The 143,581-nt window shown below is 38.1% G+C and overlaps 2 protein-coding genes across 2 annotated transcripts; both read right to left on the bottom strand.

Moving 5' to 3' along the window:
- Positions 1–2,916: 2,916 nt before the first annotated feature.
- WDR47 (WD repeat domain 47) lies at positions 2,917–43,821 on the bottom strand. The gene is made up of 15 exons (XM_070939327.1): positions 43,790–43,821; positions 31,217–31,382; positions 29,502–29,585; positions 27,918–28,002; positions 25,483–26,285; positions 20,104–20,230; positions 18,108–18,286; positions 17,691–17,921; positions 16,159–16,234; positions 12,781–12,938; positions 8,234–8,403; positions 6,269–6,439; positions 5,856–5,987; positions 5,110–5,328; positions 2,917–3,387 (listed from the first exon to the last, which is right to left on the bottom strand). Exons 2-15 carry the CDS (start codon positions 31,372–31,374, stop codon positions 3,245–3,247), a joined length of 2,736 nt encoding a protein of 911 aa, XP_070795428.1. The 5' UTR covers positions 31,375–31,382; positions 43,790–43,821; the 3' UTR covers positions 2,917–3,244.
- A 14,847-nt stretch (positions 43,822–58,668) lies between these two features.
- CAMSAP2 (calmodulin regulated spectrin associated protein family member 2) lies at positions 58,669–140,267 on the bottom strand. The gene is made up of 18 exons (XM_070939326.1): positions 140,129–140,267; positions 121,268–121,527; positions 103,397–103,558; positions 101,811–101,894; positions 98,706–98,738; positions 95,872–96,013; positions 93,339–93,478; positions 80,428–80,521; positions 78,847–78,940; positions 75,333–75,415; positions 71,356–71,425; positions 68,889–71,070; positions 67,817–67,953; positions 63,620–63,840; positions 62,004–62,076; positions 60,371–60,486; positions 59,567–59,685; positions 58,669–58,974 (listed from the first exon to the last, which is right to left on the bottom strand). Exons 1-18 carry the CDS (start codon positions 140,265–140,267, stop codon positions 58,669–58,671), a joined length of 4,455 nt encoding a protein of 1,484 aa, XP_070795427.1.
- Positions 140,268–143,581: the final 3,314 nt, after the last annotated feature.

Here is a 143,581-nt window from a genome sequence, read left to right as displayed (position 1 = left end):
TCAAAAAGATCTTGCTACAGTGCACAGCATATATTAGAACCAAGCCTTAAATTTTACTTCAAATAAATAATTCAAATATTTAAGAATTTAATTTAAAAGCAATATAAATGTGGGTGGAGATGTACAGCTGGGTGTCATCAGCGTACTGGTGGTATCTCACCCCGAAGCCACGGATGATCTCGCCCAGCGGCTTTACATAAATGTTGAACAGAAGGGGCGAGAGGACCGATCCCTGCGGCACTCCACAGATGAGAGGCCTCGAGGTCGACCTCTGCCCCCCTGCCAACACAAACTGCGACCGGTCGGAGAGAAAGGAGGAGAACCACTGCAACAAGGTGCCTCCCACCCCCAACTCTTCCAGCCAGTGCAGCATGATATCATGGTCGATGGTATCAAAAGCCGCTGACAGATCTAACAGGACCAGAACAGAGGAGCAGCCCCTGTCCCGAGCCCTCCAGAGATCAACCAACGCGACCAATGCCGTTTCCGTGCTGTGCCCAGACCTGAAACCAGACTGGAACAGATCTAGATAAGATGTTTCCTCCAGGAATTGTGGGAACTGTCACGCGACCACTCTCTCAACAACCTTCGCCATGAAGCGAAGGTTAGAGACAGGACGGTAGTTGGCCAATATTGCCGGATCCAGGGACGGCTTCTTGAGGAGAGGCCTCACCATCGCCTCTTTCAAGGCAGCGTTTGGTATCCAAATTTTGCGATGATTTTGCGTTTGGTGTCCAAATTTGTGTGATATTTGTTTCTTGTAGAATTCCAAAAATCCCTTTGTTATCGGGCAAAATACAAATGTAGCTTTTTCATTACTCATAATAAATTTTGACAAGGAAGCTAGAGAATTTATCTACTTTAGGGATAAAGTCCAATTAAGACTGCATAAAATGTAATATTGTGAGATCTACAGTAACTCTTATTTTCACTCAGTTAATCGTAAATACGTATCAGATATGAGGGCACTTTTCGGCTACATGAAAGAAAAAGTCTGAAAATATGCCCATAGGTAGGGAAGCTGAATGGAGGTGCAAAGCTGATCTTAAATAGTCAGAGGAGAGTATCTGTTTGGAAGCATTTCAGTAGTTGGCCATGCATTGTGGGGATCAGGATCAACTATAAAACTGCTGATCAGCTATAAAACAGCAGATTCTTGAATAAATATCCCTGAACAAAAGACAACCTTTTCTGTTTTTCTCCTAGCCTTATGGAATATTAGTCCACAGGATGGTGCAAGATTCCTTCCCTTGCTATTTTTTTCAATTTATTTGTTTGTTTGTGCTTTTGAATTAGAGTTGGCCTAGGCAACTGCCTAGACAAGTCTGTGCATTTTTCTTGGCAGGATTTTTAGAAGTGGTTTGCCATTGCCTGCTTGCTAGGATGATGAGAGAGTGAAGGGCCAAAATCCCTCAGTTGGCTTTGTGCCTAAGGCAGGACTAGAACTCACGATCTCCTGGTTTCAAGCCTGGTGACTTAATCACTATATTAATCTGGCTTTTTACATAGGTGTTAAGAAATTCAGAGGGCTTTTAAATGAATACATAATAACCATCTTTATTATTCAGATGAATTTTACATTGCTGCTGTTATTGTAAAGCTTTATTCTGCTATTTTGGTTTCCATATATACTCAAGGACAAGCCAAGAATTTTAGGTGCCAAAATGCACCTTAAAAGTTAAGTTTGGCTTTTTGGGGATGGGCTTATCTGTAAGTATATATGATAAAGTTTTCAAAAGTAGAGATATTTCCAATAAATATGCACAGATAAGCCCATCCAAGCATAAGCAGTCTTTGAATTTTTATTCAAAATAGCATGAAAAATGTGGGTCACCCTATCTGTGGGTAATGCATTTCTCAGGTTATTTTGGTAAAAATGTGATTGTCATCTTATTCATATATCTTCCTATATGCATTAATATGCAATTAAGTACATGGTAGTTGTTTCCATATGAAGCAAGAAAAAACATGTAGCTTCACTTTCTTTATTGAATTAAGTACATATACACTTCTATAGTAACCTCAACTTTTTTTTAATGACAGTTCAAAAAGATCTTGCTACAGTGCACAGCATATATTAGAACCAAGCCTTAAATTTTACTTCAAATAAATAATTCAAATATTTAAGAATTTAATTTAAAAGCAATATAAATGTACAATATGAAAATATAAAACAATACATGAACATAATACTCTATAGAAATAAAATTGCAACTATATTATATAGTCAGTGCAAGAAATTAAAAGTTCCAAATAAACTTCTGAACTGGGAAATAATTTAGATTATCATGCAGACATAGCATTTCAAGCCATGCTATTGCCTTTAAAATTTGTATGGTATTCTATATATACACAGGAGAAAACTGTGTGTAACCAGAGGATATTTTGAAACATTTTACTATACTGTTTTGCAATGCTGAGGAATGGGCAATTTAATATATTAATTTTCTTTTCAACAATGCAATTAGTAATTATAGCAACTTCAGAAAAATTCCTAACTGCATACACAATACTTCCACATACGTGCCTCTGTAGGAAGGATTATAGCCACTGATATCATGTACCAACCACACCTAATAGTGTGCTTGCTTTCCTACATTACACAGAGGTATTTTGTTGCATTCGCGTTCAGTAACGCTAATGTCTCTTCACACCAATGTTTTTTCTACCAAAAGCTTGAATTTTGAACATAATCTAACACCTCAAACTGAGAATCATATATCTCAATCTCTAGATAGTTACTATGATCAAGAGTCAGCTCATCTTTAACCATCTTTAGAGTTCATAATTAAATGTATTAAATGAAACTGATGGGTAAGGTTTTGGACCACTAATTAAGATAGAAGTAAACAATGTTGTACAGCATGGCATAACAAGACTTATTTGTGTGGATGCTATGATATTGCATGTGAATTTCCTTGAACTCTAATTCAAACTGAATTTTTAAAAAATATTGTCACTGAGACAAAGACCAGGGAATGCAAATAACACAAAGTGTAAACACATAAATAAAATTAACTTTTGGAGTGCACATTGACTTTGCAAGAGCTCTTGTAACAAACCTCAGCAACAAAACTACAGTAGGTCGTAGCAGCATGAGATCACATGGAAAGCACTGAAAAATAATAATCCACACCAACACACCAACATCTCATAACAACCAAATTTCTGTGGGATGCATCCTCTTGCTCAAATGCTGCTTTTTTTATAGACACTCCAGTTGTCTTGTGGATCTGTGCTTTATTCATACGTTATAACTCCAGAGTTTGACAGTTCTGTCAGCAGATGATGATAAGAAGGAAAGATCCTGTGTGTGCCATCTGCACTGAATCACTTTGTCTTTATGTTCCCCTACTACCATAGTTGGTAGCTGCTTAGTAAGGTCACCTATGAAAAATAATTAGAATAAATATTGCTTATAGGATGTCTGCACATCACTGCCATTTATCTTTGCACCAGTGGTGAAATGTAAAATTTGTTACTACCGGTTCTGTGAGCATGGCTTGGTGGGTGGTGGTGGTAATATGACTGACTGGGCATGGCCAACTTTTTTTTTTTAACTTTTAAAACCATTTTTTCTCTTCGACTGAAGAGGTTGTAGAAAAAATGCTTTTAAAAGCCTGTGATGATCCCAGCTGAGTCACACGATCATCAGAGGCCTTCTTTTTAAAAGCATTTTTTCGGCCAAAGAGGTTGTAGAAAAAAATGCTTTTAAAAATTAAAAAAAAAGCCTCTGATGATTGCGCGGCTTAGCTGGGCAATTGGGGGGGGGCAGGGATTTTTGCTACTGGTTCTCCGAACCACCCATCTCCATCACTAACGGATCAGGTGATCCAGTCCGAACCGGAAGCATTTCACTCCTGCTTTTCACATAAACTTCGTTAATACTGTTTAGTTCAAGATCATTAAAGCTGTACTCTGAAACAGATAGATGGATTATGCTTTCCACTCCCTCATTTCATCTATTACAGAACAGGTAATTCTATGTATAGCTCTTCAAAAATAAGTAATAAACTATACTATCTAAGAGGATGCAGTGGCTCAGTGGCTAAGACCCTGAGCTTGTCGATCGAAAGATCGGCAGTTCAGTGGTTTGAATCCCTAGTGCCGTGTAACGGGGTGAGCTCCCATTACTTGTCCCAGCATCTGCCAACCTAGCAGTTTGAAAGCATGTAAAAATGCAAGTAGAAAAATGGGGACCATCTTTGGTGGGAAGGTAACATCGTTCATGAGCCTTTGGTGTTTAGTCATGCCGGCCACATGACCACGGAAACGTCTTCGGACAGCGCTGACTCTTCGGCTTTGAAACAGAGATGAGCACCGCCCCCTAGAGTCGGGAACGACTAGAATATATGTGCAAAGGGAACCTTTACCTTTATACTATCTACACATATATTTTTAATGGGTTTTTTTCAATCTCAGAAGTTACCATCAAATCATAAAAATATAATGGATTGCAATTAAATTGCATTTAAAATTACATAGTATATGGATAATTCAATAATTTGTATAATGTTTAACAATGTTTTAAAAATAAAAAAAATTTATGCTGCATAGTACTGAACAAAAGAGAAAATGCAAATAAAATTTTAATTGTTACAGAAAGTCTCCATGTGGTGTGCACCTACAAACTACTTAATCCTACATAAACCCACAACCTACTTAAAGGAGTTATGCTAAAATCAATGAGCTAGAACCAAACCTTTTCAGAAATCACTAGCAATTCTACTATTGAGTTCCAGAAATTAAAGGAGACAGATATAGTTTTTCATAATGGCACATATTTTATATAAGGATCAGAGTTAGATAAATATTTGGTACAATGATTAAGGTGCTGGTGTAGAAGCCAAGAGACTTGATACTAATCCCGCCTTAGGTATGAAAGCTTTCTGGGTGATTCTGGACCATTTACTGTTTCTCAGCCAAACCACCAGGATTGCTGAGTGGAAAATAGGAGGTTAAAGGAGTATTAGGCATATTTGTTGCCTTGAATTATTTATAAAAAATACTAAAGGTGGGATAAAAATCAAATAAAATTCATGAAGTTGACCTAAAGACAGAGATGGGGAGCATTTGCGCTATTTAGAAATCATTCAGAAGTGAAATTACCTTGCAGGTCTGTGACTTTTATTTTCATGTCATATGATCCTGTGAGAAGGTAATGAGCCCCAGGGGAGAAGCGAACAGAACGGACATCACTGGAATGAGGATGATAACTTTGAACCATCCGCCCACCACGAATATCATAAAGCATACAGCTGGAATCTTCCTGTCCAGTAGCTAGAAGGCGACCACTAGGATCTACTGCTACAGATGCAACAGCACTGCCTGAAAGAAAAGGACCCATTATGTACTCTACATCTGGTTTCAAATCAAGATTCTAATGTAGATTTTCTAAGACTCGTCAAAACAATGTCAGATGCTTTTAACAATTATATTGGTGTTAACATAGGATCAACTGTACAATAATGTAAGATCTGATTCTGTCTTTGCAAGTTTGAAAAAACCTGGAACATTTGACTGATTTGAGAATGCTAAACATGCTTGTCAATAAAAGCATGTATCAGTAAAAATTTTAAACAAGTTATTTTACAAGTTTAAAAAAAGGCCTTTCATATAATATGAGACTGGAATACTGACCATTAAATATACAATTTATAAAATAAACATTCCGTATAATTATTTGAAATGTCCCTCTAATAACAGTGTTAGATGTCTAACAAAAGATTCCCAGTATTTACTCAAATTTATGAAGAAGCTATTCTTTTACCATGATAATCTCCATCTTCTGCACAATAAATATTTTGAACAGCTACCACCAATAAGTGTTTTTAGGTCAATATCAGTAAGCATACCAGTTCCGTGAAATGTTGTTCCAACAACTCGAACACAACTTGGTACTCTGAGATCCCAGAATCTCACAGTCTTGTCTTGGGATCCAGATGCTATCATCCATCCACTCCATGTATAAAGTGCTAAAATGTGACCTGCATATAAGAAATATTAATTTGTATTCACTGCAGTTTTTAAAAAACTATTAACACCTATAGCAATAGCACTTAGACTTATATACCACTTCATAGTGCTTTACAGCCCTCTCTAAGCAGTTTAATTAAGAAATAGTTACTTTTAAGCCACAACAAGGGATACTATAGGAGACACTTGTGGTTTTTTATGTTTTTAATGTACAGTATGCATTTTAAACTTTATTAAACTTTTCATAAAGCAAGACTGTAAAGCTAATGATTCTGATGAGCTGTTAACATACCAGTATGGCCACTCAAAGCATGGAGACCTTGCCCTCGCTGGCAGTCTGTGGTATAAATATTACAGTCACCAGCTCCAGCACTTATTAAAATGGCACCACCACTTTCAGGACCTTCCATAAAAGCTAGATCTCTAATAGTTCCATCATGCATGCTAAATTCCAGGTCTGGCCCTAAAAGCATTAAAACAGGAAATATATAAGCAAATACATTTTTAGTACAGAATAGGTTTACTAACCATTTAAAGAATTTTATGACACAATGTAAAAATAAGCAAAAGCTTGGTTTTGAAAAGCTGAGAAACAAATAGACCTACTAAAATTCTTCAAAATATATAGTTACTATATAGTTACTATATATAGTTACTGTGTTTTAGCAAACTTCAGCCAGGGAAGGCTGTGGTTTTGAAAAGGACTATCAGGCTTACCTGGCAACATAGCAGGAATCTGTATAAATATTTAATTAGTAAGAGAAATTTGTTTCTTTCCCAACAGTGGGCTTCATGTTGTGCTGGAGCAAAATTTACACAGAGAAATTTTAGGTAATTAAAATGGAATTTACTAAACTCCAATTATATTTTTTTTTAAGAGAGTCCAATTGCAGAAAATAGCAACAGAGTCTGTCAATATCTTAAGGCTGCCGTGTAAAAACTAAATTATAGTAAACTTCAGTTTAGTGGATTAATGGAGGAAGCTGTGTCCCCATTAATCCATTAAAGAAGTTAATAAATGGCAAATGGCCCTAAAAGGCATTCATATGCAAGAATTATTATCTAATAATAATTTCAGTAAACACCTATAAACTGCCATGATTAATAATGAATAACTGAAAATATCTTATTCTGTCAGGAGAATTGCTGCATTTTACTTTTTCTATCCTGCACTAATTGAAAGAAAAGGAGTGTCATCTAACAATGAATACTCAGTTTTGAGGAAAAAGTAATGAGTACTATCCATTGTTTGGGGCAGAGTCATTATTGCGTAAATACAGACAAAACCTGATTTAAACATTTTTGTACACAAAAACCTAAAGATATTTCAGGTCATCTATAATACAGCAATTCATCATTTTGCCATTCATAAACATTTGTAATCCAGAGTCCCTCGGGAGTTGGGCGGCATAAAAATGCGAGAAATAAACAAACAAACAAACAAATAAATAAATAAATAAATAAATAAATAAAATTTGTATATAATGTGTATGTGGTAGGGAATAGAGCAGGGGTGAAATCTAAAATTTGTTACTACCGGTTCTGTGGGCGTGGCTTGGTGATGGTGGTGGTAATGTGACTGGGTGGGCATGGCCAACTTTTTTTTTTTAACTTTTAAAAGCATTTTTTCTACAACCTTAAGAGGTTGCAGAAAAAAATGTTTTTAGAAGCCTCTGACGATCAGGCAACTCAGCTGGGATCGCCAGAGGCTTTTAAAGGCATTTTTTTTTCTATAACCTCTTCGGCTGAAGAGGTTGTAGAAAAAATGCTTTTAAAAGCCTCTGACGATACCAGCTGAGCCGCGCGATCATCAGAGGCTTTTTTTTTACTTTTAAAAGCATTTTTTCGGCCGAAGAGGTTGTAGAAAAAATGCTTTTAAAAGTAAAAAAACCAGACTCTGATGATCGCGTGGCTCAGCTGGGCATGGAGGGGGAGGGGCACAGGGATTTTTGCTACCGGTTCTCTGAACCACCCGCCTCCATCGCTACCGGATCCGGCGATCCGGTCTGAACCGGGAGCATTTCACCCCTGGAATAGAGACAGAGAGAAATTGATTCTGTTCTAATTTAGGAAAGGAGAAATTCAGACAGAAAGATGCTATTCAGAATTAGGATTTATCAATGACTCCTTCTGAAAATGTTTCAGATTGAAAAGAATAGCTAGTTTTGATTCAACTATGTTATTCGCAAGAACAATTTTGTTTTTCTTCTATCACCAGTGTTCAGATTTATTAAAATTTATAACTGCTTGCACTTACCAGTGGCATTACAGGTATCTGCATTGAAAGGCAGCACTTTAACATATTTGTCATTGGAACCAGTAGCCAGCAACTGTCCACAGGGGCTCCATGCTACACAATAGATCGATCCCTTGTGATGTTTGTTTCGTTTGAAACGAACGACGGGTTGTTTAGGAGTGCTATTATCACTAAAAAATATTATAAACATTATAAGATTATTACATTCTTCACTGTGTCTTTATGTGCATGAACACATATGTGTGAACAAATAAAGCCAACTACAATAGTTTCTGACTTAATAAGAATATCGGAAAAGAGTAATTATTTTCACCAAAACAATTTTAAATGGTTTAAATACATTTAAGGAAATACAACACACACAAAAAAAATTCTTAAATATAAAACAAAAATAAATAGCAGAAGTGTATCTGATCATAAAGGTTGAGTTGAAAATAGTTAATTTTCAGTGAATATGAAAACAGCTATATATTTAAACATTGATCTGACTACTGCGAGCACCTCTAAATAATAATAGTAATAATTTATTAAATGTATGTGTCAACTGTCTGTTTTTAAAAAGAAAAAGAAAGCAAACAAAGCACCATCATTAATATCTAGCTTTTTTTGGTATGTCATGAAAGAATATATTGGAATTAGAAGTGTTTGATTTGCAATTTCTTTCTCACATTCTATAATCTAAATCAACAATATACAGTTATATACATATCCATTCAGAAATAAATCTCAAAAAGATCAGTGATGAATATAAAGGACTGCAATCTAATTTAGCTGTTTATAAATTATCTTCATTTTAAACTTAACTAAATGTATTTTTTAAAAAAGTTTTATACTGTGGTAAAATTGTATTTTATGCTACAAGATCCATCAGACTTTGTGTGTCTTATAGATCTACAATAAATGGAAGGGAGGCACTGATAAAATGATTGGGGAAGCAATATGTAAGATGGGTATTTCATTGCTTCCCTGATGTAATTCCAAATTACAGCATGTTGTTGGTGCCTGTCTTTTCTCCAATCTAAATTCATTCCCTGAAATTTTTATTAATTCCAAGTAAAAGGCTATTCATATATTTGCATCAAAATAAAAAGAGGATATGGGGAATCTTGGCAAGAAATTATTGATCTTTGTCTTTTTCCAATTTGGGATTTATTAGCTATGCTTCAAAACTGTTTAACTTTCACATCTTACTTAGGCTGGCTTTTAAACTAAAGCATTTCCAGTTTATTACCCTTATTTTCACATCAATATATCTATATTAGGACCACGTTAGAGTAAACCTTGAAATAATTTGTATATTCCTAGCTTGTTCTGCATTCCAGCAAAATATATACTCCTACTATATCATTCTCCTATAAAAACATGACTGAATCAATTGCATATCCTGTTGCAATTTACAGATTTTTAAAAAAAATAATAGGATGTTTTTTCCCCAAAAGCTCTATGGAACCCAAATCTTGGAACACTGGGCTAATGCAGGGCAGGAATTTTTTGATCTCCCAAATCCAATGTTCAGGAACCAATGTTATATAAGTCTTTTCACATATAACATCCACTTCCAGGAATCCAAAATTTTCTGCATCTAAGCAGAATAATAGGACTTATAGAGAAAATCCGTGTTGCTAATGTAAATCAATATAGAGTCGTAGTATTTGCTGATCTATTCAACCCATACGCAGTTCAATCAATAAAAAGAGATTTACTCTCTGCCTCTACATTTTGTTCCATTGAGACAACAACTTGCTGAATTAGGAATTAAATGATTCCACTCTTCAAATAAAATCCACTACCTAGCTAGTGAATCCAATCCAATCCAATCCAATCCAATCCATATTAATACTCCTTTGTGAAGCTGTTTCTGGGATTTTTTTGAATGCACAAGTTCATTTTATGAAAGAACTTTTCCATAACTGCCCTTTCCTTGAACAGCATCATTTATCACCATTATATTCAGAGAACAAAACAACAAATTTATTTACTTATTTATAGTTAGAATATACAGTATGCAACAGAACAGATCCACTTCTTAACTTTATAGGAGCAAAGATTAATTTATACAACTGGACTATCCAAAAATTTTTTGCAGTCTATACAGTTAAAGTGGAAAGAAAGATTAACATTTATTTTCTTAAACCACTTCTAATATATTTGAGACAGTGAAGGCAAAGTATTATATGCCAAAACAAATTAATGTATAAGAAAACCAATTTAGCCATATGCAGACACAATGGCTCATAACTGTAATGCTAATGAAAGTGTAATAATGCCTAGCATTATTTTCTTTTTTTATACAAGCATAACCATAACCAATACTGTCCCAAGGAAAGAGACATTTGACAATCATTTACAGGTAGCTGTAAAATGTATATATGTAAACAATGTATATAAAAGTAATGATGTAATGTTACTACTCGGCTGTATACTGAGGAAATAAAAGAGGATGCTAATATGGCAACAGAGAGCTAATATAATCAAGACAGTTTTAAAGTAGCATTTAAAAAAAAAGAACCATGATACAGAAGCTGAAAAGTGTAGTGGTGTATTAAGTTATAAAACGTGGAGAAAAAACAGCCCAAATATATAGAGCAGCAGTATATTTAGATGTGGGAAAGCACATAATGAAAAAGCCAAAAGAACCCACCACCCCCACCAATGAACTAAAGATTCCAAAGTGTAGGTAAATAAATATACTAGTTACTTTGTTGTCATCTTTACAGAAGAAGAGAGCGCAGATCTGCCTAAGTCAAATACGAGTTTTTGAGGAACAGCAGTGGAGGAGCTAAACAACATATAAGCAAATAGTTACAAAGAGACTAGGAACACACTTCACAAGATATCCTATTTGAGTTAATACACTTATGACTTTTTCAGTTTCACATGGTGAAAGCGGGCTTGTGATGGGTCACACAAAAACACACACTGGGGCAATATTTTATACAGCAAACTGACAACTAATTGAAGAAGCAGCAAGTCATGTTATCTAAGGCACAGTCAATATTGGGTCCCTTTGCCATGCTTGGCAGCCACACAAGACAATGGAGATTGAAGAAACTCAGTGAGAATGATGGAATCATTGAACCAATTAAAAATTATCTTTCTTACTTTCTAAATTTCTTACTTTATAGAAAGGTACAAATGAGAAATGAAACATGATTCCAAATGCATTTTCAGTAGTCACAATGACTTTAATGGAACTACTTGTTCATTAAGGTCACCAATATAAGGCCTGCTATTGGTCATTTGTGTATGATAATTTAATTGTTGGTATCAAAATTAGAGGAAAGAACCTATAGGTAGTCCTCATTTTCCGACTACAATTGGGACCGACAGCTCTCTCACTATGCAACACTATTATAAAGTGAACGGTCATGTGACTGCAATGATTTACAACATTGGTTCCACTGAAATTGTTAAGTGAATCATTGCAGGTCATTAAGTGAAATATCATGTTATTGCATCCTCCAACTTTCTGCTGGCTTCCCCATTGATTTTATTGGAAGCTATAAAGTTATAAAGGCTACAAATGATGATCATGTGATCATAGGATGCTGCAACCTTCATAAAGGTTCACCTCACAGGATGGTTATTTAGGCTATTATGTTAAAAAGTCATTTATATCATATTATTAAAATAAAGTATGAATTGATGGTTTTCATTATTTATTACTGGATACTAAAGATATTTATCCAATTAGGAATTTTACTGAAAGTTTGTGTGTGTGTGTGTGTGTGTGTGTGTGTGTGTGTGTGTGTGTTGAGCTAATCTCCCAGAGAAAGATATACCAGAAAAAAGACCTGCTTTTAGTCTGCTTCATCTAGCATCGACAACAACCTTAAGAAATTATGAATTGGTACTAAAGTCATCTAGAAAGCCAGTTTGGTGGAGTAGATAAGGCAGCAGGCTAAAAACTGGTGAGTTCTAGTTCCATTTTAGGCACAAAGCCAAGTCAATCACTTTCTCTTAAATGACTCAAGGGCACAAAAATAAAATGCCCACGACCTACAATCACCTACCTTAAAAGTGACTAAAATGCATTGTATATTGTACTCTATATCTTCTAGTCCAGTGGTTTTTAACTTTTTCTTTATCACAAACCCCCTTTAAATGTCTTTTATGGCCACGGACCCCCAAGACTTAACTCAAGATTTGAATCATAACATTTCTTCAAGCCTTCACGGCCCTCCAGTGGTGACATAAATGCCTCCCCCAGGGGTTTGTGGACCACAGATTGAGAATCACTGGCTTAGTCAATGCATTAATAAAAATCCCCCAATAAAAAATAGGCAAAACTGTACCAATTCTTTGCTTAATGGAATTTCCGATTGCTACTGAAAGGAAAAATTGAACCCAATGATGTTTTCTTGAGCGTGAAAAATAAATCTAAGTAGACCTATATACATAAAATACTTCAGATAATATTCTAGTGGTATTTTTATATCAGTAAGTTAAAAATAAATGGTGAGAAAAGAGCAACAAAAAAGCAGAGCAAACATGGATGCAAATATTGCATGGCAAATGATGAGAAAAATCCAATATATTATTCGTACCTTGAATCTGGGAGCTCTGGATAGCCACAGACTCTCAGAGTTTTGGAATTAGAGCCAACAGCATACAGAGTGCCACTTGGATGAAAAGCCACAGCTCTGACAGCTTGTGTATCTTCTAGAGTATTGATACAAATGAACTGTTTCTTTGATTTGTCATCCTGCTGAATAAAAACAGTAATATAAATATGAAATTTATTTTTATTAGGAAGCAAGTATAAAAATTAATGTTTTTAAAATCATATTTTTATTAAACACTTTTGAAAAAGCAAAAAAGGCAAATGAGAAATATAAATAAAACACAAGATGAATAAACAGGAAATGTATAACAACACAGAATTAAATGAGACTAGATAAGAATTTTTAATATTTCATTAGTTTTATATAACTGAGTATCTTGTATCATTTTAAAAAGTAGGTCACTGTGAAAATCCAGTTAGTATGTAAATATTAGTAGCAATAATTAACACTGTATATTAAATCATGAAAATAAAAAAGTAATTTCTAGTAATTTCTGTTTGAAAAAGGAAAGGCTCATTGTTATTTAACAGGTCATTTCAAAATTAAATATTTCTGTTTAGACTAAACTTTATTATAATTAAATTTATGTTCAGAGAAATCTAAATTTTAGATGTGGAACAAACTAATACATAGAATTAAAATCTAAAAATAACTTCCAAATTAAATTAAATGGTTTTTTATTTACTTTTCAAATATGAAGTTATTTTGGACATCAATACTTCATATGATTACTAATTCTTTTGCAGAAGGAAAAGTATATACTTTCTAATAAAAATATACATATTTTGTAATAAGAACTATAAAGTACCTTTGCAGCAGCTATCATATGCAAAGATAGCTATAATGTTTAATCAAAATAGAAGATTAGAAAACAAGCTCAGCTTTTACAATTAGTTTCATTCTATTATAAATCATGTTTCAAAATGATGGAGCTTTGCAATATAGCCATAAAATATGAAAAAAAAATGATCTAATCTGGTCATTGCATTTTCAGCCATTTTTGGAACATGAACTATTCATTTTAGCAATCAATAATAAAGTAATACATTAGCAGTGAAACATTTTATATCCACTCATTAGCAGTAAAAAAAATGGTTTAGCTGCAAGCATAGAGATATCTTAACTGGATTGTAATATTCGGAATGATGGTAACTGATTTAAAGTTCCATGTTAAATACACTTATCTTTTAATGATACTTTTATCAAAACATGCATCATATGATTCAGCTAATAATTTGAAGCTCCAAATTATTATACAAATAATATCATGTCATATATTGTATAACATATCAAATATGTTGTATAATGTTATAATCTTGCACTGCTATTTTTTGCATAATCTGGTGTCATACACCAGATGTAGAATTCTACAAAGCATAGACGTTTATTCCATCAGTATTTATGATTATATAAATTTATGATCTGATCAGATAATACTAGAAACTTGAGCCCATTTTTTTCTGATATTTACAGCTGTCACTAGATGTCATCCTATTATAACAATAAATGACAGAATATTAACTAGCACATTTCAGACTGCATCCTGCTATGCTCTTTCAGCATGATTGAGGTGTTTTTTGGAGTGAAAAATGAAGCACACTGGCAATATATGTCAAAACTGTATATTCCACGTAGGATCACCCAAAGTACAAAGATAATCCCAGCTGTTCAGCTAAAACCACATGGTTGGACCAGATAAAGTGATTTATAGTAGAGTGTTGGATCATGCCCCCCTTATCTTGGATGGTGCTCAACATGTTACTGAGGAAGAGCTGAGGATCTTTTGGCATATTAATGGTATTTATAATACAACTAGGTTAAATCCTTCTGGATGTCAAGCTGCTGAAGTTGCCATGCAAGGGGGGAAAAAATCTGAAGCTACAAAAGCATAGTTGAACTCAGGAAGAATGGAGTGGAAAAGCTCAACACAATAAAAAATTAAGTAAATCAAATAACACATTGATATCTCAGCTAATTAGCTTCAATTAGCTAATTTAGCTAATTGAAATGGATTGGAATTTGACACTTTCAGTCCAAAGCTCTTACTGTTTACTACTTAGGACATGAAAAACAAAGAAGGAGCATTTTTGTTTACATACAGTAATTAGAAAGGATATAGCAAGGACAATAGTTGGGCACAATCCAATCAATGATCAAATAATATCAATTAGATTTCACAGACAATCCTTTAATATAACAGGTCAACCATGTCAAGCTGTAAAATGTCCCTAGGAAAATATGAATCCTAGAGTGTCTTATTGTCTTAATGAGAAATCTATGTACAGGATAGGAAGGCATAATCTAGCTGGAACATTGTAAAAGGCTGGCTCCCTGTTGGTAAAGAAACAAGGCAAGCTGTAAAGTCTGTCTTTATTTTTAAAACCTATACACTGAATACATGCTGAGTGAGGTTGCATTAGGAAAACGAGAGCATGGTTTAACACTGGAGAAAGAAACATCAATATTCTATGCTATACTGATGACATTATTTTGATAGCTGAAAATGCAAATGATCTAGAAGCTAAATGGAAGTAAATAGGACTACAATTAAATATTAAACTAAATAGAATTAAGTAAATAAATAAAGACCAAGTTAATGACAACAGCTACAGTAACCAGCATTAGAGCTAATGATGAGCACACTGAAATAGTATAGTCCTGCCTTTTAGAATCAATCACCAACAGTAAAACCAAGAAATATGTCACAGACTATCACTTGGTGTGGAGGGGTAGCAATAAACTGCTTAGAAAGTATTTTCAGATGCTGTGACAAGTCTATACCTACAAAGATCAGAATCATGCAGGCAAAGATTTCCTTGTGACATTCTGTAAAAGCAAAAGTTGGATTTTGAAAAAAATATATAGAATATTTCTATCTTTTGTTAATAATAGAGAAGACTGTTAAGAATACTGTGGATATCCCACAAAAATAAATGAATGGATTATGGAACTAAATGAGAGGCACAAATGGCTAGACTCAAATTACTTATTTTGGACATATTTTATACAAAAACCCATCTCTCTTGAGACGTCCATAATGCTAGGAAACATGGAAAGAAAAAGAAGACAATCAGCTGCAAGGTGCATTCAATTATAGTAACCTTGAGTACACCAATGTGGGAGCTGAAGAGCCAGGATCGGAACAGATCATCTTGGAAAAGGTATGTCTATGTGGTTGCTAACAATCAACAGTGATTCAATGGCACAATTAATCAATAAATCATTATTTACAAACAATGTTTAAATATTTTCATAAACGCCAAGACAATAGCAGATTTCAAAATATAGTCTAAATAGTTGCATGTGAGAATAGATCTAAAAGAGCTGAGTCCTGCTATATAAATCACAGTGAAATCCTACCTCATCACTTCTTGGTTTTCTTACACTCCCTGAAGAATCTTCATGTTGTCCCTGAATGGCAGCATGGTCTGGCACACTGTTTTAAATGCACAAAATTAAATCCAACATAATGAGATAAATATATTTTTAACTTTTTAAAATTTAGAGACCAGAAGCATGATCCATTCTGATATAATTGAAAGGAAAGAGGCTCAGAACACTAGAAGACTGATATAAGATTTATTGAAATATTTGCATAACATGCATTTTTTAAATTAACTTTCATTATTACAGCCAAATTATTGCAGACCACTTTCAATAAAATCATCTATTGAAATCCCTTTTTTTGTTCTATCTTCCTTTGCCTTCTGCTGCTGTCCTCCGTTCTTTTTTGCACTTTTGTTTTAAATTTCATATATGATTTTTCAGCAGTAAATTCAAATTCTTTTTAGATCTAACAGGGTTTCTCCCTGAAGTGAAAATAATGCAAATTTTGCAATCAATAATTCTAAAAGTGTGCAGGAATAGCTTGATAGTCTTCAGGAATTTGAAGTATTTTGCTATTTATCTAGAATTATACTTAAATTGGAATTGGGATTTTTGTGTCTTTGGAGTCTGTTGATAATAAAAACTTTTATGTCCCTAATGAAAACAGAAATTCCACATCAGATCCTTGTGGACTGAACTGGAAACATATGCCACTAATCTAATTTTGATGAATCCACATGGATTAATCAGGGGTGGTATTCACTTACCTTTGCTACTGGTTCGCAAATGTGAGCATGCGCACCTCCTCCATGTGTGCACAAGAGCCTTCTGCGCATGCGCAGAGGTTAAAAAACGGGACATGATGACATCCGGATGGGTGGGTGGAGCCTCCCGCAGCCAGCGCTACCAGATCATGCGATCCGGATAGAGTCGGCTGAATTTCACCACTGGGATTCATATAGTCTTGGGAGGGAGCTTCAATATAGACTGGGCCTTAATGAAGATACTGTCTACTCAAAACCCAAATGCCTCTCTCCCAACCTTGAAGACAATATTATTCAAATAAATAAACAAACAAACACACTTTGCAGATTTCAGCCTGGCTCAAACAGCCTTTAGACTAAATCTGCACATATTAAATGGGTTCTTTGAAAGGGGACTCTCTCCCCTCTCTCAGCCCTAGAAAGGAGGCAATGGCAAACCACTTCTAAAATCTTGCCAAGAAACCTACAGGGAGTTGACTATGCAGCCCCCAGGAATCAGAAACTGACCAAGGCACTCCCCTCCCAAAGCACAGAGCTGGGGTGGCACAGTGGTTAGAATGCAGTATTGCAGGCTACTTCTGCTGCCTGCTGGCTGCCTGCAATTTAGCAGTTTGAATCTCACCAAGCTCAAGGTTGACTCAGCCTTCCATCCTTCCAGGGTGAGTAAAATGAGGACCCAGATTGTTGGGGGCAATATGCTGACTCTGTAAACCGCTTAGAGAGGACGTAAAGCACTGTGAAGCGGTATGTAAGTCTAAGTGCTACTGCTATTGATAGCGACAAAAATATTTGTCTACTTACATCTGATTTCCATGGACAGGTGATTCTTCAAGAGATGGTATCTGATTACTGGAGCCAAATTTTTGAGGTGTACTTGTGTTAATGTTTGTATTATCACCAGCTATTGTCTGACTAGAATCTGGAGGAATGGATACATTTCCCTTGGTCCCATTGCAATGCTGGTTTAGTGTCTGCACATCATTTCCCAGATTATCCATGCCCATATTTAATTCACCCAACTTTTGGATAGACCTGTAGGACATATAAAAAAATATTATTTACTCATAAACTGCAAGAAGTAATCCAGTCAGAAGGAAAATTAAAATTAGCTTAAAATGTGTTTTTTTTCTTTTGCAACTATCACTATTTAATGAATTGTCAACATTTTTGCTAACATTTTATTTGGCAACCCAGAAGTAGAAAGTCATTAAAGCCAACCTATTAAGAAACTGTTCTGTAAGATTCTGTTGTGCATCTGAACCATCTTCCTGATTAACTCCTCCTTCTAATAACATTTGTTGATACAATTGCCGTTGTTGTTCCTTTTGCTCTAAGTGTTGTTGATATCGTAACCGCTGTCTGTAATATTCTTGAAACTGCTCTGTTGAATCTCGAAGCTAAAACAGATTAAATAAAATTAAATCATATTCTTATTAGTTATTTGCCATAACTCCTGAATTATTAAATTCTGGCCTTATTCTCATTGCAGCTACATATACCCCATAGTTATGAAAAACAAAACAATTAACTTTTAGTTAAGTAAATACAACAGATTAAATTTATTCAAACAGATTAGATTTAATCAAAATCACAACCAGACATGCACAAAGTAAAATCAACCCACCTCAGAGAGTCATACTGTACGAATACTTAAAAGTCAGTAAATTCAGTTTGTATAATTAGTCTTAAAAGAAATTGCTGGAGAGAAAATTGCTGGACATCTTGAAATGCAAAGGCTGTGATTTAGTAGCCACTAAATATCCCTCCCCAATATCCACTGATTGCAGGGAAACCAAGTTACTTATTCCCATTTCAAAGTATTTGCAGAAATGTCAGGAAGGAAGCCAAATAGGAAAAACTGAAAATAGAATCTTTCATCCTAAACAACTGAAAAAAATATTGTTCGCTTCCACATGCTTCCAAATGTAAACAAATAATAACATTCAGAGAGAGATTTAGCAAAGCCTCTTGATAATCAAAACATCTTTAGACATGATCCCTGATTCATGCCAGCTACCTGCCTGTCTTACCTGGAAAGTTACCATCACCTCATAAGCAGAGAAAGAAAGGAAGGTATGTAACTACTCTATTATATATTCCCATTGGACAAGTTCCTCCCCACTGCTAGGTTCACAGATGCTTTCTTCCCTCAAAATTAGGCAAGCATATAGCATAAGCTGTGCCATGCATGCCCTATTAGCCAAAAGGAGTCACCTATGTATAATACTGCCCTAAACACCATTCTCCTGTCCTTAGGCATAAGGCTACTGCTATTCAGCTGGGGTTTTGGCTAAAAAATAGATTTAAAAGTGGGGGAAACCATTTTTCCTATATCACCAAATAATTGCACCATATAACTGCTCTGCACAAAGTGAGGGGAAAATGTTTAGCATAAACTTGTAAAGTTAAAATCTTGCTGAAGCAATTTTGGATTCTATATTTTGTGTTCTTTATCCTTCACAGTTTGGCCCTCAAAAAAAAAGGAGAGGGCATCTATCTAATTGGTTACATTCATGTTATCGTCATGTTATCATCTGCGACAAATGCTGAACTAATCTCAGCTCACATAAAGGTACACAATTCAAATTTCTATAGAAAAGACCTTGTTTCTATTTCAATAAAGACTAGGCTAAATACTTTTTTATTTGGGGAATTTGATACAGTCCGGATTTTTTTTTAAAGAAATCTCTATTGCAGACTTCTATGCTTGGTAGATTCATGTGATTCTAAGGGCAGAAGAGCATCCCAAACATTTCAAAATGGGATTGTAGAAAATAAGGAACAAAGGTCAGGTGCACCTTGAATGACCTTGAAGGAAGGAGAAATACTGGCGACTGCAACACTAAAAAGTGGGAAAATCTTCTTAGTCATAGCTTTTGACTGTTTTAGAAAACAAACAGTTTTTTGGATGACACATTTTCCCCTCTAAATGTCGTGTAGTGTAGTCCTATTTAATAAACGGCACTATAGGCAAAATTTCAATTGTGAATAAGATTGAGTCTATGTATAAATAAATGCATTTAATTGGCTGGCAGGGTGCTGCAGGAGGCCATCCAGGCTGAAAATGGGGTGCATCCATCCTGTCTCTCCCCCATGGACGGCCCACAGAGGAGAACTAAAATGCTGATCTGGCCCTCTAAGAAATCCAGTTTGACACTCCTGGCACAGACCAAAATATTCAGAAGTCCTTTATTTGAAAGTTTTAAAAAAATACCTCATTTTTTTCTTGCTTGGTTGGTCCTTGATTCTGTGTTCCATTTGGTGGCTCTTTTTCTGGGAATGAATTCTGGTGTGCCATCTCATTGCCAGATGAATTATGGGAATCCACAGGAGTTTCACATCTTTTATGAATACAGAGACCAGAAACATGTCCTTATTTTTTTAGTATTATTGTTCTCTAAAATATAGCTCAAATATTGAGATAAATAGATTGACTATATGCCAAAACCCCAAACCCTAATGTCTAAACTTCAGGTAGAAAATGGTTAATATAGCTGCACCAAAGACAAATTCCTTGTGTGTCCAATCACACTTGGCCAATAAACTAAACTAAACTAAACTAAACTAAACTAAACTAAACTAAACTAAACTAAACTAAACTAAACTAAACTAAACTAAACTAAACTAAACTAAACTAAACTAAACTAAACTAAACTAGTCAAGTCTAGTCTAGTCTAGTCTAGTCTAGTCTAGTCTATTTCCAAACTTTTACCTCCACACATGTATTGTGCTGATCTCATGATAGGTGGTGAAGAAACACAATTAAAATGATTCAAAGTTTTACACTACAGCGTGCACAAATTATGTAAAGTATGTGTATGTAAAATATGAGGTTGAAACTGGGTAGCATTATCTGTCAGGACAACCATTAGAAGGTTTTCTTCTCTAGAAAATAGCAAAGAGCTCGCTTGTGGCTTGTGGCAGAGAACTGCCCATAATAATTTAACATATAGAAATATTAGAAGCTTTGTTCTGTGATTATCTTTTAATAATTTCCTATTATATAGTGACTGCTATTCTAAAGTACCTAAACTACAGGCTTTTTTCAATAAGTTGTTGTTAAATGTTCAGAGTGGTGAGAGCCTTGAAGAGACTGCACCTTCACAAAAACATCATGCTTCAAGCAGTCAGCTGGACTGACACCTTGGATTAACACAAAGCATTGTTTGCTTTGCCCTATTTAAGTAGATATATATGTACACATTTTGTTTTTAAAGGCATTTATATCTCTGCATGTTACAAAACCCACTAAGTACATTATAATAATATTTTAAAATGGCATACTAAGAAAAAAATCAGAAACCTTGAGAAACAAGCCTTCTAGATAATACCAGAAAGATCATTTTCAGAGAAAATCATTTTCATTTTTCCACCTGCATCTGATATGACTCTCTTGCAATATTCCACTACTGAAGCAAACAAGATACAGGTAGCCCTCGACTTACAACAGTTCATTTAGTGACCATTCACAGTTACAACGGCACTGAAGAAAGTGACTTATGACCGTTTTTCACACTTACAACTATTACAGAATCCCCAAGATCACGTGATCAAAATTCAGATATTTGGCAATTGATCTATATTTATGACAGTTGCAGGTTCATGTGATCACCTTTTGCAATCTATTGACTAGCAAAGTGAATGGGGGAAGCCAGATTCATTTAATCGTAATACAAACTGAACAACTGCAATAATTCACTTTCCAACTGTGGCAAGAAAGGTTGTAATATGGGGCAAGACTCATTTAACTACTGTCTCACTTAGCAACAGAAATTTTGGGCTCAATTGTGATTGTAAATTGAGAACTACTTGTATCTGTGGCAAGATTAGATTTCTTCAAAAAAGATTACATTTAGTCTAACAGCCATATCAAATTAAGAGCATTTCTGCATGTAAACCCTACCCATCCATACCAGTAGCAAGCAAGATCTTTTCTAGGAGCATTGCTCAATATACATTTCCTCTTTCAAGACGAAGTATAGCTCCAACTAGAATAGTTTGAATACTTCTTCCAGATCAGCTTTCCTTGTATCACTACAATCTAAGTCCCTCAGTAGGTACCCCGGAGTAGGCGGGATCTTAACTAGGGCTTATGTATAAAAAACATTGTACCACACCAAGGGCAAAGAAAGAAATATTTTAAATTTATACTCAGGTTAGCTACTATTTGTGAATTTTCTTCTGTACATATTAACATTTCTATGTAATAGGACATATGCCACGGTGATTCAATTTCCTACTTCAATTGCCAACTGGCAGATTTTACAGGCCAGGAAATCCTACTTTCAATGTGATATTGATGGCTGGGCAGCAGAGCTTTAAAATTAGCTTCTAAACAATAAATTATCTATGTATTTGTAGAGTTACCAGTCACTGATCTGCCATAAACTACATACAGGATTACAACCAGTGGTGGGATTCAAATAATTTAACAATCAGTTCTCTGCCCTAATGACCGTCTGGGTAGGTGTGGCCATGATGGGCGTGGCCAGGGAGTGTGACAGGCAGCACTTGGCCTCCTGCACCTCCCTGGGAGCAAAAATGGGTGGCAGGCGGTTGTGCTGCATCCTGTGCCCCGTTTTCGGCCTAGTAGGCCTCCCTGCAGCCTCCTGGAAGCAAAAAGAGGCCGTGGGGGGCCCGTGCTGTACCCCCACACCCCATTTTGGACCTAGTAGGCCTCCCTGCAGCCTCCTGGGAACAAAAATGGGCTGTGGGTGGGGACAGTGCCACGCACCCTGGCCTGTTTTGGGCCTAGTAGGTCTCCCTGCAGTCTCCTGGGAGCAAAAATGGGCTGTGCCCCCCCATGCCCCGTTTTGGGCCCAGTAGGCCTCCCTCCACTTACCTGGGAGCCAAAATGGGGCATGTGGGGACTCCTGGAAGGGGTGGGGCCAGCCAGCAATTTAACAACTGGTTCGCCCGAACAGACCCGAACAAGCTGAATCCCGCCGATATTTACAACATACTTCAGTATTTTCATGCGTTTACTGCAAAATTATCTCTTTTAAAAACATATTCTTTTCTTTCTTCTTCACTGTTTCTATACTCTTGTGTTTCCCATGACTCTGAACTTTTTCTCATTTTAGTTAATTGCAGGACAAACATGTTTTGGCAATTGTTATATTCTGCCAGGTTCTCATAAAAACACTTTCCCCAGTTCCCCAACCTATACTTGGACAAGTTATATCCTCCTCAGCTTTTTGAACCATTTTTTTTTTTTTTTGCGAAGAACATACTCATTCACACTTCATTCAGTGATATGGTCTGGTGACTTCTATGAGACAGAATTGGTCCAATTTCTATTGGTAAATGTTAGTGTTATGGGCAGCCTCCTGATCTAGTCTGGACAAGAAGTTCCATATCCTTCAAACTGGCCTTTCCTCAGTTCAGAGACCTGGCAGAGGATTCAGAGATCCTCTGAAATTGGGATCTATCCCCTAACAGGTGATAAGCACTGAAAAGGTGAAGTGGGAGGAAGGCGACTTCTATTGCACGGCACCACCAATCACAATACATCTGCCTAATGTCAGTCAAACTACTTTTGAGCACAGAGTTAATGCTGTTCTGAAAGAAGGCTAACCAATAATGTGACCAAACGGCTGCACTTTGCAGTGGGTCTGCTCCCTTTTGCTTCACCCGGCAACCCCACAACACCTCCTGATAGCTATTACATATTTATAAACCCTCTGCAAAGTTTGAACAAGCTTTGATGGATGGCTAACCCTCTTGGTGTACCTATTTGTCACAATTTATATAGTCCAAGTCTCTAAGACTTATCTATCTTATTTAGTAGTCCTAGTTTCCTGATATTAGGGGAATGATTGTTTGATATTTTCTTCCAGTAACAACTGAGGGGAGGAAAACAAATTTCCTAACAGTATAATTTTTTGCTACTTCAAAGATTGGTGGATCAGGTGGCCCCTAAAATCCCAAAAGCTTCCCCGCCAAATGATCAGTGGTAAGGTGCCTCAGGTCCATGGGGGAGGCCCTGGGAGGCCAGGTACAGGCCATATATGAATGTCTCTCCACTTAGGGATTAAAAATCCTTCTCTGGATTTTGCTACGGATGATTTTCAGCACCAGAGCACAGAGGCAATACAAGGTAAAAGGATGGAATGCCTGGCCAGGAGGTATGTCCAGAAAACAAGTTAAAGTCTGGTTGAGAAGTTTTTTAACTGAGAATTATTACTGAGGGGGAACGTAAGACATAGCCATAGCAGAGAAGGAGGTAATGCTATTATTAATGCTATTATTTTATGTTATAACTTTTTAATTTAATGTTATTAACACTATATATTAGTACAGTGTATTACACTTAGCATTGAGGCCTAGTCTCAAATATAGTGCACTGGCAAGGTGCAATCATCAGATTTTCTGTACTATTTTAAATTGAGACTAAAGAGGTTTCTTGTTTTGCACAGGAGGATTCCTATATAGATGGTGGTAGTTTACCCAAGAAGAACTAAACCAGTGTATTATTCGTAGACTTCGTCTCAAAGCAAGCAAAGATCATGAATGATCCCAGTTTTGACCTCATGCTGGCATACACCAGACCTTCTAGCTCCAAACCAACAAGTTGCTAGTGGTAGTACATAAAACTAGTATCTCCTCGTCAGATTCTCCTTACAGGTATCCCAAACCCTCTAGACAAGAGAGCAAAAGTGAAGACCCTGGGAAGGCGTGCCCTCTACACATGAAACCACATCAAAAGCCTGAAATGTAAACCTTCCAAAAAAAAATTTCTTGCTGTACCAGGAATACACCACTTGAATGCTCTTAACTGATATCCACTAGGGAAAGAACTAGAAGTGACAGATTGCCAGGTGAAAGGATGGGTCTGGATGGAAAGGATCTAGGTTTATCAACTACACTTGCAGCATGTTACTAAACAGAGGACAGGGGATATCTCGTTTAATCCTAGTATGAGAGAAATAGTTTATCACCGTTTAGATTAACCTCTGTAGGAGAAGGATGGAAAACAGGTGAGAAAGATTAGTTTGAAGTCCAAAAATCAAACAACTTAGCATAGCAAACTCCCAGCTTAATGCTATTACTGGTACTTTCTCAACTTAGCTGTAAAGAAAATTCAGCCTGCATACATATGTTTTTATACATTGTTATTAAAGCATTATGGTCTGACAATGGTTAATTATCTATTCTTGTTAAAATGCACATGGTTGGGATACTACATTTTATGCATGTTGTTGTTATTGTTTCTATACACTATTGAAAGATATACTGAACACATTTTCTCCAGACTTTAAATTGTTTTGATTCCTATCCCCTACCATATTCTTTCAGTGACTTTCACCTCTGTTCTTCCTTGATTGTAAAATTGTATAGAGTTTTTTGCTTGGATATACGGAATGGCTTTCTTTGTTAAACTGCAAACCTTCCTGTGCATTGATAATGCTCAATAATTAAACAATTATTTAATCACTAAATTACTGATCACTAGGCACTGTCTCCTATTACAGTTATTAAACATTTATACAATCTTGTAGGGAAAAAGAAATTTTAATATTTATATTATACTGAAAAACAACTTCAACTTCAAGTTTCTTTGCATAAATATCTAAAATTGAGGATCACTTACCGTTCAGGTGATTCTTCACAAATGCTATGGCAATCGGTAGTTTCCAACATTAAACTACGAGTAAGGTTCTGTACTCCTGGATAATGGAAGTTAGCAAAGGAGTGAGACATGGGAGATGTTTTTGTCCCAAGATCTGTGATACGTTTCTCATGACCTGTTAACCCACAGGAGAGTCCATCCAATGCAGGATTTAAGGAACGGGTCATGTAAGCATCAGCGGATTGAGGTCGCCTCATGGGTGAAGACGGATAAGGAGAAAGTTTGCTGATGAGGGGTGTCAAAAGATCAGCGTAGGCAGCTTTTGTAGGTTTTAAAAGTTTGTCAACATGAATGTTAAGCATTTTTTGTTCAAAAGCACAAGAGAAAACAGTAGAGGGCAAATTCTGAAGCCACGATAGCAAACTAAGGTCCAAATCATCACATCCATTCCCGCATAGAAGGTCAATTCCGAGTAACACTTCACTCTCTGTAATTTCCTCTCCTGTTGCTTTACTCTGACAGAACTCAACACAACATTCATATAACAGTCCCTTCATCAGAAGCTGAAATAAGCGATTATTGCTTGCTTTAAATCCAGCCTCACTTAGTTTTCTATCAGCAGGAATAAACTCTGCCACCATGATACAAGCCTCTTCAAAACAGTGAACTCGTGCGGTGCTGGGATTCCAGTCCTTGAATTCTGCATGGTTAGTCAGACGAGGCAATGTGAGTAGTAAACACAGTTTGCTATAATCTTCTTTACAAGGACAATATTCTTCTAGAGCATGTAGGCACTGCACAGCTTCCTGCATTGTAAATTCCAACTGCGGGGAAAAACATTTTTGTTTATTTAAGGAAAAAAGGTCACTTTGCACAACATAGCTGCAATTCATTTTCTCTGCTAAAGTTATTTATTGATCACACCAATACAATATAGTGCATATTATTTTCCTAGGAAATCTAGTGGTATTTCTTTCTCATATACATTTTTAGACCACATTTAAAGCAACTTCTTATACACATATTTTATATGTCTGGTGTTAAAACTAGACTACTTTTTAATGCAAAAGAGCATTACTTTTTTCAGTCAGTCCACATGTCTCATAGATGGTTGTCCAGAAATCCAATTAATAACAATAAACAAAGTATCAATAGTAATGGACAGCTTGGGTGCAATTCCAAAACAACCAAAGCACCACTTGAACACTATCAGTCACAATCTGTCAATTGCAAAAGGCAGCTTTACTTGGAATAGCCTGGTGTGAAGCTGGTTTGCCCCCTGTGGTGCACCATGGATAGTGCTTAAGGATGAACCAAATGGTAGTCTTAAGGCAGCCAAACAACAACTCTGTAGTTATATGTAGTCTCCTGGCTAATGTAACATCTCCATATGATAAACAAACAAAATTGGAATAGCTTACATCCTGTGATACCTCTAACACCATCAAACATCCATATCTGCCTATCTCAGGTCCTTGGTAAGGACTCGATAGATGGGCAAAAAAGCCAAATCCAATCTGAATTCAGACTGTGTGATTAATAATAATAATGATGATGATGATGATGATGATGATAATAATAATAATAATAATAATAATAATAATAATAATAATAATACTTTGCCTTGTCAGGAATAAGGAATTCTTCATTTAAGGAATAATGACTAAACTCACTGGTAAATAAGAAATGGAAACATTTCCAATCTTCTGTATCATATTAAAATCATACCTCAAAAAACTCAGGCAAATAAAGGAATTTAACTACGGAAAAAAAGACATCAAATTTCATGTCACTTAAGCTTCTCTGGGGAGAAGATTTCAGAGTAAGAGTCTCATGATGAAAAGGACCTATTATAAATCACTGCCTGTCTTATTTCAGTACATGGAGATTTTTTTTTTTTTAATTTGATTTATATGCCGCCCTTCTCCGGAGACTCAGGGGGCCTTACAATGCGCTAAGCAATAGCCTTCATTCTTTTGTATATTTATACAAAGTCAGCTTATTGCCCCCATAACTGGGTCCTCAATTTACCTACCTTAGAAAGGATGGAAGGCTGAGTCAACCTTGAGCCTTGGCAAGATTCGAACCTGCAGTAATTGCAGGCATCTGGTCTTAATAACCAGCTTAATAACAGGGTGCCTTAGACCACTGTACTACCAAGGCTACCAAGAGATGTTTAAATAAGAGTCTTAAAGAAGATATTACTATCAGCAAGGTTTTCTTTAGTCCAACTTGAAGGAATTCAGCATGATAGCTTGCTTAACATGACAACATTCAATCCTTGTGATAAAATTGTGTTTGAGGATCATTGTATTAAGTGGAACTTAGTTTTTGCTTAACAATAGATGTCATTATAAGGTAAGGTAAGACTGAATTTGCTACTACTAAAAATCAAGAAGTATTAATTATTTTTATGTTCTACTATGAGGATGTTATGTATAAGTCTCAGAGCTTACGTGATGAGGCTCATCCTCTGCAGACATTGCATTATTTACACATAAGGCTTCTAAAAATTTCTGCTTCAATATGATGTAACGAAATCTGTAAGAAAAAAATAGAAATGCAAATTAAGTAGGAACAGTTACAGAAATTTCTAAGAATTTTAATACAAAAAGCATTTAGATTGAAATTTTGAAAAACAATTGAATGGTTGTTGCCTTACAATTTTCTGATTACAGCAATGACAAGTTACTTAACTGTTATTTTGTTTCTATTTACATAAAGAAAGGTTAACTGTTATTAGTTCAACTGATAAGCAGTCAAATAATAATAATAATAATAATAATTTTATTTCTATACCGCCCTTCTCCCGAAGGACTCAGGGCGGTGTACAGCCAATTTAAAAACACAAGACACAACAATAATTAAAAATTAAAATAATTAAATAGATTTGGCCGATTTAAAACCCCAAAAATTTAAAATACCCCAATTTAAAATTATTAAGTTGATAGCCCGGCCTGGCGGAACAACAGGGTCTTCAATGCGCAACGAAACACCCAGAGGTCGGAGATCTTGCGCATTTCCGGGGGCAGTTCATTCCACAGGGCTGGGGCTCCCACAGAGAAGGCCCTCCCCCTGGGTGTCGCCAGCCGACATAACTTGGCCGATGGCACCCTGAGGAGACCCTCTCTGTGGGAGCGGACTGGTCGGTGGGAGGCTATTGGTGGCAGAAGACGGTCTCGAAGGTACCCGGGTCCTATGCCATGGAGCACTTTAAAGGTGGTAACCAACACCTTGAATCGCACCCGGAAGACCACTGGGAGCCAGTGCAGCTCGCGCAGGAGGGCTGTCACGCGGGCACAACGAGTTGCGCCCATAACCACCCGCGCGGCCGCATTCTGGACCAGTTGGAGCCTCCGAGTGCTCTTCAAGGGGAGCCCCATGTAGAGAGCATTACAATAGTCCAGCCGGGAGGTGACAAGGGCATGAGTGACCGTGCGCAAGGCGTCCCGGTCTGAATACATTGAATAAGTTCTACAATTAATTTTTAAGAAGTATGAACTCTGTGAGTGCAAGTGAATCTCAAAATAAAATAAACCTATTAATATGGGCATTCTTGCACCTATTTCCTTTATTTTTTTTTCTTTTGTACAGCAGTTCCAAATTTCGTTATGCACAATGGAGAGTTTTTTAGAAAAAAAAAAAAAGAAACCTATCAATACTTGGCAGCAGATGGTCTTATGATCCCAGGCAATTAGATATATAGCACTAAAAATAATTGTTTGTCTAAAAAAAAAACCTAATCTCAGAAATAAGTGTTCATCTTTTGAAACAGTTTACAGGCCATTTTTTCAATTCGACCTGAACCAGCAAAATTTGCCAGGATTAGTTAAATACCCTGTATTTGTGATATTCTAGCATTAATCATATGAACAGGCTTGCAGTTATGGTATTTTGTAATGATAAGGAAAATTCTTGGTGATTATATTCATGCAATCTTCTTGGCATCAGTATAGTTAGCCTTTCTGTTTTTCTAAGTGTTTTTTATTTCTCAGTATAATCTATAGTTACTAGTATTACAAACATTAAAAACTGATTACCTTTTCTTGTCAAATTTATCCATGCACTCTAGAGGCTGGATGAACTGAAGAACCTCATCCCACTGGCCATCAAGAATCAACTGTCTTTTTAAAAAAAGGGGGGGGGAATGAAATAAGACTTAAGGAACAAACAAATCATTCCTGCAATATAACAGTCAGCTTTCAGGATGCAATACTCTGGAAACAGTTAATAAAACTATATGCTCATTTTAGCAGGTAATCTTTGAGGCTCTACAGACTGATCCAAGAACATATGGTAAATTTTTGTTCTTTCAAATTTGTCTAAAATACTTCAGTATCAATGTAAATACTAATACATTTTGGAAATTTTAAACTTTTTTCAATTCTGTAGGATAACAAATACATAGCTCACTAAAATATATTTTTATGTTGAACATAAACTGTGCGAAAAGGGGGATATAAACATCCTTTTATATGTAATTACAATATAAATTCTTGGCAAATGGATGGCACAGTCCAAGAGATAAGAATTGCAACAGCTAAAATAGTTGAAAAGATTAAACTGTGTGTGGAATTTTCATTGTATAATGTATTACAATTTCTCACCAGTTCATATCTCTGTCTGTCTGTCTGTCTGTCTGTCTGTCTGTCTGTCTGTCTGTCTGTCTGTCTATCTATCTATCGATCGATGTATATAAATTAAAATTAGCCTTTTTTTTTTCAAACCTAAAAGAAAGAAATGTCTAAAAATAACTAAGGATGCAACAAATCTGCATTTTATAATGCTATAAAGTACTGGTGGCAGGCAAGAAAATTACTTTAAATATTTTTGCTATTTTTAGACAATTAAATCTCCCCTCTTGTAACATATTATATATAATTAGTACAAGATAATGAAAATTTAATCTAATTATATCTTATTAAAGATTGTTTCAAACCAAATTTGAGTTATGTTATTTTAACTGCTTGTAGATCTTGTAACCTCTTTGCACTGTAGCCCATAATGTAACTCTGAAAAGAATTTGGTCTTGTGGATGGGGACTTGTAGCAAGGTCTTTTATTCCCTTTTATGTTGAATGTGAAATATTTCGCATCCGCTCAATTCCAAAAGGCACCTGAAGCAGGCCCACTGAAGGATGTCAACCTGTTAGCATTATTTGACACATACCAACTTCCATTGCTTACTTCAGCCACTGGAGGTACTTACAATTATAATTAAAAGATTTGAGATAATGACTGATTGCAAAATAGGTTATATGATATCATGGAGAACCCTATAGTTCTCCATTGGATTTTTAATCCAGAAAGATTTATAGCAACCAAACATATATTTTTTTATTTATTCATTCATTTATATCCCGCTTTTATTATTTTCATAAACATATAATGTAATATATATAATGCATACTGAAAATGGAAGGTAAAATTACTTTCATTCTTTTTTGCAGAAAGTGAGACAATTTTTATTCTTAAAAACAGCAATAATTTGGGGCAATGGACTAAATGACTTTTTTTGCCCTCTCCTATTGATCAGCTCAGTGAATAACACCGACAAAAGCCAGTGTTCCTTGCCAGTTCTCTGTATTTGTTTCCGCAGCTGTGAAGAGGATTGTACAAAATAGTTTAAAGACACAGGAGGGTAGAAACAGGATCATGTGGAAATGCCCTTGGTCTGACAGGGATTAAAGCATCTTAATTAAAAAATGATTCACTTTATTTTGCCGCATATTTAATAATGTGGTAATAATTTATACCTTAAGAAAAGCATATCATCTGAGAATAGTCCATTAATTACACCACTTTCTTTCTCTAGAGCCAACATACTGATATGAAGCTTTCTTGAATTCAAGAAATCCAGTATTAGTTTGACTATTTCAGCTTCTTTTATGTTCACTGTCTCTTCAGCTGTCATTGTGTAGGCTGAAAAGCAAAGAAAAATACATATCAAACCAGATCCAACCTAAGAAAATTCCATCTGGCATTACCTTTTATTTAAACAAGCAGAAAAAACTTAAATTAAAATTGCTGCCATTCAATACATTCATATCATTTATACAGGTATTCACATTTGTTATCTTTGCCAAGAGCAATGCTAACATACTAAGCTATGTTTTAATTTACAAGGATTCAGAAGCACAAACAAGATTAAACACTTTTTAACAGTCTACAGAATATCTACACATTAATAAAACAGAAATTCTACCTGATATTATAGCTACATATATACAGATTTTAATACACATACACATACAATTCTTAAGTATATACAGTCATGGCCGTAAATGTTGGCACCCCTGAAATTTTTCCAGAAAATGAAGTATTTCTCACAGAAAAGTATTGCAGTAACACATGTTTTGCTATACACATGTTTATTCCCTTTGTGTGTATTGGAACAAAACCAAAAAAGGGAGGACAAAAAGCAAATTGGACATAATGTCACACAAAACTCCAAAAATGGGCTGGACAAAATTATTGGCACCCTTTCAAAATTGTGGATAAATAAGATTATTCCAAGCATGTGATGCTCCTTTAAACTCACCTGGGGCAAGTAACAGGTGTGGGCAATATAAAAATCACACCTGAAAGCAGAAAAAAAGGAGAGAAGTTCACTTAGTCTTTGCATGGTGTGTCTGTGCGTGCCACACTAAGCATGGACAACAGAAAGAGGAGAAGAGAACTGTCTGAGGACTTGAGAACCAAAATTGTGGAAAAATATCAACAATCTCAAGGTTAGAAGTCCATCTCCAGAGATCTAGATTTGCCTTTGTCCACAGTGCGCAACATTATCAAGAAGTTTGCAACCCATGGCGCTGTAGCTAATCTCCCTGGGCATGGACGGAAGAGAAAAATTGATGAAAGGTGTCAACGCAGGATAGACCGGATGGTGGATAGACAGCCCCAAATAAGTTCCAAAGCAATTCAAGCTGTCCTACAGGCTCAGGGAGCATCAGTGTTAGTGCGAACTATCCGTCGACATTTAAATGAAATGAAACGCTATGGCAGGAGACCCAGGAGGACCCCACTGCTGACACAGAGACATAAAAAAGCAAGACTACAGTTTGCCAACATGTACTTGAGTAAGCCAAAATCCTTGTAGGAAAACGTCTTGTGGACAGATGAGACCAAGATAGAGCTTTTTGGTAAAGCACATCATTCTACTGTTTACCGAAAACGGAATGAGGCCTACAAAGAAAAGAACACAGTACCTACAGTGAAATATGGTGGAGGTTCAATGATGTTTTGGGGTTGTTTTGCTGCCTCTGGCACTGGGTGCCTTGAATGTGTACAAGGCATCATGAAATCTGGGGATTACCAATGGATTTTGGATCGCACTGTAGAGCCCAGTGTCAGAAATCTGGGTATTCCAGCAGGACAATGACCCCAAACATACATCAAAAAGCACCCAGAAATGGATGGCAACAAAGCGCTGGAGAGTTCTGAAGTGGCCAACAATGAGTCCAGATCTCAATCCCATTGAACACCTGTGGAGAGATCTTAAAATTGCTGTTGGGAAAAGGCGCCCTTCCAATAAGAGAGACCTAGAGCAGTTTGCAAAGGAAGAGTGGTCCAAAATTCCAGGTGAGAGGTATAAGCAGCTTATTGATGGTTATAGGAAGTGACTGATTTCAGTTATTTTTTCCAAAGAGTGTGCAACCAAATATTAAGTAAAGGGTGCCAATAATTTTTTCCAGCCCATTTTTGGAGTTTTGTATGACATTATGTCCAATTTGCTTTTTGTCCTCCCTTTTTTGGTTTTGTTCCAATACACACAAAGGGAATAAACATGTGTATAGCAAAACATGTGCTACTGCAATACTTTTCTGTGAGAAATACTTCATTTTCTGGAAAAATTTCAGGGGTGCCAACATTTACAGAGCCTTGGTAGTACAGTAGTTTAAGGCACCCTGTTATTAAGCTGGTTATTAAGACCAGCTGCCTGCAATTATTGCAGGTTCGAATCTCACCAAGGCTCAAGGTTGACTCAGCCTTCCATCCTTTCTAAGGTAGGTAAAATGAGGACCCAGTTTGTGGGGGCAATAAGCTGACTTTGTATAAATATACAAAAGTATGAAGGCTATTGCTGAGCACATTGTAAGCCGCCCTGAGTCTCCAGAGAAGGGCGATATATAAATCAAATAAAAAAATAAAAAAATAATAAAAAAATTACGGCCATGACTGTATAACTATTAACATGACAGAAGAAGACATATTTATTACAAATGAATACTTTGTACTACATTTGTTCTATTAAATCTGTCTTTTCAGTTTGAGGAAAAATGTCACTTATTTAATGCGATTCAACATTTTCTCCTCATTTATATTTCATTGCAAACTCAAAGAGCTAGTCAGTATATATTATTCAAAATAATATCCATAGATCAGACTTTGGGCATATGATATCAGTGGGGGATGAAGTAGAAGAAATAGCCATGGTTGGCAAGTAACTGGAGTAAGAGGAAGATACTGGATGAAATAAATTGACTAGATCAAAGAGATGAATGGAATATCCTTGAAAGGAATATGAATTATTAACAGAAGCAGGTCCAATAGTATTTGCCCTTGCAATCCCCAGGGACCATTTCCAACTCTATGATCCTTAACTGATTAACTGCTTGGGGCTAGGAAAAAAAATACAAAATTGTTAATAAAAATGCTGTTTTTAAACACTGGAGAAACAGGAAATGTTTTAAACAATGCCAACTATGGAAAGCCTTAACTAAAATCTGCAATTCAATTAATATATTTTAGAAATGAAAGTTCATACATCTTTTTTGCTGATAAATAAAATAAAATTAAGATGATGTTTTTTTCTGAAAAACTGCAAAAGTGATATTTCAACACTGTTGAAAAAATGTTTTAATTGGCTTTCTTAAAACACCTGCATTTTTTCCAGGATCCCATTTTGATTTGCATTCATATTTTAAGGCATAAAAGATTAGAATAATTTGAAATGTTCATACTTATCAATTTGTTTTATACTCTTGCTGGCAAAAGAAAAAGGAAATGGCAGCTAGCTTAGTTACTTAAAGAAAATTGAGTATATATCATTGTGCATGACAAAACACAGTCTCTGAACAAATAAGATATTTTCCTCAGTTGAAAATAGCTGCTTGTATTTTTTTCAGTTCTCATTTAGCAATTGGGACATTTATGTTGTACATTTATGTTGTAGGAAGGCCACCCCTGCCCAGATTAAAATATTATTTATTCTTAACGTTAAAAAGAGGCAGGATAGAATATTTTCCCTAAAGGAGAAGAGGAGAAAAATCTTAATGAAGGCAGAAAACAGCCGCAAGCAGAAACTTGAAGAGGAATGGAGATTTTGTATCCATTCAAAAAGACTGGACCAATCTATTCCTAAGCAAAGAGACTCCAAATAAGCAACATAATTAGACAAGCCAAAGCTGAAAAGATTAGCTCAAACAAACACCTAGGATACATTTCCATTTTTGTCTGTAGAGCCAGCTATGACCCCTACATGACCCCATAGGAATCTGGCAACAGCCATTAAAATATTAAAGGACACATTCTTACACAGGAACAGGCAGCTCAATCACAAAGCCCCAAAGACTGTATACAAACCCACCTACTTTCAACCCCATTTTGTCAGCCACCCCAGAAACATGCTGCTGTCACTAGTTTCTGGTTACCAAATAAACAGAGACTTCCTTTCCTGCAGTTTGCCTCCATTTTTTTCCCAGTGTCTCTCTCCTGGCTTGGAACTGGACCGGATTTTTCTTCCAACAATGTGATCACTGGAAATATTCCTGTCTAGAATGGGAATCTCAGAGGAACAAACTGGCAGACCTTTACTACTCAAAACTAAGAGATCTTTAAATAGAGCTTCTTAGATTTCTTCTCTCTCTTCATCCTACTACATCCTTTTACCCATGAGCATTGATGGATCCTAAATTTAATCTGTTTTTTTGGTAGCTGAATAATAATTGTATGCAAATCTGACATATTTAAATATTCAAGGAGTTCTTAAAATGAAAATATTACAGATGTGAAATATGAACAATTAGCTGAATGTTAAGGTGAAGAAATGCAATTAACACACCTTATTTTATTAAATATGTGTACATGCTTTTGGGCAGAAAGCAACAAAATACACAGGGAATAACCTATACCGTGGTTACACTTAATAACAACTTTAGTAGTAGTGCCAAAAGATACAAAAAGGAAAAAAAAGATATTTATACCTTTCTTAAGTGGAATAGAAACATGACAATTTGAATTACCTCATCTATAAAACAATTGTCATTAAACATGAAGGAACTATGTCTTGTCATGGACTAGTCTAATTTTAATCAATTCACTGACAACTAATTAAAGCAGTCTTCATATAAAATGTGTAACTGCCACTATTTCACAAGTCAGTAAATTCATTTCTGTACATCTCCACCCCGGACCACCCCAATGATGCCCTTGAAGTGATGTCCCGGTGCTTGGAGGCTGTGCGGATCTGGATGGGGAGAAACAGACTCAGACTCAGGCTCAAACCATCCAAGACCAAGTGGCTGTGGTTTCCGACATCCCGATATAGTCAGTTGGTGCCATCACTGACTATTGGGGGCGAGTCATTGGCCCCCACGGAGAGGGTTCGCAATTTGGGTGTCCTCCTGGACTCACGGCTGTCTTTAGAAGAGCACATGACGGCCATGGCCAGGGGGACTTTTTATCAGGTCCGCCTGATTCGCCAGTTGCGTCCCTTTCTAGATCGGGACTCGTTAAATACGGTCACTCATGCTCTCGTTACTTCCCGCTTGGACTACTGCAATGCTCTCTACATGGGGCTCCCCTTGAGGAGCACCCGGAGGCTCGTTGGTCCAGAATGCCTCCGGGTGCTCCTCGGGTGGTTATGGGAGCGAAGTGGCGCACCCATGTGACCCCCCTCCTGCGCGAGCTGCACTGGCTCCCGGTAGTCTTCTGGGTGCGCTTCAAGGTTTTGGTTACCACCTTTAGAGCACTCCATGGCATCGGACCGGGGTATTTACGAGACTGCCTTCTGCTACCAATAGCCTCTCACCGACCAGTACGCTCCCATAGAGAGGGGCTCCTCAGGGTGCCGTCGTCCAAACAGTGTCGACTGGCGGCCCCCAGGGGGAGAGCTTTCTCTGTGGGGGCACCTACCATCTGGAACAAGCTCCCTCCAGAGATACGGAGGATCCCGCACGTTTCGCCGTGCTCTCAAAACTTTTCTATTTCAGCAGGCTGGCCTGGCCTAACTCTCCTCTTTTAAATTTTTAATTCGTGATTTTATAAATTGGGTGTTTTAATCTGTGTTTCGGCCAAAATATTTAATAATTTTAAGGGATTTTTAATATTTGTATTATCTGTATTTTATCTTGGCTGTTCATCGCCCTGAGTCCTTCGGGAGTAGGGCGGTATAGAAATAATTAAAAAAAAAAATTCATTTGGCAGTGGGTTTCAGCCACAGACATGAAGTACATTTTACATTTTCCCTATTATTAGGCTATATTAGGTATGTGGTAAAATTCAGAACATCCGTAAGGTTAGGAGCTATGGAAGACTGGTTTCTATTAGAAACAAGTTTCAGCTTTTTGCTCAATTTAATAATTCACTGCTACAGAATAGAGATTAAAGAATTTTACACAATTGAGGATTAGAATTCAAGCTGCAAAAATTATAGTCACAATGACAAAACTTGTATGAGTCACAACAATTACCTGACAAAGGTAGCTAGTACTATGGAGATTACATGACAATATTCCTTCCCACAAATATTTAAAAGCTAGCAAACTCAAATGTTATAAAACTACTATAACAATATTTCCCAAACAACAAAAAATATTTGCAGAATATCATTAATACAACAAAATAACATCTTATTCCTTGGTAACCTGTAACTATCTGGCAATTTAATGATCATGGTATCTCTTCTGACAGGTAATTGCTCCCGTTTACACTTTGAAGAAACACAGGTATTCCTTACACAAAACTTTCAACACACATTCTGTACTTATGCACCTATACCATGTAATTAATAAAGGATTTTAATTTATTTAGATAGGCCCCTTAGTGTACCTTCAACATGATTCTTTTAGAATTAATAGCAGATGTTAAAGTGTTTTAACTGTTATGTTTACTTAAACTCAATTACTAATGTCAGAGTTCATATTTTGATGGAATAATTAAATATTTACATACCGGTAATTAAATGTTTACTATGGAAGCAGAAAGTTTCTATTCAAGTACTTCACACTATTTCGGACTGTGATTTTTTTTTTTAATATTCCTTTTTCTTCTGCTGCTTATTTTATTGCTATCTGTGCTTTTTCATCTATTTTTAATAGTTATCTGCTAGAGAACTCTATTGCTAGGTTGATTAAATAGACATATAAACATAACTGAGCCAATATTTGTCTTTTACTCTTGTTATATAATCAGGATTAAATAAGAATAAAGAGCCATCTAAATATTATGACTTGATCTAAATCTTTGAAACAGCTTCCTGGCATGGATCACTTAATAGATTAGTAGCTTCTAAATTTGATGTGCATAAAATGTAAATTTGGACACAGATCACATATATTTCGTACTGAATATATAATAAACTTTAATGTGCCCTCCTTAAAGAATGCTATTGTCTTCATTTTTTAATTATATCCCGCAATTATAGGAAGATTCCATCTGCTCAGTTTATAAAAAGTATCAGAATTTGTGCATATACTTAGATCTTTAATTGAAATTAAAGGGAAATAGAAATATTTTAGTTTAGTTTATATGCACCTTAATAAAATTACCAAAGGAAGACGGATATATTGAAGACACTGTAGAAATAGTTATAAATTGCTAAAGGAAAATAGTTCTTTGTATTTTTTGTTGTCCTACTAACTGGTAGTACTCAACTAGCTGGACCAAGAAGAAAAGTTCTACACAATCTTAAGTATGCCTCCCATACTAGTTGAACTAACAGGGATGTATAAAACTGTTGCATTCCTTATAAATAAAATCTTTGTTCTTCACTATGGTATCCCCTAATATAAGGCAATATTAGGGTTAATCTTTTTAACAATTTAGGCATATGGAACAGGTATAGACAGGACAATATGGAAAACGTATACAAATACAATTACCCCCATACCAAAATAAACTTTTCAGGTGTTTGGATTACTCAATAAAGGTTATAGAAACTTTCGCACTGCCACTGTTTTTATTCCACAAACCCTCTGTCTGACAAATTATGACTATATTCATTTCTGCTAAAGTGAACAGTTGAGAACAAGGAATAAATAGTTACTCCCCACCACCACCACCCTAGTTAGGCAGGTTGTGCCACAATAAAACTCCTTCCTCCTCAATCCAAAGAACAAAAAGGAAGGGGAAAGAAGCCTGGCACTTTGTAACAGCTTCAGAAGAGAAAATAGATAACAACCCTACTCATCTTTACTTCAACTCTTTTGTCTGGACTACAGAGGAGGAGCTATAAAGTCCTCAGATTATCATTGCATTTACAGGAACTGAAGCTTAGAAACCTGAAGGAAGGCTGAGGCAAGTTTTCCTTCTAATGTGAAAAAGGAGCCACAAAATCCCAAAGTATCAATTTGTAGTTGTTTCACATATACTACAGTTGAGTCAGAAATAAATCACAGATCAGCTGTCCAACACCATAGATACCATGGAAACACGAATATGCTTTCAAAGTTATACAGAACACTTATGTAGAAATGAAGAGAAAAAATGCTATGATTTAAAAATGATAGAAAATATTTGTAGCTTGGGTGGTAGATGTTGGTGGTAGTTTTTTCTCTGAGCTTGCTGTTTAGCTTCTGAATTTGATGAATTCATTGAAGCCTGGTATTCAACCAATGGATCTATCAACAAACATGTTGATTTGGAGTCAACCTACAAACTCATAAGGAGCCGTATAAATCGAACGATCAACCGATGGCACCAACCACATCTTCACTGGATGATCTTCACACACAATTTCCAGCTGGTTGTATGACAGGTGACATGGCCTGATCAGCCGGTCATATGATCCACATGACAGAGATCAATAAAAGCGGTGAAGAATTGAAAAAAGTCCCGCTCAGGATGTCACCTAGCCTGGTGACAAAACATTCGGAACAAAACAGCAAGCTTGGAGAACAAACCACCACCAACAAATGATATGATTACTTTGCATCCTTGCTTCATTTAAATAAATCCTGTTAAATGAACCATAATAATAACACCACAAAACTGATGCACCCAATTATTTATAATATTCCTCCTTCCTTCCAAGTGGCTTCTAAAGAATCTGGAGATTGCTCCATTAATTTAAAAAATATTTGTACAGAAAGTATTGGACAATATATACTGAAAAAAACTGTTAGCAGCTGTAGACTAGAGGGTAAAAAAGATGACTCTGATGGAGATATAGAGATTATGTTGCCAAGGCAACAAGGCTAAAACAGTTTTAAATCCACAGTATCCAGATAACATTCAGAAGTGACTCAGGTAGACAGACTTGAAAGAGTCTATCTATTCAATCTCAATAAAAATAGTTTTAGACATTCTGTGTTGATTTCAAGGTCTGGTCTTGGTAGTGGGGCTGATATCAATAGGGGCACTGAAGAACCAGAATCTAAATTCATTTTCAGTTTAGTTTGCCTTATTAATGTGTGACAGCTGGTATCCATGGCCAATGGAGCTCCAGTGTTGACGCTACATAACCCAATAGTTCAAAGAAGGCAGACACAAATAGATTTAGTTATCATTTCTGCTTTCTCTCTTGAAAGATCCTAGCATCTAACTAAACAGAGGAATGAAATCTTACTAATGGTACAGACAGTAATACTTCAATTGCTAGGACCTTGCAGTCAATCTATGATCAAGTATTAACTTCTACAATCTTTTTCAGCTTTGTAGATAATCTTTTATTCAGTCTCGATGTAAATCCTTGAACAAATAATGTTGTTTTTTTCAGCTTTATTGCTTGTCAAGGTGTTAAAATGATATGTTTCCCCTTTCCTCTCCAATCCTTTTGTTTGTGTATTCATCTCTTTTGCCTTCTGTCTTTTATAACGTTGTCCTAATGTTGGGTTTATCTTACCTCTGATTTTAAAAGAAACACTCAGAGTCTTTTTTTTTTAACTAAAGAGCAGGACAAAAATGCTACTGATAAAGAAAAAGAAATTCGGTTTTGGAATGTAACTGTTGGTATTTAAAACAAAACAAAGATAAGGGCAACAATAGCAATACATGTAATATTTTGAATTTAGAGCAACAACCTATTCTATAGAAAAAGCAAGATTCAACACATTTTCTTTAGCTTCTTCCCAAATACCAAATGTGGTCCAATTCTGTTTAGTTTTCAGAGTTATCATTCTGAGACAAACAGGCCTTATCTTTTCATATCATTTCTTTCCATCATTCTGTTGGAACAGAAAGAATAATGAAAGAAAGGAAGCATATAAGTTATGACTTAGAACTGGAATTTGTTCCAATTCCTTTACCAGCACCGGACATGGGAAACATCTATATTTTCCTCCACGAAATAAAGTAATGTTTTACTTTTGCACACTCCTGCACATGTCCTGCTAATCACAAACTGGAAATGCCTCAGGAACCATATTTAACTCACCATTGATCCACCCAGCAATCAGCCTGAACTCATTCTTTTTGCTTCAATTTTCAAATGGGGTTGCGCTATAATCTATAAATGACATATCATAAAGAGGCATAGTTAGGGGCATGAGCCTACTCTGATCTTATCAGCTATCTGCAGGTACACACTCCTCTCTGTTCTCTGGGCGCTTAATTTTTTCAACAATTTGCCTTTGGCAGTGAGAAAGTCATACTTTTTCACTGTGCAAAACATGTACCTCTCCCATTTCTTTTGCTAAACTGTAGATGGCAGGGGAAGGGGAGGATCTTCTGGTGCCAGTTCTCCCAGGAAAAAGACCTTTTCCTACAGAGTGATGATTGAAAAAAAAATATACTTTACTGCTTTCCTCCAACAAGCTGCTCTTTAGTCTTACAATAAATTTGTACCTCTACAGATTGGACACTGCAATGTTTACACAATGGAGAGTATTTTCATATGCATTCAGTGGTCTTTTAAAGAATCACCCCAGTAGTTTGGTTCTGCAGTGCCTGCTCAACAGTAGGGATGGACTGCTGTTCCATCTGTCCACTCCCCTACTTCACCTGGTCCCAGAGACAACCTTGGGAATTTTTAAAGAGAGAAACTTTAAGACCAGTGCTTTATTGTGAACTACTTCTGTATTGCAGAAGGGAAAGAAATGATAGATAAGATGAAACAACTTCATAGGTGGCTTAGGAACAGAAGTGGCCAAACTGGCACTAAGCTGCAAGCAATTTAGTGGAACAAGCAATTATTAAGCATAATAGGATAATAATGAAACATGGAGTAAAGGGCCATGCTCAGCAAAATCCAACAGAGTGTGAAAGGAAACAAGAAGGTTGAGTTAGGATAAGGAAGGCATAGGAGTAGGGGCACATGACAAGAGGATGAAAGAAACATGGAGACCAAGAGTGATTTAGATTGTAGGGGGCATGGGAGAAGTAAAAGCTATGTATTATAGTATATGTTTGGGAAAGATGCTCCTGAAAGAATATAAAAATATAAGTAGCAACGAAGTGGCATGGATGTATCTTTACTGTATGTGCTGGAGTGGGGTGACTGAGACTGCTGGAAGTAATCTCAAACAAGATAAAGCAGTGCGTTTTTTTGTGACTGAAGTGTTTCATGATTGGGCGTGTCTACTATGATAGCAGTTTTGTGAATGTCCGATTTCTGCAATTGCATTCTGAAGCCATGGACCCAAAAGGGTTGGAGGCTCCTGAATATTTAAAGTACAACAGATGGACAGGACAGGAACCAGTATAAGGTGATATATTATTTATCTGCAACAATTAGTAGATACAGAAGAAGAGGAAAAATAAATTACAAGCACATCATCTTTTGTTTATATGTATTTTGTGTGTGTGTATACTGTAGTGCCAAAGTAAACAGACTCATATGGATAACCACTAGCATTTAGTTCTCTATAATTCAAATATACCAGTGGCACATTATATTCCATAAGGGTTGTGGCACAATTTTATATTCATAGCATCCTTAAGATTTCCAATCAGTTTAAATGAACAAAGAACAAGGAATTCCATTTAATCGATCATAAGTTATCATAACCACTACAACATTTCCAACTATCTGTTCACAGGCTGTCGAGTTCAAAACTTTTGTATAACCATAATGCTGATTTTTATTTGTATACAAATATGCCAATAAACATACCGGAATTCAGCATGTGTGCATTCTCATTAATAGGTCTCTATTTTTTTTTTACTGCAGCTCTATCATGCAGACAAAGGATTGTTGAAAGTATGTGAATCTCTTAAGTGATCTTGAACTCCTGCTACAATGCTATAGATTAGAACAATTGCCCTGATGTGACACGGTGCCAATCTTTGCAATAAAACTGCAGGCACATAATTCTTAATACTCACAAGAAACAAAGTCAACAATAGCAACCATAGATTGCTTTCTTAGAAAAAAAAAAATCAAGATTGAAAACCTGAGAACAAGCAGAGGGGAAAAACCCTGCACCTTTCAGTGACAAGGCAAACCTAGATTTCAATCATTGAACTTTATATACCCTATTTATATTCAGTGTTTCTCCTTAGAAAAAAGAAAAAAAAACACCTTTCTATCCAGCCTGCAAGATCATCACCGAAGTAGTAACCTAACCGTAGGGAAGAAGAGCCAAACAGCAGCAGGTGCTGTTAAAACCCAGGGAGGTTTTTTGGCTCCTGTGTGGATGCTGCAATAACAAAAGAATGTAAAGAGGCGCACAAGGTGAGAGGAGAACAACTAAGGTCTCAGATGCGCAACCAACGTCGGTCACAAGTTGGGCAGCAACGGCAACACAGACACACACAAACACACCCCTTCTGACCTGGAAGGCAGGACGGCAGGGGACGACGCGAGAAGGCAGGCAAGGTCAACTGACGGGAGGCGAGAGAGAGTTAAAGAGCCTCGTCCTTCCGCCCCTTTCAGCATCCACGCAGCCCCACCGAGGCTGTCTTTCTCCTCCCCGCCGCGTCGCTTCCTCCACCGGCGCCAGTCCCTTCTTCCCTCACTCCTACCCACTCCCCTCAAGGTCTCCCACCAGCCCAGACGCCTGATGCTCCGAGGCCTCCCTCGGGCCTTCTGCATCCCCCGAACTCCTCCTGCACGGCTTTCCCAAACCGCTTCTTCAGCGTCGCCACTTCAGCGAAAGCCCTGCCTCGGCGGCCAGCAATTGACCCGCCGGTTCCCGGGAATCGCCTCACACCACAAACGAAGGACTCACCTACAGGGCGGGCCTTTCCCGAGCCGCCGACTCTGAGGAAAAAAATCGGGGTGAGGGAGGGAAACGCACAAAATGGCGGCAGGAGCTTCCCAGGGGTGTGGGAGAGGAGGAGGAGGAGGAGGAAGAAGAAGAAGAGCCCGTCCGAGACTTGCGGCCACCGGCGCCCACAAACGCGGGCCCGTGCCGGCGGGTTGTTGCTTTGCTCGCTTCCTAAAGACCCGAGAGGCGGCGGGCCGGCTGTGTGGTTGTCAAGCGTCTTCGCCAATCGCTGCCCGGGAAAAGCGGCTCCGCGGAGCCCGGCGGCGAGGCTTGGGCGGAGTGACAGCGCAGCCGCCTGAATGGGAAAGCGACGAAAGGGGCGGCGATGGCGGGCGGTGGCTGCATAGAGGCGCTCCGAGGAGCGGCGTTTCCCAGGCGTTGGTGGTGGCTGGACCGGAGCCCAAGTCTAGGCAGAACAGTGGACGGGGCGGCGGGGGCAGGGATTGGGTTGGGAGGCAGGCAGGACACGGCTTCATGGGAACGGTCCAATAAAAGAGCAGCTCCCCCTCGTTTCATTCCCTTTGCCTTTATTCCTCGCCACGGATTCTGTTTTCGGCCCCTTCCTTCCCCCCAGAAAGGTGCGGACGAGATTTGGCCGCCTGGAACGTGCCGCTTGGGAAGGCTTCCCACCGCAGGGATATTGATTTATTTAGGGTATTTCTTAGCCATTCTCCAAAGGACCCCGGGGGGGAAGCTTGCGCGAATGGCAGTAGCCCTTATATACCGCTTCACAGTGCTTTATTACAGCCTTCTCTAAGCAGTTTACAGAAGCAGCCTATTATTACCCCCCCCCCAACCATCTGGGTCCTCGTGATACAATGGAAGAAATACCCGTGAGTTAAAAACGAAATGGATGATGTGCCTCCGGAGTGAAACCTAGGCAATCTAACCGCCGTGCGTAAAAGAGCTCTTCTCCTGCCACGGAGGAGGGAGGGTTAAAAAAAAAAAAGGGTTGTGTGTCAAACAAATCTCATTTACGAGCTGCGGCGCCACTTTTAAAGAGGTTTTGCTTTCTGATACCTCTCCCTTCCTTCTTATTGTCTGGTTAAAGGATGCAGAACCACTGCGCAGACGTAGAGGATAGTTGATATGGCTGGTAAAAAAAGGTTTTTTTTCTTTTTCTTTTGATCCTTTCGCATCCTACGTTTAGGGTAGCAAAGCAATCTCTTAGAACTCAATTTTGCAAACTTTGTTAGTGGGAAGCAAACAGGCTTGGCCGGGAAGCTGGAAAAGTAGGCAACAGGGGTGACACACCTATTGTTGCTTCCCACACAACTCCTTCTTTATTAAAATTTCCATCTGAAGTTAGCTTTTTTTGTAAAACAAGGGCCATACATCTGTAATTATATAAACTCTATTAAAGGTTCAAAACAGTTTAAAAGGAAAAGCTGCAGAGATGTACAAAACACAGCCCCATCCATTGCCACTTATTAACATTACCAAACCCACACCTCATCCATAATATTTTGGCTGGATTACAGCTTTTTCTTCTCAGCCTGTGTTTATCTGTGGTTTGGGAAAGAGAAGATTCTAAAAATGAGGGTGTGAAGGGGTGTGGATATTATTTGCATTTGTTTGGAGGTGGGATTTTTTTTGGGGGGGTGGGGTTGTTGCCTTTTTTAGAATCCATACCTGAAATTTTTCTTAGTTGTGTAAAATTATGCATTTGGCCTCAAAAGAAAGAGACCACTTTTCATGTGAACTACATGGAAATTTGGAACTTGCAAAAAACAAACAAAAAAAAACCCCAACCTCCCCAAATCCATTACAATTTCACTTTAAGCTATCCTGTTCCATCCAAGAATGGCCTTTTCTAAGATGTTGCATTCATTTAACTATGTTTCCTATTCTTTGAAAGGTAAGGTAGCCTTCCATGCTATGCCCACTAGATGTGTTCAATTATTACCAGGGCATTTTGGAATTTTCCATCGTTTGATATATTTTACTAAACATTTGTAGGTCTGCTAATTCTTTTATGCATGTGCGACTAGCAAAATCATATATAAGAAACATACAGAAAACTGATAGCTAAATAGTTCCTCTACACCCAGATAATTTGCAGGACATATTAAAGTCACAAAATAGCTGATCTGCTACAAGCCTTAAAATCTGAGCATCTTTTAGAGATTGTAATAAACAGACATACTGTATGTATTATATCCTTTAACGGTAAACCTGGCATAAAATTATTGAGGGTAGATGTATACATTATCTCACAGACAGTAGAACTGCTATGTTTTCCTCTCTAAAGTACTATTCCTTTATCTGTAAATCTGAGGTATTTTGAGTTTCTGACAGCTTTTTGTTTCTGATTAAAAATATGCCGATTGAATATTTTGTGGAAACAGGTTGGTCAAATGAAATAAAAAAAGTTGCAGTTAGTGATTCCTTAGCAGTTTATTGTAGTGAATAAGCTTCTTACAGATCAATGTTTTGTTCCTATCTAAGGGGTTGGTATTTGGGTTCTCTACTTCATATAAGGTATTTCCTCATCCTGGGTATGATCTTTCCATTCCCTCTCCTATCTATGAGTATGTTGTAAGCTACTGTTAAATACATATGGCTTGTGAAAAAACTCAAGGATTCTTCTGGAAATTCCTATTCACCACACACTCAGGTCTAGGGTTTATTTTGTGTGTGTGTATCAAACTGATTTAAATTAATGCTGAAAATATTTTTTTTTAAAAAAGGATAGATAGCTGTAATTAAGATGCCTTTTTTATACTTTCTTTTTTAAACCAGAGTTTTTAATATTTTCTAAAATAATTTTTTTTGGTACTGTATTCCACAAATTGTATAGATGTATGAGATAAGGAGGGACACAATGGCTCAGTGGCTAAGATGCTGAGCTTGTCGATCAAAAGGTCAGCAATTCAGTGATTTGAATCCCTAGTGTCGCATAACGGGGTGAGCTCCCATTACTTGTCCCAGCTTCTGCCAACCTAGCAGTTCGAAAGCACGTAAAAAATGCAAGTAGAAAAATAGGGACCACCTTTGATGGAAAGGTAACAGCGCTCTGTGCGCCTCTGGCGTTTAGTCATGCCAGCCACATAACCACGGAGACGTCTTCAGACAGCGGTGCTTCTTCAGCTTTGAAACGGAGATGAGCACCACCCCCTAGAGTCGGGAATGACTAGAACATATGTGCAAGGGGAACCTTTACCATTACCTTTTATGAGATAACAGAAGCATTATCAATTGTGTCCTTCAGCAAGTCAAATGCTGAAGACTGAAAAATATAGGCAGATGATTACAGATAGTATGAATGTGTCGTGCTTTTAATGTTAAAATGCAGGGTTGTCTTCATCAATTGATTTATTCCTGAGAATATCAAATAGATAAATATGAACGTGCCTCCATAATTGTGACAACTAGTAATTCTGTGGGTGTGTTTCAAGATGTGCTTTTAAACTATGTGCAGTCATATTGGTAATTGAAGTATGTCAGTCCCAAAGGTATCCTCCATGGTACTACAGGAAAAACAGCTGAGAGTATTTATTTTTAAGAAAATGGCACAAGCAATTAATTTTAGAACCTGTAAATTAGTTGAATGTTTAGTATGCACACTTTCCTTCTGCTCCATAACACAATTTTTTCTTGTAAAGAAATTGGGTTGAGTTGTGTGTTTTTTTTGGCTGAATTAGTTAAACTTTCTTGAGAACTGGCATTATATCACTGAATCTCAACATTTTCCCATAAATTTAGGAAGGGCAGAAAGCATAACTGTTTTCTTTCTTTTCATTCCCCTTCCCTTGGTCTTTTTCTTACTTTCTAACTCTTTTTGTTTGGTATACTTTTGCAGTATTGAAAAATTATAATTGAAAAGACATCCCATAAATTTAAACCATGTGCGCACATGCACACACACATTGATAACCACTATTAACCACCTTGATACTTTCTCTTTTTTTAAAAAATATTTTTTATTAAAGTTTTTTAAAAAACAAACAAAAACAGATATTTACATCATCTTCTTTTCAACATCTTCGCATCAGTAATCTATATTTATACATTTTCTCTTTTTCTTATCTTAATCTATTTTTATACATATATTTCTAGTATATCATATATATATATTCTCTTAATCTACATATTTTATTTACATTTAACATAAACAGGTAACTAGTTTCCTTTCCACAATTTATATCTTCCCATTTGTTTCCGTATTTCTCCACCTAATTTAACCATTGTTTAGTTTTCTTTTGTCCCCCTCTTTTTTCCCCCCTTTCTCCTCCAACCATTTATACCATTTCTCCCAGACTAAGTAGTATTCTGTTTCATCTTTTTCTTGTATCTCCTTTGTGAGCTTATCCATTTCCACACACTCCATAATTTTTCTAATCACCTTGTCTTCTGATGGTATGTCATTGTTTTTCCAGTTTTGGACGAAAACTATTTGTGCTGTTGTCATTATGTGAATAATTAAGTATCTTATTTCTTTTTCATATGACCCCACATTGATACTTTCTCAAATGAACTGTATGTTCAAAAATTTCATAAGCATCCTTACTACACTTAGACATGGATCACATAATTGACATATAATTGTGTCATGCTAGAAGACAAAACTCTTCTTAAATGACATCCACAGTAATCTTTGTTTAGTGACCACAATTTGGACTGGCAATTTGGTCATTAAGTGATGTGGTCACTAAATTAAACCATAACTATGCTCATGATCTTCAGCTTTTCTTTAATTTATAGCTCTGCAAATGTCATAAATATGAGGATTGGTTGGAAAGTTACTTATTCATCATCATAACTGCAAATAGAAGCTAAACTAGGCAGTTGCTATACAAGGATTGACTACCAGTATATTGTAATTTATGATACAGTAGCACATGTGTCTGTATGTGTAGTAGATTTATAAATGCAGAAGATTTGTCCCAGTTAACTGCCTCAGTTTAATCCACATCAAATATGTACTGTAATTAAATTCAGAAAAATCTCTACACTATTCTGGGTTAGACTCTTTGAAAGAATGGGATGTAAATATAATTGAGAATTATTTAGAGAGGCTTCTTCTTCTTATGTTCATGGGAGCAGACTTATCTCTGCTGTCATACATCAGAAAAGTGTGTGAATATGTCCTAAAATTTTGATAAAACACAAAGGGAATTCTAGAAATATATGTGAATCAACTTAAATATGCAGTATGAAGAAGTGGGCCATGAAAGAACTATTCTATCACCCACAAATTTATACAAAATAAAATTTAATCTGAGAGACATCCCATTTTACCATTCAGCTTGTCTCTAGCAGTGCTGACTTCTTGGATTTTTTAAATAACTTTTAATTGGCCATAGTCAGACATTTAATACTTTAATAACCAGGGCCCTGCATCACAAGCTATAATAAAAATAGTATTTTCCATATATTTTTTTTGGCAGCAGCCAAAAAAGCCAATGCAATCCTAAATTGCATTAACAGAGAGATTCAATCACGATCACATCAGGTACTATTACCACTCTATAAAGCCTTAGTAAGATCACACCTAGATTATTGCATCCAGTTTTGGTCACGACACTATAAAAAAAAAACTCTAGAAAGAGTGCAGAGAAGAGAAACCAAGATGATTAAGGGACTAGAGGCTAAAACATATGAAGAATGGTTGCAGGAACTGGGCATTGCTAGTCTAATGAAGAGATGGACCAGGGTGACATGATAGCAGTGTTCCAATATTTGAGGGACTGTCACAGAGAGGAGGGGGTCAATCCATTTTTCAAAGCACCTGAAGGCCAGACAAGAAATAATGGATGGAAACTGATCGAGGAGAGATTCAGCCTAAAATAAATAAGAAAAGAGAAATTTTCTGATTGTGAGAACAATCAACCAATGGAATAGCTTGCCTTCAGAGGTTGTGGGTGTTTCATCACTGGAAGCTTTCAAGAAGAGGCTGGACAGCCATCTGTCAGAAATGATATAGAGTCTCCTGTTTGAGCAGGTGGTTGGACTAGATTATCTATAAGGTCTCTTCCAACTCTTGTTATTCTGTTCTGTTCTATTCTATTCTAGAACAGAATTCTATTCTGTTTTGTTCTGTTCTGTTTTTGCTATGAAAGATATTGGCTTATTACCAGTACATGAAATTGCCATCTGGAAGCTTCTTATTTCTAGTACCTAATCTTTTCTCACATTTTCACCTGCTGAAGAAATCTGGTTTGCCTTAAACAAGACCATGTAAAACTATTCTTATAATTATATAATAGACAGTTCCATTATTAATGAAACTAATTTCTTTAAATATATTGCAATGATCCAACATTTACTTCATTTATCTCTGGAATGGATTGCCCACCGAGTTCAGGACAGCCCCCGACCTCCTTTCCTTCCGTCGTGAGCTGAAGACGTGGCTCTTCCGTCAACTCAACTGATCCATTGGGTGTACACTGCTATAATTTTAAACTGTTTTAATTGGGGAGTTGATTTTAATTTTTATCTTGTTGTGATTTGTATTGGAAATTGTCATTTTGTAAGCCGCCTTGAGTCCCTCAGGAGTAATAATAAATAAATAATAATAAATAATAAATTATTTATAAATAATAAATTAACAAAAGTCTTTTAAAAGGACCAGTTTGGGTTTGTTGTTCCGGGCTAGGTTATGCTATGGCAGAGGAACCCTCACTCTTTTGTCATTTTGTCAGATAGACAAAATGGCAGAGGATCACAGACAGGAGTAGGACTGGGCTCCTAGAGAGAGGTGATTTGTCTACCTGAGCCTGCAGCTGCCATGGCAAAGTGTATTCACTAAATTGGCCACCATTGTATTGTCAGCAGTTGCCCAATGATATAACCTAATTGTAGTTTTAGAAACAAACAGGGTTTTGTGGAAAGACATTGACTGATGCCTGTACCTGTTGGTGAGGAAATTGACATGAGAAGGAGAAAAGCAAAAGTGAAGAGTTAAAATTTCTGTTTAGGTTTAGAGTGAGATGGAATATAAGAAAGAATTCTGATGAAGAGAAGTTTAGATTTCGGGGGGGGGGGGATGTCATGAAAGGGAAGAGTGATCTTCCTGAAGGCAGCCAATCAGTAGGGCTATGGTTGGCAGGAAGTTGACTGAGTGCAACAGAGATGGCTAAATTGAATACAAATAAGAAGGGATAATAGAATGGATGAAAGATGAGAACCCTGGATATATTCTGGAGGTTGGAGATCTGAGTATATAATAGAGGAATTGAAGCAAAGAATGGAGATTGATTTAGTAGCAATGTAGAATCACTGCTCTGCAGATATTTGGATTTATTGGTTGAGAATAAATTAGGCTTTAGGGCAAGTTGGGATTGCTAATATACTTCCCAGTGGCACCTCTGTATAGGCTTCTTGACTTCATGAATGGATCGGCAGTAGAATTCTCTAGGCTATGGAACTGTGATATTTTAACATTTTCACTATGAAGAAGGATCAGAGGCAACCCATGAGTTCATGCTGGTCTGGTCTCATCCTGTAATGAGCTATAAGAATAACCTTGAGGAATAGAAGGAGCAGTTGCGGACTAGACAAAGGTCTTATAAATGAAATCTGAGTCCAAAGCAAGAATATAATTTGAGAAAACATCTCAGAATCGACCTTTCCTAATTCTCTAGAACCAAAAGGTGAGGAGTGGAGAAGTTCATTCAGAGTTACAGGATTCTGTTGCTGTAACTTTATAATAAAAGTAGTACTAGTACTCAAAATTTGGTTTCCTGATCTGGACTAACTCAAAGGGCTGACACATCCATAGCCTGAATCATATTGGAGGCCTGATACCTGGTTTTTATCTTAGCACTGGTGCAATATTATTTGAGAATGGAGGGAATTATTACCTGTCTCTTATTGTGGTTGGAATACTTTGTGAGATGGAGTTCATAGGGAGGATAGATGTACCAGTGTAATAGAATTACTTTGTTTACAGAGTGCAGTGAGGGTTATGATGAGCAATTCTGCTGAATGTTTAGTCACCTGTAGAAATAAAGAGGTGAGAGTGGCCCTTGATGGGATTTCACCTAAATGGCCTCTACTGGTTTAGCAATTGAGAGATACTCCTTGGTTTACTTAAGAGCTCTAGGAGGTGAAGTGAATCAGGAGATATCTAGAGCACTGTTGGTGTAAGACAAAGAATGAATCAGAGAGAAGATAAGTACTGGTAAGTGTTCAGGTATAAATGGTAATCAGAGCACCAGAATGTCAACACTTCTTCATTTTTATGGCACTTAAATAAATAATAAATAAATAAATAAATAAATAAATAAATAAATAAATAAATAAATAAATAAATAAATAAATAATTTTATTTCTATACCGCCCTTCTCCCGAAGGACTCAGGGTGGTGTACAGCCTATTAAAAACACAAAGACAAACATCAGTTAAAAATAATTAAAATTATTTTGGATGGCAAAATGCCATCCAAAACAGCAGCTTAAACTGTGAATTCTGAGGATGCAGACAAGGATCTGTATCTCACCAGCTTTCCATCTGTAGTCTGGATTGTTTTTGTTTTTTGTTTTAATTATTTTAGATGGTTCATCCTTCCCTTCCTTATTGAAGAGAGTCTCCAGTCATGTGACTAGGATATGGGTTTGGACTATGGTAAATGTATCTATGAATAAAAGGGTGATGCCACCTGTCTTGAAGAAGATGGTAGCCATCGCTTGACCTCAAAATTCTGGATATTGACCAGGCTTCCCTTTCTTGGAGGAGACCAGGAGAAAGAAATATATTTATCAATAATCATGATAGTGAGATAGCTTCATAAATGTCTTAGATCAAGTGTCACAAAAATAAAGTAGAAATATTTTTAATTTATTTTTTAAGGTTGGGGCATAATCTATTTTATAGATCTATCAGTAGTAGGGATGTGTGCACAGAAAAGCTTTATTATTTTCAAAATATGGAATCTGACATTTTATGAAGAATTCTGGATTTCTTTGAGTCTAGGTCTCAAACATTTTCATGAAGAGGGAAATAAATTTATACTCTTGATGTTAAAGAGTAGGTTCAAGAGATGTATTTATCAATTTTTAAAATGTCTATATGATGTAGGAGAAGTGCCAGAATCAGGGAGCAGAGTTAAAAGAGGGATCAGCCTGGAATCCCTACATCTCCACAAACAGTCTAACTCTTCTTGAATTCCATTGACCCTTATTTAGCTCCAAGTAGATGCTATCCGTTAATTGAGAAGATTCCTGATCTCAATTAACAAGGCTGTTTAGCAATAAATCAGTTTAATTGGACCTGTTTTTTTTGTGCCTGACAAACATACATTATCCATATTTAATAATTAATACACTGATTTCAACTAACTTTATATTATTAGCCATTTTTCTCATTGATAAAAGATAAAAAATAAAAAGCATTTCTTCTCATCTTCTGGGAACTAAAATCTGAGATACAGAAACCTCATATCAGGTTTTTAAATCAGGGATGGGCTCTAAGAACGTATTTATACCTGAGAGAATTTTTAGCCTCTTTTATTATAGTATATCAAAGCATTCCTTGCCTGGGAGTTGGGGAACAGTTTATGAAGACATATCTTAGTCAATCTCAGGTGTGGTTGGGAGCTGTCGTAGTGAAGGAAGTCTGTTTTTTTAAGAGGACCTTACATAGAAAAAATGTCAGTGTCATATTATTGCCCTTGGGGTATTTTTAATAGTTTCCTACATTCCAAACTGAGGATGATGGGAATTATAGTAAACAACATCTGGAAATATGTGAGTAACATCTACACAAGACTTTTGGATTTTCTTATCCAAATTCTTGTACAATGAGTTTTAAAGTTTGTTAAAAAAAAAGAATAGAAAGAAATCATAATGCACGTTTGGTTACTTTCATAAACATGTTTATAGTCAGAGGATCTTGCCAGGTCTTGTTACCTTAGTAAATTTGCTGATGTGGTAAGACAAGTGATGCAATGCTAAATACTAAGTTTGTTAAAGTACTGCCAATATAAAAATGATATTAATCATTTTTAATCATTCAATCATGGTAAATTAGTAGTACTAAAATCTCAGGAATGCAATTAATATATTTCACAAGGTATGGCAACACTGAAAAGGTTTAACACTTCATATTTCTACTTCTAACCAAAGTATTCAGTTACTTTTCAAAGTGCTACAAGAGGGGAAACGGCGACTGGCGAAGGGAAGGTGGGAGTAGATAGGTGGAAATTCCAAAAATTTTCCTACCTTTTCCTGTGGGCATGGCTAGGTGGGGTGGGGTCATATGATTGAGTGGGCATGGGCGTGAGTGATGTCAAGTTAGCCATGCCCACTCAGTCACATGCCCCCACCTAGCCATGCCCACCGAACTGGTAGCAAAAATTTTTGAAACCCACCACTGTAACTGTACAGGACACTGTAACTGTCATAAGTACATGCCAACTGCCAAATGTCTGAATTTTGATAATGTGACCATGAGGATGTGGCAATGATTGTAAGTGTAAAAAAAGGTCATAAGTCACTTTTTTTAGTGCCTGTATAAAACGGTCACTAAACAAATGATTGTAAGTTGAAGACTACCTGTAAGTAGTCTTACAGGTCTACCTGTAATAGACATAGACATAATTGAGCCCCATTTATAAATATTTTACATTAGTCAGAAATACTGACATGGTATAGTTATAACCACAACATGACCACAACCACAACATGACTCTAGTTCAATGTTTTTCAAACTTGGCAACTTTATGAAGTGTGGATATGGACAGATGCTGGCAGGGGAATTCTGGGAGTTGAAGTTTACATACCTTAAAGTTGCCAAACGGAGAAAAAATGATCTAGATAGATCTTGAAAAGCAAATACATTCATGGATTGACAGTAAAACTTTGACAGTCTTGGGATGCAACAGACAAAATTTGAGTGTGGACATTCTTCGAAATAACTTGAAATCTACCCTTATTTTTCCATAAAATAAGGTTTTATGTTTCTGGGAAGTTGCTGGAGAAGTTAGGGTGGGTGGGTTGGCTGATGGGAAGACTGGTGGTAGCACTGAGAAGATTGCTGGGAAGGTACTGAGGGAAATTGCCATGAATTGCTTTTTAATATGCTTTTGGTCTGGATGATTGAGTCTACATTTACATCTTGCATTTCATTTTGGGGAGAATCCCCTGCAAGAGTTAGTTCATTCCAACAGTGCTCTGGCTCTATGCCTATCCAAAAATTTTTCATTTGACTGCACACGTTACTTGGATGAGTAACGAAATGTCTCAGTTTAATAAACTTTGGTCCAGTTGCTACAATTAGCCTTTTGAGAGGGAAATGGGATATGGTATGATCTGACACTAGCAACAGTTATGGTGAACAGTTTGGGGAGTCTGTGAAGAAGTGAAGGGGCAGTTTGTGTTTTCTACAGTTCTTAGGCTTGTAGTGGATTGGGACTGTTGCTGCAGATAGTACAAGACAATGTTGTTCCAGGAGGATTATAGCAAGATGGCTGGTACAGTGCAAGTTCCTCAAGCTTGAAAAAAACCAAGTGGCCTGTTGCAGTTTTTACACATTAGGAAAATGACAGACTTTTTATACACGGGCAAAGATATCTTTTGGATTTAACTGACATTTGGGTTTAATGGACACTCTTTCCCCAGATGGCCATTAGATAGAGGTTTTGCTGTATTTGAGTTAAAGCACGGGTGTCAAACTTGCCGCATCATGTTGCCGTCATGTGATGTTTCATGACATTTTTCTCAGTTGCGGAACTGGGGTGGGCGTGGTCTGTGTATGATGCATTCAGCCCACAGGGCACTAGTTTGACACCCCTGAGTTAAAGTAGTTGATAATTCTGTTGTAAAATCTTATCTCTTTGAGGGATATTGCATAACCCCATAGAGGAGGACAAAAAAAGCATTAACTAACTAGTGGTATAATATCTTATAGAGCTATGTAATCTAAATTGAAATTGTATATAAAAAATAACATCTCTATCACGATTTTGGTGCCATGCTTTTTATTTAGATGGAAGAGAAGAACTACATTGTACTAAGTAAGCAGCTATACGACAGTATTTTACAGCACAGCATTTGAAAAAGAGAATAGAATAGCAATGCTCCAAAAAGTGGACAAGGAAGCATACAATCACTGTACAGTTCTCAACGGACGGTGCCCATTAAATTATAAATAAGCAGAAATTGGCTTTAAACAGCCAAAGAATTAAAAACATACACCAACAGTCATTTCCCCTACCCCATATAATTTCAGTAGCCATCATGACTGTCAGACTTTAAATACCTGACTCACAAATTAGGATGTTTGGCAAATTCTGTCATATAAACAATAAAAGCAATACCTTTCTTATAAAGAACCAGCACACGTGTATTATCACTGGTAAAACACGGGGCTTCTTCACAAAAACTTTTCTTTTCCCAAACAGGATATCAAATTAAGAGAAATGGTTAGTAGAAAATTTCCAACCTTAAAAATTAAAAAACCAGCAGCCTCAACCCTGTCATTACTTTCCTATTGTATAGTAAAATTTTAATATCAGGGGTCTTGACTTTTATTTGTAATATTTAGATTCTACTTTTAGACATTGCACAGAATGTTCTTCTGAAATGTAGGCAAAATTCATAATACATTCAATAATTTAAAATAACATCCTCTGCTGCTACATTTTAAAAATCATCCTGTTTAGCTAGGTGTGCAAGATTCAGTGTAGTGTATATTTTTAAAGAATGTTTCTTTTTTTTAGCAAGAATACTTTAGTTTCAAAGCTCTTACACACAATTTCTTCTTTCACCAACGTCAATTATGTCCAAACTTCTCTCTCCTAACCATAGATATACTTGAACTATCTTTAAATTAGGTGTACATTTATTTGAGTTCGCAATAAAATTTCCCTCTGCCATTAGTTGGAGGATAAGCATAGAGGGTAGAATGCATAGAACAATATCCTATTTTATACATACATATATATGTGTGTTTGTGTGTACTTTCTTTCTCACTATATATATATACAATATGTTTACATTTGGATAAAAGATGAGTTAGATATCCCTATCCTCACATGCAAGCAGCAGGAATCAACTAACCACAAATATATTTCATTTTTTATAGTTTTAACAAATATACACAAATATAACATAAATTACAGTAAAATACTGGCTGCATCTTTGAAAAAATTCGATACACAGCCCAGAAACATTGATGCTTAGTGCTGTTTAATAATTTAAAAAAAGTGTTCTCTAAATTTAGGATTTTTCATTCCTGTACATCATCTATACAAAGAACAAAAGCAAACTGTAGTGAAATACTAGTCTGAATCAAGCTTTTCAATGGGAGAAGTATACAGAACGTTTACATTTTCCTTTGCAGGACATATTATAAAATTCAAGCATAAGACAGATAGTTCAATACTGTCTAAGTTTCAACACTTTTTACAATACTGAAACAGAACCAGAGCAGTAATTCAAGTCTTTTCCTGAGAATGTGGTTCCACTTAGCTCCCCTCCCACCCCACAACTAAATTGTCTGGTGTTTGAATGTGAAAAAAGCAATAGGAAAAATAAGGGTAGATTTCAAGTTCAAATGTTGCCACCTGTTAGTTAATCAAAGTTCCAAACAGGAATTACTTTTCTAAAGTAATCAGATGCAACACAGCCCTTCATAAATACTGAAAAGATGTTCTAGTGATATTTTCATATTACATTGTAGGTTGCCCTAGTTCTTTTCAGTTAGATTTAGGTTGTCATAAATCTAACCAATGCAGTAAATTACTCAAATAAAATCAACTATATATTGTGGGAAGAAATTTAACTTTGGTCCATATAATGGGCAACATCTTGATCATAAACCAGATACACCTTTTTCTTTCTACTTCCTCCAAAAAATGAAATGTATTATTTTAACACATTTAATACTGGATTTTAAATGTCAGCAATAGTTCCCGACTTATGGATCCAATTTACGTATCTATGTTGGCTTGTATACAATTAGTATTGTTTTATTTATGTGGAGTTTGTTTCCTTATAGCTGGGAGAATCTGTGCAAAATTACAGGATGCAATTTAAGCAGAAGCTTGGGCAGAACTGAAGAATGGAGGCCTGTTTAGAAGAAAATAAGGATGGAAAAAAGTCTACCAGTGCATACGTTTTCATTTCATGCTACCCTGGATCAGTGCCATGATGGATTGTTAAGTATAAGGATGTCTTCACAACATTAATAGACACCACATTTCCCTATTAGAGCTTAAGACATGCTAGCAACAATCCTGCATATGTCTTACAAGATGTGCTTCAAAAAAAAAAAAAAAAAATCAGAGTTAAAAAGTTTTGCTAAGCTTAATTTTATTGTGAATCAGGCTTGTACCCTTTGTTATTTGCAGGTTATTAATAAAATAATAATAATAACATCTGCCTATTCCCAGGTCCTTGGGAAGGACTTGATAGGTGGATAAAAATGTCAAATCCAGTCTAAACATCTGGCTGATGGTGTGACCAACCATAATAATAATAATAATAATGGTGTGGCATGTAAGACACAATAGTCCAGTAAAGTTATAAAGAACAGAAGCAAATCCCAAAACAAGCATTAACAGTATAAGGCAGTAAATGTAAAACTTTTAAAACTTCAGTCTCATAAGTGTGCAAACATTCAGAGAGCTGCAGAACTGAGGAAAGAAACACCACATATGATGAGTAAACAACTAAAATCCCCAGGTGTGAATCCATTGTTCATGATGCACAACACCCAAGTGTCAGTTTTCTGCAAGACTTCAACACTGTGTTTACATTCCAGTTGGCAACGACAACAGAGCTTGTTCTTCAAAGAAGCCTTGTTACCAAATCGGAGTCTATTTAGTAATAGACAGCAAATATGAAGTGCAAGTTTGCCCCAATTGCCTAAAGCAAGAAATAACTTCCCACAGGTAGCTATGTCTTTGAAGATGAGAGCTTTTTGGGAGTTACTGGTCTCTTACTCTGCCATAAATGGCTATGAATAGTAATTGCATCAACGCTTGCGGAGAGTGTTTTCGCAGGTATGTGGCTGAACTGCTTCCTGTCAGAGTTATACTTAAACAGCCCCTCGATCATTCTCTTAGTGATTAATCTGGGGCCTATCCCAGTCAGTTTATTGATCTCTTCAGTTTCGGGGCAGTATGTATATAAAGATCGGAACTGGCAGCCGGAGTCCCGGAAGAGGATAAGGAAGTTGTTGGCATTTGATTTCTCCATTTCCTTCAGGGAATAAATGAGAAAAGAAAGTTCTTACTGTGGCAAAGATAAAAATGCACTCGAATGCTTTTAAGTACAAGGGATTTTTCCTGAACTTTAGAAAAGGATTCCAGGTTCAAGATGTGAATTAAAACAGTCACTGTTATTAAATGAGGTTTGAGATATCAGATGCACAAAAGAGCTAACAACAAATAGTTTGGGATCTCTTAAATTACTTGTAATAATTGATAGAATAAACTAATGTGTTAAGTTGTGAATGTTTGCCATCATTTATAAAGTAAACAAGCAATAGACATGCTTGTGTGAATAAACATGTAAAAACAGTACTCTATTAAAGGGTTTAATTAGATAGCACCATTAGTTTTTCATATCTAGGTGATTAAGGGGTAGTCACTCTCTATCAGCCCACCTCACAGGATTGTTGTTCTGAGGAAAATAGGATATTTAAAAATATTAAGACCATTATTTTTCTTATGGCAGCCTATCTATTAAATAATAGCTTGAATTATCTAGTTACTCCTCTAATGCCACATATTACAGTCCCAGCTTTAGATTTGAACTTTTCTCCTTTTATTTCTTTGTAGATTAGTCTTACCTCTAGTATTTTATTCTTCTGTCCTTCATTTACTTTTCCAGCCAGACAACAATGGGCAAGTGCATTTTGGATGATATGCTTGTTGGATTTTGCACTGGGTTCTTTGTAGAGCTTTGGTCCTAATTTTTTAAAAAAGGAGAGAGAGGAAGAAGACATCAAAAAAGATCAATATGATTTAGAAAAACAAGCCTTAAATACCATGATCATTCATTCAAATTCCATAGTCACCTATCTTAGCCAAATGACTCTGGGCAGCTTACAATTCTAAAACTATAAAACAGTTAAGACAACTAAAAACAATAAAAACACCCCCAAAATAAATACATAGAGCAGCCAAGATAGTTAACAAACTAACAGTAAAGCAAGAAACAGGGTTTTTAGTACATTCAAAACTCCAGGCACTGATGAAAGCCATCATACCACCAAAATGAATGGTATGATCTGGGGCCTCTGAAAATTGTAAAAAAAAGAAGAAAGGGTGGGGGGGGGGCTGGTGGGACTCGCATGTGGATTAAGGATTATGATTTTCTTACCTGTATCATCCATAAAAATGTATGATTCCTGGATAAAAGTGGAGAAATATGATTCCAATGGAAGTAATCGCTAGCCATATTGCAATATGTCTAGCACAATTTGCAGTTAAGTGGAAAATTGGTGAAGATGAAGCAGGGGGGGGATTACCATTCTTCTCGGTTGAAAACCAAACATGTGCTCACCTGCTGAAATGGATTAATTCAACATTTTCTCCTTGGGATAATTTGGTTTTCCAAGGATTTTCCTTCACACTACAGTTGTAACACCAACCTGTGTATTCTGTAGCAGAAGCTACTGAAGAAGTAGTTGATGCATTTTCCCAGTCTTTTTCCCCATTACGACTACCACAACAACTTGGAGATAAGAAACCTTCCACGGACTCAGATCTAAAGTAAGACCATAAACAGAAAACATATTGTGCTTAAAGCCAAAAAACATACGTGGAAATTGCTAAAGGTAATTATAACAAAATAACAGAATAGCAGAGTTGGAAGGGACCTTGGAGACCTTCTAGCCCAACCCCCTGCTCAGGCAGGAAGACCTATACCAGTGATGGGTAACCTTTTTGCCATCATGTGCCAAAAGCGGGGGGAGTATGGTGGGCGAGCGGTAGCGCACACACATGCCCACACCCATAATTCAATGTGCCTCGCTCCCCTGCACATTCGTACGTGACCCCCTGTGTTTCCCCCACTTTTGGCATGCGATGGCACAGTGGGCCCGGTACACCATTTTTCGCCCTCCCCAGGCTCCTAGAAAGTCTCTGGAGCCCGGGGAGAGTGAAAAACAGATCTTCCCCATCCCCCCAGAGGCCCTCTGGAGGCCGGAAACAGCTTGTTTCCTGACTTCCGGTGGGCCCTGAAGGCTTGAAAGTCAGCTGGCTGGCGCATGCATATGCACTGGAGCTGAGCTAGGGCAACACTCATGTGCCCACAGATATGGCTCCGTGTGCCATAGGTTCGCCATCACGGGCCTATACCATTTCAGACAAATGGTACTCCAATCTCCTCTTAAAAACTTCCAGTGTTGGAGCACCTACAACTTCTGGAGGCAAGTTGTTCCACTGATTGTTCTAACTGTCAGGAAATTTCTCCTTAGTTCTAGTTTGGTTCCTCCTTGATTAGTTTCCATCCATTGCTTCTTGTCCTGCATTCTGGTGCTTTAGAAAATAGGTTGACCCCCTTTTCTTTGTGGTAGCCCCTTCAATATTGGAATACTGCTATCATGTAAATAAATATATAAATATGAGAGATATCTCTTATATAGCAGAAAAGGCTCTTCTCCTTGAACCTGCCTGCCGGAATTCCTTAGCAAACAGGGTCCATATTCAAGACTTCTACTGGCAGCTGACCTCTTCTACTGATTAGTACCAATGGGGTGAGATGGGTCCTCAGATACCCTGGACCATGTTGTATAGAGCTTTAAAAGTAATAACCAACATCTTGAATTGGACCCAGAAGCAAACAGGTAACCAATGCAGCTCACGCATCAGCAGCATTATACATTCCACTTTAGGGAGGGGGGGGGAGGAGCCGAACCAGTGCAATATTAGTAACAAGAACTTGACTGCCTGAATGAGCTTTCCCATTCCCTCCCCTTATCTTTGTGAGAACTAGGGAGGGTCTTTTCTGAGACATTTACTCAGGTTACATTTCTGTCCTGGACTCAGGCCCCTTTTATCTGGCTGTTGCCTTGCTAGTAGCTCTTCCTTCTGTTTCTCAAGGCCATTCCCTCTTCCCTCTACATGGTGCCACTGTGAAGCAATGTGATCATAGGAACAGATCCATTATTTGTACCAGTAGAACCACAGTCACTGATTTCTTGATTATATACTATGAATAGCATTGTGCTAGGCTTTTAAGATTATTTCTATAAGAAACAGAATTGTAAATTGAAATTTTACCTTGGTGTCCTCTTGCCTGATTGCATACTCTCATTGTCTGCTGTGTTTAATGATGCAAGAGAAAGGCTCGATACTGAGAAAAAGAAATAAAAAACATTGACACAGTGGGTTATAAACTTGTATAAAAACAAGGGAGTTTAAAATACAGGTAATCCCCGGGTTACAAGCGTTTGAAGTTTTGCGATAAGCAACCCCTAGTGTTTATGAACAAGTCCCAAAACTACGAATCTTGCAGCACCATGGCAGTTGTTCGCCCTTATGAACAACTGCAGAGGCTCTGCAACATTCGTTCTGAACATTGCCGGCCAAATTGGAGCTTCCGAGGGGCAGTTCCACCCCTCCAATGCTCCGTTGGGGCCTCCAGAGGCCTTGCCCACCCCGTTGTAGGTCGAAATGGAGCTTCTGAGGGGCAGATCCCTCAGAAGCTCCATTTCAGCCTGTAACATGCCAGGCGAGACCTCTGAAGGCCTAAACGGAGCTGCAGAGGGGCTCATGAGGCTGAGAGGCTGGAGGGAGGCTGCTTGCTAGATCTTCGTATTGTAAGTGACCTGATGCGGCAGGTTGGGTGGGGAAAGCAATTGTGGGGAGCATGAGGTATTTCAGTGGTCTTAGGCAGGTGGCCTGTTCCATCACTAGACCCCCCCCGGCCTTCCCCACCCTGAAATACCTCCTGTGCACTTAATGAGCCTTGCATTCAATTAGTGAATGTGTGGGCGAAAGGAAGGAGTGATCCCGTTCAACCTACGAGATTCACTCTCACGAATCCTCGGGTTACGAATGGAATGGGCAGGCTCCATTACATTTGTAATTCTAGGACTACCTATAATCAAGATATATCCTGCAAACTATCCATAAGGGAAGCTGTCTTGGTATTTAATAATTACTTAATTATTACTTTCTCTGCTACCATCAGGAGAACACTGAAGAACAATGGCGTGCGTGGCAGGCTTGAAGGAGAAAGCCACTACTCTCCAAAGAGAACATTGTTGCCTATCTACCATTCACGAAAGACCACAAGGAAAAGCCAGAAGGCTATTTATTGAATAATGTTCTTTGCATGGATGAAACCAAAAGAGATTTTTTTTGGCTTTAATGAATTGTTGCTTGGGGATGGGGTTACTGAAAGCAAAGGTTTGCATACTTTTATCACTCACAAATAAGTAACATTGGATCATTTTCATTAACAAATAAGTGAACACATAAAAGAAAAAAGTAGAACGGGTTTATGAAAGAAAGAAAAAAATAGCACAGGTTTAAGAGGGTTTATATTCCCTGGATTAATAGATCCTAGAAAATTATATCCTTTAACCCAAGGGGAAAGAGCCGTGGTGGCACAGTGGTTAGAATGCAGTATTGCAGGCTAGTTCTGCTGCCTGCTGGCTGCCTGCAATTTGGCAGTTCGAATCTCACCAGGCTCAAAGTGGACTCAGCCTTCCATTCTTCTGACGTAGGTAAAATGAGGACCCAGATTGTTGGGGGCAATATGCTGACTCTGTAAACTGCTTAGAGAGGGCTGTAAAAACACTGTGAAGCAGTATATGAGTCAAAGTGCTCTTGCTCTTGCTTTGTGCTAGGGGCACAAATACAGTATGTCTTCTTCTGGAAGAAATTATTACCTGGAGGACCTTTGATTGGCGTTTTAGGTGACTCAATGTGATCCCTATGAATGGATTTTGGACGTGCCTTCTTTTGTTTGGAAAAATGAGGCCGATGTTTTAAGACAATGTCCATGTCTTCCATTAGTTTCAGTTGCTTTCGCCTCATATATTCCTGTTTAATATAATCTCGTCGTGCTCTTTCATCTTCCTTCTTCTGACGTTCTTCCTCAGACTTCCTCCTTGAAATTTCAATATCATGGTTATTAAATCCTATTTCATAAGAACACTGCTGATGATCACAAGTGATGCATAAAATACCAGGCCACATTTAATTTTCAAGTGCTGGTATAAATTTAGCTTATATTATGTGCTTAATTTAAGGTCTGTGTGAACATTCACACTCATACACTGGCCCAGCAGCATTGCATTTAAATACATACTAAACAATTCATGACCTATTGAGATCTCCTCCCAAGACATATTTTCCTTACCAGATACCTCAATGCCTTCAACAGTGACAGAACTTCCTATAGGTGGCACCTTCCGCCTACAATGTTAGCAAAACTGAACAGGAATCTATCACTGCAGTGTTGGAAATATAACTTAGCACTATGATCTTTTTATCACATGTGGTGGTTATGTACAAAAGCCAGGAAATTTTGACGTCAGATAAAGACATGGTCGGAAGAGATGCTAGACCAAAACATAGATTTGAAACCAGAACTATTCCTACTAGGAATTATAAAAGAGAAATATAGCAAAGGATTGATATACTTAATGGTGCATGTCATAACAGCAGCAAGATTGGTTTATGCGCAATACTGGAAAAATGAAGAAATCCCCCCAGAAGAAGAAATAATAAAGAAAATCTTGGTCTGTGCAGAAATGGGCAGGCTGACACTAGAACTCAAAAATAAAGGCGAGACAGAATACTATGAAAACTGGAATAAACTGTATCGATGGTTGGAAAGGAGGAAAAGGAGTCGGAACAGAAAAGATTTAGGGTTTGTAGAACTGAAATTGGACAATATTTAGACAAATATACAAATGAGGACAAGGGATATGTTTATCAAAGTAGCAATGTATGATAAGTATTTGTTGTTATTGTATTTATTTATTTATTTATTTATTTATTTATTTATTTATTTATTTATTTATTTATTTATTTATTTAATTTTTATACCGCCCTTCTCCCGAAGGACTCAGGGCAGTGAACAGTCAAAATAACATACATATAAAATGTGAAATAAAGCAATTTAAAATAATTAAACCAATTTGGCTCATCAGTTAAGAATCTTCAGCATAAAAATTTAGAACAATTAGAAGAAATTTATGCTAGCCCGGCTTGGTGAAACAGAAAGGTCTTAAAGGTTATGTAAAAAATATGTATGGAAATGGCAAAACCAGGATGGTCACACTGTGTCCAATGTTTTTAATGTTTATTTAATAAAAAACTTTTTAAAAAACCAGTGACAGAACTTCTAATGTTCTGCCTTCACTGGAAAAGTTGGGATACATTCAGAGATTTATCTGCCTTGAAAATAGCCCAGCCAGATATCAGCACAGGAAATATTTTAAGACAGTTTGTATTATGTCATTAACTGTTTGATGTTATTTTTTATGTTAGAAATCCATTATAAAATTTGCCAAATTTCAATTCCACAGGATTCATGGGCCTCAGATTTTAGACGCATTCTGTAAATTAGCCCATTTGAAGTATCTTGGCTCAAAAAGTGTTGCATTATGATGCATCATTTAATCCACTTAAAGGTTACAGGAACAACAGCTTTAGTAGTACTGTCTATAGATTCAGACAGTCCCTTAAGAGCCAATTTTTACAAATTATGCATTGTGATATAAATCAGTGAATACCTATGACCATGATGGCGAATCTATGGAACGCATGCCGGAGGTGGCACACAGTGCCCTCTCTGTGGGTATGTGAGCCGTCGCCCCAGCTTCACTCCACATGCAAATAGGCGTCCCACCGGCCAGATGGTCTTTGAGTCTCTGCCACGCATGCACGGGAGAAGGGCACATGCAGGGGGTGCATGCGGGGGGCCGCGTGCTCAAGAGCGGGGGTGGGGGTGCATGCTTGAGGTTGTGCATGCATTGCATTTTGGGGGTTTGGGTGTGCATGCACACACACTTTGGGCACTCGGTCCAAAAAGGTTAGCCATCACTGATCTATGAGAATCATATTATTTGTTTTGCATAAGAGTTCTGTTAAAGAGAAATGAGTTATTTGAAATATTGTATTTTTTTAATTGGGTATAAAATACATTTTGGAATACTGAATTTTCCATGTGGAAGCATATGATTACTTTGCAATCAGACAGATACTGGATAAAAAAAAAACTTCTTAAAAGTTGGCATGCAGAAGAACAGAAAATGGTGTGGGGCAGCCATCTCAAATTTGTTGCGTTCTAGCCAACTATTTTGACTGGAGATTATGGGAACTGAAGAGCAGTACATCTTAAATTCATTATGTTGATGACAATTTCCCTAATACATTAAGCAGATTTCAGTTTGAGAAAAGTGAGGGAATTAGTTGGTAAACTGAAATAGAAAGTATTATGGGTTTTTAAAGAAAAAGGAACGTTTATAAAATAAATTTGCTAAATATACATGGAAATAATGATAAATAAATATGTTTCTTGTGAAGAATTTGAAAATAAATGCATGGATCAAGGTTAGAAATAAAGAAGCCATGGCTTCTTTTGATGTGCACAATTTTTGAGCTTTCATCCTTCATTTTGAGAGAGTGTCCTTGACACTGAAATAATCTATTTTTGATTTTTAAACATGAATAGCTCCCCAGAACATCTGAATGTGGAATCTTTGATTTTTTAAAACTGTTATTAATACGGAATTAAGCTATGCACAAGATTAAAGGCAAAAGGAGAAGGGGACAGCAGAGGATGAGATGGTTAGATAATGTCATCAATGCAATGAAAATAAATTTGGGCAAACACCAGGAGACAATGGAGGATAGGGGACCCTGTTATGCTATGGTCCATGGGGTCACAAAGAGTCAATCATGACTTAGTGACTGAACAACAACAAGAAGAAGAAGTTTGAAAATGACCCAGAAGATGTTCTTTACAGTAAAATCACTGTCTTTTTTTCAGGCTTCTATCAAGCAGATTAAGAAGAGGTACTGATGCTTTTGAACGTTGATGTTGAGAATAGCACGGCAGCCAAAAACCAATGAACCATGAAACAAATCAACCCAGAGTTCTCACTTGGGGCATAAATGACCAGGCTCAAAATAGCTTCATACAGTATATGAAGGCCTACTTCTCTAGAGATGGTTCTATTGTCACCATAGGAGGAAGAAAAGAGAAGAGAGTGACTAGCAGTTAGGTGGATTGGCTCAATTACAGAGTGATAGATGCGCCCTTAGAGGATCAGAAAGACCTTGAAAGGGGCAGATCATCATGGAGAAAATCTATCTGTTAGTGAGGGGTCATTAACAGTCAAGGACTTGACACATAATCAATATAAGCCTAATGAATCAACTTTAATAAGTTAATGCAAATCTTAACATGGAAACTTGAAAGAAATGACCTGATTTAATGAACAGCAGAGAGATGTTATGATTACATTAATTCAAGGTCCAATCACTTCTGAATAATTTTCTAAGCATGCACAGTCCTAGTGAGAATAACCAGAATAAAATGATTGCTTTAGATCCTAATTTGTTCAATAACTACAATTTTAAAATTTCAAAGTTCTCTGGTTGCTGACATATGTGGCTAGTGCTGCCAGATTTCTACTCCTGTTTAAAAATAGTAAAGGAAATATAGAATATGCAACCTTGAGTATAATGTGCTCTGATGATGAGGCAAAAAAAAAAAAATCAAACTTGCCTGATATCTTTAAACCTGTCCATTATTTAAAAACCGTCACCATGCTGAGGGCGTGGTGATACATTCCAGCCTTATTTAATCACAAGTACTTGATCAGACATATACAATATATTAATATTAATTACTATATCACTCATGTTTAGTCACTGTATTTTTTCTTCTATTCCTGATATACAATAAATTGAGTCTTACAGAAGTCTGTAAAAACTGACTTCTTTGTAAGTAAATTATGTGAAATTTTACTTGATTAATGAGGCTAATAATAAAGGTGGTGATTTTAATAGACCAAACTTTAAAAAGCAATATTTTTTTTCAGAACTATCGTGTATGCATTTAATCTTACTTTGTTTCTTCTTTCTTATGCTCCATCTCTGCTTCCAACTGCTGCTTTCGAAGTAAAGTTTCTCTTTCTCTTCTCAATCGCTTCTCCAATAATGCTGCTCGTTTCACGGCCATGTCATTTTCTGGTTTTTGATCATCCTAGTAGCAATAAATAACATTTTGAAATTATCATTTAAGGTCCTGACAGGGCAACATATTGACCTCATATAATTGCCATACCACTTCCCCACTTGTGCTAGAAAATTTGAAATGAAAACTACCCTATTCCCACCTTGTTTTGCCCACAAAAAGTTCAAAATAAGGTGCGTTAAACAAACATAATGTTTTTTTTAATTCTTGCCCCTTTAAACTTGTTATTCTCTGGAAAGGTGCCCATGATCTTAAGTACAGTTCCACACAGAATCAGGAGACAGTATTAGTTTGAACACAGCTGGAAAACCTAACCATCAAAGAAACAAAATCTGTGTTATTTTAGAATTAATCTATTCTAAAATTCTTGTTTTCCCCAAACATCCTAAATGTAATATGAGCTTTGAAAAACTACTATAAAGAGCAATACAGGTAGTCCTCAACTTATAATTATTTGTGTAGTAACTGTTTGAAGTTACAATGGCGCTGAAAGAAGTGACTTATGACTGTTTTTCACACTTACGACTGTTGTAGCATCCTCATAGTCACATGATCAAAATTCAATCAATTGGCAACTGGCATGTATTTATGATATTTACACTGTCTCAGGATCATGTGAACATCATTTGTAACCTTTCCAGGTGGCATCTGACAAGCAAAGTCAATGAGGGAAGCCAGATTCATTTAGCAACCTCATGATTCAGTTAACAACTTCAGTGAATTCACTTAACAACTGTGTCAAAAAGATCGTAAAATGAGGCACAACTCACTTAACAACTGTCTTGCTTAGCAACAGATATTTGAGGCTTTGTTGTGGCTGTAAGTTGAGGACTACCTGTAATAAGTGAAAAATATTCATTTTTCCCCCCACATTATCATTATTTGATGCACTGTATTTTACAACTCAATTGTCCAAACAGATTGTGATATATCCACTCACTTACCTTGAAGAAGAATCCACAGCATACTTTCTGGTCATCCTCTGCTTGTTCTTTGTCACTCTCACCCTCTGATTTTTCAACTGAGTCTTCTGACTTCTCTGGTGGCTTCAAATCTGTCAGAGAAACTTCTATGAGGCTAACAGTTTTAGATGCAGGTGGGGGCAACACAGGTGGATTCAAAGGTTCTTCATTTGGAGTAAGGCAGACAATTTCTGTAACAGGCTGTGACAATACTTCAGATACCATGGATTCCAGAGGTCTGATCTGTTCTTCTGATTTTTGCTCAACTTTCTCTTCCGTCTCTTGCTTCTCGCCATCCTTTTCACCTGCTTCTTCCTTGTCAACAGCCTCTTTAGTTACCTCAGTTGGCTTCCGTTCACCATCATCCCCAAAACAAACAAAAGATCTAGTCTGAATTTGGCTTGGAGAAAATCTTCTCAACCGTGGAAGGCTATCCACAGACCGCGGGGCAGTCAAAGTGCGATTCAAAGGTGTAATTTTCAGTTCATTTGGCCTTGGAGTCCTTTGTATTTTACCTGGGAGAGATGAATTCTTCCTAGAAGAAGATTGCGGGGATTGGTGGGAAGATCGAGGTGTTTCTACTGAAAATGGGACAATGGGAGATGATGATCCACTAAGCTTCGCTGAAGGCTTCAATTCCCGAATTTGTTTTTGAGGAGAAGGTTGAGGGGGTGAAATAACCCAAGATTGCTGTTCCCTCATCTGCATTAGCATCTCCTGCTGAAGTGACAGGCGTTGCATTTCCTGTTGCAGGAAATGTAGAGAAGAGTTGAGCTTCTCGATGGATTTTGTATATTCTAAAAGGTCCCCTTCATTTAAATTCTCTTCTGAAGGACTTACCAAATTAGACTGCTTCTCAGCATCAGCTGGGGTGTTTGGTGGCTTCAGCCATGTCGTTGAGGGAGTTTCAGTGCTTACTTTCAGGACCTCAGAAGTCTTGTTCAGTTGTTCACCTGGCTTTTGGTTTTCTTTTTCTTTCACTTCATTGTTGTCAGTGAACACTTTCTCACCCTCTGCTCCAGCTGCTTCTTCCCGAAGTGGTGAAATCCCATCGCTTTTCTTTTTCACAACATTAAGGAATGCTGTTCTTCCCATTTTTTGTCTCTGCTTTGTGAACGCTGCCTCAACCTTCTTCTTCTGGGCTTCAATCGCTCGCCTCTTCTCTTCCAGTTTCATCTTCAGCTGCACCATTTCCGAAGCCAGCAACTGTGTTGTGTCCCTTCCCTGAGGGAGAGGGGATTCCTCCGGGATTTGAGCCCACGAAACAATGTGTGGAATGTTCATCTCAGAACCTTCGGGGGTAGTTTTCTGAGAACTGCTTCCGCTGCTTCTGCTGTCGGTATGATTCATCTTTTTAAATTTCTGCTCTGCAAAGCTGGTCATTCTAACTCCTGAACTTGAAGATGGACTACTGCCAGCTTGAGATTTAGTACTTATTGAGCTTGGACAAGGACTCAGTTGCTCCTTATGGTTGATGCCTCTGCTGTCAGATTCATGCAGAAAGCGAGATGATTCTTCCAGATCAGAATCCAGGCTGACTGTATAATCCCTTAAAGTAGAATCTTCATCCAGAGTCTCTGGAATGTCTGAAGGGACATGTATTCCAGTGTCTACTTCTGTGTTATCAGTAACAGGACTGAGGGCACCTTTCGTATCTGCGATAATATCGGGGCTACTTTGATTCGGGGTTATGTTTGAGTTTAGGATGCTCATCTCTTTGTTGTGAAGGAAAAACCCATTTGTAAATTGTGCTGGTGGAGTAATGTTGGCAGATTTCTCACTATCATGGATAATCTGCAAAGCCTGTTCAATGCTGGGTGTCTCGATTTGATTGCCAAATTCATCAATAGTAACCAACCTGTTTTGCAATGCTCCATTTGGTAGGGTGTACGTGTTAACCTGGTTGGCATTTCTTTGATTGCTGTCTGCGTCTAGATCACTGCAAAGTTCTTCATCTTTTTCTATTTCAGAATCTTCACTGTCCTCTTCATCATTCAGAGGCTTGAAAGATATATTCCTTTTGACGTGTCTGGGCATATGGTTAGCATTCTGTACAAGGCCTTCATTACTAATAGATCTCGTGATTCCTCTGTTTGGAGGTGTCATATGGAGGCTGTCTTCTTTATCAAAAGAAATGTCAAATGAAACCCCATGGACTGAAGACCTAAAAGGGATTTTAAAATTAAGAAAGTCTTAGAACAACCAATATTGAAGTTTAAATATTTCAACAAGTTGGAATTAAAGAATAATACTCTTTACACTATCTTCAAACTAATACAAAAAGCTATAATCTTAACCCTATATTCAAGATATGGCTATTAAATGTCACAGAAGATAAGCTGTAATTATCTGCAAGGATGACACTTTAGAGATGACACCCGGAAAATTATTAAAGAATAACCTAATTCATTATATAAGGCAATTAAGTTCCAAGAGGCAAAGATCTTACCTTTTTTCTTTGGGCCACGTTCCTACATATCCATCCATGTAGGACATAGATGTTGATCTTTTAATACCACCTATTTAAAATCAATACAGAATGCAATATAAGAATAAATGTTTGGAAAGTTTTAAAAAGAAAATATAAACAGAAAACAACAACTGAATTGGCTTCAGAAATTGGAATGAATTTTTGCCACTGATTTATAAAGCAGGCTACATAAATTAAATATGCATTTGTAATGCTGCAGTCCTAGGCCAGGAACAAAGAAAGGATGATACATGCAGCTTGGCAAAACATCTGATGAGACCTGCGAAGTTGCTTTGATTACCCAACCTTGTCTTTCCCCTCTTCTATTCACCTCTTCTCCAGCCTCCCTTCACTACTTTCATAAACCACCACTTTGCTACCCTAAGAGGCTTCAAGGTCTGCCTATGCCCTTAAAAAAAAATCCCTGCAATGATTTTTTAGAAATCTATCTATTGTCCTTTCTACAGTGTCTGTCTATCTGTCTGTCTGTCTGTCTGTCTGTCATACAGGACCTGAACTAATAAATGAAATTAAAGGTAAAAGTAAAAAAACAAAAAAAGGGCCCAGATCAGGGGTGAAATGCTCCTGGATCGGACCGGATCGCCAACTCCAGTAGTGATCTTGACCATTGGTTCGGCGATCCGGCAGAGATGGCGGAGCAAAGCTCCACCCACCTGCCCGGGTGACATTACTTCCTGGTTTTAACCAGGAAGTATGTGTTTTGCGCATGCGCAGAAGGTCTGCGCATGCATGTGATGTGCGCATGGCGCACGCACTTCTGAACCGGTAAGGAAGGTAGGTAGATTTCACCCCTGGCCCAGATGCTTTTGGAGCAAAACCTCTCAACATGTAGGTTGTACAGATAATCCTCAATCTATGACCACAATTGAGGCCAACATTTCCACTGCTAAGCAAGACAGTTGTTAAGTGAGTTTTGCCCCATTTTATGACCTTTCTTGCCACAATTAGGTCAATCACTGCAGTTGTTAAGTTAGTAACACAGTCGTTAAGTGAATCTGTCTTTCCCATTGACTTTGCTTGTCAATGACAAAAGATGATCACATGACCCCAACACTTCAACCATCATAAATATGAGCCAGTTGCCAATCATTCAAATTTTGATAATGTGACCTTGGGGATGCTGCAATGGTCATAAAGTGTGAAAAATTGTGATAATTCGCTTTTTTCAGTGCTGTTGTAACTTTGAACGGTCACTAAATGAATGGTTGTAAGTTGAGGACTACCTCTAGTGCCACTTACATAATCAAATCGTAACTGTATCAAATTTAATTCTCAGTGACCTTAAATCATATCAGAACTATTCTGCATGTATTTATTGCTATATTCAATATGAATTATATTTATATGTTCCTTCCCAATTTAAAAATGTATAAATTAAATTTAAAATTTAAGCAAAGTGTTATACCCTCAACAAAATGAATAGCTCTATAGAAGTTTGTATATTCCCAAAATATACAAAGTATCACTCCCACTCTGAGGAACCTATTCCTGCTGTCCTACATTATTATGGTGGTAATAAATGTCAGTTATCAAAAGCTGGGATAGTTAAATCATTCCCTATACACAGAAAGGAACTTTCTCTTGAAGAGCTATTTTTCTATATAAGAATATTTAATTTAATTTAATTTTAATTAATCATATTTCTATGCCGCCCAACTCCCAAGGGACTCTGGGCGGCTTACAACAAAAATAATACAAACAATGAACATAATTTTTTTAAAAAAATATTATAAAAGCATTTTTAAAACATTAAAAACACATGCACACCATCCATGGCCGGATCTCACAAGATTGAACAGCGAGATCAACGGCCCCAGGCCTGCCGGAAAAACCAGATCTTCATCACTTTCCGGAAGGCCAATAGGGTGGGGGTAGTAATATGATTACAGACTCTCTTTTTTCCAGAATCTACAACTGTATGAAGAGTGATCATCCATAGAAACATTCTCTACTAGATGACTGCACTCTAAACACAGATGTGTAGAATAGACAAGAAGCAGTTACAGATAGAGATAAAGATTCCAGATAGGAAGGTGGGAGGCAAATTAAAAAAAAACATAGCAAATAAAGTATTGAAGCGGGCAAGAGACAATGGATAGATGATGTTGTGACCTAGGCTTACTGAGTCATTAAAACACACGAGTAGTCCCAAAAATCTCTTTTATTGCAACAGCTGTGAATTACTTTCATTTACAGCTGAGTCCCAATTAGTTGCAAAAAGTCCTTCGGGAGAAGTCCTTCGGGATAATTTCCAACCTTTATCTCCCTTGACACGCTGCCAAAGACCTACTTGGCAAAGCCACACAGAGTCCAGAATCAAACAGAGATGCCGACTGGGAACAGAATTAACAACGTTGCTTTCCTGCAAAGGGCCCATGTGTCTTTGCTCCTTTTTTAAGCCTTATGGGAGGGGCCAATCATCTCCAGGCCTTACTCCCGAGTCATCCCTTTTTGTTTTAACTGTTCTTGCCTTCTGGCAGCTCTGCGCATGCGCACACTAGGAACAGGCTCGTCCTGTTCCTCTGCCTCTCTGCTGTCCGACTCTGGAGGTTCCAGAGTCCATGCCCTGGCCCCATCTCTGCCTCTACACAGAGCCCTCGTTCGGGCCTTCCCCAGACTTCAGGCCTGGCCCATGTTCCTCCCCAGCCTCCTCACTGTCCAACTCCGCTGCCAGCTCCGCAGGCTGCTGGCAGACCACAACAGATGATTTCTCTTTTTTGTTGTTGTTCTGATTTGCTTTTCCTTTTCTCTCTCTCTCTCTCTTTTCTTTTTTCTTTTCTTTTCTTTTTTTTTTAGATAGGTGACACTACTAGAAGTTAGGTAGGATAGAAAGAAAATGTTTTTCAGTAAAAAGTGACATGACTAAAAGTTAGAATAAGTGATAGAAATAAGAGAAAGGGGAATGTTAGTGTAGACACTTTTATATAATAAAATAAAGTAACAGTAAGAGAAAACATGGAATAATTGAATAATGACAGATTGCAATTTACTATAATTGTGTATCATTATTAGAAATATACAGTATAAGTCGACTCAATGTAATAACTGATTAACTTTACTAGTTTTATTTGTATTAGAATGTATGACACTCAGGTGCCACACTGTTCACGCATTGATTTGTTTGTAAAAAAAAAAAACTTAATAAAAAACCCACAGATGTGTAGGGCTGGGAGTGTGGTCATTTTTGATAATGATTGAAATGGCCTAGAATTGCATACTGGGTATCAAACTTGGAATGGAAAAGCAGATTCTACTTTAGCCATAAAATTATTGGAATGACACTGGGCCAATTAAAGCCTGTTACCTAACATTTCTTTGGCAGATAACAGAGTGGTTGAGAGAAGGTCATCTGTACACTTTTTTTTTTTAAGGAAAAGAAATAAAAAATAAAAAGTATTTTAATACAGATAGTCCTTGACTTACTACAGTTCATTTAGTGACTGTTCAAACTTAACAGCAGCAATGAAAAGAGTGATTTATGACCGTTTTTCACACTTACGACCATTGCAGCATTGCCCATGGTCACGTGATCAAAAATGACAACTGGTTCATATTTATGAAGGTTGCAGTGTCCTGGGGTGATGAGTTCATTTTCTGCGGCCTTCTGACAAACAAAGTCAACCGGGAAGCCAGATTCACTTAACAACCGTGTTACTAACCTAACACCTGCAGTGATTCACTTAACAACGGTGGCAAGAAAGATCGTAAAATGTGGCAAAATTCACTTAAATGTTTCACTTAGCAACAGAAATTTTGGGCTCACTTGTGGTCGTATGTCAAGGACTGCCCGTAATTCTAAATCATGCGTTGCAGCGCTTCATGAAGATTACTTGTGATTCTAAGAAGCAGCCTGTAAAAACATTCTCTTTGGATGGATGATGAAATAGCAGAACATGAATAGCTTAAAATCCAGTCATTCAGTTACATGTTGGTACCTGGCACTGATGAATAAGGCTGTTGCTGCATGTGCCTTGGAGGAGGAATCTGATGAGGTGGTATAAAAGTTGAAGTCCCCACACTGAAAAAATGAGAAAACCCACCAAATGTTAGTTTTCTGTTTGGATGTCTGTCTTCTGTCTGTTTGTCACTTGAAAAACATCCAGTCCTGAGCACAGTTAAGAAGCAATCTTGCATTGTTTTATTTATTTATTATTCTTCCTTATGCAATGCTTCAATTGCAACTAATTCTAGAAAACATACATTCCATATGAGTCACAAAAATTAAAACACCAAGTAACAACATCATTAGTACTATCCAGCTGCTAGGTAAACCCTATTCAAAACTAGAAAGGGACAATATCCATTTTAATGCTCCAATGGCCTTCTTAATGAATAAGAAATCAGGAGGATTATTTTTCCACATTAAAACAAATCAATACAATCTTTGCCCCCTGAGATAGTATATAGTATTATTATGTTAATCTATATGCATATTTTGTTTAATTCAGTGCAGATCATTTTCTGATCATATAGGATCCATCACACCTAAGGAAGCTGTTATTGTCAATAGCACATACTCTTCAAATACCATCTACGTTGCAAATATTATGGCATTTTAAACCTTTTATATGTATTAATGGTTCCGATATACAATATTTTAATTAATAAATACAGGCAGTATTTATAGGATATCCCTCACTTTTAAGCTTTGTAAGGCTTAGAGACAGTCATTGGCCTAATGTTTCATGTGAGCTGTAAAATGAAGTAGAGGCTTGAATTTAGGCTCCTTTGTTTTAAGGTAATAATTCTAATTAGTATATCACCTTGCTTCCTAGATAAATCATAAAATAGAATGGATAGAAATATAGTTTCAGATTCTTATAAACCCAACTAACATTTTGTGAGACATGAAAAACTATTAAATATGATACGTGGTAGGGCTGATTGTCTTTTGCATCTCAGATACAGTTGCAAGAAAAAATATGTGAACCCCTTGGGATTACGTGGAATTTTGCATGAGTTGGTCATAAAATGTGCTCTGAACTTCATCTAAGTCACAACAATAGAAAAACACAGTGTGCTTAAAATAATACTACACAAACATTAGATGTTGCCATGGTTTAATTGAACATAACATGTAAATATTCACAGTGCAGGGAGGAAAAAGTATGTGAGCCCCTAGCCTAATGACTTCTCCAAGAGCTAATTGGAGCCAGGAGTGAGCCAACCTTGATTCCAATCAGTGTGATGATATTGGATGTGTTGCTGACAGCTGTCCTGCCCTTTAAAAACACACACCTGTTTTGGGTTTACTGGTGTCAAGAAGCACAGTCTGATGTGAACCATGCCTCGCAGAAAAGAGCTCTCAGAAGATCAAGAATTATTGACTTGCATGAAGCTGGAAAGGGTTACAAATGTATCTCCAAAAGCCTTGATGTTCATGTGTCCACGGTAAGACAGACTGTCTACAAATGGAGAAAGTTTAGCACTGTTGCTACTCTCCCTAGGCGTGGTCGTTCTGTAAAAATGACCGCAGGAGCACAGCGCAGAATGCTTCATGAGGTAAAGAAGAATCCTAGAGTGTCAGCTAAAGACCTACAGAAATCTCTGGCACATGCTAACATTTTTGTTGACACATCTACAATAAGGAAAACATTAAACAAGAATGGAGTACATGGGAGGACACCATGGAAGAAGCCATTGCTGTCCAAAAAAAATGTTGCAGCACGTTTGAAGTTTGCAAAAGAGCACCTGGATGTTCTACAGCACTACTGGCAAAATATACTGTGGACAGATGAAACCAAAATTGAGTTGTTTGGGAAGAACACACAACACTATGTGTGGAGAAAATAAGGCACAGCACACCAACATCAAAACCTCATCCCCACTGTAAAACATGGCGGAGGGAGCATCATGGTTTGGGGCTGCTTTGCTGCCTCAGGGCCTGGACAGATTGTTGTCATTGATGGGAAAATGAATTCCAGAGTTTATCAAGACATTTTGCAGGAAAACGTACGACCATCTGTCCGCCAACTGAAGCTCCGCAGAGGATGGGTGATGCAACAGGACAATGACCCAAAGCATACAAGTAATTCAATAAAAAAATGGCTTCAACAGCACAAAATACGCCTTCTGGAGTGGCCCAGTCAGAGTCCTGACCTCAATCTGATTGAAATGCTGTGGCATGACCTTAAGAGAGCGATTCACACCAGACATCCCAAGAATATTGCTACACTGAAACAGTTTTGTGAACAGGAGTGGTCCAAAATTATTCCAGATAGTTGTGCAGGTCTGATCTGCAACTACAGGAAACGTTTGGTTGAGGTTATTGCTGCCAAAGGAGGGTCAACCAGTTATTAAGTCCAAAGGTTCACATACTTTTTCCTCCCTGCACTGTGAATGTTTACATGTTATGTTCAATTAAACCATGGCAACATCTAATGTTTGTGTAGTATTATTTTAAGCAGACTGTGTTTTTCTATTGTTGTGACTTAGATGAAGTTCAGAGCACATTTTATGACCAATTCATGCAAAACTCCACGTAATCCCAAGGGGTTCACATACTTTTTCTTGCAACTGTAACAATTTAGTTCCCCAAAATATATAAAATTAACTTCTACTGATGATAAAAAAATAAGATCATCAGATATATTAATAAGCTTTTCGTATTCTAGAAGGAACACTTCAGCTAGAATAAATTCTGTAGAATAACTAAGCAGCATTGGAATGACACTGAAAGTCAATAAATCACTATTTTTGAAAGTGAACCTTGGAAACCCTTGGACTTTGTTCAGAAGCTTAATAAAGTATTATTTACAAGACAGCAGCAGGTCAGCTCCTAGGTCAGAGGTCGGCAATCTTAAACACTCAAAGAGCCATTTGGACCCATTTCCCAAGGAAAAGAAAAAAACAGGAGCCACAAAACCCTTCCTGTGCCTGACTATTTCCTGAGCAGCCACAAAAGTAGCATATGTAGTTGAATTAAACATTCTGTTTTCTTCTGAAACTTTTCTTTTCTTGGATTTATCCATGGCTGGCCTACCCGGAGTTGAAAAGTTCAGTAAATAGCATGCCGGCGGGAGTTGCACATTGGCGGTTGGCGACGTATATTTTGAGCAACAGGGAGCCGCAACAAGGGGATGAAAGAGTCACATGCGGCTCCAGAGCCACAGGTTGCTGACCCCTGTCCTAGATGATATAGCCATCTTCTGTTCTGGCATTTTAATGATTGATATACCGTATATCCTAAGGCATATGCATTTATGTGTTATCTCCTTAATATGTCGAGGGGAGGACACCAGAATTTTGCATATCTTTAGTTCTGGCACCTTACTTTTTTTTAACATACAAAGGCCTTCTCCACATCAATGAGAGAGCATGGCAAGATTCATTGCCTTTTCTATGATACTCCAAAGAACAAAGCATATATTTTGCACAGTTCATTGAGAGAAGGGAAAAGGAAAATAGGGGAAGAAAAAGATTGAGAGACATGCTCAACTAGACTGATACCTGGTTATCAGATCGGAATCATGCAAAACACCTGGGTAACTTCTTTGATTGGCATTTGTAGGAGGAACAGAAGATGCTTCCTTTGGAGGTTCAGCTGCACAGAAGATAAATATTTCACACATTTAAAGTTGTAGAAATGAAGACATAGACAAAACTTCAAGTGGTCCAGCATGTACCTGTTAGGGACCTCATCTCATTTAGCTGTCTATCTCACTTTGTTATCAATTACATTTAGGAGCTCATGAAAATATTGATGTTGAAGTGAGATTAGCAACCTTTTTTCAATTGTGAGCTCTGTATTAAACCATTAAGGTACAGAAATGGATAGACCTGCAAAATTTGCTCCACATTACAAGTTAACTTGCTAGAATGTTAAGTACATCCTAACCTTATCCTACATTTGGATATTGAAACTTTTTCCTGACAATGAAGGATGATCAGCTAGTTGATAGAAAATCTGCTAATAGGGTCCACTCTTTCCATCCATGTTTCTGTCAGTCAAACAGACATGCAGTTAATTGCTATCCAAGGGGACAAGTATGGTAAAGAATTAGAATAGAATAGAATAGAATAGAATAGAATAGAATAGAATAGAGTAGAGTAGAGTAGAGTAGAGTAGAGTAGAGTAGAGTAGAGTAGAATAGAATAGAATAGAATAGAATAGAATAGAATAGAATAGAACAGAACAGAACAGAACAGAACAGAACAGAATAGAATAGAATAGAATACAATACAATAGAACAGAACAGAACAGAACAGAATTCTTTATTGGCCAAGTGTGATTGGACACACAAGGAATTTGTCTTAGGTAGTTAAGATGATGGGTTATGAGTGGGAAAACTCAGGTTGTACTATTCTCTTAGGCATGGAAGCTGCCTGGTTGATGTTGTGCCAAGTATTCCTTCTCAGTACAAATCGGGATTAGGTTCTATAATGAGAGGAAATACAACTCCCTGTTGCATCATGGATTGACAGCTTAATTGTGTGAACTGAAGTAATGTAGTTCACAAACAAGCAAATCCTGAAACCAAGCAGGAGAAATGCTTGTTCAAATAACAAGAGTTATTTGAATGCTTTTACTTGAAGTTCAGTTACTTGAAGGACATAATATAAATCATAGGGCGGTACAGAGATCTGGATGCAAAGGGACAGCATTGTCCCTTAAAGCACTGAAGTTGCATGAGCCAAGACATGATGAGATGACATGATGAGATGCACTCACAAAGCTTTCTTTACTAAGTTACATTATTGTTCTACATAATCTATTACTGTCTGCCTTGGTAGTACTCCTGCTTCAATTCATATAAAGCCTTACTGACTCCTTAAAAAGACAACAATGTGGGTAGGGAATGAGAGGTGCCAGGATTCAACCTAGAATCTTCTGCTTGAAGAACACATGATCTACCACAGAATCTCTTGTTTGTCATAAAATAAAAGCAGGACTTCAATAAGTTATTTTCCTATGCCTTGAACAGTGTAGGCTTCTATAATTCACCACTTCAGAAATACTGTATGTTCCATGTTAAACAACAGATGCTGAACAGAAGATCACAGGAACTAAATAATAATAATAATAATCACCTTGAGGATGACCTACAACTCGAGGCTGGACAAATGATGGCTTCACCACTTCAAACCACCAGAACAGCTCTGCCATGAACACTAAATAATTACTCTGTAAATAAAAGATACTAGTGTTAATATGTAAGTTCTGAAGAAAAGAATTCATGGAGTCTAGGTTCTCCACCATTATAAGTTAATATTGAGGTTTGGAGTAAAAGGTGTTACACATTTGACATGATAACTACAATGGCAAACTTTAAATCAGAAATAAACCATCTGTTACCATTCAGATTATTTTAGAGTACTGTTTCTCAGCCTCAACAACTTTCAGATGTGTGGACTTCAACTCCCAGAATTCCCCAGCCAACACAAGATTTCCTTAATCCCATACTGGATGAAGTTAATGAGAGTTGAAGTTCAAAGCATCTGAAGTGCAGCACGTTGTATAACCTTCAGTTAAACCTATTAGCAGAACAGAAGAAGCGAACAAAAAGAAATGTCAGTATTTGCGCACATTGGCAATGATGAAGCTATTTAATACAAAATCCCCATAATCCTTAACTTAATCTGTAATTATCCAGGCATTTCTTCCTGATTCCAGAGTTCTAGACTGGGCAACGGTTTTAATCAAAAGAGCAACAACAGTAAGCAAAAGAGAATGATGGGATCAGTTTTGTTGCAAAGTCTGAAATCCAGGGTCAGATTTTCCACAGGGAAAAAAGAATTGCTGAAGGAAAAAATCCATAAAAAATTACATTCCTGTTCACATGAATTTATGGAAGTTTGCCTTCATTGAAAACAGACTATTTAAATTATCTATGAATTGATTCCCTTTGCTGTGTCAGGAATGCAGAGATTTCGAAAGCCACTATATACAATTTACTCACTTGTTTTGAACCTTGAATCACAGCCACATTTCAGGTTGTGGCCACACTACAAGAGGGGTGTGTATCCTCAACATACATTTGGAAGAAATAATTCAAACCTTTTACAAACACTTCTCTGCTTTTCAGTAAAGCAGCCTGACTTTTTACAGGCTTTCTGGTGAGCCTAAAAAGAATCATAACTGAAAAAGAATCAAATTATGACTCAGTTCCTTAAAACAGCTGTATATTTTATCAAGTTTCTGGAAAAGCCTGAAAGAAGATCAGCTGTTCTACTGAGCAGCATAAAGATGTTCTGATCATGCTGAATTGAAAGCACTTCTGAATCATTTTTGAAACATATGCAGCCCTGCAAAATAACTTCTGATTATTACTTTTATCACCCAGATAAATGGATATGCTTATGCTCACAAAGCAGTGATAAAAGTAGAGCAAAACATCACTTGGCAAATATCACATGAATCTGTCAGGTTAAGCTAACCTCTCTCTCTCTCTCTCTCTCTCTCTCTCTCTCTCTCTCTCTCTCTCTCTCTCTCTCCCTCCCTCCCTCCCTCCCTCCCTCCCTACTTATGCATACAATGCTAAGAAAGTGCCAACAAAAATATTCAGAGCTGTTTTGCATAGGCAAAAGCAGAGTGAAAATCAGTTAGAAGGCAGCTAACTGAAGGAGGACTGAGAAAACACCACTGAAGAATTAAATGCATCTACACGTGATCTTCACTTAATAGTCACTCATACAGTAACAATTTGAAATTATGATGTTGCTGAACAAATGGTATTTATAACCAGTCCTTAAAATTCTGGCTGGCACAGCATTCCTACAATCACAAGATCATGAACATCTTGCAATTATGATGTTATAGCATCCCACGATCAGGTGAGTTGATTAGCAACCTTATTTGCTAGGCTTCCTACAAGCAAACTCAATGGGGAAGCTAGCAAGAGGTTGCAAATGGTGTGATGTCATCCTTAATGAAAGCACAAGATTTGCTTAACTGTGACCGGAAGTGCCATTGCTAAGTAGCGTAGTCATGTGACATCTTACTTTTATTATTGTGACACTTAGCGACAGAAATCCCAGGCCCAATTGCCATTGTTGACCAAGGACTATCACACAAAGTTCCTGTGAATCTGCATATTCTTCTTAACTGGACATTTGCCTCATTCTTTTATTGCATATTAAGTCCTGTTGCTGGGACACTTCAGTGTCCTTTCCTAGAAGACCCTTTTGAGTAAGCTTGTCTAGATCAATCATTAGCCCACATTAAGCTAACAAAGTTAGTGGTATCAGTACTGAGATAGTAACCAGACCAAATTTTGTTCAAGAACAATTACCAGAAATCAGAATGAAAGAGGAGAGATCACTTCCCAGTTTATATATTCTGTATATTCATATTTTTCAAACCACATGAAACTATAATTAAGTTTCCCTAAAGTTTTAGAGATAACTCTCCTTCCACTTATGGCACTAGATTAATGTTTGCTGTAGGTGCTAGACATGATGATGATGGTTTTTTAATAATTAGTTTTACTTTCCTGAGTTTGCACATATCACCACAGGATAAAAAATTCCCACATACAGATTCATATTACTGAATCATAACACCTATCCTACCATTCCCTTTCATGATAAACAATGTCAATCAAAACACAGAAAGGAAATAAGAAATAGTAAGGCTAAAAAAATTAAAGTCACAAATAAGGAAGAAAAATGGAATCTATTTACTGAACGTTTCCATAGCTTTATGTTCTTGCAAGCCATTCCTACTTTATAATAACTATGTACTTGCTTCATAGTTTTTAAAATCTCTTTCTTTAGGAAGATCTCACTGACTCAAACTATAGTTTTCTTGGCCTTCCCCTTTCGCTTGATCCCATTCACTTTTCCTTCATATATTTTAAAAAAGATGTTTAGACTAGAAAGAGTGCAGAGAAGAGTAACAAAGATGATTAGGAGACTGGAGGCTAAAACATATGAAGAACGGTTGCAGGAACTGGGTATGTCTAGTTTAATGAAAAGAAGAACTAGGGGAGACTTGATAGTAGTGTTCCAATATCTCGGGGGCTGCCACAAAGAAGGGGGAGTCAAGTTATTCTCCAAAGCACCTGAGGGTAGAACAAGAAGCAATGGGTGGAAACTAATCAAGGAGAGAAGCAACTTAGAACTAAGGAGAAATTTTCTGACAGTTAGAACAATTAATCAGTGGAACGACTTGCCTCCAGAAGTTGTGAATGCTCCAACACTGGAAGTTTTTAAGATGATGTTAGATAACCAGTTGTCTGAAATGGTGTAGGGTTTCCTGCCTAAGCAGGGGGTTGGACTAGAAGACCTTCAAGGTCCCTTCTAACTCTGTCCCATCCTATCCTATCCTATCCTATCCTGTCCTGTTCTGTCCTGTCCTGTCCTGTTTTGAAAATAAGTCATTCTTTATTTTCAATGCACTTTTTTCATATTGGTCACTGAGTTTTATAATCAATCCACACTCATAATACTTTTCTTCCAAATGTCAGGCATGGCCAGATGCAGCCTTCGTGGAAACATTAAACGAACTGCACAGACATTAGATAAGCAAGCCTCACCTATTTAGCATTTTTCCAGGGACACATAGATACCCTATAATTTTCAGCATTTTCACAATACCTCACTCTTATTTTTTACATTAACTTTATCAGAAGTTCCTTGAAGAGCTCTCCTATATTCTCCGAAACTACTTGTCTCTCTATACCTTATACAATATCTTTCTATCTTCCTAATTTTTTCAATATTCTCTTATACGCATTTTTCACAGTCTCATTCCACCTGTCTTTTCATTCTTCTTAGTATAATTCCCATATTTCTCAAGCACTTTGTTCTTTCCTAACATTCTCTACATCCTATTTGGAGATGAATCTATTTTTGAATACTTTTTCACACAGAACTAGTATTTCCTTTTTCTACAATCAATATACATTTATCTTCATTTCTTTAACTGCTTTTCTGTCCTTCTGTTTCCCTAAGATTCATTCCTGACATAAATAATAGGTTATACCACATATATCAACCCTGTTGCTTTTCATCAATATGCAGGTCAGGGTGTAAGGAAAGGAAAAAAGAGCTTAACAATAAATGAGAGTATTTAGATGCAATAATGGAAACTACGGGAATTCGCCTGCAAGAATTCTGTAATGTGATGAGAAATAGGGCACTTTGGAGCATTTATTAAATAGTCTGATTTGTCTTCAGATGTATAAGTCTTTTGCATTTTATCTAAACATAAAATCATCTTTGCACTCTTCTCATTCATCATATAAATTAAATAATGATATATTAGGATTTATATTAATTTCATGCCTTGTGTATTAAACTATAAAGTTGAAACGAATACATCTTTTTCTTAACAGATGCTTACCAAATAGTCACCATGCTCATTCATTCTTGGGTGTTTAATAATGCAATTACTTCTTCCATACTCTCATCCTATTTCTCCTTATCTGTTCATGTTATCTTTTATATATATTTACTATATATTTTTTCTATGGACTGCTATATAGAAAAAGTCATCTGTGATAGTGAAATGCAACATACAACTACCATCAACAACCTACATGACCCTGGTTCTTACTGCCTGACATATAACTTAGTTCTTCCATTCATAACTAATTTTATATTTGCATTTCCATGCTAGTATCCAACAACTCCACTCAACAAGATCAGACCATTTTTATTCAGATATTTTCCCCTTTCTCCTAGTTTCACAGACCCACACCGTATCTATTTTCTTTCATGTCTTTCATTATTTCACTGTACTTTACTCCTACATTTCCAGCTGCAATCTTTCATATTTTATTTCATGGTTGTCACCAGATGGCCTCATAGATATTCACACACACACACACCTCACCCTTGCATCGCAGTTTTGGTTATATATGTCTTCGTAGTAACTCAGAGAAGGTATAGACTAGGTTACCAGTCATAGTTGTACTCAGTGGTGGGATTCAAATTTTTTTACTACTGGTTCTGTGGGCATGGCTTGGTGGGCATGGCAGGGTAAGGATACTGTAAAATCTCCATTCCCTTCCCACTCCAGGGAAAGGTTACTGCAAAATCCCCATTTCTTCCCGATCAGCTGGGTGTCAGCACCTCAACCTGAATTTACTCTAGTGCTGACATAAGAAGGAGAAGCGAAGGCGTCTGGAAAGGGACGTTTGACTTTTCACCTACTTATTTTCCCTGGAGATAATATCCCCTAGGAGATGGGATGGGAGGGGGGAAATTCCTTTGAGCTGGAGTAGATTAGGGGTAGAATGACTTGGAAGATGGCCAATGAGTACAGGGGAGTGGGGAACGGAAAGGGAGGGTTTTGGGGCTGGAAGTCAGTGTTGGCTTCGATTGGAGTTGGGTTTAGAATGTCGTGCTTAATAAATAGGAGTTTTTCTTCAAAGACTTTGTTTGAAATGCAATTTATTTGAGATGACCTCGAAACTTGACACTGGGACTTGGGAGGCAGAGAATAGATGGGGGCGGGGCCAGTCAGAGGTATTTACCGGTTCTCCGAACTACTCAAAATTTCCGCTACCGGTTCTACAGAACTGGTCAGAACCTGCTGAATACTACCTCTGGTTGTATTTGTGTCACATACAGCACTCCATCATAAAGGGATGGACAATACTGGTATGTTTTGGCATATTTTGGTTAGTCTGTTATAAACACAAATAAAGCCAGGTTTTATCCAATCATGTTCAAGGTTATCTATGCAGGCTAGGCTCTCTAATCATGAGATTACCTTCCAAGCCACATATTTTTGCCTGCATCCCAGCAATTTGAGAATACATGCATGTCTTAACACATATTCAGGACGCCTATGATAATAACCTGATAATTACACATACTGTTCAGCACTGAAAAAAATCATTGGCTTAGCTCTGATAATTCTATATAGGACTTCATAAGGTAAAGTCTAAGAATTCTTTATAGGGCTTAATAAGCTAAATTCTAAATGAGGCCTTTGCACAGACTTATTTATTCGTGTTTATCTTTATGACCTAACAGAGTACTACATAGGTGTTTCAGATTTACTACTGTCAATGTTCATATAGTGTTATGCTTTAATGTTGTAATGGGTTTGCTGGAGAAACCACAATGGCCTAGTTTGCACATAATGACAAGCTGCAATGAGTGCATTCATTCATCATAATGTCGAAAAGAAACCATATTATGGTTTACTGTAATGGTGAACTCAGTCAGTGTTTTCTATTTCATCCAATTTAGGGAGAAACACCGCCCCCAGCTTCCTGGTATCTTAAGCCAACTTCAAATTAATGCTTAGGAGCCCAGTATATTCCAAAACTGATAATGATGATTTCCAATTCAAGTAAAAGAAAATCATGATTAAGGATTTCCTAATTTAGTAATGGTTTTTATCAAGGGAGAAACGAAGAGGAAAGAGTGACTAAGCAGCAACATGATCATTCACATGCAGTGAGTGTCTCCCTTAGCTGAAAACAAGCATCCAGTTGCCATAGTTATCAACCTTCAAATAGCATTGGAAGAGGAAAAAATGTATTGCCTTTATATTCAGCACAATATTGAAAGTGAATGGAAATATCATGAAATTTTACCATTCAAGGGGAAAAAAGGATTAGTTTTTTTTCTTTGCTAAAAATGCATTATATTGAACATGTTTTATATAATAGACAAAGACTCCAATTATTGTTTAATCTCACCCAAGATGCTTGCATAAACCCAACAGAATCTCCAATTTGTTTATAGCGATATCATATTGAAAACCATTCATTTTAAAAGCAGCTTGTGATGTAAGGATGGGGGTAGGAGGGCTGCTTCAGAAGTCCTATCCATATTATTTACTAAGAAGACCAGTTATTTATAGCTAAAAAATAGTCTAGGCTTAATATTTTAATCACATTTCAAAACCATTTAGCATTTCTTTAAACAAGCTTTTAGATTTCCTTTGTAAATATGTTCTAACTTTTGTTATTGCTATTACTTTTGAAAGTCTGTTACTTCACTCAAAATGACATCACCGGCACTGAAGAAAATAACAATTCCTTTATTCCATGACAATACTGAGAGATACTGATGTAATTCTCTTAGTTCAGAAAAAAAAGATTGAGCACTGTGGAAAAACAAGCCCCTTACACTATACCATAATAGCACTACTGGAAACAGATGACTGCATGGAGACTATCTGGTGTTGGAAATATTTTATTTTGTGCTTTATACTTAACTGTGTTATAGGATTCTGTCCCATTCCTGAAAATACTAAATACAGGTAGTCCTTGATTTATAGCCATAACTGGGACTGGAAAATTTGTTCTTAAGAAGTATGGTAGTTAAGTGTGGCATTATGCGAGTTGATGACTTTTTTGCTGCAATCCTTAAGTGAATCCAACTTCCTCTAGTGACTTGGCTTGTCACAAGTCAGCCGGGAAGGCTGTAAATGGCAATCATGAGATTCCCTAGGATGCTACAACCAATGTCAACATGAACCAGTAGCCAAGCATCCAGATTATGATCACAAGACTGCAAGGATGCTGTCATGATCATAAGGGTGAGGACCAGTCACTTTTTTCAGCACTGTTGTAACCTTGAACAATTGCTAAATGAATAGTCATAAATCAAGGGCTGCCTGTAAAATTAACCAGAGCCTTGATTTATTTCAGAAATATTCAGATATCTTGATGGAAATATTAAGTACATATTACTTGCAGTCAGTAAAACTAGACAAAAAAACCCCCCAATAGACTGATATTTATTTCAGGTATGATGGTAACATTTTGGATTGGTGATTCAGAAGACTTGGAGAATGGTACCCAAACTATTCTGGATAATGATGAATTCTGCTTAAGACACAGGTGAAGAACATTTTGAGGTGAAGCTGTGTCCTGCTTCTTTGAATGTCATCTTAATATATAAGGCACTGTGGCAAACATATGTACAACACGAACCTTCTTACAAAAAAAATACTTTCACATACATGTCTTTTTGCATGTCAAACTTTTATATACATGTCATTTTCATTTCAAGGATCAATCTAGTCACGGAAGAACCAATCTCCTTTCTCCATCACATGGTTATTCTTTTATTTCCAAGAGGGAAAAATGACCTACGTGGATGCTTTAACGGGACAACACTATGGGCCTGAGGTTTTCTGTGTTTGCCCTAAAATATCACAAGGGCAGCCAAACACCTGGATTTTCTTTCTTATAAATGCTTTTTTTTTGTTGCAGATACATTTGAGACATCATTTTCACAGCTCAACAACATGGGAATGGTGATCCTTTGAGAGATATACCTTTAAAGAGAAGGCATACCATGACATGTGTGGTCTCTTTTCCTACAATCCAATTTGGCATTGCAATCATTTGTTATCTTTAAGAAAGCAAATAGTAGTTCATGGACACAAGGTGTAACATGGAAGCAGCTTTAGCATTAATTTTTTAAAAATGGTAATCTTTTAAAAGCCTACAGGTGTGGCTGTTTTGTCTCAGTGTTGAGTGAAGCGTGATGACTAGAACTGACAATTCTGGCTGACTAGCTTTTTAGTAGAGAGGATTTTAAATAGGGTTCTTTCAACATTAATATTTTAGAGAAAGCTGATGCATAGATGAACTCAGGTTATTATGCAGGGCATGTGTCACAAAGAAGAGGTTGGAAAATTATCAGTTGCTTCCTCCCTTTGCAAGTAATTAACCTTCAATAAATGAGCATGACCTACTTTATAGTATATAATAGAAAGCCAAAAAGACTAGGAAGCTTTATTGTGTCTAATTAAATACCATGTATAGATCTATTAAGGAATGAAGTTTTCAAATGATGAAGCAGAAAAACTGAAATTTATTTATATGGAAGCTTCCCAAACTGTTCCTAATAAATGTCTAGTTTGATTTATCAATAACATAGAACCTAGAATAACTTTATTATCACTTTAAATGTACACTAATCATCATACATTAAAATGAAATTTTGTTGCATACAGCTCTTAATGGGTCACTATCTCCAATATACATATATAAACATGACAAAAATATAAAAAACAAACAAACAAACAAATATGCATATGCCCACATACCCATCTATATTATATGACACACTAGATTTAGTTCGGATATATAAATGTACATGGTGAGAAAAATGAAACTATATTGAAAAGCATAGTTTTAAAAGAATGTAGCCTAACAATTCTTAATTCAAAAAATACTTGAAGATTGTATTTATTTTCCAAAACTTTTGATTTTTTTTTTTAAAAAATTGCCCTGTGGGAATTCAATCTTTTTTCATAACCTTGATATTTTGATCAATCCCACTAAAAATGGCAAAAATCTAGTTTCATTCAAGGAAACAAGGCTTTTCCACAACATTCCATACTACAAATTCCTTGTTGATTAGGGCTACCAGGTTTGGACTAAATAATTCAGATGGCCAATTAGTTAATAGAGCTTTCTAAATTTATCTGCAGCTAGTAGCAGTCTGATAGTCCTATCCCTAAGGAATCACCCAAAGCACATAAAAGAACAGATAGACCCAATACACCATCTCTTTTATGGTGTTTCCCCCAGGGGTGAAATCCTACCGGTTCGGACCAGTTCAGGAGAAGCGGTAGCGGACATTTAGCCTGGGTCGCCAGACTGGTAGTGACTGCTGGCTGGCCACGTCCCTGAACCAGTCCCCCAGTTGCTGCTTGCTCGCCCTGCCCCGCCCACTCTCTGCTCGGCCCACAGCCGTGCCATGCTTCCCTGTCTTCCACATGGCCTTCCTGGTGTCCCTGTGGCCAGCTTGCAAAGGCAGGCAAGCAGAAGGCCGCGGGTAATGCAGGCAAGCATGTCGGGGCCATAGGCCGTGGGGAAGGGAGCTAGCAGACTACTCTCTGACCGCAGCCTTCCGAACGCAGCCCACGGAGATGGCTCTCGCATGCCTGTTGCTGGGGAGGCATGGTGATTGCTTGGCCAGGGCAGCCTTGGCAGGGGCTGTATCATGCCATGTTCCGCTCTGGCCGGCCGCGCGACTACAAGTGCGGCAACATGGTCTTCGCCAAGATGAAGGGCTACTCGCAGTGGCTTGCCTGGGTAAGTGCTGCTGCCCAGGCCGAAGGGAAAGCACCACAGGCTCCACAGTGGCACAGCCAGGCTGACCCTCTGCCACCCAGCCGGCCACCAACAACTTCCGTGCCTCTTGCCCCACTTCTTCACCAGCAGGAACAGCGCCGTGGCTGAGTCTCCTTCCCCCGGAATGCCGGACTCCACAGGCTGAGTTCCTGGAGTGACGCCGGCGGTTGGCCTGGCTGATCTGCAAAGAGAGCAGGCAGGTGGCTGGGTGGGAAGCCAGTGGACTGCTTCAGAGCCCCAAGCCCCACGGACCCGGCACGGGAGGCACGCAGGCCCGGATGGAAGGCGTCCTTTTCTGCAGCACCCCCCTCCCCTCTTTGGATTACCCTGCAAGGGGGGGGGGGCTTCTGCCTTTGCAGAAATGGGTGTGGGCAGTTTGTACAGAGGATTGGCAGAAGTGGGTGTGTGGCCCTCTGGGATGGAGAGCAGGGCAAGAGAAGGCTCCAAGGTTCGCTTGGGCAGTCAAGCCAGATGGCGGAGGGAAACTCAAAGCGTTGGGGGCTTCAGAAGGGCAGAAGGTGCTTCAGAATGTGCAGCTCCTGGCTCTAACAGTGAGTGATGTGGATGATGTCAAGTTGGCCACGCCCACCTGGTCACATGACCATCAAGCTATACCACCCCAAGCCACGCCCACAGAACCGGTAGGGAGAATTCTTGGATTTCATCACTGCTTTCCTCCCCTTATCAACTGTTTATGTTACCACTTTTAACCCTCTTGTCCTCCCCACCTTTTATAAATCTCGAAAAAGATTCACAGCCATAAAGCTATTGCTGAGTCTTATTGTTAACAGTTTGATGGTTTTACTAGCATGTATTCAAAATCTTGTTTTTTCTAATCTTTAAACCTTGATTCTGCACTAAACTGATTACAAAGACTAATGGTTTATTCTGCCCACACTTGCTTGAAGACCATAGTACAGTATCAAGGGGTTCAAAGATATATTTAAATAAGCAATTGGTTTTCGGTTGCCATAAGGAAAAAAGCTAAAATCACGTAGGAGCACATTATAACTCATATCAAAGGGCAGACCAGTGGTGGGTTGCTCCCGGTTTGCACCGGTTCTATAGAACCAGTAGTAAAACCGGCGGGAGGCTCCACCCACCGACGTTATCAAAATGCTTCTGCGTGCGCGGCCCCATTGCGAACTGGTAGTAAAGGTAAGTAGAACCCACCCCTGGGACAGACATTATCCACTACATCAAACTGCAAAAGGAGACTCATGTGCTCTGCAAGACGCACACAGATACGTTCCAAATCATATAACAAGCAGCACATTCTTCATTGGAAAAGCAATTTAAAACAACAAACAGAGAACAGCTACAGCAGATTGCAGCTGCAGAGGCGCTTAAAAAGGTACTGATGCAGCAGGATGCAAGGGAGGTTTATTCACATTTTAAAAGCAGGTTATGACCTTATATGTCTACTGAAATGCATGCATATCATATTCTATTCAACTGAATTCAGTTTCTTTTGAGCATTAAAATAAGCGACCCGTGATTCCAAAGTAAAAGGTTTTCAGTTAGCTAGGCATTCTAGTGGCCTTCACTAACAAGCCAGAATTATTACAAAATAGCCATTTTAGAATATTAGAATAAGTGATCTCCCTGGGATCAGTTAAACTGAGATGCCAGGAGTCTAAGATTCCATGGCACAATGCTAGTTGAGTGATTCCTTCTCAAAATTCGGGGGGGGGGGGAAATCTGGTCGCCCTGGCTCTTTCTCTATAAACTCAAGACAGTTTACAGATAAGATTTTTCTGTATTTCATCTCTACAAAAATAAATCTTTGGGAGGTTGGTTTAGTCAGTCAGAAAGTTTCTGTGGCTGAAGGTAAACATGACTATCTCCATCTTGAACCTTGCCAGTCCCTTAACTACTAGACTACACTAGTTTACTGCTTATTTTACATATGAGGAATAAGTTTCTGAAAATGTTGAAAGACATTACAATTGAGTTTTCTCTTAAACGAAAGGGCTAAACCATTTTATAATTCAGAATCAGAGCAGAAAGACAAAATTTATCAAGTTATATTAAGCAAGATTCAGTCATATTTATATCCTAATGTTAATTAGATTTAGAGAAAACCAAGTTCATTTATCAAGATATATTAGTTAGGATTTAGCTATATTTGTATATTTTATTTACATGTATGCCTCATTTCGCTTGAATTAAAGCACTTTTCATAGCATATTGCTTTATTTTTAATTTGGCAATTTAAATGTCTCATACACCTTCACTATAGTAAGCTAATATGATAACACCCATTAGTTTAAATGTGCAAGCCTAAGGAAATATTAACAGTGGTGAAATTTCAACCAGGCCAGAAAAGCTCTTTACTTTTTAATTTGAAAGCCTCACAAAATAATTTATACAACAGTAAATGCCAGAGACACTCCACCTTCAAGCACAGATTAAACAGATAGACATTATTTTCTTTATTCAGAAAATAAGCCCAAACTCCGTGTATAATAGTTCACTGAGACACAGTTCCCAGGAAAGGTACATCAGATTTAATCTTATTTAACTTAATCTTAATTTAACCTTAGTTAAAGCGATTAAGCATCTTTTTGGAATGGAAATCTAAAGGTTATTACAATGCATGACTGCAAATAGACAAGTCCATTCCAGAAGTATTTGTTATTTCCAGTCACCTTGATACTATTATAGTGTTGCCTTCAATTAAACAGAAAACTCCTTTTTTGGATTCATGAAAAAGAAAACATATTAGAAAAAGAGGTTAGATGAAAATAGACTGCCCTGGTATAGTTGGTATAGGAGTGAAAATTTATGCAATTAATAAATCACTATTGGAAAATGAATTAAAATATAGGTTATATGGTTTAATTATGGAATAGCAAAGGAAAGCAGTGGCAGGACCTGAGTGTATTTACACAGCTTTGGAGAGAATAAACCAACTACTACAGCCATCTTGTTTTGTATTACCTTTACTGAAGAAGCAGCATACAACATATCTTCCAGTGCAAAATGGCAACATTGGTTTAAGTATTCCTGACAAAATTCCTGGATCAATTGCAGATTGTACAAACTATCAGCCAGCGACATGGTTTCCTTCAAACAGATATCTATATATGATGGAGAGAGAGAAAAATGATAGTGGCTCTACAATACCCAATATTCAGAAACAAGTTGAAAACCATAATTCATTTCCAATATGCTATGTAGGATGTTACCTAGTTTGAGTAATGAAACATCTTCAAGAAAACAACCAAGCTCAGAGAGCACCAAGGACTCCTCATATAGGGTTTTATTCACAGCAATGCCAATTCACAGTTTGGTAACCTTCTTTAAATTAGTGATTTTGTAAACAACTAGACACAGAAAATAAAACAATGGAACTGTATTTTGTTGAATTAGGGCATACTTTTGGGTTTTTTGCTGCCTTCAAGTCAGCTTTTGACTCCTGGTGACTGCCTGGACAAGAATTTTAAAACTTCTTGACAAAGTTTTCAAAGTGGTTTGCCATTGCCTGCTTCTTCTTAGGGTTGAGAGAAAGAGACTGGTTCAAGGTCACCAAGCTGGGTATTGCAGGATCACCTCCTACTGGCCTCCCACCACCCAGTGCGCTCACATAGGGCTGCCCTCCTCCAGGTCCCCTCAGCTAGACAGTGTCGGCTGGCGGTCCCCAGGATGAGGGCGTCCTCTGTGGCTGCACCGACCCTCTGGAATGGGTTGCCCATTGAGCTCCGGATGGCCCCTGACTTCCGCACCTTCCATGCCGACCTAAAGACATGGCTCTTCCACCAACTTCCCTGATCTGTCGCGGATTTTAATTTGGATATTTTGGGAATTTTTAATTTGGTTTTAATACTATTTAATTTTTACTTATTGTCGGGTTTTTCTATTGTTGTGAGCCACCCCAAGTCCTACAGGAGAAGGGCGGCATATAAATCTGACAAAATAAATAATAAATAAATAAATATGTGCTTAAAATGGAATTAAAACTCAAAGTTTATAGCCTGTGCCTTAACTATACCAAACTGACTCAGTACACATTAATAAATACCAATACTTTGGAATGATGGCACCTAATACTAAAAACATACTTCACAAATCAAGATACCAAAACGCCATGTGTTTTCCATTCACTTTCACTTCTTAGTAAATAAATAGTTAAAACCTGAAAAGGGATACTTTTGTATAGCGTGACCAACCATTAGGGTTAAGTGAGTACATCTAAAAAGGGATTCTAAACTAATAGCAAAATCTGGTTTGAAGTCAATTTGTCTGGATAGTTAATCATAATCCTTGACCCCTATTAGACAGTTACCTTTTTGATTTGTTTACAGGTCTCTGTGAAAGCAGGAAAAGTGAGTGGTGTACTTGGGCTGTGCAATCATTTACATGTTAATTTCGTTAAATTGCTGACTTTTGACCACCAAAAACCCACTTAGCAGTAATTATTTACTCCTAAGCAACCTTTTGCCTTTTTGCCATTTATCTAAAGCATCTTCCGCCGCGCTTTAAAGACCTTACTATTTCACCAGGTGGGCCTGGCCTAATTTTCTCCCTCTTTTATAAAAGATTTTTAATTTTTAAATATCTTTTAGTATTTTATACATTCAATTTTAAATTGGTTTTAAAAGTTTGGGGTTTTAAATTTGTCGGGGCCAAAATTATTTAATTTGATTTTATCCTACTTTTAAATTTTGTATGTATGTGTTTTATTATTTGGCTGTGCACCGCCCTGAGTCCTTCGGGAGTAGGGCGGTATAGAAATCAAATAAAATAAATAAATAAATAAAATAAAATCTTCTCCATGAGATAGTGAAAGGCAATCAGCTTTATTTCTATAATTGTACTTCCAGAGTTTTTTTTACATACAGATTTTAAGCTGCTATTAATATTGTCTATTTTTTAAAAAAACCTTTAGTAATCATGCTTGCAGTTCATTTGTTTCTTTCATAGTTGAAGAAAAATGTAAAGCTGGGATTAATTCAAAACAGCAATAATCATGCCGAAGGAATGGGACAGGGGGCTATAAGCCAGAGACTCATGAAAAGTTTGTTGCCATTCTGTTAAGCAATTATTTATTGTCACATTCAAATAAAAGTCAATTTTTTAATATATCTGGTAATTTCAAATGTTAGTTTATTAAACATGTTGCCACAATAAAAATCTCACAGAAAAAAAATAGTTAAATGTGTATTTTATTTAAATAAATAGTTAAACTTTCAGTTGAACCACACTGGTTTGGTGAGGACACCTATTCCCAATTTCATAAAACCACAGAGTTCATAAAGCTGGGAACTTCTGTACTAAAGCCAAACAAGGATAGCACAAATATTCTGGTTTGCATTAAACTATAATTCTGTTATGCCTGGGCCAATGAACTCTGGCTTAAAATCAATGAACAAATTGGAAAAATAAGTAAAGATTCAGTTAAAATATTATTAAAATAATAATCAGGCTAGTCTAATGCCTGATTAACAGGCTTATTGTAATCAAGCAGACTTACCCTCTAATCTAACAATCTCTGGACAGTAAAAATGGATCATAGCAGCTAAAGCACATCCATCTCTGCCATCTTTCAGCAGATTTTCCACCAAGGGAACACAGGGCAGCTGCTTAAGCAGAGTCTGTTCCTTCCGGTATCGAGCCTATCAAGAAAACCATCCAGAAACATTTGTACAAAGAGTGATATGCTGGAAACTCTTTAACTAAATATCTACAAACAAAGTAACAAATCCAAATTTTTCAAACCACACCTCATTTTCTTAATTTATGTAGATTTAAACAGTTCCATTCGGAGGTGTGCAGTCTTTAATCAAGTTTCTCAACACCCACACAATCTTTCTAGGCCATTAATATTCATACTTAAGGAGTTAAGAGATCAGAGCAACAGAAATGAGCAATGGCATATAAAATGGGGCAGATTATGATTAGGCTCACACACCATGGATTACAAACCACAGTGCTTGCTTTATATTTTGAATAAAGCCATAAACAAAGCACATTATGGATGAGTATTAATGCATGAATCCTATTTCCTTATCTGAGAACTCAACTTCAGCTACATCGTTTTACAGCACAAAACAGCTTTAAGGTCATTTGTAGTAAGATGAATTAGTAATTAGCCCTGAGTGGACCCATTACAAATTGAAATCCTTGGTAAGGTAAAGTTTTGGTTTGTGAAGTTTGGAAGAAAATATCTTAAATTTATGATATTCCAATATTTGTATTTTCTGTCCAGTGAGCTGAAAAGCATGGTGTAGCTTTAGTTTCCCTTTCATGTATTTTGCAGTTGATTAATTTCAATCTGAACTAAACAAACTAGTTCCAAGCAATAGTTAACAGATTTGGTTGGTATGAAGGAGCCACAGTTATGGTAACCTCAGAAATAGAATTTACATTTCGCAGTACATTAAATCATAATGTAATTTAGTTTTGTTTTAGCATCATCTGGGAATGTAGACACTGTGTTTTCTAAGTCACTGCCTATGGTTTAACATTATGGTTTAACTAGGCTACCAGTCAATCAGTCACTCTCAACATAACATGCCAGAATTTGTTTCTTTTCTGAAACAATATTAACTGCATTTGTTAAGGCACTTGAAAGAGTCATAACTATGAAATGTATGCCAGGGGTTTTCCTGGCTTTCAGCTCTTAGTTATATATTCCCAGCTGAGTCTGGTTTTTTGACAACTATCCACTATTCTTTGGAAGTATGACAATTTATGCATTTGGGCAAATTTGAATTTGAATCCCAGCTCTCCTTGGATTCTGAAAGTTAACATATCAAACATTGCTCCAAACCCACCAGCTGTGTTTTTGTTTCACATTAAGTGTTAATTAACTATCATTTAATATATAATTTATATAAGTTTATTTTTCTTGTAGTACCAAGCTCTGAGCCTTTTCATATTATGCTTTTAAATTCTCCTAAGAAGCCTATGTTTCTTCTTCCAAGATATCAGTTCTACTTTTTAAACTGCCCATCACCCTGTAACTTTGTTTTTCTTTACTTCAGAGACTTCATTTTTGTTTACTTCTGTTTACACTGGAGTAAGAAGTAATGAATGAAACGTAAACATGCCTAAGCCATTTTAGATTACAGAAGGGGGAAAATAATTCATATAAGCAACGGAGATCCATCCATCTTGTATATTCATCACAATAATTGAGCATTACACATGATGTTTAATATTTCTTCTTTCTCCTCTTTTTCTAAGGAAAGGATTTGTTGTGGACATAATGATATTCACTTTTACAGAGGTTCTCAAAGTTTGTGATGCTATGATTGCCTGAAATAACAAACATGTGTGACCTTCCTATAAATAATGAAACTGATGGTAATAAAAGCAGCCAAACACAGGAATTTTAGCATTAGCTGCCACAGGGACAAGTTGGGTTCTGGGATCACTTCCTGGCTATGAGCAGGTGGCCCTATCTGGGCAGGGTCCTCTCCTTCCTACTAGCTATGTACTACACATAGCTTAGGTTCCTTCCCTTCTCTCTTCTCCAGAAAATAAAGTTTTGGAGATACTATTGCTTCTCTCTGTCCACCTTCAACACTCCTGGCTACCAGAGTCACCCTATCATCACTCTGCAAAAACTCACAACTTGTTTAAAGAGATATTTCATTCCCACTTGTTTCATATTATGTGTTCCAATTTTTTCCCCCAAAACACTCAAGATGCATATGTATGTGTAATGTATATACTACGGATTCTTCTCTGTATATGTCTCAGTGTGTATATGGGTATCCCATAATAAACACATACCAAAATAACACCGCATTTCATCTTTTATAACAACTACTTTTATGTTTCTGACCTGTTAGAACAATTTATCCTCCCTCCAAAAAATTTCCCCTCCCTAGTAAAATAAATGTGTCGAATGTGTAGATTTCTGCATTTTCAAAATTGATAGTATAAACCACAATGTTAGGATTAAAGAAATAAAATGATCATAGATCTACTGCCAAGTTTGTTCAGAAGTGAAAGTTTTTGTTGTAGAAAATGTGCTTAATTATGTGTTTAAAGTAAATATAATAAATGAGCAATTGTAATCATATATCCCCCCTCTCTCCCTCCTTCCTTCCCTCCCTCCCTCTCTCTCTCAGCTTGAACTATAATGAGGATAGGTGGGTGATGGAACTAACACTATTCCAGAATATCTTAAATTATAGCTGCTGTCTCCTTTGGAGCAGGGTGTGTGACTTACTTAAAAGGCATTGAGTGGGGAAAAGAGGCAGAAATGAAATGCATGATTGGACTATCATGACATTGCAAAGCAACTGATACAACATTAAACTACTGAATCAAAGTAAAGTGACATGACAAACTTACAGGAACCAGTTTCCAAAACCATTTGGAAGGAGACTTCAAGGTAAGCAGCAAGGAAAAAGCAACAGGCAAAGAAGAACATGAACATGTTGACTGTAATTTAGCAATTCCACCATTACATTTTCCTTAAGCCATTTTCAGATTCATGAAAAATTAATTATACTTAATTGTCTTGAAATACACATTCATTTATTACAAATACCATTGTTAAAAGTACCCATGTGAAAACAATAAGTTACTATTTGTCAGTTTAGCACACAGCAGCAGAAAAAATAAATTGATACACGTAAACAGTACCTTTTATCTCAAAAAAGTAGTAGTAATTTTTAATCCATTATTCTAATCAAATACACAATTTAATCTTCAAATGAGTTACATTGGGGCTTCCAAGTTGGAGTTGTAACTTTGGAAACTTTTTATTTTACATTTTTCCACGAGCAATGAAAGTACATCTTTGAAACCATGAAAGTGGTTTGGTGTTAAGTGCCAGATTGTAGCTGTGGACTATGTCTTATGGGATTGCGGTTCTACTATGAATCTCTCTTTATTTAACAATGATTAATTTAATTTATGATGTTAGAGGCTAGTCTGGAGGCTTTGCCATTTTACCATTTGCTGTGGATCTATTAGTGTTCACTAGTGTTTACATTGTTTACCATGAGATGTTATTGGTTTGAACTGTTACGTTTTACCACAAACATTTTAATGGTTTTAATTGAGGGGGGGATAATTTTCCATGAGTCCAAATGGATTTGGCACCATATGAGCTCAATAAATAAATAAATAAATAAATAATAAAATGAATAAAATGCTATTAAAACACTTCACAAGCATTACCTCCCAATCCCTGATACAACTCCATACAATTATTATTCTGAACTATAAAAATGGGCCATAAAATCTGTCTGTCCATCCGTCCATCCGTCCATCCATCCATCCAATTTTAAGACTTAACATGTTTCTACATCTCATTAAAATCACCAATATTGGCAATGTAGAGGTTATGCTTACTTGAAACTAAAGTGCATTTTTGGTAAAACATCTGTCTTTAAAATGCTGCAGAAATAACAGCTCTACAGTTCTTTCTAGACTGAAGAACGGGGAGGGCGGGCAGAAAAACTCAATTCCTTGTGGTGATTAAATCTAGAGTGTGATCCTCTAAGCATAACAGCAGAGAAGTGAAGTGGAGGAGGGCAGGGACCTATAAACTGGAGTAATTTAATTCATTAATGTTCCTAAATCTGATTGCTTGTGAGTCATTAATTATAGTCTTCAATGAAGCAAATAATTTCGTTCCATTCTTCATAATGAAAACAAACTCTGGGGGTTGGGGCAGAAAAGGGCCAAAACGGGAGACCAAAGTCATTAGAAGTGACAGGGCAATTATCGAGATATGTCAACCATTTTAGCAAAACTGATGCAGAACCTAATTGTGACAGTTGCATAGCTAGGAATGGCTCAATTTAGCATGCAGGAAGGAAGTAAAAGAAGTAGAGCTTGTTTAGCCAAACACCAAGAAAAATGAAATGAAATGGGTGCGGGGGGAGAGAATGAGGCTAAGCAACTACTGGACATCAACAAAAGATTTCACATTTGAAAATTATATTCATGACTGAACAAAGGACTGACACTCTGCACATATGGGATGTGACTAAAATAACAATCAGTAGAATAAGCCAACCAAGACATACTATTATCAAGAAATAATATAAGAAACTGCAAGGGAGATAAGAGAAGTTGTTGGCATTTATAAGGACCGTGGATAGTTCCACGTTATGATCATACCTGAATGATCATGTCTTGGCTTGTTAAGCCATCACACACACACACACACACATATGTGTCTTTAACTGATCTGTGTAGCCTGTTTGATTTATCTGATCAGTGAAACTATTGTTATCAGATTTAGAGCAAGCTAGAATAGTAAATCACAGTTCAAAATCCTAAAACTCCTAGCTTATTCTATATCTAGTAGACATGATTCCTGGTGAGATAAAATGAGAAGGTATTGTTAATCAGAAGCTTCATGGTTTAACTACAACTCATGTGAAGGGAAGGATTCATAAACTGATGCAAAGAAGATTAGTAATCTTCTGTTTATTAAAGTGAAATCAATTGTTTAAAATGTCAGTGTTTCCCACAATGACATTTTCAAAATAAAACACACAGAGTAGTAAGTCCTTCTTTAAATGACACAATACATTTGGAGAAAAATTTCTGCTCTTATTAAGGTGTTCATTTATAACACCTTAAGGTGTTCATTCACCTGATTTTAAAAATTAAATTCACTTTATATAATGCTGCATGCACGGGATCCCCAACCCCCAGTTGTGGCTTGTTCAGAACTGGGCCACTGAAGTGGTGGGCGAGCATGTGCAGTGGGCTGGTGAGTGTGTGCGCAGCTCCATTTGTGCAAGTGGCAAGGAAACAGTTTTGGCTGAAAAAGTACACAGCGATAGAGGCATCAAAACCTTGTAATACATTGATTTAAATTATTCAATTTAATATTGTATTTCTTAGTGTTTAATACACCAAAACAAAAAATTGTCTCTGAATTTCCTCTAAAACAAGCTACTGTAAGAAAAATCTAAATCAGGGGTGTCAAACCCACATCATCATGGCGTCGTCACATGATGTATCGCAACTTTCCCCCCCCTTCGCTAAACCGGGCATGGGCATGGCCAGTGTGTGACGTATCTGGCCCACAGGACGCAAGTTTGACACCTTTGATCTAAATGATGAATGAATTTTTTATTCATTTATTTATTTTTTTATCCTGCCTTTATTAATTATCTAAATAATTCAAGGCTACAAACATACATACTACTCCTTTCTCCTACTATCTCCACAACAACAATGCTTTAAGATGGGTTGGGCTGAGAGGCAGAATGTCTGGCCCCAAGGTCACCTCGCCAGCTTTCATGTCTCAAATGCAATTTTAGACTAGAAATGGGACTAGAACTCATAGTCTCCTGGTTTCTAAATCAGCACCTTAACTACTACATCAAACTGACTAATGGCCTCTTAGAACATATTTTAAAAAGAGAAATCCCTCATTAGTTGCAATTACTCTGAATGTTTCTTAACTAGTGCATTTTGCACACATACCTTTTGACCTCCTGGAGTTTCTGCCCCATGTTGCTCTTTCAGCTTTTGCTCCTGTTCCATTATATCCTTTAAATGTTCATTTGCCTAAAAGGGCAAAGAAAATTAGACTTTAAATAAATTTTGCTTTCTTGCTGAGATATAAATAATAGTCTACTTAGTATAATTATTCTACTATGGGCAATTTTGAAACAGTGCAGGGCGGCCAAGGTTTTAAAAATTGTTTACAATACAAATCTTCCTTTTCTTGTTTTTTTCCAGTATATAAATGAATCTTAAGAGGCCAAATGGATTTAATCTTTAAAGCTTTAAAGTACCTGAGCTTAGCAATACTTAGAAGTGACACTGAAATTGCATAGACACTCTAAGACAGACTTTTTCCTATCTGGTCATTGTTAAGACTTCTACTCCTTTCATTCTTAGCTGGCATTTCCATCAGCTGTATTATTAAGGGAGATGAACTCCAACACATCTGGGGGGCACAAAGCTGAAGATGCTGCCTTTTTATTATTGTCTTTGCACCATAGCAGAACATGCAATATGTATGCACTGTTTTCCCATGTATGAAACTTGGATCACTAACACACTGATTCATGAAATCAATAGATGCCTGTTTAATAATTTATTTCCATACTTGCTGTTTATGTCATCTTAAGGATTTGGTAGGAAATAAATAACGTACTTTAGCAAGTGTCAATTTGACTATAATAAAACCAGAATCTGCACAACAGTTGAATTTATTTAGGATCTGCTAACAAGTTGTCAACAGATGGAAAAGAGAATGAAAGCAGGCTAGGTAGGCTGTTTTCATTTATTTGTACAATACACTAAGTTTTACCTTATCATTTAGCACAGCTGGCTAAAGCACAGCTGCATAGCACCATTCAGAGCTGCAGGATGAGATTGCTAGGTGATATCACCAGTGCCTTCCCAATTCCAACAGTGAAAGCATTATTGAATCAAGGGGTCCTTGGTGCTCTCTAAGCTTGCTTGTTCTCTTTTATTGGTACCATTATTGAGTTGCCTCAATACCTCAGCAACTTGAGAACAATTGTGCATTATGACTGCCATACATACCTGTTAATTCTGTGTTCAAACCATAGCATCACATTAAGGCTTGTTTTAAGAAATAATGGTCATGATTTGTTCCTGGGGAAAATTCAGGAACTACAAAATTGGGCTACACAAATCCTAGCTAAGTATTTTGGGGATATAGCCAATAGATTATTAACAACTTTATTTTGTTAGTATCACAATGACTGAAATGAATAATTTTCAAAATCAGGAAAATGAGCAGTAATATTTGTGAAAGCTCTTTCTTTCCCCCTTTATACAGCTTTGAATTTTGGTTTAAAGCTATAGGTTAGCATTCAAATATTGCAAAGAAATATGATCAAAGATTACTGTCCAAGAGTACAGTATTTAGAAATCTGGCAAACTGAGCTACAGGCATACATTAGTTGACATTATTTTTGTTCAGTTAGAAACTGAAAGAAGACTGATAAAAAGGAGTCAAATTAACAGTCAGGTAAGTGCATCGTTTATTTCCTTCCTTTAAAAACACCGTAATGGTTAAATGAAAAGCTTACCTTATTTATCCAGAACATGACAGCATCTTCTATGTCATAGGGTAGGTCTGTAGCTTGGAAGAAGGAAGAATACTGCTGTACACATGCAATAACTTTTTCCACACTGATCATTTCTACAGTATATGCCATCATTAAGGTGTCAATCATAGCCAAATGAGCACTCTGCAAAGATAATAATGTTTTCACTAGCAGATGGAATACCAACATAGAAGAAGCCAGAAGTATTTATTTCCAAAAGTAATCAGACAACTGGAGTACAAAATAAATAAGTTTTACAAAATATTGAATCAAATGGGAATTAAACAATGTAACAGAATAAGCAACTTCTGAAAATTTCCCATGATTTAATGTTGTACAGATGTTTTCTTTCAGAAACAAAGGTACTGTATTTCTTAGCCCTCTCATATGCTCTCATTTCTCATAGAAATTTTAAAACTTAAGTCCTCATGTGTCCATTTTATAATCTTAGAATTATTTATCTGAAAGATACATATTAATCTTAAATGACCCAACTCTCAGTACCGTGTTTCCCTGAAACTAAGACTTCTCCGGATAATAAGCCCAACCGGGCTTTTCAGCACATGCGATAAAATAAGTCACCCTTCCCAAAATAAGCCCCCCACCAACTACTTACACGCATGCGAAGCTGGTCCCGCCATTTCCTCTGGTTGCTTGCCGTGCAAACAACACGATGTGAGGAGGCGAGAGGGGGGGAAAGGGAGGAAACATGCCCATGCACCCCACACGCCCTTACCGTACCTACCAGTAACACTGAAGACCTCTGCAAAAAGAGTGGCAGGCCAGTGACGCGCCTTGCACCCCACTCCTGCCCCTTGCTTAGCCACCTGACCCCTTTAGGGATGCAATTTTGGGGTGGCAGGTGGGGTGGGAGAGAAGCAGGACGTGCATCTTACCTTTCCAGCTCTGTCGCATTCCTCATTGTTGTGTCCAGGGAAACATGTTGTAAAAAAAACCTTCTCAACAGTTCAATCAAACTTTTCGAATTTGTGAAAAGTTTTCGTTTACAACATGTTTCCCTGGACACAATAGCGAGGAACATGACGAAGCTGGAAAGGTAAGACATGCGTCTCATGGCCCAACATGGCCTACCCCACCCCGATGGCAACAGCAGCCTGGCTGCTTCCTTTCCCTGCTGTCTCTTTTATCGAGAGGGATGGCAGGTGGGGTGGGGAGGAGCAAGATGCATGGAGCAAGACATGGCCTGGTGAGGGGGGCAGAAGAGACGGCAAGGAGAGCCATGTCTCATTCCATGCGTCTTGCTTCTCCCCCGCTCCACTTGCCACCCCCAAATTACATCCCTAAAGGGGGTGGGTGGCTAAGCAAGAGACAGGAGCCCAGCCATGCCCGGCGAGGGGTAGGGAGAAGAAATGGCAAGGAGAGCCACGTCTCGCTCCATGTGTCTCGCTTCTCCCCTGCCCCACCTGCAAGAAATGAGTCTTTGTGAGACTCGTTGCGCCGCTGCCACTGCCTCGTGGAGCAGGACTCTGCAAGGCTTGTGCCTTTGCATGCACGAACGGCAGCACTGCCGCGAGATTTGACATATTGGTGCAGCTGCAAACAGCAGGATGCCAGCTGTGCCGGTATGATGAAGCTCGTGGCGGTGCTGCAGTTCATGCGTGCAACAGCACAACAAGCCTTGCAGAGTCCTGCTCCACAAGGCAGTGGTGGTTGCGGCGGCCAGCCGCTCAGCTGGCGTGAAGAACAGGGAAAGGAGGCGACGGCAGCGATGGGACATCCAGTCCCACTCTTGCAGCCTCCTGCACCCCCAAAATAATAAGACCCCCACCCCCAATAATAAGGCCAAGCCCTTATTTCGGGGTTCAAAAGAAAATAAGACCCTGTCTTATTTTCGGGAAAACATGGTAGCTCATACCAGCAGCAAAACCAAACACAGTGAAAACAAAAACCTGACACCACAACCCTTCTTCTTCTTCTTTTTTTTATTCAACCAACACCACCATCTTCAGGTTCCAACTACATCCTACTCCAGCACATCCCAAAAACTGAGAAAGTGGGGCTTGCTAGATCTCAGGGAAGAGTGCTCCAAAAGGGCAGAGTGTGCCACAGAAAAAGGAGTGTTTGCCATGCTCCATTAGATGGCAGTATTTCAGAGAAGGACCTTGGAACATACCCATTCTATCCAATATGGCGGAATGGACAGATACTCTCAGGGAGAAGTGGGTTCACAACTAACCTGGTCCAATGCCATGACGGGCTTTCAAGATGATGACCAGCATACTGAATTACACACAGAAAAAAACCTGAAAGTCAGTGCACTCATTTTTCCTATCACCATCTCCGTTAATCCTTGCACAGAGCATTCGTATTTTAGAATAATGCTGAAGATTCTAGTGGTTGAAGAGGGAAGAGATCAATAAATATTGGTAAAAACCACCTTCCTCATTCTACGGGAGTACTGAGTTTACAGAGCAGAAGTCTCTGCAATCCAAGTGATTTGTCTATTTCCTTTCATTTGTAACAACAGGCTTAAATCTTGCCCAAATGCATCAAATGAAAAAAAAAATGGAGACAAGCCATTCAGAAAACAATGTCCAAACAAGGCAAACCTTTTTTCCAACTTAAAAAAAATGAGAAGGTACTACTTCTATTGCCCTTTCTAATTCTTGTGCTAGAATTCCAATATCTGCTCATACATTTCTACCATGAACATCTCTTCAGATCAAAATGTTACCAAGGGATGAATTAATACCAGTGTTTCCATGTGGTGGAAATTTGCTTTCATACACCACAAATCCTATTTGGGGATATGGCAATATCAGATGAATTCTTTCTTTCTCCAGAAAGAAAAGGAAAATAAAGCAGCATCTAGTTAGTCTTTTTCCGCTCTACTATTAGACTGCTAGAAACCAATAGTGAGATATTGTGAGATGCCATGGCTAGTGAAATTATATTGCGAATGCTGGTTTGTTATTATGACAGACAACTCAAGGTTAGTACACAGCTTTACTCTTTTATGGTCATCCAAATGTTTGCTCACTATTTGCTATAAAAGTAAGGTTTTTTTTTCTGGCATTCTTTGAAAATGTGCAAAATTGATACTGAGTTGAATTCTATTGTAATATTTCTTTCCTCTCTTTTCTTTTTTCACTTACTCATTCTGTGTGTATGTGCGTGTATCAAAATGGTATTTGCAGCATGACATGGATAAAGATATGGAATTAGCATGCTCAAGTGTCCAATATCACATTAGTCATATCCAAGTCAGAAAATGCCCTTCATGTGTTTTTATGCATAGCTGCCACGGATGCGTTCTATTCTGCAATTCAAAACCAGAAACATTTGCACCCTTCACTGTTATCTGTAGAATCCTAAGAAGATTAGGGGGAAAAAAACAGCTCTTAGATGCCCATGTCTAACATATGCCAAAGGAATGTTTGAGGTAATTATTCAAAAGTGACGGTCTTCCTTTCACCTTGGAAGCTATCTCCATGGAAACTAAGCCTTTTTAAATACAACATTACTCATAATATCCACAGTTTTTGTAATGTCAGAGGAAAATATAGTGATTCTTTATTTTTTGCTACAGCATGAATTTTCCTGAACAATTTAATCAATGACTAATACTAACTTTAGTTAACATAATTAAGGGACAGTTTTATTAAAAGGAGAGTGGATTTTTTGCTGAAAGGATAAGAATAAAATATCACTATTAAAAGCCTCCAACAACCCCGAGAAAAGGCGCCTTATGTCCATGGAAATTCAACACCTGTTGGACATTCGCGCTATAGAGCCGGTTCCCATCGAACATCGTGGAACCGGTTTCTACTCAATATTTTTCCTAGTTCCGAAGAACTCAGGAGCCTGGAGAGGGATATTGGATTTGAAGGAGTTAAACAAGCTAATCGCCTACCACAAATTCAAGATGCAGTCACTGCATTCGATCCTGTCCTGCATCCGACAATCCGACAGGATGACTTCCATCGATCTCAAAGAAGCGTACCTCCACATTCCAGTCAGACCGGCCCATCGTCGTTTTCTACGATTTTCTTACGACAATCAGGACTTCCAATACAGAGCCATGCCGTTCGGCCTTTCGTCTGCCCCCAGGACTTTTACCAAGGTCCTAGCAGTAATAGCAGCTTCCTTACGGCTCATTCCCATCAGAGTCTTATGCTACCTGGACGATAGCCTAATCTTGTCCGATTCCCACCGGAGAGCTCTCCAGGATCTGGAGGTAGTACGAGACACGCTGCAACGGCATGGTTTTACCCTAAATCTAGAGAAGAGCCACCTTCAGCCTACGACTCATATTCTGCACCTCGGGGCCATCATCGATTCGGCCTCGTGTCACGTCTTCCTGGCCCCGGATCGTTGTCTGAGCATTGCCTCCTCGATCGCTCACATTCGGTCCTCCCGGTCAGTGTCTATCCTCCAATTGTCCCAGTTGCTCGGGAAGTTAATCTCGTGCATCAACATTGTTCCTTGGGCTCGCCTCCATTCGCGCCCACTACAATGGTACCTGCTTCCGTATCAGAAGGCCCGGGGCAGCAATTCCAAGTCGCGGGTCCGACTCCCCGGACGGATCCTCCAGTCCCTGTCTTGGTGGACTTCTCCCGCGATCTCGAGAGGATGCTCATTTCAAGAGCCCAACAGAATAGTTGTAACAACGGATGCGAGCCTTCTGGGGTGGGGAGCCCATCTATCAGCCAAAGTAGCTCAAGGCCGCTGGTTGCAAAGGGACCTACAGCACGATATCAACTGGCTGGAGCTGAGGGCCATTCACCTAGCCCTCCTCCATTTCCAGTCCGACATCCAGGGCCAACATGTGCTAGTCTTAACGGACAACACCACGGCCAAGGCTCACCTGAATCGGGAGGGTGGCACCCACTCCAAACCGCTACTGGACGAGGCAATCGCCCTCCTCTCGTGGGCGGAGAAGAACGTGCTCTCCATCTCGGCCCAACACATCTCCGGAACGGACAATGCTCAGGCGGACTGGCTGAGCCGTTCCCAGATAGATCATGCGGAGTGGCGCTTGGACCCGGTTCTCTTCCAGGAACTTTCGGCTCGGTTCGGTCCCCCTGTCATGGACCTGTTTGCAACTCCCTCCAACGCACAGCTCCCTCGGTTCTTTTCCCGTTTCCCCAGCATGGGGTCCGAAGGGACGGATGCTCTCAGATGCCCTTGGCCCCCCGGCCTCCTGTACGCCTTTCCCCCTCTCCCCCTCATCCCGAGGGTGGTGCGCAAGATCCTGTCGGAGGCTGCGGAAGTACTTCTAGTCGCACCTCACTGGCCGTGTCAGCCATGGTATGCGGACCTGCTGGACCTGTCGATCTCCCGACCCTGGAGGATACCCCAGGACAGGGTCTCTCTCAGCCAGGGGGCCATTCTACATCCGGAACCGGAGTGGCTCCAACTGGCCGTCTGGCATTTGAGAGGGCCCTCCTGAGGAAGGACAATCTGTCGGGGCGAGTAATTGCCACCATGCAAGCCTCCCGCCGGGCTTCAACCCTACGGATTTACGAGACTACTTGGCAAGCTTTTCGCCGCTGGTGTCGCAGGAACAACGTGGATCCGGCCGGAGCCTCGGTTCCTGCTCTCCTCGAGTTCCTCCAGGATGGATTGGACAGTGGCCTAGCTCCAAATACCCTGAGACGGCAAGTAGCTGCCTTGAATTCGGTTTTGTCAAAGTCACCGGATCGCCCGCTGTCCTTGGATCGAAGAGTCCGGACCTTTCTTCGAGGTGCCACCAACTTGCGTCCGCCAGTGGTGCACAGGTATCCATCCTGGGATCTACCACTGGTGCTCCAGGCCCTGATGTCTCCACCCTTTGAGCCGCTGTCCACTATTTCTCTTCGATTCCTGACTCTTAAGGTCGTTTTTCTAGTGGCAATCACGTCAGCGAGAAGGGTCTCTGAGCTCGCAGCCCTTTCTATCCGCTCAGACCTTTGCATCTTTCATCCAGACAGGGTGATTCTCCGGCTTGACCCCGCCTTCGTGCCCAAAATCAATTCACTCTTCCATCGAGCCCAAGAGCTAATTCTGCCGGATTTTTGCCCGCGACCTCGCCATCACAGAGAAGCCCAATGGCATAACCTCGACGTCCGGCGTGCTCTCCGCTACTACATTAAGCGGACTTCCCAGTTTCGGAAATCGGAAGCACTATTTGTATCCTTCCTGCCAGCTTCGATGGGGCACAAGGTCTCTTCGTCCACCATTGGGCGGTGGCTCAAAGCCTGCATCTCTATGGCATACACCCTTCGCAACAAGCCTCCACCTGGACGCGTTTTGCCGCATTCAACTAGGAGCGCCTCAACCTCGGCGGCGTGGGCCACGCAGGCATCCATCCTGGACATTTGTCGTGCAGCCACCTGGACCTCTCTCACTCCCTTTGTACGACATTATAAAGTTGACTCCTTTGCCTCGGCTGAGGCGTCCTTCGGACGGCGAGTTCTACAATCTGTCATCTCTGCTACAGCCATCCGGGAGCATTCAGCCTCCCCTCCCATCTAGTACTTGCTTGGGTACATCCCACGCTCTTGGATTCTTCCAAGCAGCGCGCCAGAGAATGGATGTTGCTTACCTGAACATCCTTTCTGGGCGCGCTGCTGAAGAATCCAACCCACCCGTTGCGGCTTCTGCTTCCTGATCCCGGATGGACTTGACTCCTTGTTCGGACATCCTTCGTGAAAGAAACTGAGCCTCAGCCAGTCCCTAGGGGAGGAGTCAACAAACATTTAAAGTGACATTCACTCAGTATCTTCAGGCAACCTGAGGGATATTACCCACGCTCTTGGATTCTTCCAAGCAGCGCGCCAGAGAATTTCCTGAACAATTTAATCAATGACTAATACTAACTTTAGTTAACATAATTAAGGGACAGTTTTATTAAAAGGAGAGTGGATTTTTTGCTGAAAGGATAAGAATAAAATGTCACTATTAAAAGCCACCATTGTTTTGTGCTTTTTATCTGAAATGAGATTTTCTACAATGGCATTCCAATCTAGAAGCATACAGACAAAAGTTTGTATAAAAGTTCATCCTCTACTCCATAATTTAAAAGATATGGATTTGAAATATCCAGAAAGTTATCTGATTGTAGCTTACACTGTCTTTGGATTTTTGGGTAATTGCAAAGGTCATGTCTGCAAAATTATAGTTTATGACCCAGATCTAAATTGCTTTCCAGCTTAATTCTTAAATCCATTTAAGAAAATGACTTTAATCTTTAACTCCATAAATAGCTTAGGGCTTTCTGATGACTATTTGTCATTAAGGCTACTATATCTGGGTTGTAAAAATCTGAATACAAAGCTGTATTCTAGGGGTCATCTGGATTTTTCTAGCCTAACTAGCGTAGCCCTTTCTCTTATTTTTGGACCAAGAACACTTCACAATTATTACGGACCACAGATAGTAAATACAGGTAGTCCTCGACTTACAACAGTTCTTCTGTAACAGTTACAATGGCACTGAAAAAAAGTGACTTATGACCGCTTTTCACACAACCGTTGCAGCATCCCCATGGTCATGTGATCAAAATTCAGATGCTTAGCAACTGATTCATATTTATGATGGTTGCGATGTCCTAGGGTCATGTGGTCATCTTTTGAAAACTTCTGACAAGCAAAGTTAACGGGAAAGCCAGATTCACTTAACAACTGTGGCTGGAAAGGTCATAAAATGGAACAAAACTCACTTAACAACTGTCTCGTTTAGTAACAGAAATTTTTATGGTCAAAAGTCATAAGTTGAGGACTACTTGTATCAAAATATTTGTGGCCAATTCTTATCTTAAAGTCTATAATTTTATGACCTTTATTTTTTTTTTTAGTTCAATTGGTTTACCGAGGAGCTGAGGGAGATGAAGCGCCGGAAAAGACGCCTAGAGAGTAGTTGGAGGGCCAGTCGCACTGAATCTGACCGGACACTGGTAAGATCTCATATTAAGAATTACCTAGTGGCGATAAAAGCAGCAAAACGTACTCATCTTGCTGCTCTTATTGCGTCATCAGATAACCGCCCGGCCGCCCTGTTTAGGGTGACCCGCTCCCTGCTCCACCAGGAAGCGAGGGAGGACCCCTTGGAGGGAAGAGCCGAGGACTTTGTTCAGTATCTGTATGACAAAATCACTCAGATTCGGGAAGATCTGGACTCCGACTGGGTAGATCCAGTGGGGGTGACGGAGGCAGGTCCTGAGAATGTTATCTGGGATGAGTTTGACTCTGTGACCCCTGAGGACGTGGACAGGATTCTGGGTAGACTGAATGCGACCACATGTTTGTTGGACCCGTGCCCCTCCTGGTTAGTGCTGGCTTCCCGGGAGGTGACGCGAGGCTGGCTCCAGGGGATTATAAATGCTTCATTGAGTGAGGGTGTCTTTCCCGCCGCCTTGAAAGAGGCGGTGGTGAGACCTCTCCTCAAGAAGCCTTCCCTGGATCCGGCAATATTGGCTAATTATCGTCCAGTCTCCAACCTTCGCTTTGTTGCGAAGGTTGTCGAGAGTGTGGTGGCACGACAGTTTCCCCGGTACCTGGATGAAACGACGTATCTAGATCCGTTCCAGTCGGGTTTCAGGCCTGGGTACAGCACGGAAACGGCATTGGTCGCGTTGGTGGATGATCTCTGGAGGGCTCGGGACAGAGGTTGTTCCTCTGTCCTGGTCCTATTAGATCTCTCAGCGGCTTTTGATACCATCGACCATGGTATCATGCTGCACCGGTTGGAAGGGTTGGGGGTGGGAGGCACCGTACTGCGGTGGTTCTCCTCCTTTCTCTCTGACCGGTCGCAGTCTGTGTTGACTGGGGGGCAGAGGTCGACCCCGAGGCCCCTTATATGTGGGGTGCCACAAGGATCGGTCCTCTCGCCCCTTTTGTTCAACATTTATGTGAAGCCGCTGGGCGAGATCATCCGTGGTTTCGGGGTGGAGTACCATCAGTACGCTGACGACACCCAGCTGTACATCTCCACCCCAGACCACCCCAACGATGCCCTTGAAGTAATGTCCCGGTGCCTGGAGGCCGTACGGATCTGGATGGGGAGAAACAGGCTCAGACTCAACCCATCCAAGACCGAGTGGCTGTGGTTTCCGACGTCCCGATATAGTCAGCTGGTGCCATCGCTGACTATTGGGGGCGAAGCATTGGCCCCCACGGAGAGGGCTCGCAACTTGGGTGTCCTCCTGGATTCACGGCTGTCTTTAGAAGAGCATTTGACGGCCGTGACCGGGAGGATTTTTCATCAGGTTCGCCTGATCCGCCAGTTGCGTCCCTTTCTGGATCGGGACTCGTTACGCACGGTCACTCATGCCCTCGTCACCTCCCGTCTGGACTACTGTAACGCTCTCTACATGGGGCTCCCCTTGAGGAGCACTCGGAGGCTCCAACTGGCGCAGAGTGCAGCTGCGCGGGTGGTGATGGGAGCGACGTGGCGCTCCCATGTAACGCCCCTCCTGCGCGAGCTGCACTGGCTCCCGGTGGTCTTCCGAGTGCGCTTCAAGGTTTTGGTTATCACCTTTAGAGCGCTCCATGGCTTAGGACCTGGTTATCTACGGGACCGCCTGCTACCACCAATAGCCTCCCACCGACCAGTACGCTCCCATAGAGAGGGGCTCCTCCGGGTGCCGTCGGCCAAACAATGTCGACTGGCGGCCCCCAGGGGGAGAGCCTTCTCTGTGGGGGCACCTACTATCTGGAACGAGCTCCCCCCCGAGATACGGAGGATTCCGGATCTGCGTACCTTCCGTCGCACGCTTAAGACGTTCCTATTCCAGCAAGCCGGCCTGACCTAAACTTCTCCGCTTTTAAATGGGAATTTTAAATTTGGTTTTAAATTATTGGGGTTTTAAATATGGTTCAGCCAAATTTATTTAATTTGTTTTATCTCTATTTTAAATTTTGTATTTCCATGTTTTATTTTATGGCTGTTCACCGCCCTGAGTCCTTCGGGAGTAGGGCGGTATATAAATTTAATAAATAAAATAAAAAATAAAATAAAATTCATCAAATGACAAAATATTAAAACATTTTGGACTCCCCGATTCATTCCCTTAAAGTACAATGGTATGTTTGTCTACTAGAAATAATTTCCACTGAATTTAGTGAGAGAAGGAGGTGTAAAAACTGGCATAGGATTTCAGATTTCAGACAAAGCAATTCTAAATGCATTTCGTTAAATAAACCCTAACCCCACCTGAGACTACAAGACAAGTTTCACTGACAAAGCTTAACATTAAATTTACTTAAAATCAATATTTTAAATGCCAGCTACAATGATTAGAGTACAATCAATAAATATGGCCTTATTGGTTATTTAGGTATTTAGAAATATTTTAAGTTTTCAACAGTGTTTATATGACTGAAGACAACATATTTGGTTATATTCATCAATTGAAGGAATTAAAAAATAGTAACTAAAGTAGACAGCTTTTTATATAGAGTTCAAGCTTGTTTCTTACTACTTCTCCCTAAAAATTGATCGGTAAGGAATGATAAAGTGAAGTTACACGTGTACAATTGCATATAATACATGAAATGAGGATCCATATGAAAGTAATCTGTTTGATCAAGGGATTTATCATTACCTACATATTAATATTAATGTCTATTTCTTGTGTTCATTTGGTCTTGCTTGATTTAGGTTCCTATTTATAAAATATACTTTGAAAAGATTAGATGTTAGAGTCCAGTCACAGTTGTTCTGAAATCAAGGAACAGTTTTCAGTGGACTTCTTCCACAGAATTAATATAAATTTCATGCCATAGGATGAAACCTATGAGTTCCACCATTAAACACTACATAGGTATATCACTACACAGGTGTATAACTGCAATTATAAGTTCAAGACTTTATTAATTAACACTAACTTAGCATACAGGCTATACATAGAATATGGAATCAGAGGACTAAAAAGGACCTCTGAGGTCTTCTGGTCCAATCCTCTAATCAAGGCAGGAACCTTACACCATCCCAGTCAGTTGTCTAGTCTATTTTTGAAAACCTCCAATGATGAAGCATCCAGAACTTTGGTAGGCAAGTTATACTACTGATTAATTGTTCTCACTGTTAGAAAATTTATCCTTATTTCTAGGTTGATTCTCTTTTTAACCAGCATTACTTTTTGTTCTGCCCTTGGGTGTTTTGAAGAATAAGTCAATCTCTGTGACAGCCCCTCAAGTACTAGAAGATATCAAGTCACCTCTAATCCTTATTTTCAATAGGCTAGACAGGCCTGTCAAACTGGTGGCTCGTGAGCTGGATGTGTCACACACAGGCCATGCCCACCCTGGCTCCACAAAGGCAAAAAGTGATACGTCACATGACACGATCGAGTTTGACACCTATGGGCTAGACATACCTAGTTTCCTCAACCGTTCAATCATATGGTTTAGCCTCCAGACCCTTTATCATCTTTGTTGCTTTTCTAGTCTTTGATTGATGACCACAACTGGGGCAGGACTGAGTGAAATGATTATTAAGGAAGATGCCCACATGACTGCTTCACTCAATGATTGCAATCCCAGCACTCCCAGTTGGGATCACTGTGTAATCTTCTCAGGTTGTTAAGTGGACAGAACAGAAGTGCTACCTTTTGAGTTCAACTCCCTCTATTCGCAAAAGGGAACTCCTCTGAAGGGCTGCAGGAATAGAGCTCAGATGTTCAGGATCTGAACTCTGTTTCTTCAGCAAGAATTCCCATCAAGCAGGCAGCCTCAAAGAGCTGCCTGCCACAATGGGGAGGGGGGAATCTCAACTCCATGTGGAACTAAGAGTTCGTCCTGGCAGGCAGCTCTTTAGCTCTCAAGGGATTGCCTGCCAGGAGGAAAGCTTTGCAGCAGGCAGCAACAACTTGCAGATTTTCTTACCGGCTTCCCCACTGACTTTCTGGGAAGCCAACAGAGAAGATAGTAAATGGAGACTGCATGATCGCAGGGCATTTGGCAACTGATTGTTGCCAAACAGTTGCTAGCAAATTGCCAAGCATGGCTGGAAGTGCTTTATGGACCAATTCCATGGCCATCATGATTCTGGACTGTTTTAAAATCAGCAGTCATAGGTCAAGAACTATCTATATATACAAACACAATGCAGTATGTATCCAACAGTTCATTCAGCACTCTGTTCTTTTTCTCTTCTTCTCTCACACAAGCAGACATTTAAATAAGGCACTCAAAATATTTATACTATTATTCCGCCCCTCAACACAAATTCATTAGAGTAACATTTCAACCCTGTCAAATGAACAACTAGCATAACGTTTTAATTACAAGAGCAGATCTCCAGAAATGTGAACCACAGAATTGTTTTTTCTCATCAAGAAAAAAAAAATCACCAACATCTGCTTCATTACAGTGTGAATGTACATATATACTATATCACATACTGCCATGCTTCTGCCATTACTCTGATGTTTTGGAGAAATTGAACTTTAAAATAAAAAATGTTTTACAACTAGTCATGATTTCACATATGTCTTAGAATTCCTTGATTGGGGAAATGTGCATATGTTTCAATTGGGGCCTACTATTTAGACTTTAAAATCTTATTTTAAATTATATTATTTTTCTTAATTTTATATTATTAATAGAGTGCCATAGGTTATTCATTCTATTAGCATCTTTTAAAAAAGTAATTTTAAAAGTACTGGGCGTTTTTGTAAATTTGTATATCCAAGTAATAGCAAATTTTAGGATAAAACATTGTACATTTACCCTTCCTTGTTTTTGTTACATTCATTTGAAAAGCCTTCTAGTATATTTCTTTCCTTTAAAGTTAATTTTGAAATATTTTCTTATTACAAGGTATTTTCTCTGTCCCTAAAATATTTTAGAAATATTTCTCTGTCCCCAAGATATTTTAATAGCTGCAAGCAGCCACAAGACAGAGCATATATCAGTGGTGTCAAACTCAATTTCATTGAGGGCCGCATCAGATTGGGTTTGACTTTGGAGGGCCGGCTTGGGGTGCGTGGGTGATGGGCGTGGCTGTGGTGGGTGTGGCCATGATGGGTGTGACATGGAACCATACCTCCCCAGACATGGTTTTATAAAAATAGGGAGACGTACATTTCTGTGATTTTGTTTTTTGTAATACTTACTTGATCTATTTGATCACTTTATGAGAGAGACCAGATCAAGAAACTGACTCCATAGGAAGACTAGAACTTTATATTACTGACATACGCTAGTAGCAGAATCCTGCAAGTCTGAAAGGTAAAATATTTTACTTTTCCTCCCTTTTATAACCTTCTGAGTCAAGGACAGCCTCCTGCAGTACTCCGGAGGTGCCGTTTTGTGCCTGGAAGTCCTCCTGGACCACTCCAGAGGCCCCATTTTGGGCCTGGAATGCCTCCTGGGCCACTCCAGAGGCCAAAATCTGTTGTGTGGGGCGCATGTAACTTGCCCGCGCTCCATTTTTGCTGGCAGAGGCACCGTGGGCTGGTCCTTTGCTATTTCCAGACCAGCCTCACAGGCCAGATCTAAGCACGTTGCGGGCCAGATCCAGCTCACGGGCCTTGAGTTTAATACCCCTGGCATATATTTTCTTCATAATAGGTTTAGGTGAAATAGAAAAGCAACGTATACTTAGTTTTATTTATATTTTAAGTGGAATATTATGAAATGTCAATAAGTAAACAACAGCCCTGAAATTGTCTCAGATTTGAATAGTCAACTGGGATAGGATGTCTCAGTGGAGTCTTACATTAAAAAAAATGCATTAACAGTTTACAGGTGAAAAACACACTTGCCATGTCAAAACATATAGTTCCTTTAATCCTTATTATTATAATACAGGCCTTGCCCAAGATGATTATCTGGACTGAAATAGATTTGGGATATGGTTATGGCAGGCCAGTTAAGGACTGCCTGCTGGACAAAAAGGAAAACTGAGTAACTGGGCAAAAATTCAAGAACAGCACACAAGAATAGGACAGTATTATTCCCTTGGCATGCTGAAACTTCCCTTTATTAGGTTAGCAACTTAATATAAAAAAGACTTCTCTGGAATCTGAAAATTAGTATTGCAGCTGATTTGGAAAAGCTACAGTAAGTGACTGGTTCTTAATAATGTAAACTTGCTCCCTATTTTGGAAGTCCTACAACTTTTCTGAGGAGGAATATAACAATTTTCAACAATAAATGTAACATATTCTAATGTACTTCCAGCAGCTGGAAGGGTTTCTGTTCCATTTATCAGTTGGCCCTTAGAGATGTGAACTATTTGAAACAAAGTATTAACCGCAATTCATAAAACAAGCACACTGCGGGAATAAAGGAAGATTAAAATCCAAGCAGTCTTGAAAAGAAATTCACCAATCGTCATCAAAATGAATTGCTTGTATTTATCTCAAAGGAAACTGACTTTGAACTTCAGATAATCCACTCTCCAAAAAAGAAAGATAATAAGCTTTTAAATTTTTCAATACATACATGCACACAAATATATTATATATTGATTTTTTTCCCCACTAAGTGTTCATATGGACCACTTAAATAGATGTTTGAATATGTGCATATGGATACACTCACAGGCCAGAGGCTACTCTCCAAAACTCTTCCAATTATTGTGCAGACTCTTGACCATATTCAGTAAATTATATGCATGCTTTCTATCCTAACAAGCTTCTTAACTGTCTAGAGCAGGATAAATATCTAGCTGTTGAACAAACTGGTTTAAAGGAGGGCAGGAACTGGGTGATCCTACAGTTCCTAACAGAGGAATATACTGTATGCATGCTTACACTTGCTCCCAATATTAATTTAAAGTAAATTTCTGAGTTTATCTTCAGGGAAAGAGACCAGAGAAATTGTTTAAGTCTTCTATAGACCAAATATTACTTTGTTCAATCAAGATGTTGCAAAGGAAAATACACTCTAGTCAGTGACCGTAATACAGATGCCACTACAATTAAAAAATCATGTACAGGATTAACATGAAATTGTTATATGTATACCGAATTCAACCAGTAGTTGCTTGAAATTCAACTTCACAAGAGAACATCTATGGAGATTCTCAGTCATCCAGGTCATGGTTGTCCCAAAGGTGCTTTTTCAAGAGGCAACTGGACCTTGTTTTTCCTTGGACGTTTCGTTTCTCATCCAAGAAGCTTCTTCAGCTCTGACTAGATGGTAGAGAATGGAAGGATTTATATTCCTTGCAGACAGCTGGTCATATAAATCCTTCCATTCCCCACCATCCAGTCAGAGCTGAAGAAGCTTCTTGGATGAAAAGGGAAACATCTTCAAAGAAAAACAAGAAAGCCCAGTTGCCTCTTGGTTGGTTCAGAAGAGAAAATTAAGTTCATATCTGTTTATGTTTATGGAAGACAACAAGAAATGGGAGCCCATAGATTGCTCTTGGAGATCTCTTTTAAATTGGCAAAAATGAAACTTACTGGATGAGAAAAATGTTTCCGTTAAGTAGCTAGAGCCAAATTTCTCAACAATTCATAAAAACATAACAAGATAGCCATTTATTTATTGTGGTATTTTATATCTGTGTATTTTTCTGTTACATTTTGTAACATTTTATGCTATACTTCTATAGTCCTCAACTTACAACCACAATTGAGCCCAACATTTCTGTTGCTAAGTGAGACATTTGCCCCATTTCTTGCCACAGTTGTTAAGTGAATCACTGCAGTTGTTAAGTTAGTAACTCAGTTGTTAAGTGAATCTGGCTGTCCTATTGACTTCGCTTGTCAGAAGGTTGTAGAAGGTGATCACATGACCCAGGGACACTGCAATATGAGTCAGTTGCCAAGTGTCTGAATTTTGATCTGGTTACCATAGGGATGCAGCAATGGTCATACATAAAAAGTGGTCATAAATCACTTTTCTCAGCAATGTTCTATTGTCGAATGGTCATTAAACGAACTGTTATAAGTTGAGGACTACCTGTATAGCTTTAACACAAAAAGCCTTATAATGGTTAAAACCCTTGACCACCAAAGCTCATCAAGGAGGTTCCTTCTGCCATTGTTGCTATAATTTCCTTTGTTTGCATTGTCCTGTTGATTTAGTGTTTGCTCATGTATACAAAGGCATTCATACTTTGATCAAAATGTATCAAAATGCTGTAGAAGAAGAAAGTATAGCAAGGTAAAGAGAGAGAAAAAGCCTGTGATACTTTTCTCTCAATTCCACAATTTACAACGAAATGTTCTTGCCCTTTTGCCTGTTTTCTTATGCTTTAGATGTCATTAACAATCCTTCATGGGCCAAGGTTTATTTCATAGGGTTGCTTTTGTCTCTAATCTATCATTTAAGCAGATTACCTGAGCAGGTGGCTTTATCTGGATTTTATGGATGCATGCATTTACCCCATGATGTATTTGTGTCGGTTTATGCTTAGGCACTCCTACCAAAGATCTTAGTAAAAAGTTTTTCATTTATCCAATTTTAATTTATTTTGAATAGGGAAATATTCTCAAGCTTTTTTGGGGGCGGGTTGTTTAATTATTCTAAGACATGCTCTGTGTCTCTTTCCCTACACCATCAAAAAAGTCTTACTCATAATGAACTGTTCTCAACAGCTATTCTCCCAAACAATTATGCTGGGCACAGAATTGTTGAGCACTGCAAAGAATGTTGGCAATGCTTCCTTGTTGTCTTCTGTGCCAGCTAATTGGAGGCAGTTGTTATTCCATGGAAGCAGAGAATATACCAAATTCTATCCAACTTTTTTTTTTTTTTTGCAACCGCATACTGGATAGAAAAACTAAACATAGATGTCAAACATTCTTGGACTAAATTCTGGATTTTAAAAGCTCCAACTTTTCATCCTTTCTGTCACTAAAAATCCAGATTACATCAACTGAATTATATAATAATCAGTTTAAAAACATCAGTACTTCTTAATACTGCTACCCCTTCATCCAAGATGCAGAGTAAAATACTATAATATTATCTAATATTATATATAATATCTGCTATAATATTGACTCTAATCCTATACTGTTCATTCAGCTAAAGAGATGCTGATTTTAAGGCAAGTACTTGCCAAATACCTGAGTGATGGCATCAGAAAAGGTCACTGAAATATTTCCACAATGTTTGTATTTCTACATTTGCATGCAGTTCAGTTACTTACAACTGTAATATTCAAACTGAATAGCAGTAGCAGTAGCACTTAGACTTATATACCACTTCATAGTGCTTTACAGCCCTCTCTAAGTGGCTTACAGAGTCAGGATATTGCCCCCAACAATCTGGGTTCTCATTTTACCGACTTCGGAAGGAGGGAAGGCTGAGTCAACCTTGAACTGGTCAGAATCAAACTGCTGGCAGTCGGCAGAATTAGCCTGCAATATTGCATTCTAACCACTGTGCCACCACGGCTCATAACCTCTTTAAAATAGTTATTTGATATCAACAGCTTCCAACCCAAAATTTAAATAAAATATGCAAAGCCATTTCAACATTTTTTAATCAAAATATAAATGAACAGACCTATATGGACAGATAAGTTACACTTTTTTAATCAAAACAGGAAATCATGGAAAATAGGATCCAAACTTAGAATAGATTCATTTAAATCATCCAATCATGCCTAAATTGTCCCACTGATTTAATTGCACTGACTATTCTTACTAAATTTGAATCCAAATATGTATAAGCGAGGCAAAAATCTAAAATAAATATGCAAAACACCCATCTTTTTCAATTATCAAGATTTTTCAACTGGAATGATTCAAGCTATTAGGGGCAATAGGAAAGAACTATATAATTCATCTCTTCAACTCTATAGCTATTTTGTACCTTCAGTTTATGATATTTTACTTGTCAATTTATTGAAACTGGGGGGCGGGGGAGTGAACCTGTAGTGCTGCTAAGAGTACTAATACTGCAAGGAACAATCAAGAACTAAGACAGAAATGCCAACACTCACCATCTGAATAGGTTTCTTATGCAAGTCTCTCTCTGTTACCAGTTTCTCCTGGTCCGTAACATAGAGGCCTTTTTGTGCCAAAGCTTGGATAACAGCATCATGACCCAGGAGAGGCTTGGCAGCATCGCTCTTCAGGATGAGACTTCCTGCACGACAGTAAAGTTCTGCAGACAGCAGCAAGTTAACCACAGGAGGCTTAATATGTTCCTGGTCATACTGGTCTGTATAAAATGGTTCTCGAAGCTCATCTGGTATATTTTCTGGAAAAAAAACACACATGCCTTGAGTTAAAAATGACAAATTCTCAGAACAAGTACATAATCTGTTCTAAATAGCCATAATACATCAAAATGACTTCATAATTGCTGTAATATCAGCATCAATGTCTAAATTTCACTAAGCAAAACATTAAAATTATGTGCAAAATTTACCAAGACTTAATCTCTTGTTTGTTAGAAGGTAATAATTTGGTAATTTGGGTGGTTGTATGATGATGGGAAAAGATAGCTTCAAAGTTTCTGGAGAGGATTCATGATGAACCAAGATATCTCTGAACAACTGTGGATGGTGTTATGGAGAAAATTGACTCCCAGGTGGTGAATTTTGGCCAGTGGGATAAAGGGAGAGTTTGTGAGATCATCCACTTGTACTCTAGACAGGTGCTCCTTGTGAAAAAACAGCAGAAATTAAGATTTTTTGGTTGGCTTCTGAATTAAGTGACTGGGAGTGAGGAATTTAAACCAGGCTCACATCCACAATGTAGTCTATATTACAGCGAAACAGAGATTTTCTGAGCAGCAGGACAAGAACATTTCACCTGTTGAGTTAACATTCTTTATGGATTACAAAGAGAAATAAAAGGTTTAAAGGGATTTGACAAAAAGCTTAACCAGGAATGGATGTAAAAAATATGTTCATTGATAAAGAGATGAGATATAGGAAAAAGAGCTCTTTTATTGAAATATTAGAAGTGATAATTAATTGTCTGTACTTTTATTTATTTATTTATTTATTTATTAAATTTCTATACCGCCCTTCTCCAAATAGGACTCAGGGCGGTGCACAGCCAAGGTAAAAACAGAGCATACAAAATTTAAAAACAGTATTAAAATAATTAAATATTTTGGCCGTAAATTAAAACAACCCAATTTAAAATCAATTTAAAATTTAACTCAAGCCAGCCCAGCTAGTTGAAATAAATAGGTTTTCAGGGCCCGACGAAAAATCCGGAGGTCTGTTATTGTACGTAACTCTGGGGGAAGGTTGTTCCAGAGGGTGGGCACCGTCACAGAGAAGGCTCTCCCCCTGGGGGTCACCAGCCAACATTGTCTGGCGGACAGCACCCTGAGGAGGCCCATTCTGTGCGAGCGTACTGGCCGGTGGGAGGCTATTGGTGGCAGAAGGCGGTCTCGTAAGTACCCCGGCCCTAAGCCATGGAGCGCTTTAAAGGTGGTCACCAACACCTTGAAGCGCACCCGGAAGACCACCGGAAGCCAGTGCAGCTCGCGCAGGAGAGGTGTCACATGGGAGCGCCTTGTCGCCCCCATAATCCCCCGCGCGGCCGCGTTCTGGACCAGCTGGAGCCTCCGGGTGCACCCCAGGGAGAGCCCCATGTAGAGAGCGTTGCAGTAGTCCAGGCGGGAATTGACTAGTGCCTGAGTGACTGTGCGTAGAGAGTCCCGATCTAGAAAGGGACGCAACTGGCGTATCAGGCGAACCTGATAAAAAGCCCCCCTGGCCACGGCCGTCAAATGATCTTCTAAAGACAGCCGTGTGTCCAGGAGGACGCCCAAGTTACGAGCCCTCTCCGTGAGGGCAAGTGATTCGCCCCCAATAGCCAGCCCCCAATACTTGTCTGAAGGGAGGGGGAAGTCGTGTTTTTATATATCTTTTTATTTTATTATTTTTTTCTTTCTCTCTTGCCTTTTTGTACTCTTAGTTTGTATTAGTTTTTTATATTTGTATTCATAAACTTTAAACATATTTTTAAAAACTGGGTGGTAAGTTACTTAAATAATTTGATATTAAATTGAATAAATCACTTATCAATACTTATCAATACCAAATTCACAGCTTTTGGCTAAAGAATCAATGAAAGATCTTTAAAGATGAAAGAGTAGTTAAAAAAGAACTTAAAATGTTAGAAAGCTCTGTAAACCAAGTGTCTGGAAATGTAAAACCATTTAATAACAACGTACACATTCTCAAAAGTAAGACATAAGTAAGAGAAAGTTCAAAAGAGAATCTGGCTGTATTGGAATTGAAAGAGAAGGAATTTTGTTTGATATTTAGAGCAATTCCAGAAGGTTATTTACAGTTTTACCAATTTAAAAAAAAAATTGGAATGAGGATTCAGAGGCAGAAATTGATAAAATATATAGAATAAATACAATTTTTGCAAGAATAAGAAATACAAAATATGAAACCAGCAGAGGTTTCAACTGAATTCTGTCCAGAATTTAAACATCTTTAATAAAATTATATATTGGTAATGATGGGGATATAGCTTCAAAATATACATCTCTTAAACATTCTTTCTCTTTCTCTCTCTCTCTCCCTATACAACCATTTCCCTATCCAACTATTAGAGCAACTTTTCTACTTCTTTCAAGAATTAAAAAGTGTTGAATAAAAACCTATTTTAAATTCAATTTATAAACTCCTGGGAGGTTATAACAGCTTCGGGGGGGGGGGTTCATATGAAACTCACTCCATTAAATAAATAAAGAAGCCACATAAATTAATAAGTTCCCCAACATGCTGATTTATTCTGTGAGGAAGAGAATTCTACGAGTCTGTGTCAGAAGTGATATAATATAGAAACAGTGTACTACTTCAGTAAGAACAGGACAGCTGTGGAAACAAGGCCTACTTGTTAAATTTATGACTTGCCAATTCAACTCTTCAGCCTGGAATATGAAGAAACACAAACTATACGTGACAGAACTACTACATAAATTAATAGGTTTAAGAAGATGCTTTGAAGACTGAAGTTGGAGGACTTCTTTAAACTCTGCCAGCACTATCTGCCTTTTCAAATACCTCTGACTGGCTACAATAACTGAAAAAAATATCAGGCCAAATGATTAAACCACTTTTCTCACCCAAAAGCTGTACAATGTTGCAAAAAAATTATCTGATAACAAATCTTTCAAATCACTTATAATTGATTTATATAAACACCAAAAACATGATAGAACAGTATTAACAAAAAATGTTCCACCATGTAGAATACTATGAAACTTTTAGACACAGAGTTAAAACGAATTCTTCCACTGTTAGAAGCTGAATCTTTATATATATATATATACCCTAGAACAAACTTTAATCTTGGACTCTGCCAGTTATTATCAATAAAGATTATTTTTAGTGAAAGGCGTTTTACGATTCTTTTTAATGAATACTTGGAACAAGTAAGAAGATGACAATTGCAAATATACTTGCTTTCTCCAATCTAACACTTTGAAGGACGAAGTCATTTTAACTTTTATTGCACAAATATATCACTGAATGCACAATCTTTCATATTCAGGTGAAAAATATGGAAATTGAATTGTGTTGATAAACTTACAGTATTTTATTTTAGATATTTTATTAGAATATGAAATCTTATAAAGTTTTTTTGTGTGTGTGTGTAAAGCAAAATTATAAATGTAAACATTTTTTTTTTGTCCTGAAACTCTTTTCAATTTGCTCCTTTTTGGGTTTGCCCTTCATTCCTCCCTTCCAAAAAAATATAGCCACTGCCATATTTAACTTATAAGTAGCATAAGAATAATCTTAGAACATGTTTGGGGAGAATTTCCCTAAATTATTTAGTTGAAGTAGATTTTGACATTTAGCACCATGATTATGGTTCCCATAATGTCCCAGATGTTCATTCTGGTGAGGATTATGTGATATGAGTGTAACACTTGCTGAGGGAACTCAAGCTCTGAATGTACATGTTCTATCCTCTGGCATGTCTATATAAAAATAACTTGCATCAATTTTTGTTGCAGCTAGCACAGGTCATCCAAAGGTAATAATTTTTTACTAAAAAAAAACCCTATGCCACTTTTAAAACCAAGTCCTTTAAAGTGTGTTTCCACAAGCAAAAGGAATACAGTGCTAACAATTTCAAAAAAATCATACAACTAAAGCTACACTACTCCTCCCTAAAACTAAGCTACTTAAAATACACACAAACACACTGCAATTAATACAAGCATAAGCCCTTTAAGGCAAAGATGTGAACTTTGCACTGAATCACACATGAAAGGATGTGTATTGTCTCACTTATAAAAACATGCAATGATGCTAGTAAGCCAAATGATGTGCATTTGCCTGAATGTACATGATGTTCTCTTTACCCTATAGCTTACTACCATAGATTTAATGTAAAGATGTTCCTCAAAGATGTAGCATGATTTGTTCCTCAAATGTTGAAGTCTTTTGGTTTTGCTTCATTAATGCCTAACATACTTTCTTGGCATTGGACTCAGTCTCTGAATCTGATTTTGAAGAAGCTTCTCCAGCAGAACCTATGGAATGTCAGCCTCAGGAGACACAAAGCCAAGAAAGATCTGAGACTCATCAAATGTACCAGCATTAAGATGATGACATTAGGCCTCCCAGCCCTGCATCCAGCAACTAGAGAAAAGAGCAGAGGGAAAAAAAATGTTCTATGAGACTCCTTGCCAAGCAAGGGAATAACCCTCTTGATTAAAGACAGTTGGCTACAGCATGATTTAAGAGGCAGCTCTGACCCATGTTCCTGTCCTGGAAATAACTGATTTCCTCCTTTGGCGTGTCATTCCTGTGAACCCTGCTCATGAAACTCTCATATTGGGCTGGCTGACAAATCTGACTTGCCTATTTGATATTCTGACTGGATTTGACTTCTCTTCTGTGCATTCCTACTGAAATTGAAACTACCCAGGCAAGCTTTCTTCTGCACACTCTGTTTGGTTTACATTCATCGATTGCTGTTATCTCCTAACTTCCAGTAAATTGCTAATCTCCATAGCAACAGTGGAATGTGTAATTGAAACCTGAAGCAGGACACATATATAAATGAATTTGGGAAAAGAACACAAATCACTTGGTTTATCTTCAATATAAAATAAGCAGTAACTAATTCCAATCTCACCTCCAGTGTGCTTACTAGTTTTTCTTGAATACATTTGTTATTCTCTATTAAGTGATAGTTCCCCAATTGTGAACTGTGGCATTTTAGAGTGCCACTGCAAACTCAAAGGGCACTGCACGATACTTTACATTTTTGACCTTACTACAGTATTTAATCAATGGAACTGTTTGGTATTTCTTTTGACCTAAAGGCACCATGGAAAAATTAGAACTGAGAAAGTTTGGGAACCCCTCCTTTCAAGTATTACTTTTTCCAATAAAAATATGAAAACAATATGATATATACAGTCTGTATACATTTTGAAGAAAATTATGAGAATTTCAAGCATACATTCATCACACATAAGGAAGATGATGTTAGAGATACCCAGGGTTTCTTGTCTAGGCAAAAGTGGCTCAAAGTCCAGAACTTCCAGATAATGTTTAGAAACAGTTCAGACATATTAACCTCTCCAATTCACAGGAGTATAAGAACGAAGGAGGTACAGAACAATCAGATTTGCAAGATTCTGATATTATAGTTGGTGTGTGTTGATATAGTCAATCACTTGGTGTGTGAACCTGTGGATCAATTTCATGATCTGGTTTACCTAGTGGGACTGATATCAAAGCTAAATTAAGACATTCAGAAATTTACTGTGCAATAAACAGTACAAGTAAACAAGATGGGTTTATACTAAACAAAACTTAAATGTGAAACAGGAGGACAGATTATTACAAAATTATTTTTTATTTAACCAAATAGAATGAAAATTGAAAGGCAGCCTAATTTTTGTTGCTGTTTTAAGTTTGATTCTTTCTGAATACTTGGGACTGTATTTATGAACATGAGTATTGACTTTAGCTTAAATATAACATTTGAGCTCGAGTAGACATTACTCGAGCTCAAATGTTATATTTAAGCTAAAGTCAATATTCATTTTCATAAATTTTGGACTATTTCTGGTTCAGCCCCCCTTTTCTGTGGCTTTGATAAAGACCAAGCTTTTGAGATGTTCATACTGTAAGCTACCTAAAACTTAGTGAGAAGATAGCATTTAAATGATTGTAATAAATAAATCATGGTTTATGGTAGTACAACAGGCTCGACAAATCAGTAACATTTTTTTAATTTCATGAAAACTTTATGCAGCACTTACTCAACTAGGTAACATCATCAGTGCTATTTGTCAACGTTGCATATATGTACAAAGAGGCAGGGTTTTAATCATTCTACCATAATTGCCATGTTGACTTTTTTTAAAAAAAGCCCCTACAGTTGCCATTGATTTTAGGTTAATGAGTTGGCATTAAGGAAGAAACAATCCAGTATGTAAAATAATGTTACAAACAGCTTACTGAAATATGGATTTTTAATTCATATTCATTCTGAATATTGGATACTCGGGCATTCTTATTTCCATTTTCATAAGAATAGGACCTGCAGATCAGTGGTGAAATTCAAGGTTTTTTTTACTACCGGTTCTGTGGGCGTGGCTTGGTGTGCATGGTGTGGCTTTGAGGGCATGGCTTGGTGGGAGTGGCAGGGGAAGGATACTGCAAAATCCTCATTCCCTCCCCACTCCTGGGGGAAGGATATTGCAAAATCTCCATTCCCACCCCACTCTGGGACCAGCCAGAGGTGGTATTTGCCGGTTCTCTGAACTACTCAAAATTTCTGCTACTGGTTCTCCAGAACCTGTCAGAACCTGCTGGATTTCACCTCTGCTGCAGATGGTATTAAAATGGCATTTTTACAGTAAGTTTCTTTACAGCATGAAGGGATTTATGAACAAGCTCTCACTTCAAGTTCACAGTTCACTAGGAAGTCCATACTAAATTTGGTAAATGAATGCTCTGTGGAGATTTCGCCTCTATTCCAGAGAGCTTTGAAGTCAGAATATAAAGTTGATAAGCAGTTTAAACTAGCGGTTTGGCCAATCTAACTCACCATAAATATAATGCTGGTTATGATTATCAGCCCAGCTGATTCCAGACATAAGACGATAACATCAGGAAGTGATTTGTGTTCCATTTTCAGAAGGCACTGACCAGAGAAAGACTAAGTCTTGATTATAGGTGGACAGCCCAAACCTCCTACTATCCTAAAGAAGCTTTGGCATAAAGAAAAATCAAAGTTTGCATTGCAAAAATTACTATAATACCCTGATGGGCAGCTTTGCTATTTTTTTTAGGAGTGGAGCTCTACATTTTCCCTCTCCAGATGTGATGGAACAATTCCAGGCTCTTCCTGCCTCATCCTTGTAACCTTCAGTTGAGCTCCTTTCCTGTAACAACAGTGCTGGGTTGCTACAGTTCCCTTATGCGTCTGCTCTATATAGTACAAAATGTTCCCAAGTGCAAAAGTAAACAAAGTTCTTTGAACAGCCATACTAAATTGCTCACAAAGACAAATAAAATTAATTGAAAGAGATTTTTTTCTCTTTCATCTCAATTTATATTCAAATTATATCACCCCAATCCATCCATTTCTAAAAGCAATGTACCACACTGCAATTTAAAACTGGGAACTGGTGGGAAATTTCAAAAACATAATTTAGAGAAATCTACAGTAGATAGTCTATTTTTTCAATGTACAATATACTACATAAGGATGGATCCAAATATAAAGATAGACAGAAATAAGGAAGCACTATCTAAAATTTATAGGGTATCCAGCACTTGTTCTAATGTATTAGTCTAATGGTTAAGGCGGTGTTTTTCAACCTTAGCAACTTTAATATTTGTGGATTTCAAATCCCAGAATTCCCCAGGCAGCAGTTGGAATTTTGCACATCTTAATGTTTTCATGGTTGAGAAACACTGGATTAAGGTCCAAATTAGGGCCTAGGACAGGGCTGTCAAACTCACGGCCTGCAGGCTGGATGCATCACGCGCTGGCCATGCCCATGCCTGGTTTAGCGAAGGGGGGAAAAGTCACGATACATCACGTGACGACGCTGTGATGACACGAGTTTGACATCCCTGGCCTAGAAGATCTAGTTTGAAGTCCAACCTCTGCAATAGAAACTCACTATGTAATCCAGAGGTGGGGAATGATGGCCCCTTTATGACTTATGGACTTCAACTCTCAGAATTCCTGAGCTATGGAGTTGAAGTCCACGAGTCATAAAAGGGCCATTGTTTCCCCATCCCTGATGTAATCCTATGTGCTTCATAGGATGTTTGTTGTGGGGGCAAAAAATGGAGGAGGGAATACTACATACATTACCTTGAGATCCTGAAAAAAAAATGGAAGGGAAAAACCTAACAAATATAACACACACTTTCAGTAGACAAGTGAGATTCGAAGTACCATTAATTTTCAGCACATTTTGTACTTTCAGTCCTATTTAGAGTCACCCAAAAAGATTTACTTGTAGCATTTGGCAATATAACATGCTGCTGCTATATTATATCTTGTGATTTAGTAACGCAGGGAGGGAACAAGGTCTTCCCTTAAGCACCTAAGATCCAAGCTATATATCATACTTGGGATATAAACATATCATATTCAACCCAGAAATAAAATGAGTAATTAGTATGTCTGCTGCATTATAAAAATTCTAAATATTTCTATGGATAATTCAAAAAATGAATACAGCTGCCACATGGAAACCAAATACGAATATTCAAACTTATTTCAAGGGCAAGTAACCTTATCCTATTAAAATACTTTTATACTGGACCAATATAGAAATTCCATAGGAAATTGGAGCATCAGTTTGATCATCCAAAATAGATCAAATGCTCCTGTTTCACTATATTTTTATTTTATTTATAAAATTTACATGCCATTTTTCATTCTGGAACTTGAGATGACATACATGTTTCCTTCTCCTGAGTCTTCTCCATTTCAATAATCCTGACAGGTATTTACGCTAAACATGATTGGCCTAACTTCACCTGGTGAGCTTCTATAGCTGAAGGAGAACAGAAACTGCCTCTCCCATTGCCAGCGCAATACCTTATTCAGTACACCACATTGGCTCTGTGTGCCTAGTAATTAAAAGTTAATTATTGCTTCTTTATGTGTCTTTTGATTGCACTCTACTTAGTCTACTTTATATGGAGGAGCAGATTATATATAATGTAACTCTCTGAATACTTTTTTTTTTAAAAGATTATGGGTTCCACTAGTAAACTCTGGAGAAGTTTTAAGATCCAGGGTAGTCAAAAGAGCACATTAATTATTCATCTCTATACTTTGCACAAACATCTGTAATATGTCCCAGTAATGTTAGAAAGATGCACACCATTATAGGTAATCCTTGACTTATGACCACAATTGAGCCCAAAATTTCTATTGCTAAGTGAGACATTTGTTAAGTGTATTTTGGCCCATTTTACGACTTTTCCTACCACACTTGTTAAGTGGATCACTGCAGTTCTTAAATTAGTAACAGAGTTGTTAAGTGAATCTGGTTTCCCCACTGACTTTGCTTGTCAGAAGGTTGCAAAAGGTGATCACATGACCCTGGGGTACTGCAACCGTCATAAACATGAGTCAGTTGACAAGCATGTGAATTTTGATCACATGACCACGGGGATGTTGCAATGGTCGTAAATGTGAAAAACAGTCATAACTCTCTTTTTTCAGGGCCTTTGTAACTTTGAACGATCACTAAGTGAACTGTTGTTAAATCGAGTCTACCTGTATATCATGCAAATGTTGCAATTGTGCAATGACATGATGTCTGATGCAACCGCACAAGTCAAATTATGATATCACAATGCAGTGTCATAAATTGTTGTCCCTTCCCCCACAGTCACCTATGATTCCTTGTTTAGGAGCAGAGCTAACTGCAATGAAATAATTGTGTCTCACTTGGATTGAAATTCAATGTACTCCTCCTTATTCAGCAAACTGCTGACCTCAAGCAGTTAGTCAAGGACAAAACCATTGCGGAAGATTGTTCAGATGGAAAGGACAGATAGACATAGGAATATCTTCATCTCAGAACAACCCCCACCCTCATCTAGATAGGCAACCAGAGCAGAGCAAAGAAGCATCTCAAGAAGTCAGGAAGAAAACTGTTATATACCTTTTGTTACTACGAAGAACGATTTTAAATGTTCCAAAGTTAACTGAATAAGCCATATGGAGCAAGGTTATTCATCATATTAGCAAAAAAAAAAAAAAGAAAAAAAGAAAAGAAAAAGAAAAAAAGAAAAAGAAAGAAAGAAAAGAAAAGAAAGGCCAATAAACTAATAATTACTTTATTGTGCAAATTAAATCTGTCTGTCCAACATTCTAATTTTTATCGACATTGACTGGTCTGATGGCACGTTCTCGACTGCTGTTATACATAAATATATACATGAATAAATTTATTTAAAGCAACAGATTCCTGCATAATAAAATGCCACTAGAAGGTTCCCTTAGTTTAAGCAGCAATTCTTTGTCTTTAAACTTTGCCCAATCAATTACCTGAAAAGTTTTAGACAACTCAGGTATTTTCATGTTATTATGCAACTGATTTTAAATAAGTTATTTGAAGGGACAAGCAGAATGACTCCTTTGGAGAAGGAAAACTTAATAAGTGACACTTAAAACTACTCTGCCATATTAATTTTTGCAGCCTTTAGGAATCATACTAGACCTAACAGTGGGACATCCTCTGTGGAGTATCTTTTCTGGGAAAAGAAAATTCAGAAATGCTGCACAGGGGAATGAATTTAATCTTCCTTCTCATACTCTTGCAAATCATGGAATACTCAATTTTTTTACCTCTTGTAATCTATGGAAGTTTTTATTCCTGATATTGTCAGAGGTCTACATTAGTTTTCCAAACCTGATGGTTTGTCACAATATGTTAGAACACTAACTTTGAGTGTTTCTCCACTGGGTATGCTACAGAATTCTTGAGAGTTGTAGTTCCAATATAGATTATGTTGTAGTCATCGCATACCGTAATGTGAGTACTCTTAATCTGGTTGGTGGTTTTCTGACAGGTATCAAGTTGAGAAAAACTGTTCTAAGTCACAATATGATTTACAATATATGATTTGCCTTATCGTGCCAACACAAGCAATTTTGAAGTCCACTGCATGGACTTCAGTTGTTACATTTCTACAGTTAAGCAAACAATGACTCGGTAAAATATGTGAACCAGGTAAAAAGACTTCGTGACAAATGGATCCTTCATAGAACACATAACAGATTTGACAATACATTTAATAAATCCTCTGAAACTAGTTCAGGGTTACGGTCTGATATAAAAGCCATGCCAACATGCAACCAATTAAGACATGTCTGTAGAAGAAATGCTGCCTTATGTTTATAATGGTCACATTCACACATTGCTTTAATCCAGAGCTAGCCTAATAAAATATTTATTGTATATATATCCACAACTGGCAAGGTTCGCAAACTAGCTGAGCTCTAAAACATGATTTACAAACAACAGTAGCTCAATTCAAAGTGCAAGTTTGGTCAAAACCAAGCAAATCACATCATGGATTTGAGAACCTAGCTTTGTAGTTGTCCTGAGTTCTTAGAAAAAAGTATGAACCATTCTATTAAGATTTAACTTTTGGTCCTAGACTTCTTTACAAGAGCACTGTCCAAAATCCTTTGTTCTTTCATGCTACAAGATTTCAAGCTAACACATAAGTAATTAGATTGTAGTAGGAAGCCCCTTGTTATTTCAGGTGCAATGAGAATTAATTTCAAACTTAATGCTTCATAGAAAGCATTAACCTATCAGTGGGATAGGTTGAACAGGTCATGCTGTAAAGTGAGAAATCTCTGACAAATGAAAACAATTTCTATTTATTATTTATGGAGTTGCTGAAGTATTTATATTAGCAATTCATTTAGCATTTGCTTTACCCAGATGCAGGCACACACAAGTCACACAGGCATCAATGAGGGAGCAAAGGATGGCAAGTATACAACGTCATCATGCAAATTCTTCAGTGTACATACTTGTAACAAACATTGCGACATACAGTATATCACAGAAGTGAGTACACCCCCTCACATTTTGTAAATATGTAAGTATATATTTTCATGTGACAACACTGAAGAAATGACACTTGGCTACAATGTAAAGTACTGAGTATACAGCTTGTATAACAGTGTAAATGTGCTGTCCCCTCAAAATAACGCAACACACAGCCATTAATGTCTAAATTGCTGGCAACAAAAGTGAGTACATGACATGTGTTGTCACATGAAAAGATATACTTAAATATTTACAAAATGTAAGGGAGTGTACTCACTTCTGTGACATATTGTAAATCACATCTGAATGATGATCTCATTATATACATGTCACTCTGATACCTTACAGCTTGTTGTTATGGATATTGCTATGTAGGTTAAAATGATGCTTATGCTTCTAATTACACTTTAAAACAAAAACAGGTACTTTGAAACAGCACAAGTAATCCCTGATTTACAACCATATTTTTAGTGACCATTCAAATTATTTTATTTATTTAGCGTAAGGGCAGAAAATGTCAGGGAAATCTACACAAGCTAGACACACAGTGCAGTCCTGACAGCCTAGATTGCTAGTTCATTCTGTTTGGTGCTTACATGTCTAGCCTTGGTGCACTATGGGGAGTGAACTATCTTTACACCAGCATCTCTTGGGTTGCTGGCTTTTCTGGGCTCCTCCACTGGTCTTGCATCATGTTGCAATGCCTCACATCTGGCCAGGCCCAATGCCTACTCCCACTCTCTGTATACATTCCAAGTTAAAATGGCACTGAAAAAACTGACTTATCACTGGTTTTCACATCTGACCATTGCAGCATTCCCATGGTCATGTGATCAAAATTTGGTGTTTGGCTACTGGCATGTATTTATAACAGCTGCACTGTCTTGGGGCCGTGTGATCACCTTTTGTAACCTTCTCAGCTGTCTTCTGACAAGCAAAGTCAATTGGAAAAGCCAGATTTGGTTAGTAGGATCTACAATTTGGGGCTGCTAAAATGCTATCTTATATGTGTCTATTCAGAAAGAGGGTCCCATTAAATTCAATAAGGGAAGATTATATGACATAGCTTTAGGATGCTATAAGAGAAAGCCACTCACCTAACTTTTTAGGTGTAATGGTTTAACGTGCTATAGCAGATTTTTTTTTTCTCCAAAACTCAAGCTAGTTGATCAAAATTCAAAGCAATTCCCAGTCGGTCTGAAGTCCCTAGCCAAAACTGTATTCCTGGAGCCAAATTTCTGAAAATTTATTTGGCAGAAGATATTCTAGACCTATCATTTTGAAACAATGCAGCTTGAATCTAAATCCTACCTTTCAAAAATGACAATGTCACTCCACTATGTACACTCCAGAATCATAAAGCTCTACTAAAACAAACTAAATGGAGCCATTAAGTCAATTCACTCTGCTGGATTATATTTGAACCAGGAGTGAAATCCAGCAGGTTCTGACAGGTTTTGGAGAACTGGTAGCAGAAATTTTGAGTACTTTGGAGAACCGGTAGCGGAAATTTTGAGTAGTTTGGAGAACTGGCAAATACCATCTCTGGCTGGTCCCAGAGTGGGGTCGGAATGGAGATTTTGCAATATCCTTCCCCTGGAATGGGGTGGAAATGGAGATTTTGCAGTATCCTTCCCCTGCCATGCCCACCAAGCCACGCCCACCAAGCCACATCCACAGAACTGGAAGTAAAAAAATTTGGATTTCACTACTGATTTGAACAATGCATATTGATTGCTGCATAGGACTCAAAAGATTACTGAAAGTTTCTTGGTGACGTTTCCAAAATAAGCAATTTACAACAAAAGTTAATTAAATTATATCTATGTCTATGTCTATCTATATTTCAGTGGTTGAATATATAAATCATGCTATCTTTTAATTTTGTTAATTATGGTTTGGTGCTTCAATCGCAATTATTTTGATCCTTATGTATTAAACTATCAAACACAATTTTCAAACCATAAAAGACGAATTCACTCACTATCGTAAACTAAAATCAAATGAACCCTACTACAGTACATTGTCAACTTATGTTGTAATTACAGCACCAATTATCCTAAACTTATTTGCAGTTTAAGAAATACAGAAATACAGACTGAAGGATACTTTGTTTTTAATTTTATAATTATCTTTGTTTGCCTTCAAGGCACTTCTTGACATAATGGAATAAGCATAAATAAAACTTCAAAATAATAATGCAAAGTCCATCCCATATCTGCCCTACAAAGATAGTACTGATCTAAATTCAGGATTGCAATAAACATTATTGTGATTATAGATAATCATATCTCTATCTCTCTATGAAATACTTTAAAATACATTGTCAGAGGTAGTGTTTTTGTGGCATCACATCCAAGGGATAGTAGGTTTTTGGAATGTTACAATGAAGTCACTGTAAGGGCCAGGACCAAACGTTTATTTGTTTGTGTGTTTGTTTAGCATTTCTCTAGAGACTCAATACATTTATCTGAAGCCCCTCAGAATCTTACAAGGCCTAACCCAGACATTAGGAATACGCTTAACGCATGAACATTTCCAACAGTACAAATCAATGATTTGTACTTCAATAAAGATTCCAAGAATAAGACCTGGAGAGACATTTAAAAGCTGCTAATACTGCTTACTACAGGGGTGTCAAACTTGCGTTGTCATGGCGGTGTGACGTATTGGGACTTTCCCCGCCTTCGCTAAACTGGGTAGGGGCGGGGCCAGCATATGATGCATCTGGCCTTGGGCCACAAGTTTGACACCCCTGGCTCAGTAGTAGGTTTCAATTTAGTTTGCTATTGGTTTGCTCATGCGCGCTCGCTCACGTGCAATGCTTCTGCGCATGCGCAGAAGCATCCAGGTGGGTGGGCGGAGCCTCCCACTGCCGCCGCTACCAATTCACTCAAATTGGGGTGAACTGGTAGCAAGCCACCACTGCCCTGGCTTAGTACTATATAAATTATGAAGATGGACAGCATAAACTACCTCCTTGCCACCAGTTCTAAATGCATGGCTTACTAATAAACCATGGTTCGGTTTAAATGAGTTAGTATGTTGCACAAAGATACCCTCCATAAGGCCGAGAGCTTATCCAGTTTCCTCCATCATTCAACTGATAACACTTAGTTGGAAGGCAACAAATTGGCCTCCTTGCTGCCAGCAGTAACAGGAAAACAGCAGTTTTGATAACAACTGCTGGAGTGGGAGAGACAATGGATGTACCTACGTATGTATAGTCTATTTTCATATTGCCCAATAGTAGGCAATATTTTCTGTTGATGATTCTTACAAGAATTAGGAAAATCTTACAAGGTCAGTACAGCTCCTTAACCTAAATAAATGTTCCATTCTGTGTTCAGAAACACAATAATTTCTAAGCAAAACTGCTTAGGATTGCCTAAATTGAGAGGGCATTAGATTTCGTATGTTGATGACCCTGAATGCAATATTACAGGGATCCCCAGTCCCTGGGCCATGGACCAGTATCAGCCAGTGGCCTGTTAGGAACTGGGATGCACAGCAAACCCAACTCTAAACTGCGCATGCAAGGGATCTAGTATGTTGTGCACGTCTCCCCTCCACAAACCATGGAAAAATTGTCTTCCACAAAAGGTCCCATAGGTTACATACATATGTTGGGGACCGCTCAATACTTGTCACTGATGAGATTCATTTATGCCTTGCATTATGCCGCAAGGTGCTTAGGCTGCTTTTTGGGCTGAATCCAACCTCTGTACTTTGTATAAATTTGCTTAATTAAGGCCTATATAACAAACCATAGTTCAAGAAACCATAGTTTGGTATGATCCTAAGATTCTCAGTCCTTTTGCTTTTTTAAAGGTAGCAAAAGAGGTGAAAGGGCAAAGAACCACACTGAATGTTATGTTTGACAACCGTGTTGTAAGAAATATAATTCTCAGAGCAATGACATAGAGATGCACAAACATAACTCCAAGAGCTTTTTGTTCTAAGAAAATTAGAAGGGTGATTCATTCCTACATCCTAATGAGCTGCTATGGGCTGGTTTTTTAAATAGCAATTATGGTGGCCTCACAAACAACAATAAGCCATAAAGCAATGACTCCAAACTGAAGTACCTAGATTTACACAATGCACCATTCCAAAAACTGTCAACAATAATGGCTAAAACATGATCTGTAGTTATTTTCAGATGAGGCAATTATCAAAATAGGCAAAAGATGGACAACTTGATGACCATAGTTCTTAACAATAACAACAAACATCTCCACCACTGATACCATAAAAGAACCCAGAGCAGAATACAAATTTAAAAAGCTATATTTAATAAAAGGAATCAAAAGTAAAACAAACCCCCATAAAACAATAAAAAATTATACCCACTAGAGAAGAACTAAAGCAAGGATTCATTTTAAAGAGCAGTCAAGGAATCCAGTCCAGGAGCAATTGTGGTAAATGCCGAGGAGAAGAAACATGTTGCCAATTGTCAAGTAAAACAAGACATCACGAGGGCTATTTTTCCTCCCCTAGGAAAGTTCCTCAACTTTCTATGAAGAAGGCCCTACTCTAAATTGAAAGTCAGCCTCATTGGTGATGTTACTTGGGTGATATAGTGGGAGGTAGTCTCTTACATTTCATTAAAAATCAACAAGAAGTTGATATACTGCAAAGCCCTAGTGTCCAACATTACCTTCATGTTCAATAAAACCTCTGTTCACAAGCCAGTCCCTTAATGGAAGACGGCTACAGGAAAGATAGCAATAAAATGAAGATGGCAGGGAACATCCTAGAAATGGTAGCAGACAGCAACTTGTTTGATTTGCCTTCCATCAAATGTGCCATATGATAAGAGACAACTGATATTTTAGCAACAAGAATGGTACAGTTCTCTCACAGCAACCATTTTCTGAATGCATATTTGCACATTTCAAAGCTACCAATAGGCTAGGGAAAAAAAGTGATCTATCAAAACAAGTATTTCTTGATCAATGTTGGTTCCAATTCAAGTATGATGTAAATAACGTCACAAAACAAAAAGTTTTTTCCCCCCGTAAATCAGAATGAAACAATTGAAGTACTATGAAAACGTAACACAAAAGCCACATTTACATTTTGGTAAATTGTCTGTTGTTTTTCTGAATAGTAAGCCCATATGTTTACAAGACCTATGACTCTCTCTGTGGAGAGTAACTGATTTGAGAGATGTTATAATGGTCTTCTGTGTCTGGTATCATTTTCTAAATTTTGCTTCATGCAAAGAAATAATATGCTTCTGTGTTTCATACTGCATTATTTGTCATCCTTTCCTAAATTATCTTTGAAATCTTAATTAAATCAATGCAGACCACGACAACTATGGACAGTCTATAAAATAGTATTCTGAATAGTGGCATTTTGATCAATAGAGTAGTTTGTAAACAAAAAACAATCAACTCTCTTGCTTGTATGTTTACTAAACCCTTTATCTTAGAATAAATTACACATTTCTCCAAGTTGGTCATGTGTGTGTGTTTACTTGGAAATTATTCACTGACTTCACTGAGGCATAGTGCCTCTATGGGACACAATCAACACACAGAATTGTAGCTTACAGTTCACACATTCATACACATCCCCTGATTTCTGTGTACTTGATGCTTGAACTCTTTTGGTGACTAGGAGCTGAAATTTAGGAATGTGGTTTCACTTGTTTACCAGACAAGAATTATTTCAACATTACCACTATGCATAATTAAAATGTTTTTCAAGATTGTACCTGCAAAGTAAAATCCTATAGTATGTGGCAGATAATAACAGTATGCCATTTCTGAAATTTAGGTATTGTTCTAAATTTCCAGTACATCAGCATTTTTAGGCACAAGCATTCAAAGAAGAGGAAACACAAAGTCTTGAAAGATAATAAAAAACCCTGCACAAATAGACAGACAGTTGAATGTAAATCTTGCTACTCACTTGTACCTTAACTTGATAATTTGTAACAGCTACTTCCCACAGGATACATATTCTAAGAGAGGTACCTTCTAACCTTTTATCAGGAACAAATCACAACTGTTATCTTGTTACATTTTATATTAAATTCAACAGTTGAAGAGCTGAAAGTAGAAAGGTACTCTTTCCCCATTATTCTATAGTAGACAATAACAAAACAGAGGAGAGAGACTGAACAATGACAGATGGTCACCTTGTAATGCTTTGGGAGACGCCTCCTTTTTCTTTTTTGGGGGGTAAATATTCCCCGAAAGCCTTTGATGGGAAAAAGGCTACTTTTCTCCTTACAGCCTACTTTGCAATCAAAAGACGCTTCCCCTTTTCATACTTCTTTCAACCTTCTCCCAATGGATTAGACAAGGAGAAAACCCCGAGCATTGTTTTGAAAGGACACAACTGTGTTTCACCGAATCTGAATGACTAATCATAACCCCCAGATGTCAAGAACACCATTCAACATTTCTGTTTTCAGTTTATCCCCCCTCCCTCTATTTAAATGGAAAATACAGGGTCTATTTAAGGAGGAGGTCAACGGAAAGGAAGTAACCTTTTGCACACAAACTGATGGGAGGGCTGATTTTTAAAAAATCATTCACAGGGAAGCAATCCACATCATTCACTGTAACCCAAATCGCAATTGTAGCAGTGACACAAACATATGATCGAACATTGTGCAATAATAATATCGATAGCATCTTTTGAGTTATTTTCCTTGATTCCTTTTGTTGTTATTATTATTCTTGTCTTCAACGGATGAGTGATTTACACACCTAGACCAGTAAAAGAAACAGAGCAAGAATCCAGAATGGCAGAAAAGGAGGCGCTACAAGAAGCATCAACCTACCTGTCCCAAAGGCTTTGGCCACTAGCCACGCTAGATTACAGGCGATCTTTGCTCGGGCGAAATCGTAGTGATCAAACGGTTTGATGGCTGGGACAATGAACGTCTTCTTCATCTCCTTGACGTCCGCAGCATCCCCCATTTTTTCTTCCCTCTCCCTCCCCCTCCCCGGCCCACGGAACCTCTTCCCCTCCCCTCCCTCCCCCTACAAGGGATCTTCTACATGATTCTCCTGCCGGAAGGGGCCGCGCTGGGAAAAACCGGGCATCTGTCAAAACCCCGAATCACGTTTCGATCTCGATTTTGTTGCGGCAGAAGAAGCGAGGCGGGCGCGACGTTTCACCGGGAGCGATCTCCCTCTCCGCCTCTCTTTCCCCGCTGCATAGGAATGTGTGGAAAGGGCTTGGGTGCCCTCTTTTTTTTTTCCCCCTCCTTTCTCCTCGGGCGCTTTGTCTCGATCGATCCCGAACGCCAATCGCGAAATAACGCAAAAAATAAGGACAACTTCGGAAGATTCCTCAGGCGGATCGTCTTCCCTGCGCCGTCCTCGCTCTTGAAAAGGAGCACCTCTCCGGCGAGCCGAAAGAGATTCCCTCTCTCCTCTTTCTGCCCTTCCAACCGAAGGCGGCGGGGGCGGGAAAAGGAGTCCGAGTGGGAGGGAGGGAGGTGGCGGCGGGGCTTTTCCTGCAGTAGCTGAAAGAGGAAGGGGAAGAGGAGGCGGAGGCGGCGGCGGCTGGGAGATGGCCAGCAGCTCTCCAGACCCGGCGGGACTGCCCAACCAGCCTGGCGCGCCACAGCAGGAAAAGATACGCGGCGGAGTTGGGTGTGGCGTGCGTTGCTCTTTTCCTTCGCTCCCGGGTCCTCTCCGTTTCCTTCCGCGCCTCAGCTCCAAAAGGAGCCCCGTCCTGCCCTCCCTCTGCCCTTTTACGCGGCTGCCTTGCCAAAACCTGCCGCCGTTTCGGCGCTCGCTCTCCCTCCCCCCCCCCACTCCTGTTTCTGCCGCTGTCGGTGCTACAGCCGCACTAGGCTGGGGAAGAAGGAAAAAAAAAAAAAGAGGAGGAGGAGGAGGAGAAGGGAAGAAGAAGAAAAAAAAGCAGCCGGGCACGCAGACGCATGCGCGCTCCGCTGCCTCGCCACAGCCCCCTTCCTTGTGGTGAACGGGCTTCGGCTTGGGCGGAGCTGGGGAAGGGAGGGAGAGACAGAGGGGGGCGTACCAGAAGGGACAGAAAAGCGGAGCGGTCTTTCCGTGACGTCCGGCGTGACTCGGGGAGGGTCACGTGGGCGACCGGCTTTACAGTGGCCGTTCTTGATGCGGGTTGGGGCGCTCCCCATCATCAGAGGCGCATCCTCGGAGCAGAAGGGAGGCTGGACCCCTCGGGATAAATGGGATGATCGCCGGAGAGCGCAATTGCAAAAGGAGGAGGGCGCTGGAAGGCCTGGAGCAGAGGCGTCGGTGTGGAACCAAATTCGGTCGCGATGCTTACAAGGAAGCTTTCCCCCCCCCTTTTTTTTTTTTTTTGCAAAGGAGGACGCCTTGGAACCGATGTCCGAGGCCTGGAAAGGAACACCTAACTAACCGGTCCTCGGGTTTGGTTCATTAAAATGTATTAGGAAGATGCTTTTTTTCCCTTCCCCATTTCATGTAGGGTTTAGATGGTTATGGACATCTTCTGAGTCTCAGAAAATCGTACATGTGATGAAGTGGGTTTTTAGTTGATAAGGGATTTTGGTTCTATGTTTTGTTGCTTTTTTCCTCCTTAGATATTTTTTAATTCTCAGGAATCTGTTTATGAGAGAGAACCGGTTTGCTGCTAGTGATTCAAGGCGTCAGGCTAGGAACTGATAGACTTTGAGTTCCAATCCTGACTTAGGTGTGAAGACAGCTGGGTGATCTTGAGCCAGTCACTCTCTGTGCAGTGGTAGGATTCAAATTTTTTTACTACCGGTTCTATGGGCGTGGCTTAGTGGGTGTGGCATGGTTTGGCCATGGCTTGGTGGGTGTGGCTTGGTGGGCATGGCAGGGGAAGGATACTGTAAAATCTCCATTCCCTCTCCACTCCAGGGAAAGGTTACTACAAAATCCCAATTTCCTCCCGATCATCTGGGACTCGGGGAGGCAGAGAATAGATGGAGGCGGGGCCAGTCAGAGGTGGTATTTACGGGTTCTCTGAACTATTCAAAATTTCTGCTACCGGTTCTCCAGAACTGGTCAGAACCTGCTGAATACCACCTCTGTCTCTGTGTTAGCTTCTGAAAATCGTTGCCAAGAAAATTGGAAGGACTTGTCCAGGCAATTGAAAAAGTATTAATTTAACCTTCCCTATCTTGAGGCATGAGTATATAATACAGGTGGAATATAATCCATGTATGTTTCAATATAATACTGTAAAATTATACAGTGGAATCACAAACGAAATGAAGAGCATAAAAATAGCAGATCAAACCAGCATGACATTTTAAACTGCCTGGACAACTGAGCCTTGCTCAAATAGGGAGGGCATTCCAGGGCTAGATTAACTGCATAAAGAAATCTTTTGAGTGCAAAATCCAGAGAGATTTCCTGAAGCTCTTAAGAACAGTTGGCCTATTGTGCTAAGCTTTTGTTTGTTAAATCGTGGTTTAATGAATAAACCACACTTGACTGGCTTATTAATTATAAGCCAAAACCAAAGAAAATCTATTATGAAGATAGTAGCATTAAAAGTAGAATCAGTGAGCATCAAGTTCAAAAAGGTTAACTCTCATAAACATTTATTGAAATAAACCATGGAGTTGGGGTTTATATGTATAGCTGAGACCCTGTCAACCACCTCAATTTTAAACTGATGTGGAGTAACTGAATGTATTTGGGCTACAAGCTACAACCTATGTGCATGATTTCCTGAGAATAAATTTTACAGCACAATAAAACATTTATTTTTCAATTATCAAAGGAACTTAGAATTGTATTGTACAACTGATTTGTTAAGGATTCTTCCCAAAAAGCAGGTAAAGTGAGTTTGAGGAGCCATTATCAAGTTCACTGTACTATGTTGGAAAGAAGGGACTGTTCTAACAAAAAGGCATTTACATTCTTACAAACCTGTATTTAGTGTAAATATAAATGTTATATTTTCACTTGAAAAACTTGCTCAACTTGAACTTGGAATTAGGTTCAAATAGCATTTCTGCTTTTAATTCTGCAGTCTATATTTTATGTTTTTGTTGTCATAGACTATAGTTTCAGTCAGAGCTGTATAAATTGTTATAACTTAGAGCAAGTTTTAAAGACATCTCAGGCTTTTTCTTTCTAATTATAAATTGTTTGGAGGTATAAAAATCAGGGTCAAATTTTATTATACAGCAAGTAAAAATAATATTTCGGGATCTGAATGCTTACTTTTCTTCCCCGTATACTGTCATAAAATCTGCAAATTGAAATTATTTTATGCAAATAGTGCTTAAAGCATATGTGGT

This window comes from Pituophis catenifer, unplaced genomic scaffold (assembly GCF_029215685.1).
Source record: "Pituophis catenifer annectens isolate HBS135680 unplaced genomic scaffold, rPitCat1.0.hap2 SCAF_3, whole genome shotgun sequence".
NCBI classification, from domain to species: Eukaryota; Metazoa; Chordata; class Lepidosauria; order Squamata; family Colubridae; genus Pituophis; species Pituophis catenifer.
This window is presented reverse-complemented; position numbering and strand designations above follow the sequence as displayed.

Bases quoted from the DNA above. Each gene is read 5' to 3' on its own strand.
- WDR47 (XM_070939327.1), bottom strand. From the start codon at position 31,374: ATGACAGCTGAAGAGACAGTGAACATAAAAGAAGCTGAAATAGTCAAA. The intron at 12,939-16,158 runs GTAGGATTTCAC...TTTATTCAGCAG, and splicing joins GAAAACCAAGAAGTGATGAG to GATGACAAATCAAAGAAACA. The intron at 8,404-12,780 runs GTACGAATAATA...AATATTTTTTAG, and splicing joins CCAGAGCTCCCAGATTCAAG to TGATAATAGCACTCCTAAAC.
- CAMSAP2 (XM_070939326.1), bottom strand. From the start codon at position 140,267: ATGGGGGATGCTGCGGACGTCAAGGAGATGAAGAAGACGTTCATTGTC. The intron at 96,014-98,705 runs GTAAGTTTGTCA...TTTTCTTGATAG, and splicing joins GGTTTTGGAAACTGGTTCCT to GCTCGATACCGGAAGGAACA. The intron at 62,077-63,619 runs GTAATAATTTCT...TCTTTTTCTCAG, and splicing joins GCCAATCAAAGGTCCTCCAG to TATCGAGCCTTTCTCTTGCA.